Here is a 144179-nt window from a genome sequence, read left to right as displayed (position 1 = left end):
GGTAAGTTCCTACCAAATTTGGCTACAGTATTACATCCACTGAATGAACTTTTGAAAAAACAGGTTCATTGGAAGTGGTCAAAAGAATGCGATACAGCATTCAAGGAGTGTAAAAGCAAATTGGTAGAGAGCACCATGTTAGTTCACTATGACATATCTAAGGAGATTAAGCTAGCATGTGATGCCTCTCTGTATGGAGTTGGGGCAGTAATCTCTCATGTATTAAGTAGTGGTGAGGAGAGACCAATTGCTTTTGCTTCAGGCACTCTCAGTGCCAGTGAGAGTAATAATGCGCAAATTGAAAGGGAAGCTTTGGCATTAATTTTTGGGATCAAGAAATTTCACAAATACTTGTATGGTCGTAAGTTTACCATCGTTATGGACCATAAGCCCCGAACAGCAATCCTCCATCCAAAGTCCCCAGTTCCAACATTAGCTGCAGCCTGAATGCAGAGATGGGCTTTGATTTTGTCAGCATATAAATATGATATTGAATACAGATGATCAACTGATCACAGTAATGCTGATGCAACGTCTAGATTGCCTTCCCCATCACAAGTTATACCCGATAGGGAAGAAGTGTTTTATTTTTCATACATTGATGAACTACCAGTCACAGCTGAAGAGATTGGTAAAGCAACCAAACGTAACCCAGTGATGTCAAGGTGTATCAGTATATTGCAAATGGATGGCCAAACCAGGTAACAGACAAAGATACAATCCATTCTTCATTCATCGGAATGAATTATCAGTCGTTAAAGATTGTATCATGTGGGGTGCAAGAGTGGTTATACCAAATAAGTTCAAGTCCAAATTATTAGGAGACCTCCATGACCAGCACTTGGGAATGTGCTGACCAAGAGTTTTGCACGCAGTTATTTATGGTGGTCAGATCTTGATAAAGATATAGAGTACATCGTGAGTCAGTGTATGACATGTCAATCGGTAAGCAAGCAACCAACACCAGTACCATTACAACCATGGAAATGGCCTCCCAGGGTATGGCAAAGGCTACATATTGATTTTGCTGATTTAGAAGGACAACAATTGTTCATTGTGATTGATAGCCATTCGAAGTGGGTTGAGATGTTCCCAATGTGGTAAAACATTGGACATGTTATGAAAATTATTTTCTTCATTTGGCCTCCCTGAAGAAATTGTTTCGGATAATGGACCACAATTTCGTTCAGAAGAATTTGCACAATTCACGAGCAAAAATGGTGTGAAACATACCAAGGTTCCACCCTACTATCCTGCTTTGAATGGTGCAGCAGGGCGCACTGTACAAATCGTAAAACGTGCCCTCATAAAACAAATGTTAGATCCAAATCCAAGGGAACGACAGTTGTCATTGAATCACAAATTGGCTAATTTTTTGATTACATATCGAAATACTCCTCATACAACTACTGGTAGAACACCAGCAGAGTTGTTTCTCAAACAAAAGCCACGAACCAGATTCTCGTTGTTAAAGCCAAATTTAGCACAGTCTGTAGAAGAGACACAATTAAGACAGAAAGAGAATCATGATAGAGGTAGAGTAAAAGAGAGAAGTGTGAAATTAAACCAGAAGGTGAGAGTGAAGAACCATCACCATAAATGGTTAAAGTGGTTACCAGGAAGAGTGGTGAAGATATGTGGTCCTCCCACATATTTGGTAAAGATGTTTGATAATGGACAGGTTAGGTTTGTTCATATTGATCATATTTTACCTACAGACATAGAAGGAGTTGAAGGTGGGAATGATTCAATTATTTCTGACTCATCAGATAGTTTTGATATACCAGTAGCAAATCCTAAATCCAATGTACTGGAAACAAATCCAGGAGAGAATCAGAATGAAAGTCTGAGTCCGAGTCAGGAAAACAAAGAGCCTGAAGTTAGAGTGAGTTCAAATGAAAATCAAGGAAATTCCGTGGAGGAAAACGTTCCTCAGGATGAGCCTTGAATGAGTGTGAAATCGACATCATGTTTGGAAGGTTCTGTTCGAGAGCGAAGGTCTACGAAAACAAGTGGTAAAGTTAAATTTGTAAATATGGAAAAAAATGAGTTTATATCCTGTGTTATGTATAAACATGAAAGTTATGCATGATGTTTGTTATAATAACTTCTTCATTAAGGAGGGAGAAGTGTAATGTCTGTAAGCTTGTAATGTTTGTAGCTCCACATTGTGGATGTGGAAGTATTGTGTACTGCAAGTGCAGGGTTAATAATAAACAGAATCAGGCCGATTTCCGGAGGCTTCTGAGAGAGCTGCCTGCCATGTAGAAAACTGTGTGTGCTGTGCTCTGTGAAGATATTACAATTTTCCAACAGTCTATCGACTCTGGATCAGTTGCTATGGACTGGAGGGTAGCTAATATAACACCACTTTTTAAAAAGGGAGGGAAAGAGAAAGTGGGTAATTATAGACCGGTTAGCCTGGCATCAGTAGTGGGGAAAATGTTGGAATCAATTATTAAGGATGAAATAGCAGCACATTTGGAAAGCAGTGACAGGATCGGTCCAAGCCAGCATGGATTTATGAAGGGGAAATCATGCTTGACAAATCTTCTGGAATTTTTTGAGGATGTAACTTGTAGAGTGGACAAGGGAGAACCAGTGGATGTAGTGTATTTGGACTTTCAAAAGGCTTTTGACAAGGTCCCACACAAGAGATTGGTGTGCAAAATCAAAGCACATGGTATGGGGGTAACATACTGACGTGGATAGAGAACTGATTGGCAGACAGGAAGCAGAGAGTCGGGATAAACAGGTCCCTTTCAGAATGGCAGGCAGTGACTAGTGGAGTGCCGCAGGGCTCAGTGCTGGGACCCCAGCTCTTTACGATATACATCAATGATTTAAATTAAGGAATTGAGTGTAATATCTCCAAGTTTGCAGATGACACTAAACTGGGTGGCGGTGTGAGCTGTGAGGCTGCAGGGTGACTTGGACAGGTTAGTTGAGTGGGCAAATGCATGGCAGATGCAGTATAATGTGGGTAAGTGTGAGGTTAGCCACTTTGGGGGCAAAAACGCGAAGACAGAATATTATGTGAATGGCGGCAAATTAGAAAAAGGGGAGGTGCAACGAGAGCTGGGTGTCATGGTTCATCAGTCATTGAAAGTTGGCATACAGATACAGCAGGCGGTGAAGAAGGCAAATGGTATGTTGGCCTTCATAGCTAGGGGATTTGAGTATAGGAGCAGGGAGGTCTTACTGCAGTTGTACAGGGCCTTGGTGAGGTCTCACCTGGAATATTGTGTTCAGTTTTCGCCTCCTAATCTGACGACGTACCAGAACCTCAGACTGAGCAGGCAGGCGTATATGGGATGCACACATTTACCACAAAGTGTTCCCCGATAATGCTGAAGGTTAAATTAAATGGACTCCCAGTGTCCATGGAGCTGGACACGGGCGCAAGCCAGTCCATAATGAGCAAAAAGACTTGCGATAAATTGTGATGCAGCAAGGCTTCAAGGCCAGTCCTGACTCCCATTCGTACTAAACTGAGAACGTACACAAAGGAACTGATTGCCATAATTGACAGTGCTACCGTAAAGGTCTCCTATGATGGAGCGGTGCACGAGTTACCACTCTGGGTGGTACCGGGCGATGGCCCCACGCTGTTCGGCAGGAGCTGGCTGGGAAAGATACGCTGGAACTGGGACAACGTCCGAGCACTTTCGTCTGTCGATGACACTTCATGTGCCCAAGTCCTAAGCAAGTTCCCCTCGTTGTTCGAACCATGCATAGGGAAGTTCCAAGGAGCAAAAGTGGAGATCCATTTGATTCCGGGGCGCGACCTATCCATCACAAGTCGAGAGCGGTACCTTACGTGATGAGAGAGAGGGTGGAGATCGAGCTGGACAGGCTGCAACGAGAGGGCATCATTTCGCTGATCGAATTCAATGAGTGAGCTAGTCCTCAACGGATACGGCAACGTCAGAATCTATGGTGATTACAAAGTAACAGGACGATATCTTGGTTACAGGTCGGGACACAGTCGAGCACCTGCAGAACCTGAAGGAGGTTCTTAATCGGCTTAATCGTGTGGGGCTCAGGCTAAAATGCTCGAAGTGCATTTTCCTGTCGTTCCTGGGGAGAAGAATCGCGGCGGACGGCATCAGGCCCACTGATTTGAAGACTGAGGCAATCAAGAATGCACTGAGACCACAGAACGTGATGGAGCTACAGTTGTTTCTAGGACTCCTGAAATATTTTGATAACTTCTTACCGGGTCTTAGCACATTGTTAGAATGACTGCACTCTTTACTGCGTAAAGGAGATGAATGGGGATGGGGTAAAAGCCAAGAAAATGCCTTTGAGAAGGCTAGGAAGCTGTTATGTTCAAACAACTTGCTTGTGTTGTGCAATCCATGTAAGCGTTTGGTACTAGCATATGGTGCGTCGTCGTACGGGGTCGGGTGTCTATTGCAACAAGCTAATGAATTTCAGAAATTGCAACCAGTTGCTTATGCATCCAGAAGTCTGTCCAAGGCTGAGAGGGCCTACAGCATGATCGAAAAAGAAGCGTTAGCGTGTATTTACGGATAAAGAAAATGCATCAATATCTGTTCGGGCTCAAATTTGAATTGGAAACCGACCATAAGCCGTTTATATCCCTCTTTTCTGAAAGTAAGGGGATAAATACGAATGCATTGGCCCGCATCCAGAGATGGGTGCTCACGTTGTCCGCATACAACTACGCCATCCGCCACAGGCCAGGTACAGAAAACTGCCGATGCTCTCAGTAGGCTGCCATTGCCCACCACCGGGATGGAGATGGCACAGCCTGCAGATTTAGTCATGGTAATGGAAGCATTCGAGAGTGAGCAATCGCCTGTTACCGCCCGACAGATTAGAACATGAACGAGCCAGGACCCCTTACTGTCCTTTGTAAAAAACTGTGTGCTCCACGGGAGTTGGTCTAGTGTCCCGTTAGAGGTGCAAGAAGAAATAAAGCCGTACCAGCGGCGAAAAGATGAAATGTGTATACAGGCATACTGCCTCCTATGGGGTAATCGGGTAGTTGTGCCAAAAAAGAGCAGCGACACCTTCATTAGTGATCTCCACAGCACCCACCCAGACATCCTAATGATAAAAGCGATAGCCAGATCCCACATGTGGTGGCCCGGTATCATAGAAACATAGAAACATAGAAAATAGGTGCAGGAGTAGGCCATTCGGCCCTTCTAGCCTGCACCACCATTCAATGAGTTCATGGCTGAACATTCAACTTCAGTACCCCATTCCTGCTTTCTCGCCATACCCCTTGATCACCCTAGTAGTAAGGACCTCATCTAACTCCTTTTTGAATATATTTAGTGAATTGGCCTCAACAACTTGCTGTGGTAGAGAATTCCACAGGTTCACCACTCTCTGGGTGAAGAAGTTCCTCCGCATCTCGGTCCTAAATGGCTTACCCCTTATCCTTAGACTGTGACCTCTGGTTCTGGACTTCCCCAACATTGGGAACATTCTTCCTGCATCTAACCTGTCTAACCCCGTCAGAATTTTAAATGTTTCTATGAGGTCCCCTCTCATTCTTCTGAACTCCAGTGAATACAAGCCCAGTTGATCCAGTCTTTCTTGATAGGTCAGTCCCGCCATCCCGGGAATCAGTCTGGTGAACCTTCGCTGCACTCCCTCAATAGCAAGAATGCAAACTTAGAGTCCTGCGTGCACAAATGTAATACATGTTCCCAGTTAAGCAATGCACCCAGGGAGGCACCACTAAGTTTATGGTCATGGCCCTCCAAACCGTGGTCCATGGTCCATGTCGACTATGCAGGCACATTCTTGGGGAAAATGTTTTTAGTGGTTGTAGATGCTATTATATATGTAAACTTATATTTACTCTGTACAGCCATCAGAGGGCTCGTCCCCCGGAGCCCAAGGGATCCCATAATCCCTTGGGAGCATAGGTATTTAAGGAGGCCTCACAGGTTGGAGAGGCACTCTGGAGACCTGCAACAAAAGACTAAGGTCACATTTTACTTTGAGCTCACAGTGTTCAGTCTGACTTTTTCTCCATACATAACAACTGGCGACGACATACAGATAAGCGAACCCAAAGATGCAGAGAACAGTGGGCATCCTGGCGAAAATCTCGGAGGGAGATGACTGGGAACTTTTGTGGAGCGACTCGACCAATACTTCATGGCTAACAAGCTAGATGGGGAAGAGAACGCTGCCAAACGAAGGGCGATCCTCCTCACTGTCTGTGGGGCATCAACGTATGGTCTCATGAAGAATCTGCTCACTCTAGCAAAACCCACGGAGAAATCGTACAATGATTTGTGCACACTGGTCCGAGAGCATTTGAACCCGAAGGAAAGCGTTCTGATGGCGAGGTACCGGTTCTACACCTACAAAAGGTCTGAAGGCCAGGAAGTGGCGAGTTATGTCGCCGAGCTAAAACACCTTGCAAGACATTGCGAATTCGAAGGACATTTGGAGCACATGCTCAGAGACATTTTCGTACTTGGCATTAGCCACGAAATCATACTTCGCAAACTTTTGACTGTAGAGACCCCAACCTTGAGTAAGGCCATAGAGATAGCCCAGGCATTCATTGCCACCAGTGACAATACGAAGCAAATCTCTCAGCACACAAGGACTGTGAACAAAGTGATGTTGTTTTCGAATCGCAACATACAGGGCAGGTCACACATGTCCGCAGATATCTCAGAGTCCACCATCAAGGGTGATGAATGCAAGGCCATTAACACCTTGTTGGTGCTGCGGGGGTGATCATCATTTCCATTCATGCCGATTCAAAGGGTATGTTTGCAAGGGCTGTGGAACAATGGGACACCTCCAACGTATGTGCAGGCAAGCTGCTAATCCTGTTAAACCTGCAAACCACCATGTTGCAGAGGTGGATAGATCCACGGAGGGTCACGACGAACCAGAGCTTCAGATAGAGGAGGCAGAGGTATATGGGGTACACACATTCACCGTGAATTGTCCCCGGATAATGCTGAATGTTGAGCTAAATGGACTCCTGGTGTCAATGGAGCTGGACACGGGCGCGAGCCAGTCCATCGTGGGCAAAAAGACTTTAGAAAGATTATGGAGCAACAAGGCCTCAAGACCAGTCTTAACTCCAATTCGCACGAAACTAAGAACTTACACGAAAGTACTGATTCTCGTAATCGGCAGTGTTACCATAAAGGTTTCCTATGGTGGAGCGGTGCACAAGCTACCAATCTGGGTGGTACCGGGCGATGGTCCCACGCTGCTCGGCTGGAGCTGACTGGGAAAGATACGCTGGAACTGGGACGACCTCCGAGCGCTATCGCCTGCTGATGACATTCCGTGTGTCCAGTTCTTTAACAAGTTCCCTTCGCTGTTTGAACCAGGCATCGGAAAATTCCAAGGAGCAAAAGTGAAGATCCACCTAATTCCAGGGGCATGACCCATCCATCACAAGGCGAGAGCAGTATTGTACATGGTGAGAGAAAGGGTAGAGATCGAGCTAGACCGGCTGCAATGAGAGGGCATCATTTCACCGATTGAGTTCAACGAGTGGGCCAGCCCAATCGTTCCTATCCTCAAGGGAGACGGCACCGTCAGAATCTGTGGCGATTACAAAGTAACTATCAATCGTTTCTCCCTGCAGGACCAATACCCACAACCAAAAGCCGACGACCTCTTTGCAATGCTGGCGGGAGGAAAGACATTCATGAAGCTGGATCTGACTTCAGCCTACGTGACGCAGGAACTGGAGGAATCATCGAAGGGTCTCACCTGCATCAACATGCAAAAAGGTCTTTTTATTTATAACAGATGCCCGTTTGGAATTTGATCAGCGGCGGAAATATTCCAGGGAAACATGGAAAGCTTACTGAATTCAGTCCCACACACTGTGGTCTTCCAAGATGACATCTTGGTCACAGGTTGGAACACAGTTGAGCATCTGCAGAACATGGAGGAGGTTCTGAGTCTACTCAACCGCATGGGGCTCAAGTTAAAACGCTCAAAGTGTGTTTTCCTGGCACCTGAAGTGGAGTTCTTGGGAAGGAGGATTGCGGCGGATTGCATCAGGCCCACCAACGCGAAGACGGAAGCAATCGAGAACGCACCAAAGCCACAGAACGTGACGGAGCTGCGGTCGTTTCTGGGACTCCTGAACTACTTTGGTAACTTCTTACCGGGTCTCAGCACACTCAACAGAAAATTGTTATGCTCAAACAAATTGCTTGTATTGTATGATCCATGTAAGTGTTTGGTACTAGCATGTGATGCGTCATCATATGGCGTCGAGTGTGTATTGCAACAAGCTAATGGTTTTGGGAAACTGCAACCGGTTGCTTATGCATCCAGGAGTCTGTCTAAGGCCGAGAGAGCCTACAGCATGATTGAGAAAGAAGCGTTAGCGTGTGTTTATGGGTAAAGAAAATGCATCAATATCTGTTTGGGCTAAAATTCGAATTAGAAACTGACCATAAGCCACTCATGTTCCTGTTTTCTGAGAGTAAGGGGATAAATACTAATGCATCGGCCCGCATCCAGAGTTAGGCGCTCATGTTGTCCGCATACAACCATGCCATCCGCCACAGGCCAGGCACAGAAAACTTTGCCGATGCTCTCAGTAGGCTGCCATTGCCCATCACGGGGGTGAAAATGGCGCAGCCCGCAGATTTAGCCATAGTTATGGAAGCATTTGAGATTGAACAATCACCCGTCACTGCCCGGCAGATCAAAACCTGGACAAGCCAGGACCCCTTATTATCCCTAGTCAAAAGCTGTGTGCTTCACGGGAGCTGGTCCAGTGTTCCAGTGGAAATGCAGGAAAAGATAAAGCCGTTCCAACGGCGCAAAGATGAAATGTCTATACAGGCAGACTGCCTTCTGTGGGGCAATCGAGTAGTGGTCCCCAAGAAGAGCAGAGACACCTTCATCAATGACCTCCACAGAACCCACCCAGGCATCGTAATGATGAAAGCGATAGCCAGATCCCACGTGTGGTGGCCCGGTATCGATGCGGAATTAGAGTCCTGCGTTCACAGATGTAATACATGCTCGCAGTTAAGCAATGTACCCAGGGAGGCGCCGCTAAGTTTATGGTCTTGGCCCTCCAAACCGTGGGTGAGGGTACACGTCGGCTATGCAGGCCCGTTCTTGGGTAAAATGTTCCTTGTGGTTGTAGACGCGTACTCCAAGTGGATTGAATGAGAGATAATGTCAGCTAGCACATCCGCTGCCACTACTGAAAGCCTGCGGGCCATGTTTGCCACTCACGGCCTACCCAATGTTCTGGTGAGCAACAACGGGCCATGTTTTACCAGTGCTGAGTTCAAAGAATTCATGACCCGTAACGGGATCAAACATGTCACATCTGCTCCGTTCAAACCAGCGTCCAATAGTCAGGCAGAGAGAGCAGTGCAAACCATCAAGCAAGGCTTGAAAAGGGTAACTGAAGGCTCACTGCAGACTCGCCTATCCCGAGTCCTGCTTAGCTACCGCATGAGACCCCACTCGCTGACTGGAATCCCACCTGCTGAACTGCTCATGAAAAGAGCACTTAAGACAAGGCTCTCGTTAGTTCACCCTGATCTTCATGAACAGGTAGAGAGCAGGCGGCTTCAACAAAGTGCATACCATGATAGGGCAAATGTGTCATGTGAGATTGAAATCAATGATCCTGTATTTGTATTAAATTATAGAGAAGGTCCCAAGTGGCTTCCCGTTACTGTGGTGGCCAAAGAGGGGAGCAGGGTGTTTTGGGTCAAACTTTCAAATGCACTCATTCACCGGCAACACTTGGACCAAATCAAATTCAGATTCACGGACTATCCTGAGCAACCCACCTTGGACCCTATCTTTTTTGATCCCCCAACATACACACCAGTGGCAACTGACACCACGGTTGACCATGAAGCAGAACCTATCATCCACAGCAGCCCTGCAGGGCTCAACACACCAGGCAGCCCAGCAAGGCCAGCTGCACAGCAGCCCAGCGAGGACACAACAAATGATTCAACAACACCAGCTTTCACACCGAGACGATCATCCAGGACAAGAAGGACTCCAGATCGACTCACATTGTAAATAGTTACACTATTGACTTTGGAGGGGAATGTTGTTATATATGTGGACTTGTATTTACTCTGTACAGCCACCAGAGGGCTCATCCCCTGGAGTCCCAAGGGATCCCATAATCCCTTGGGAGCACAAGTATTTAAGGAGGCCTCACAGGTTGGAGAGGCACTCTGGATACCTGCAATAAAAGACTAAGGTCACACTTTACATTGAGCTCACAGTGTCCAGTCTGACTCTTTCTACATACATAACAGATGCGTGCTCCAAATGGATTGAATGTGTGATAATGTCAGCAAGCACATCCGCTGCTACCATTGAAAGCCTATGGGCCATGTTTACCACGCACGACTTGCCTGACATTCTTGTAAGTGACAATGGGCAATGGGCTGTGCTTTTCCAGTGCCGAATTCAAGGAGTTCATGACCCGGAATGGGATCAAACATGTCACGTCTGCCCTGTTTAAACCAGCGTCCAACGGTCAGGCAGAACGAGCAGTTCAAACAATCAAGCAGAGCTTGAAAAGGGTAACTGAAGGCTCACTGCAGACTCGCTTATCCCAAGTCCTGCTTAGTTATCGCACAAGGCCCCACTCGCTCACTGGGGTTCCTCCCGCTGAACTGCTCATGAAAAGAGCACTTAAGACAAGGGTCTCATTAGTCCATCCCTGATCTACACGAACAGGTAGAGACCACGTGGCTTCAACAGAATACATATCATGATTGCGTAAATGTGTCATGCGAAATTGAAATAAATGACCCGATATTTGTGTTGAACTATGGACAAAGTCCCAAGTGGCTTGCTGGCACTGTTTTGGCAAAAGACGGGAGTAGGGTGTTTGTGGTCAAACTTGCAAATGGACTCACCTGCAGGAAATACTTGGACCAAACCAAATTCAGATTTATGGACTATCCAGAACAATCCACAATAAACTCTATCTTTTTTGACCCTCCAACACACACACAAGTGGCAACCGCGCACACAAGCGGTTGACCACGAAGCAGAACCCATCACCCGCAGCAGCCCAGCAAGACTCGCCACCCCCAGCAGTCCAGCAAGGCCAGCTGTGCAGCAGCCCAGCGAAGGCCCAACAAATGACTCACCAACATCAGCATTTGCACCAAGACGATCAACCAGGGAAAGGAAGGCCCCAGATCGACTCACACTGTAAATACAGGCAACTCTCGATTATCTGGGTCCCTCGGGGATTGGGCTATGCCAGGTAAAGGATTTCTCCGTTAGAGCGAGTTGACATTACAGTTAATGCTTACAGTACTGCAGGTGTGCTCTAATCAATAGCTGTAGTGTATTTTCTATCCTTGAATTCTAGCCCTCTAGATCTAAAGACCATTAGGCTTGTTGATTACTTCCAGTAACTGTTCATGGCATTTTAATGAATTATGAGAGGCAATGGAACTGCGTGGGAGCAGCAGCGGGAGCTGAGGCAAGGCAGGGTGCTTAACAGCAGGCTCAACAGGCAACATTCGAATGGAACATCAGAGTTTCAAAGTGACGTCACACACACAGAATTTTAAATGCCGTTACAACGGTTTCCTGTTGCATCCGTGTGCGGATAATCGAGAGTTGCCTGTAGTTATACGATTGACTTTGGAAGGGAGTGTTGTTATGTATGGAAACCTGTAAATACCATGTCTAACCATCAGAGGGCTCATCCCCTGGAGTCCCAAGGGATCCCACAATCCCTTTGGAGCACCTGTATATAAGGAGGCCTCACAGGCTGGAGAGGCACTCTGAGATCTGTAATAAAGGACTACAGTCACACCTTACTTTGAACTTGCAGTATCTAGTCTAACTCTTAATTCAAGACATAACAAAGCCCCCTCCTACTCTTATACGTTTCTATAAGATCACCTCTCATTCTTCTGAATTCCAATGAGTGGAGGCCAAACCTACTCAACCTTTCCTCATAAGTCAACCCCCTCATCCCCCGGATCAACCTAGTGAACCTTCTCTGAACTACTTCCACAGCAAGTATAGTCTTTTGTAAATATGGAAACCAAAACTGCGCACAGTATTCAAGGTGTGGCCTCACCAATACCCTGTACAGCTGTAACAAGATTTCCCTACTTTTATATTCCATCCTCTTTGCAATAAAGGCCAAGATTCCATTGGCCTTTCTGATCACTTGCTGTACCTGCATACTAACCTTTTGTGCTTCATGCACAAGTACTCCCAGGTCCCACTGTACTGCGGCACTTTGCAATCTTTCTCTATTTAAATAATAACTTGATTTTTTTCTGCCAAAGTTCATGATCTCACACTTTCCAACATTATACTCCATCTGCCAAATTCTTGCCCACTCACTTAGCCTGTCTATGTCTCCTGCAGCCTCTTTATGTCCTCCTCACACATTGCCCTTCCTCCCATCTTTGTATTGTCAGCAAACTTGGCTACGTTATACTCAGTCCCCTCCTCCAAGTAGTTAATATAGATTGTAAATAGTTGGGGTCCCAGCACTGATCCCTGCGGCACCCCACTAGTTACTGATTGCCAACCAGAGAATGAATCATTTATCCTGACTCTCTGTTTTCTGTTTCTCAGCCAATCTTCCATCCATGTTAATATATTACCCCCAACCCCGTGAACTTTTATCTTGTGCAATAAGCTTTTGTGTGGCACCTTGTCAACTACCTTCTGGAAGTCCAAATACACCACATCCACTGGTTCCCCTTTATCCACCCTGTTCGTTACATCCTCAAAGAATTCCAGCAAATTTGTCAAACATGACTTGCCCTTCATAATTCCATGCTGACTCTGCCTGACCAAATTATGCTTTTCCAAATGTCCTGCTACTGCTTCTTTAATAATGGACTCCAAAATTTTCCTAACCACAGATGTTAGGCTAACTGGTCTATCGTTTCCTGCTTTTTGTCTGCCTCCTTTTTAAACAGGGGCGTTACATTTGCAGTTTTCCAATCTGCTGGGACCTCCCCAGAATCCAGAGAATTTTGGTAAATTACAACCAATGCATCCATAATCCCTGCCGCTACTTCTCTTAAGACCATAGGATGCAAGCCATCAGGTCCAGGGCATTTATCTGCCTTAAGTCCCATTATCTTACTGAGCACCGCCTCTTTAGTGATTGTGATTCTGTTAAGTTCCTCCCCCCCTATAGCCCCTTGACTATCCACTGTTGGAATATTGTTAGTGTCCTCTACCGTAAAAATTGATACAAAATACTTGTTTTGAGTTTCTGTCATCTCCATGTTCCCCATTACTAATTCCCCGGTCTCGTCCTCGAAGCGACCAACATTTACTTTAGCCACTTGTTTTCTTTTTATATACCTATAGAAACTTTTACTGTCTGTTTTTATATTTTTTGCTAATTTACTTTCATAGTCTATCTTCCCTTTCTTAATCATTTTTTTAGTCATTCTTTGCTGGCTTTTAAAAGCTCCCCAATCTTCTGTCCTCCCACTAGTTTTGGCCACTTTCTATGCCCCTGTTTTTAATCAGATACCGTCCTTTATTTCTTTAGTTAGCCACGGATGGCTTTCTTTCCTCTTGCACCCTTTCGTCCTCACTGGAATATATTTTTCTTGAGAGTTGCGAAATATCTCTTTAAATATAGACCACTGTTCATCAATCGTCCCACAGTTCAATCTGTTTTCCCAGTCCACTTTAGCCAACTTTGCTCTCATACCTTCATAGTCTCCTTTATTTAAGCTTAGTACGCTGGTTAGAGATCCAACTTTCTCACCCTCCATCTGAATTTGAAACTCAATCATGCTATGATCACTCATTCCAAGGAGATCCTTTACTCATAGATTGTTTATTAATCCTGCCTCATTACACAGTACCAGATCTAAGATAGCCTGCCCCTGGTTGGTTCCGTTACATACTGCTCCTGGAACCCACCCCTTATGAACTCTATGAACTCTTCCTCATATGCTACCCTGGCCAATTTGATTTTTCCAATCAATATGGAGGTTAAAATCACCCATGATTATTGCTGTTCCCTTTTTACAAGCCCCCACTATTTCCTGGTATATTTTTTAGTCAGTTGAAAAGGTAACTGAAGAAAGAACATTTGATGTAATTTACTAGGTTTTGCAATCTAAAAATCCTGTCTTCCCTGATGAGAATGTTTTATTTAAAGTTAATAATGATGGCATAGCAAGAGTTCCAGCAGTTTTAAGAATTTAAGAATTTATCTGCAGACATTGGAAGACATACTTGGCCAAGCGGGAATGGTTGATCTATGTTTTCTATCTTAAATATTGTATTGGACAGTAAAGTTCCTCCGGGGCTCATGAATGAGATAGAATTGTAATTAATGGAATGTCCCACTTATAATGCAGATAGAAACTATCAAATGGAATTTTCCTAGCTTTCTAGTGAAAGTCAGGAAAGTGTAGTTACTAATAGTAAATTGATAGCTTTCTCTTGGAGACATTTGTGTCCTTGCCTATGTACCTTTTAAGCAAACTCTATTGATAGTTTGGCCACTACCCAAGACATTGGGGCCATGCAGTGGGAGATGAGCAAAGATCTCCAGATGACTACAATCTTTTGATAAGATAGCGTGAAAGCCCGAGAATGGGTTGTATCGGATGGCACGTGTGGCATGATATTGAGATACCGGTGTAAGTGTGCAAATGTGATTTGTTACGTATGCATGGTGATTTTGCACTGAAGAGCGGGTCTCAGACATGCTCAGTTACTTGACAACAGCAACATGTGAAATTTTTAATGTGGCTCAGGAGAGCATTGACACATACTCCATCAAGAAACTATCTAATTAATGAACCAATCAGGATAGAGTTTAACATGCTGGTGGTACCTGTTGGAGGGATTGAAATTTAAGTTGAAGTGGTACATTACATGGTATTTGAATTGGGGCAATTGAAAGCAAGGGAGAAATAAATTTAGCAAGAATTATCCACAAGATGGATATGAGTAAAAGTAAAATCTGGAGAACCTTTTTAAGTCCACGACTTGTTGATTAGATGTTAAACTCTCCCCTGTGATTGGACAATTGAATGGGTAAAAAATGATTGATGCAAGATATCACCAGCCCACCGAAATAAGGTAAAAAAACAGGCAACTGAGAGAGAGAAACAGGCAGACCGAGGAGAGAGTTTCCTTAAGGTGGACCTCATGCTGGCTTTGACCTAACAACTTGGTCAAGCTCAAACCTCTGAGACGGATCCCATGCTGGTTTCGGCATAACAATTCCACCAGCTCAGGATCTGTTCCGAGACCACCGTTCTGCCGCAATGTCCGTCTGTTCCGTTCTGGGGCTATAGATTGTTCTAATCTCTCTGATGGTTGTATGTTTACTATATCTATCTAATCGCATGTTGTATCTGATTATGCTTAAAATGGTCGTTCTTTAATAAAACGCCTTACAACTCGCAAGACCCTTTGGGTAATCTGTGTGTGACCTGAGATCCAAATCTTACACCTCTCTCCTCTGCACCTCTCTCCTCTGCACCTCTCTCCTCTGCACCTCTCTCCAGTGCACCTCTCTCCTCTGTACCTCTCTCCAGTGCGCCTCTCTCCAGTGCATCTCTCTCCTCTGCACCTCTCTCCAGTGCACCTCTCTCCTCTGTACCTCTCTCCAATGCGCCTCTCTCCAGTGCACCACTCTCCAGGGCACCTCCCTCCAGGGCACCTCTCTCCTCTGCACCTCTCTCCAGGGCACTTCTCTCCAGTGCACCTCTCTCCAGGGCACCTCTCTCCAGGGCACCTCTCTCCAGGGCACTTCTCTCCAGGGCACTTCTCTCCAGTGCACCTCTCTCCTCTGCACCTCTCTCCAGTGCACCTCTTTGTTGATCCCACCACAGCCATGGATGGTGATGGTCTCCCTCTTCTGATGTGCTGTCAAACACATCCAATGGCGATCTAGTCAGTTTAAAAGCCTCCAAAGTTGAGAAAAAGTTGTATCCACACAATAACTCAAATGTTTGGCAAAGAGAACTGAGACACCAGCTGTAATCAGCAAGCTTTTATTCAGACGGGGCGATGACAAGTTTAAATACCCACCTGAACTGCAGCTCAATTTTGCTCCGTTTCCTTGGTCAGTTTCCTGAGCCCTGGGAAACCCATGCTGGAGACATTAAATTTAGAGCTAAGTAAAATGATTATTGGTGATGTGGAAGGTTTCTCAGGGCAAAGGAGACTCAATGGTTCTGGTATTTACTGGAGCGGGATTTCAGAACAGGAAGGGGGGAGCAATTATGGTTGGGAAGCTGATTCCCCGCCCTGAAGCCAGATTGATTGATAGGATAGTTTGGCTTGTCAGCAGGGATTGCTGCAGCATAAGGCCGCAGCCCAGGAGTCGGTAGGTTTAGTGGTTGTTGGGGGTAGAGATTGCCGTTTAGGAGGGGTGGGGGGGAGGTAGTTGAAGATCATGGGGGTCAGGGAGAGATTGAATTTGGGTTGCAGATGGGGGGTAGAGATAGCGAGGGGGTGGGGGGCCGGGGGGAGAGTTGCCGATTGTGGGGGAGATCGGGAGGTCGATGGTGGGGACAGTCAGTGATGAAGAGGCTCAGTGGTCATGAGCCGAGATCGGTGATGGGGTAAGTTCGGGTGGAAATTCGCAGATCACAGGGAGATCGGGGGTTGGTGATGAGGACAGGAATGAGGGGATGGGGAGATCGGAGGTTGGTGTTGGGGGGGCAATGATGGGGGGGCAATGATGGGGGGGTCAAGGGAGAGTCGGAGATCATGGGGGAGATCGGGAGTTGGTGATGGGGATCAGGGGGATTCGGAGATCATGATGGAGAACGGGGGTCGGTGGTTGGGGCAGGTGATGGGGGGGGGGGGGTTGGAGGGAGAGTTGGTGATCGCAAGGGAGATTGTGGGTTGGTGATGGGGACAGGAATGGGGGGACAGGGAAATCGGGGGTTGGTAATGCGGGGCAGGAATGGGGGATGGGGAGATTGGGGGTTGGTGACGGGGGCAGGAATGGAGGGGTGTGGGGAGAGTCGGAGATCTGGAATTTGGTGATGGGGCAGGAATGGGGGGGGACAAGAAGATCGGAGGTTGGTGGTGGGGGCAGGTGATGGGGGAAGTCGGGGGGAGAGTCAGAGATTGTGGGGGAGATCAGGGGTCGGTGATTGGGGGGTTGGAGGGAGAGTCGGAGATTGCGGATGAGGTCGGTGATGGGGCGGGGAGGAGTGGTGATGGGAGGACGGATATGAGGTGGGCCAGTAATCATAGAGATGTTGGTGATGGGATGGGTTCAGAGGGAGATCATGGAGGTGAGGTGGGGGAGATGTTTACAGGTTAGCTTGGTGGACCGAGAGGAAACACTCTTGCTCCTCCTAGCCTCCAAGCAGTGCTGTAAAGGAACATACCTCATGGATCCAGCCCTTCTCGACTGCTCTTACCTGTCAGGTATCCCAAGGCCCGGGAAACCTGGCAACATCGGTTAACATAGAAACATAGAAACATAGAAAATAGGTGCAGGAGTAGGCCATTCGGCCCTTCGAGCCTGCACCGCCATTCAATGAGTTCATGGCTGAACATGCAACTTCAGTACCCCATTCCTGCTTTCTCGCCATACCCCTTGATCCTCCTAGTAGTAAGGACTACATCTAACTCCTTTTTGAATATATTTAGTGAATTGGCCTCAACAACTTCCTGTAGTAGAGAATTCCACAGGTTCACCACTCTCTGGGTGAAGAAGTTTCTCCTCATCTCGGTCCTAATTGGCTTACCCCTTATCCTTAGACTGTGACCCCTGGTTCTGGACTTCCCCAACATTGGGAGCATTCTTCCTGCATCTAATCTGTCTAAACCTGTCAAAATTTTAAACGTTTCTATGAGATCCCCTCTCATTCTTCTGAACTCCAGTGAATACAAGCGCAGTTGATCCAGTCTTTCTTGATATCTCAGTCCTGCCATCCCGGGAATCAGTCTGGTGAACCTTCGCTGCACTCCCTCAATAGCAAGAATGTCCTTCCTCAAGTTAGGAGACCAAAACTGTACACAATACTACAGGTGTGGCCTCACCAAGGCCCTGTACAACTGTAGTAACACCTCCCTGCCCCTGTACTCAAATTCCCTCGCTATGAAGGCCAACATGCCATTTGCTTTCTTAACCGCCTGCTGTACCTGCATGCCAACCTTCAATGACTGATGTACCATGACACCCAGGTCTCGTTGAACTTCCCCTTTTCCTAATCTGTCACCATTCAGATAATAGTCTGTCTCTCTGTTTTTACCACCAAAGTGGATAACCTCACATTTATCTACATTATACTTCATCTGCCATGCATTTGTCCACTCCCCTAACCTATCCAAGTCACTCTGCAGCCTCATAGCATCCTCCTCGCAGCTCACACTGCCACCCAACTTAGTGTCATCTGCAAATTTGGAGATACTACATTTAATCCCCTCGTCTAAATCATTAATATACAATGTAAACAGCTGGGGCCCCAGCACAGAATCTTGCGGTACCCCACTAGTCAACTGCCTGCCATTCTGAAAAGTACCCATTTACTCCTACTCTTTGCTTCCTGTCTGCCAACCAGTTCTCAATCCACGTCAGCACACTACCCTCAATCCCATGTGCTTTAACTTTGCACATTAACCTCTTGTGTGGGACCTTGTCGAATGCCTTCTGAAAGTCCAAATACACCACATCAACTGGTTCCCTCTTGTCCACTCTACTGGAAACATCCTCAAAAAATTCCAGAAGATTTGTCAAGCATGATTTCCCTTTCACAAATCCATGCTGACTTGGACCTATCATGTCACCTCTTTCCAAATGCTCTGCTATGACATCCTTAATAATTGATTCCATCATTTTACCCACTACCGATGTCAGGCTGACCGGCCTATAATTCCCTGTTATCTCTCTCCCTCCTTTTTTAAAAAGTGGGGTTACATTGGCTACCCTCCACTCCATAGGAACTGATCCAGAGTCTATGGAATGTTGGAAAATGACTGTCAATGCATCCGCTATTTCCAAGGCCACCTCCTTAAGTACTCTGGGATGCAGACCATCAGGCCCTGGGGATTTATCGGCCTTCAATCCCATCAATTTCCCCAACACAATTTCCCAACTAATAAGGATTTCCCTCAGTTCCTCCTTCTTACTAGACCCTCTGACCCCTTTTATATCCGGAAGGTTGTTTGTGTCCTCCTTAGTGAATACCGAACCAAAGTACTTGTTCAATTGGTCTGCCATTTCTTTGTTCCCAGTTATGAGTTCCCCTGATTCTGACTGCAGAGGACCTACGTTTGTCTTTACTAACCTTTTTCTCTTTACATATCTATAGAAGCTTTTGCAGTCCATTTTAATTTTCCCTGCAAGCTTCCTCTCGTACTCCATTTTCCCTGCCCTAATCAAACCCTTTATCCTTCTCTGCTGAGTTCTAAATTTCTCCCAGTCCCCGGGTTCGCTGCTATTTCTGGCCAATTTGTATGCCACTTCCTTGGCTTTAATACTATCCTTGATTTCCCTTGATAGCCATGGTTGAGCCACCTTCCCTTTTTTATTTTTACGCCAGACAGGGATGTACAATTGTTGTAGTTCATCCATGCGGTCTCTAAATGTCTGCCATTGCCCATCCACAGTCAACCCCTTAAGTATCATTCGCCAATCTATCCTAGCCAATTCATGCCTCATACCTTCAAAGTTACCCTTCTTTAAGTTCTGGACCATGGTCTCTGAATTAACTGTTTCATTCTCCACCCTAATGTAGAATTCCACCATATTATGGTCACTCTTCCCCAAGGGGCCTCGCACAACGAGATTGCTAATTAATCCTCTCTCATTACACAACACCCAGTCTAAGATGGCCTCCCCCCTAGTTGGTTAAAAAAAGAAACCTTGTTAAAATGAAATCATGCAGCCTCCTTAAAGGGTTTCAACGACCGACCCGCCTCCTGAGAGCGGATTGATTGCCCACCCCTCATCCCACCTCCATTAAAATTGGAAGTGAACATGTTCGAGGCAGGTTGGTTTCCTGGTTCAGTTTCTTAATATTTTTACTTCCTACCTGACCCAAACACACCCATTTTTGGGGGTTAAAATTACCCCCATTGTTTCCTTTTGAGGTCCGGAGAATGAGTCCTACTTCTTCTGGTCCACAAGGAAACCTATATTTCAAAAAAAAATGTACCTGCCTGGACCTCTTGTGGTCCAAGATTCAGCTGCCAGCAGGTTTGGCCTGGCTAGGAAGCCGTCACCACTGCCCCGCTCAAGCCTCCAGTTAAAATAGCAGACCCGATCTGCAATCTTTAAAGAGTTGTGTGTCCTTGCTTCCTGCAATGTTAATTTGCAGGCGGTCCGATCAGGTTGGGAAAGGAGAAGTCTCCGCCAGGTGGGTGGGGAAAAGAGTTGAAATTGGGGTCATAGTTGGTGCATGGCCACATCTTCCCCTTCTCCTTGACATAACTCCTCTAAGCGCCATCCTGTTAATCAGGGTAATTCTTTAAAATCAAATTTAATTACTTCAATCTAGTTTCTTCAACAGTTCATTCCTAATTTAGTTTGTATTGTGGTTAACCATGAACTGCCACATCTGCCTGGATTTCTGTTTTCCCCCTTATCTCACCCTGCCCGACTAGACTGCTCAGATCCTCTTCCTGTGTCAGCAGAAATTCGTTATGTGTACACGCGCCAGCTATATGGCTTTACTTAGGCTAACTTCACTCAACCAGGATGCCTATGTTAGCTTTTTCCTACCATTGTCTGTAAAACCTACAGCCTTGTTTGTGTTCGAGACCTTGGGAGTAGAGAGACCACATGAGATGGCAAGGTCGAAAGGGTGCTCGTCAATATAGGTAGGAGAGTTTATATGGAGAGAGGGGGCTGAGGGAGGACAGGAGGGCAGTGAAATCAGAGTCTAATCTGAGTTGAGATGGAGATTGAAATCACAGAGGATGAGAAGTTGCTTAGTGCAGAGGTTGAAGGAGGGAAAGAAGGAGAAACTTGGGATGGAGCTTGGGAAGGTGGTAGAGAATGAGGATTTAAAAGGAAATGTAAGAGAGTTGAAGTTATTTGAGGTGCTTGAAGGAGGAACAGCTGGAAGAGGAGTAGAGGAAGAGACCAAGGTATGGTTTGGAGATTAAAGCCATCTGGTCAAGAGTCCCAAGATAAAGCTGAGGTTTTAAAAGTCTACATTGCATCAATCCTCGCTGTTGGAGGTTGAGATAAATAAAATATGAATATTATTGTTGCGTATGTATAACATAAATATACTCCCTGTACACTCAATGTACAGTTACATAAGACTACTGGATGTACCTTCACACTGTACACACAATGCTTGTACCACCAGAGGGTGCTACTGGTGGAGATCTAGGGGTCACCTGTACACTACAGGTAACCAGGTATAAAAGGGAGCTCACCATGCTGTACCCTCACTCAGGAGCTGTAATAAATGGACTAAGGTCCCCACAATTCAAGGACAATACCTTGCCTCGTGGAGTCATTACTAGAGTGCTTACAGACAGAATAACTGGCGACTAGATTACCAATTTCCACACGAAAATGGCTAACTTTGGCAACTTTCAACAATTCGCCGATGGGGAAGATTGGGAGGCCTTTGTGGAAAGGCTCGAACACTTTTTCATTGCGTATGACCTGGCGGGGGACAACACGACCTTGCTGGCTGATCAGCGCAGAACTATCCTGCTCAGCAGTTGTGGGCCTCGTCAGGGACTTGCTAGCCCTAGTGAAGACAACGACCATAACATATGTGGAGCTCGTAACGATGATACAGGAACAACCTAAAGAGAGCATCCTCACAGCCAGACACTGGTTCTATAGCCACCGGCGCCCGACGGCCAAGAAATCACAAAATATGCTGCAGACCTCAGACGATTGGCTGCACCGTGTGATTTTGGCGACCACCTCACCAAAGCGCTGTGGGTCATCTTCGTTATTGGAATCGGCCATAAGTGCCTTCTCCACAAGCTGCTCCCTGTGGACACCACGGTCACCCTGCAGAAGGCATTTAACGTGAGCCAGGCGTTCATGATCTCGGTCTGCAATTCCAAGCAGATGACTCACTCCCAGGACTCTAACACAGCAAGTACTGTGAACCGACTGGCACCTTTTAGAGATAAGGCTGCTGCAAGCAGTCTCTCTCAGGGTAAAGAGAGCAGTACACCGAGTCCCGCAACCCTGAGTCCGCAACATGGGGCCAACTGGCCAGCCCCATGCTGGCGCTGTGGAGGAAATCACAGGGCCCACCAGTGTCGCTACAAAGACTATACATGCAGAGGCTGTAACACAAAGGGCCACCTCCAGCAAATGTGCAAGAGAAATTGTACTCACCGAGTCGATGAAGAGTTGGCCGATCATCCGGACTCCAGCGACAATGAATAGAGAGTCCATGAGGCAGCTCAGCCCCACGAAGAGGTGCACGGAGTGTTTACCTGCACCACCGAGAGTTCCCCATTGAAAATTGAAGTCAAAATCAGTGGTGTTCCAATCACGATGGAGGTGGACACAGGGCGAGCCAGTCACTGATGAATCAGGCGGTCTTTGAGAAACTCTGGGACAATCCAGTCGAACGACCTAAAATGATCCCGATCCAAGTGAAGCTGCTCACCTACACAAACGACACCATCTCAGTCGTTGGCAGCATGGATGTCCAGGTGTCCCATGGTGGCGCGATGCACACGTTACCTTTGTGGATCGTTGCTGGTGATGGTCCAACACTGCTAGGAAGAAGATGGATGGAAAAGATCCGTTAGAGCTGAGAAAACCTCCAGCCTCCGGCGATCGACATCCTCCGCGGCCCCGAAGTTGGATCCAGCACAGCACCTGCAAAACCGGCCGCTCAACTCCACTGCATGGAGACGACACAGACCGCTCAACCCAACTGCGAAATGATCCAGCCCAAACAACCCGACCTCACCTTCCAGGCTCCAGTGGCAGGACTCCGGAGGAAGAAAATCGTTGCAGAAGGCAACTTCCCTGCTTCCATGACAGAACCTGGGGAGAAAAGGATCACCGCAGCCGACCTCATGGAGAGAAAGAAGATGGCGCCCGAACCACGAGGTGAAGCGCCTGAAGTAAAGATGGTGGCGGCCAGACCACGAGGGGCAGCATTGATGGAGTAACACATGCTGCCGAGCAGCGAACCGGATTGGGGTAAAGATTGCAAGGCTCTCTTAAAGGAGACCGGCAACCCATCACAATTAAAGGAACAGTTCCACTCTTTATACAACGATGCCGGTGATACATATGTAAGAGATGTAATTGACAAATTCAAGTATGTAAATGTTACTAACCATGATAAGTCGGGCGATTGCAGTTGGAACCAATGTATTGTGAGAGCAAATGAAGTGATGATGTGCGATGCCGGGTTCGACATGCATGCCGACAAAACCAAGGGCAACCTCCTGTCGGAAGCACCCAGGTCCAGCGGGCTACCCGATCATGTAGCCTGCGCCTCTGGGACCGATGTGATGCCCCAGGGAGCATGGCCACACACAAAAGGAGCATATCAGCTGCAAGGCCAGCGGTCAGTGGACAGCAAAGGCAACACTACTGGTACCCTGCCCCTGATCAGCTCTACCTCTGGCCACCAGGGCTAATACCGGGAGCAAGAGGCTAGCACTCTCCAGCTTTCCCAATGGGACCTAGGATGACCAGGTTCCCACTATCGCTGAAGGGCAGCAAAGAGACACCACAGCTTTCAAAGGAGGACAGGGAGGCCACACACTCCTGTGGCTCCGCCCACCACTAAGCAACGGCAAAGGCCCTGAGACTCAGCCAGGTGAGCGATCTGAGCCCACCCAGCTGGCAGGGGGCGCAGTGCCGCCATCAGACAACCTGGACACAGTCCGGTCACTCTGGAACTAGCGTCCTCACCCACCTGCAAATACACCCCAGGGGCAAGACTGTGATAGCATGTATGTACCTTACCTGTAAAATGTACTTGTTCCACTACTGCAAGACCCAAACAGTGATGTAATTAATCCTATGGTTTTTTTTGTTCATTCTTTCTGTACATGTATGCACACGCAGATGTTGAGCCACACACATGGTCTATGTATGGGGGGGGGGGGGGTGGCAAATGGATGTATGTAGCCATGGACACACATGGATCACACCCAGAACCTACTCAACCCCCACTGCAACCTCAAACCGTCCACTGCTGACCATTTCCCAATGTTGTGGCAATAAGGACTTGGGGGTCAACAGGGAGAGAGCCTAGCCAAAGCATAGACAAGGTGCAAGAGCTTTGGGCACTCAAGTCTAGGGCCAGAGCACACAATGCAAAGGCCAGTGGCACAAGACTTAGGGGAGAGTGATGTTGTGTATGTATAACATAAGTCTTCTCCCTGTACACTCAATGTACAGTTACATAAGACTACTGGATGTACCTTCACACTGTATACACTATGCTTGTACCATCAGAGGGTGCTACTGGTGGAGACTGAGGGGTCACCTGTACACTACAGGTAACCAGGTATAAAAGGGAGCTCAACATGCTGTACGCTCACTCAGGAGCTGTAATAACTGGACTAAGGTCACCACAGTTTAAGTACAATACCTTGCCTCGTGGAGTCATTACTAGAGTACTTACAGACATAATAATTATCACTGCCAATCCAAGACTTATTTAGGAGAATGACTGGTGAACAGCTGCCTGATGAGACATTAACTTATGAATCTCATGTGTGTGATAGTTTGTTTTCTGCTTTTTCAATTTACAGGCAGCCTAAAGCCATGCTTCATGACTTCATTATCGTGCTCAAACCCAAACACTAAAGGAGTATTATGGAGTATATGTAGCCACAAGTATAATGACACACCACCTGCCTGCCATTTCAGTTTGATGTTGGGGAGGGGGGGGGGTGGTGGGATTTTAACTGCGAGCATCAAACCCGCCCGATGTTATCTATTTGAGGCCTGGGCTATTGTAACCATTTTTCATCCTGCTGTCCTCCCAAAATGGGGGGAAAGAAGCAACTGGTTGGCAGCTGACTGGTTAAAAACTCACGGCCCAGAGGCTGTCCACTGGCTGGAAGGTTAAGTGGTGGGAAGGGGGTTTGAGCAGGGTCTTGCAGTGGGAAAGTGGGAGGGAGCCTGGGCTAACTGAGGCTGAAACTTTTCTGGTGGAGCCCGGACGAGTACTCCTCCTTCTCCTCCTGGCCCCCACAAAGGAAAGTTTAACACTTTGTGGCTTCTTCAGTCTTCAGCTTTCATGGAGGGGCCGACTGCAGCGGACACCCTATGCAGAAGTCAATCGGGATCCTATTGACGTAATAGGACATATTTGTACGATTTAGGCAGTCGTCTCATCCACTGCCCAAACACAGCGGTGTTAAAATCGTTGCGGTTAATTGACCTGCTCCTTTTTAACTGACCCTGGTTAAAATGCCAATAGTTAAAATTCCCACTAGGCTTCATAGGGTGACCATAATGCGACCTCAAGGTTTTTGAAGATTTTAGCAATTGTTGCATTCTGTGTGACAACTGTGTGACATTACTGAGTTGTAAAAGCGTGATAGGAACAGTTGGATGGCGAAAGGTTCACTCAGAAACAAGATCAAGTGGCTGCAAGGGATGTGCAAATGCTATCAGCTTTTTAAAGGATATTTGCCATCTGCTCTCGTGTTACATGGTAAGTTTAGACTATTGGGTGCACATATGCACTAACTTATTTTGCTGTAGCTTCTGAGGAGCTAAATGCTATCTCTTGGCACGTTGCCCAAAAAGCCTTGACAGATTCGAGAGGGATTTGATTGTTTAAAAGCATTCTAACAAACAGCTCCCCTGGTGGCCTAATGCGTAAGAACACTGCCTGGAGCAGTATTGTTACATCGACCACAAGTCCTTGTTTGTGCTGAGTTTGCTGATCTCAGACAGAGCGGCAGTTGGTCACTGTATTCGCTCTTGACTCCTCTGACCAGAAAAGAAGAACATCAGCCAGGGTTCATGCTAATTGTTGCCCACTGATCCCTGTTGTGCAAATATTAGGTGCAGACAGGGTTGGGTTTAGCTGTGAACCCTTCCAAGGAAGAATAGTCTGCTGACACAATCTAGGCTCACATATTTCCCTTGGGTTAGGTATCGGAGGACTGTCACGGCCCATTGAATCGTACTTCAGCATGAGTCAGTGCTTTCAGGAAAAATTAGAAGAGCAAAATAAGAAAAAGAGAATTCCAAAGAAGGCAAAAAAGAGCATAAGAACTTGAGGAAGATTTGAAAACAAAAAGACTAGCATTGCTCATGGTGACGAGTATGAGCCTAGAACTTCAGGTGTGGGGGGGCACATGGTGAGGCCTGAGGTACCCACCATATTGGGCCTCGGCCCATGTTTCCATAAAGTGGGTGAGCTGCGGGGAGTAAGAAGCATCTCGCTCGGCAAAGTGTGGTCAAAAATCAGGCTGCTACGAGGCTTTCCCTCAGGTAAGTAAGGAATGGGGGCAACTGGGGGGGTGGGGGGTTGAGGTGATCGGGAATTAAATGTACAGGGGTATCTGACGATTCGGAAAGATAGGCAGGAAGGGAAGGGAGGTGGGGTAGCTCTGTTAATAAGGGATGATATCAGGGCAGTTGTGAGGGATGATATTGGCTCCAATGAACAAAATGTTGAATCATTGTGGGTGGAGATTAGAGATAGTAAGGGGAAAAAGTCACTGGTCGGCGTAGTTGATAGGCCCCCAAATAATAACTTCATGGTGGGGCGGGCAATAATCAAGGGAATAATGGAGGCATGTGAAAAAGGAACGGCAGTAGTTATGGGAGATTTTAACCTACATATCGATTGGTCAAATCAAATCGCAGGGGGTAGCCTGGAGGAGGAATTCATAGAATGCATACGGGATTGTTTCTTAGAACAGTATGTAACAGAGCCTACAAGGGTGCAAGCCATTTTGGATCTGGTCCTGTGTAACGAGACAGGAAAAATAAACGATCTCCTTGTAAAAGATCCTCTCGGAATGAGTGATCACAATATGGTTGAATTTGTAATACAGATTGAGGATGAGGAAGTTGTGTCAGAAACGAGAGTACTATGCTTAAACAAAGGGGACTACAGTGGGATGAGGGCAGAGTTGGCTAAAGTAGACTGGAAACAAGGACTAAACGGTTGCACAATTGAGGAACAGTGGAGGACTTTTAAGGAGCTCTTTCATAATGCGCAACAAAAATATATTCCAGTGAAAAAGAAGGGCGGCAAGAGAAGAGATAACCAGCCGTGGATAACCAAGGAAATAAAGGAAAGTATCAAATCAAAGACCAACGCGTATAAGGTGGCCAAGGTTAGTGGGAAACTAGAGGATTGGGAAGATTTTAAGCAACAGCAAAGAATGACTAAAAAAGCAATAAAGAAAGGGAAGATAGATTACGAAGGTAAACTTGCGCAAAACATAAAAACAGATAGTAAAAGCTTTTACAGATATATAAAACGGAAAAGAGTGACTAAAGTAAATGTTGGTCCCTTAGAAGATGAAAAGGGGGATTTAATAATGGGAAATGTGGAAATGGCTGAGACCTTAAACAATTATTTTGCTTCCGTCTTCACAGTGGAAGACACAAAAACCATGCCAAAAATTGCTGGTCATAGGAATGTGGGAAGGGAGGACCTTGAGATGATCACTATCACTAGGGAGGTAGTGCTGGACAGACTAATGGGATTGAAGGTAGACAAGTCCCCTGGTCCTGATGAAATGCATCCCAGGGTATTAAAAGAGATGGTGGAAGTTATAGCAGATGCATTTGTTATAATCTACCAAAATCCTCTGGACTCTGGGGAGGTACCAGCGGATTGGAGAGCAGCTAATGTAACGCCTGTGTTTAAAAAAGGGGGCAGGCAAAAGGCAGGTTAGTTTAACATCTGTAGTGGGGAAAATGCTTGAAACTATCATTAAGGAAGCAATAATGGGACATCTGGATAGGAATAGTGCAATCAAGCAGACGCAGCATGGATTCATGAAAGGGAAATCATGTTTAACTAACTTACTGGAATTCTTTGAGGATATAACGAGCATGGTGGATAGAAGTGTACCGATGGATGTGGTGTATTTAGATTTCCAAAAGGCATTCGATAAGGTGCCACACAAAAGGTTACTGCAGAAGATAAAGGTACGCGGAGTCAGAGGAAATGTATGAGCATGGATAGAGAATTGGCTGGCGAACAGAAAGCAGAGAGTCGGGATAAATGGGTCCTTTTCCGGTTGGAAATCAGTGGTTAGTGGTGTGCCACAGGGATCAGTGCTGGGACCACAACTGTTTACAATATACATAGATGACCTGGAGGAGGGGACAGAGTGTAGTGCAACAAAATTTGCAGATGACACAAAGATTAGTGTGAAAGCGGGTTGTGTAGAGGACTCAGAGAGGCTACAAGGAGATTTGGATAGGTTAAGCAAATGGGCTAAGGTTTGGCAGATGGAATACAATGTCGGAAAGTGTGAGGTCATCCACCTTGGGAAAAAAAACAGTAAAAGGGAATATTATTTGAATGGGAAGAAATTACAACATGCTGTGATGCAGAGGGACCTGGGGGTCCTTGTGCATGAATCCCAAAAGGTTAGTTTGCAGGTGCAGCAGGTAATCAGGAAGGCAAATGGAATGTTGGCCTTCATTGCGAAAGGGATGGAGTACAAAAGCAGGGAGGTGTTGCTGCAACTGTATAAGGTATTGGTAAGGCCGCACCTGGAGTACTGTGTGCAGTTTTGGTCACCTTACTTAAGGAAGGATATACTAGCTTTGGAAGGGGTACAGAGACGATTCACTAGGCTGATTCGAGAAATGAGGGGGTTAACTTATGATGATAGATTGAGTAGACTGGGTCTTTACTCCTTGGAGTTCAGAAGGATGAGGGGTGATCTTATAGAAACATTTAAAATCATGAAAGGGATAGACAAGATAGAGGCAGAGAGGTTGTTTCCATTGGTGGGGGAGACTAGAACTAGGGGGCATAGCCTCAAAATACGGGGGAGCCAATTTAAAACCGAGTTGAGAAGGAATTTCTTCTCCCAGAGGGTTGTGAATCTGTGGAATTCTCTGCCCAAGGAAGCAGTTGAGGCTGGCTCATTGAATGTTTTCAAGTCAAAGATAGATAGATTTTTAAGCAATAAGGGAATTAAGGGTTACGGGGAGAGGGCGGGTAAGTGGAGCTGAGTCCACGACCAGATCAGCCATGATCTTATTGAATGGCAGAGCAGGCTCAAGGGGCTAGATGGCCTACTCCTGTTCCTAATTCTTATGTTCTTATGTTCTTATGTGTCTGGGGTAGGGGGTGGGGGCAGGAGGTCGCTGACCTCAACCACCGTCATTAATGCAGATCATCTGGCTGTTTATTTCATTGCTGTTTTGTGATACTTCGCTGTGTGCAATTTGGCTGCTGCGTTTCCTTGCATTGCAGCAATGATTACACTTCAAAAATACTTCATTAGCTGTGAAGCATTTTGGGATGCCCCGAGGTTTTGAAAGGCGCTCTAAAAAATGTCAGATTTTTCTTTACTGATTTTCTGTTCCTATGGAGAAATGGTTCACCTCCTGTACTTTGTACTGACCTGCAGTGGTTCAGCTGTGAAGAAGAACGTCTCCATGAGTGCCACACCGTGGATACCATACCACAACCTGTGATTGTTCAGAGCAGCAGCTTAGTGGCATGTTGTAACACACTCCTGTTAGAGTACTACAACAACAATAATTTGCAGTTATAAAGCGCCTTTAATCTAGCAAACTTTCCAAGGTGCTTCACAGAAGTGTTATCAAACAAAAACGGACGCTGAGCCAATGAAAGAGATATTAGAAGCAGTGACTAAATGCTTGATTGAAGAGGTAGGATTTAAGATGGGTCTTAAAGAAGGAGAGAGGTGGTTAGAGAAACCACAAATGCCCTTCCCCCATTCTTGCCAGACTTTCATACTAGTGGCCACAAGGTAGAACAAAATGCAACTGTGGTTTAAGTAAAGTTGAGCTGTGTGCAGATCAGAGTCATAAAATAGAAATGCGCGAGACAAACTGAAATGTGCTATTAGCAACTGAGAGTGACAGATGAGAACTGAAACTCAGTGTGGTTTTCCTCTAAGGCTGCTGATTTAAAATTACAGTCTGGTGTCCTTGCTACCTGCTGAAGAGAGCAGGTTAAAATTCCAAGCTGTCAGCTCCCAGCAGCTCCTGGACTGTTAAGTGAACCTGGGTGATTTTAACTGCCTGACTGTTCGAAGGTTTCTGTTGGAAATTCACCCCCAAAGACTATTAACATTTTCATCATGCCAGCAGTTATTTTCTATGCTCCTATTAGATTTAGTGCTCACCGGTTATCTTTGGTTTGGGATTGTCGAAAGCGATGGACAATAAATGCCGGCCTTGCCAGTCATGCCTACTTTGCGAGAGTAAATAAAAAACAATGTCAAGTTATAAAGTGAATCTGGGAAATCTAAAGTAAATTCCTATGAGTGGGTGCTGAGTACTGAAAGTACTGGAAAATGAAATTGCATTAAAAAAGGGAGTAAAGTATCACCTAGGAAATTATAGTCTCGTTCGTCTTACCTCAGTTGTGACTAAACTTCAAAGGGATAATTTTGTGACTTCTTGTTCCTGGCAGGGAGTCTCATACACTGGCAGTGCATATCTGACATTCGGTCACATGCTTTGCATCATTTTCCAAACATTAATCATGACAGGATCATGCGCAGCATGCATCTGAATTTCTGATGTGTGCTTCTGCTTGGAGCCCCCAGCAAAAGGATCGCAGCAGGTGAGACACTTGCCGCAGAATATCCAGCCTCTGACCTGCTCTTGTTGCCACAGTATTTATGTGGCTGGTCCAGTTAAGTTTCTGGTCAATGGTGACCCCCAGGATATTGATGGTAGGGAATTCGGCAATGGTGATGCCATTGAATGTCAAGGAGCAGTGGTTAGACTCTCGCTTTTTGGAGATAGTCATTGTCTGGCACTTGTGTGGCACAAATGTTACGTGCCACTTATCAGCCCAAGCCTGAATGTCGTCCAGGTCTTGCTGTATGTGGGAATGGACTGCTTCATTATCTGAGGAGTTGCGAATGGCACTGAACACTGCAATCATCAGCGAACATCCCCACTTCTGACCTTATGATGAATGCAAAGTCATTGATGAAGCAGCTGAAGATGGTTGGGCTTAGGACACTGCCCTGTGGAACTCCTGCAGCGATGTCCTGGGGCTGTGATGTTTGACCTCCAACAACCACAACCAACTTCCTTTGTGTTAGGTATGACTCCAGCCAGTGGAGAGTTTTCCCCCTGATTCCCATTGACTTCAGTTTTACTAGGGCACTTTGATGCCACTCGGTCAAGGGCTGGCACTCTTAACTCACTCTTAACAGAACAAAAAGGGCTATTGTACAGCAAAATTCTAAAAGGAAAAAGGGTGTTAAAAAAAAAAGCCTGAAGGCTTTGTGCCTTAATGCAAGGAGTATCCGCAATAAGGTGGATGAATTAACTGTGCAAATAGATGTTAACAAATATGATGTGATTGGGATTACGGAGACGTGGCTCCAGGATGATCAGGGCTGGGAACTCAATATCCAGGGGTATTCAACATTCAGGAAAGATAGAATAAAAGGAAAGGGAGGTGGGGTAGCATTGTTGGTTCGGGAGGAAATTGAGGCAATGGTTCGGAAGGACATTAGCTTGGATGATGTGGAATCTATATGGGTAGAGCTGCAGAACACCAAAGGGCAAAATACATTAGTGGGAGTTGTGTACAGACCTCCAAACAGTAGTAGTGATGTTGGGGAGGGCATCAAACATGAAATTAGGGGTGCGTGCAATAAAGGTGCAGCAGTTATAATGGGTGACTTTAATATGCACATAGATTGGGCTAACCAAACTGGAAGCAATACGGTGGAGGAGGATTCCCTGGAGTGCATAAGGGATGGTTTTCTAGACCAATATGTCGAGGAACCAACTAGGGGGGAAGCCATAGACTGGGTGTTGTGTAATGAGAGAGGATTAATTAGCAATCTCGTTGTGCGAGGCCCCTTGGGGAAGAGTGACCATAATATGGTGGAATTATGCATTAGGATGGAGAATGAAACAGTTAATTCAGAGACCATGGTCCAGAACTTAAAAAAGGGTAACTTTGAAGGTATGAGGTGTGAATTGGCTAGGATAGATTGGCGAATGATACTGAAGGGGTTGACTGTGGATGGGCAATGGCAGACATTTAGAGACCGCATGGATGAACTACAACAATTGTACATTCCTGTCTGGCGTAAAAATAAAAAAGGGAAGGTGGCTCATCCATGGCTATCAAGGGAAATCAGGGATAGTATTAAAGCCAAGGAAGTGGCATACAAATTGGCCAGAAATAGCAGCGAACCCGGGGACTGGGAGAAATTTAGAACTCAGCAGAGGAGGACAAAGGGTTTGATTAGGGCAGGGAAAATGGAGTACAAGAAGAAGCTTGCAGGGAACATTAAGACGGAATGCAAAAGTTTCTATAGATATGTAAAGAGAAAAAGGTTAGTAAAGACAAACGTAGGTCCCCTGCAGTCAGAATCAGGGGAAGTCATAACGGGGAACAAAGAAATGGCGGACCAATTGAACAAGTACTTTGGTTCGGTATTCACTAAGGAGGACACAAACAACCTTCCGGATATAAAAGGGATCGGAGGGTCTAGTAAGGAGGAGGAACTGAGGGAAATCCTTATTAGTCGGGAAATTGTGTTGGGGAAATTGATGGGATTGAAGGCCGATAAATCCCCAGGGCCTGATGGACTGCATCCCAGAGTACGTAAGGAGGTGGCCTTGGAAATAGTGGATGCACTGACAGTCATTTTCCAACATTCCATTGACTCTGGATCATTTCCTATGGAGTGGAGGGTAGCCAATGTAACCCCACTTTTTAAAAAAGGAGGGAGAGAGATAACAGGGAATTATAGACCGGTCAGCCTGACATCGGTAGTGGGTAAAATGATGGAATCAATTATTAAGGATGTCATAGCAGTGCATTTGGAAAGAGGTGTTATGATAGGTCCAAGTCAGCATGGATTTGTGAAAGGGAAATCATGCTTGACAAATCTTCTGGAATTTTTTGAGGATGTTTCCAGTAGAGTGGACAAGGGAGAACCAGTTGACGTGGTATATTTGGACTTTCAGAAGGCTTTCGACAAGGTCCCACACAAGAGATTAATGTGCAAAGTTAAAGCACATGGGATTGGGGATAGTGTGCTGACATGGATTGAGAACTGGTTGTCAGACAGGAAGCAAAGAGTAGGAGTAAATGGGTACTTTTCAGAATGGCAGGCAGTGACTAGTGGGGTACCGCAAGGTTCTGTGCTGGGGCCCCAGCTGTTTACACTGTACATTAATGATTTAGACGAGGGGATTAAATGTAGTATCTCCAAATTTGCGGATGACACTAAGTTGGGTGGCAGTGTGAGCTGCGAGGAGGATGCTATGAGACTGCAGAGTGACTTGGATAGGTTAGGTGAGTGGGCAAATGCATGGCAGATGAAGTATAATGTGGATAAATGTGAGGTTATCCACTTTGGTGGTAAAAACAGAGAGACAGACTATTATCTGAATGGTGACAGATTAGGAAAAGGGGAGATGCAAAGAGACCTGGGTGTCATGGTACATCAGTCATTGAAGGTTGGCATGCAGGTACAGCAGGCGGTTAAGAAAGCAAATGGCATGTTGGCCTTCATAGCGAGGGGATTTGAGTACAGGGGCAGGGAGGTGTTGCTGCAGTTGTACAGGGCCTTGGTGAGGCCGCACCTGGAGTATTGTGTACAGTTTTGGTCTCCTAACCTGAGGAAGGACATTCTTGCTATTGAGGGAGTGCAGCGAAGGTTCACCAGACTGATTCCCGGGATGGCGGGACTGACCTATCAAGAATGACTGGATCAACTGGGCTTGTATTCACTGGAGTTCAGAAGAATGAGAGGGGACCTCATAGAAACGTTTAAAATTCTGACGGGGTTAGACAGGTTAGATGCAGGAAGAATGTTCCCAATGTTGGGGAAGTCCAGAACCAGGGGACACAGTCTAAGGATAAGGGGTAAGCCATTTAGGAGCGAGATGAGGAGGAATTTCTTCACCCAGAGAGTGGTGAACCTGTGGAATTCTCTACCACAGAAAGTTGTTGAGGCCAATTCACTAAATATATTCAAAAAGGAGTTGCATGAAGTCCTTACTACTAGGGGGATCAAGGGGTATGGTGAGAAAGCAGGAATGGGGTACTGAAGTTGCATGTTCAGCCATGAACTCATTGAATGGCGGTGCAGGCTAGAAGGGCCGAATGGCCTACTCCTGCACCTATTTTCTATGTTTTCTATGTTTACCTCTGGAATTCAGCTCTTTTGTTCATGTTTGGACCAAGGCTGCAATGAGGTCTGGAGTCAGGTTATTGGTGAGTAAGTGCCTCTTGATAGCACTGTTGATGGACACCTTCCTTCACTTTGCTGATGATTGAGAGTAGACTGATGGGGTGGTAATTGGCCGGATTGGATTTGTCCTGATTTTTGTGGACAGGACATACCTGGGCAGTTTTCCACATTGTTGCATAGATGTCAGTATTGTAGCTGTACTGGAACAACTTGGCTCGAGGCGCAGCTAGTTCTGGACCACAAGTCTTCAGCACAACAGCTGGGATGTTGTCGGGGCCCTTTATGTCACCTTGCACCCTGGGGAAACCTCCCATGTAGCCAAAGCCTAGTGCGCTCCCGTCCTGCTTTGCTCTGTCCATGGGGAACGAGATGTAGGTGTTCCTCCTGGCATTGAGAGACTCGGTGACCTCCCTGATGCAATGATGGACTGCAAACTGTGATACGTTGCTGATGTTACCTGCTGCAGCCTGAAAGGAGCACCATGGCCTAGAAATTACAGGCCACAGTGACCTTGATAGCTACAGGCAGTGCTGTCCATGCCCTGGTGTGAGGCTCAAGTTGTGGCTGCAGCAGGTGACATAGCTCGATGACATACTTCTTTGTGAAGCGAAGGCGCCTCAGACATGGCTTAGCAGTGAAGTTCATGTCGAAGTGCTCCCTGAATACCCGCTGTAGATATAGCCTCCTGTGCAGTGCCCCCTCCTCCTCCCTCTTTTGACAGCTGCTGCTACTCTGCTGTCTTCCTTGCTGTTCCCCCTCCAGCACTGAAGGCAGCCCTAACAGACCACCATTGGCTGCAGACAAACTGTATCTAAGGCAGCCAAAAATAGTGTAACACTAGCAAAATCGACTCAGCAATCAAACTTAACTTTCCTGGGTCAGAAAACAGAGCAAAAAAACACCCAGAAGTTAACCAGCAGCCTAAAATGACAAACCAGCAACTAGCCTGTAAGTACTACATAGTCCCTTTAAATAGCACTGATGCAGGATTTCTAGGCCAGTGCTTTACTACTGAATTGTTGAACCACAATCTTTGCTTTTGAAATTCTGTGTTTGGTTTGTCTGTTTCATCATCAGATAATTTTGCACGGAGGATAAATATATTGCTAAATCACATTTCCTGGTGCATGTTGTCTGAAGTCCTATTTCAGCACTATGGTTATGATGAAGAACCACAAACACTTTTGCACAATCCCACAAGTCAATTTCCACTGCTGCCTGGCTGAGAAATTGTGTGACCTAATTTCTGTAAAGCTGAAGTATTCAAAACTGGAGACTCCACCGCAGTAGGCAACTGCGCTGTTTCAGTCCAAACCTGAACACTACAAGGAAGGAATGTTCAGCATCAGTTAAAATACCTACAATAAAAATGTACAAAGGACATAATGGTCTGTATTCGTCTCTTGGTGGGTGGAACAAGGTTACAGTTGATGCTAAATGTGCCTTGTTTTCTCGTTAGTTATTTTTTATCTGCTGGTTATTAGCAGATTAGAATATAGAAACGTCCATCTATTATGTGCGGGTGCTGTTTAGATCACTACTGAATAACCAAGAGTCAAAAGTCCATCTGAGCTAAAATTGGGAGCTGGGCTTTATCAGATAAAATATCTAATGCAGCCCCCTCGCCCAAAATAAACACTGCTCTTTGAATATATGGCTGGAGACTTGCCCTGATTTTTACAATGCTTACTTTACAAAGCATGAAGGGAACATCATGAAGTATTTAAAAAAATATGTTTCCATTGCTTAATTAAACATTATGTTGTGTTTACGAGATTCGTAACAGGTGCGGCATTGCAGCAATGTAGATTGGATGTGGAGCTCAGGTACTCTGTCACAGTCATTCCCTTAGCCCAGTGCATTCTATCATAATATAATTAGACATGTTTCTTGTTAGAGTAACTGTGCCCAGTACCTGATCTGAAAGTCTAAAGTGAGATGATGTTCCATTGCAAATGTTATCTTCCCATAGGACTCAATGTCTCCCTTCTCAATTTATGTAATGCCATCCTCTCTAAAATCAGTGACAGCAATCAAACACACTTTTATTTTTAATATATTTTTGTAAGATACAATTATCAGCACTTTTTTTGGAAAACATAAAGAATGTTTGTCAATTTTAAATTAGCACCTATAGAAAATGGAATGCTTTCCATTAAAAGTCAACTTGCGTAAGGCGGATTCAATACATATATACAGACCAATCAAATTTTACAGTCATATAAAACCAGACAAAAATAGCAATATCTGGAGATCATTTAACAGAACATAGTTTCACCTGAGGCAGTAATTATTTTTTCTCCCCATCTCTTCTGAAGGCTCTGACTTTTGCTCATATATGAGGGCTGATTTTAACTATTGGCAAGAGGTCTGAGCCATTTAGAGGCTGAGGCCTCATTTATATTCAGCTGGCAAGCTGTAGGCACCAAATGGACACCCTGCTATAACTCACCAGTTCTGGGACAACTGGAAATTGGTCGGCTCCTACGCTATCAGTCCGTGTGGGGCCTTGAATGATTTTTTTGTGAACAAAGGAGGTCCCATAAAAAATAGATTAGACGTTTCCTGGGTCGTTTGGTGAGCAGCCTTCAGCAATCCCTTTAAGGACAGAGGGTATGTGGTGCAAGCTGTGCCATTTGTACCTTGAATTTGCAATCAGGGTCATATGTATATCACAACCCTGATTTACATACTTTAACAAGGCTCCTGCCTGCTTTAGGTGGGTGCTTGGTCCACCTTTGCAAAGGCAAAATGATGCCAGGTGAGGTTGCAGCGGGATTGGAGTTACTGCTCCATTCCCACTGGAAAGACCAAGTCAAAATCTGCCCTATGGTTTCACAAGCACTGCAGCCCTCCGATACCCAACTAAATTGGCTTTTCTACGTGAACTTAGACAGCAAGTGTGAGAGAGCTATTTGACCATGGGCTTTATACCTAAGCCTAATCCTGTCCTCACCCAATGCCCACACAGTTTTGTTCTCAAGTAAGAATTGCTAGATACTGCAGATAGATCCAATTCCAGCCTGGACAGAGGCAGACGTAGAAATGTTGAGGGTGGAAATGATCTTGAATGCCACTGATAGTACCATCCCTATTATACAGATTGGCTGCAGATGTCTTCCAGCAGATGGCATATCTCTGAAACTGTCAGTTTGCCAACCTGGAGCCTGTACACGCAGTGGTTGGTGACATGATGGTGGGTTTAGACAGTTGAGCTCTGATGCCAGCTGATATCCTTGGCATGCCTTCTTTCAACTTGTATTACTGTACTTGGAGTGCTTTAAAAGCAATTCCCCATCATTACTTTTACATTGATATGGCAACTGGCAGGGGATTCTGTGGTCTTGCTGCTCTTGGTTCAATTGGTAGCACCCTCGTCTCTGAGTCAGAAGGTTGTGGGTTCAAGTCCCACTTCAGAGACTTGAGCACAAATAACTAGGCTGACACTTCAGTGCAGTACCGAGGGAGTGCTGGACTATTGGAGGTGCCGTCTCTCTGTTGAGATGTTAAACTGAGGCCCCGTCTACACTGTCAGGTTGACGTAAAAGATCCCATGGCACTATTTCAAAAAAGAGCAGGGGAGTTATCCCTGGTGTCCTGGCCAATATTTATCAATTAATCAACATAACAAAATGAGTTTAACTGGTTATTATCACATTGCTGTTTGTGAGGAGCTTGCTGTGCACAAATTGGCTGCCGCATTTCCTACATTACAACAGTGGCTACATTTAAAAAATATTTCATTGGCTGTAAAGCACTTTGGGACTTCCGATGTTCATGAAAGGTGCTATATAAATGCAAATCTTTTTTTCTGAGCTGCATCGTAAGTTTGTTCCTAACAGCACATTTCCTCTCTCCCTTCTTTTGCAATCTTCCTGTTCCACTGAACCCTTATAAGTGGTTCAACTATAGTCAAGTTTCTGGTGAGTCTGCACACAATATTTGACTGTTTGTGCATCTACATGAATGTTCTCTATATGTTCTAATGCCAAACAGGTAAAAACACTAAAAAACTACCGAGAACAATGAAAGTAAAAAACTTATTCAAAACAGCCCTGCGAGAATGTCCTTGCACTTGTAACTTCCCTTTATGCCCATCTCATGGGCCAGCACAGCTCGCATGCCATCCGGTCTATAAATGGAAATTACACAAGATATCATTCGCTTTCATTAAAATCTGGAAAAATGCCTCCCTTCCCTATTTCTCACTCTTTGCATATTGAACGGAGTGGGCTGGAAAATCTGCCTTATATATCTCTAAAATAAAAGTTACAGGGCTGGAAATTGCCCTCCACCTCGTTTGGGGCGGATAATTCGAATTAAATGATGAATTACCGCCAGGACAGATGGGGTGGAGATTGGAGGGAACCTTGGCCCGTTTATGTACAAAAATGAATGGGTCGGTGTTGGAGGCAGCAGAGGGGCAGAAGAGAGTCGGGAGTGGGGCAGAAGGTGGGCGGGTGTCATCTAGCGCCGCGCTGGGCATGTCAGTACGACGCTGATAATGTCAGCGTGACGTGGACGTGCCATGTCATGCTGATGCATTGCAAACGTCGTCCCGTTTGCTTAAAGTTAGGCCTCCATTGTGCCACCAGGGAGGGGTTTGGCTGGACCAGTGGCCTGGCCAAACCTGCGGCTGCCATTGTCATGCCGACTGCAGAGTCGGCCGACAATTAAAAGAAAATGGCGGCCGTGCTGGTGCCCCTCCCACCCCTGCCCCCCCTTTAAGAGCGGCCGCACTGCCCAGTCACTGACAGCTTCCTGCCGCGTGAAGCTGTCGGGGGCACGGACTGAGGGCGGCCGCGTTGCCGCGGGGCAATTTCTCTCGCATGGCGGAAAAGGGATCACCGTCGGGAGGTGAGGGGTCGGCATGCGGCTGACAAGAGGACGGATTGCAAGACGGGGCGGAAAGTCAGTGCGCGGCGGAAATCCATTTCTGCCCCCCCCATGCCCCGCGGAAATTGCGGATGTGTCACACCTTCCACCTGCCACCCGGGCCGAAAGGCCTTACCGCCCCGTTACCACCTGAAAGAGACAGTAATGGGCCTTAAAAAAGAGGCAAACTCGGCCCCCATATATCTTTAGAAAAAAATAATCCATCCATTAAAAAGCAATGAATCAATATAACCAAATATATAACCAATAAAAACCTAAAAGAAATGTCAAATGAATGGCCCTGCTGGTTCCCATTCACTCCACTATATACGCCTAAAATAAAATTTATAAAAAAATAACTTTTTCCTCATGCATGGCTAGAAAAATGCCATCAGAGCACATAAACAACCTGACCCCAGCTGCGCACAGATACTGCCTGGCTGTCATCCGTAATAATGTTTAATAAAGCCTATCTCAAGTACCAGAAAAGTTGCCAAACAACTGGCCTACAATTCCCAGGAGTGTAATAAATACAAATGGTGAAGGCTATTTTGCCCCTCCCCACTCCAGCACTTAAAGATATCACTCCACATGTTGACCACTCTTTACATGAAGAACTTCCTGTGTTCAGTCCTAAATTTTTCATTCACCAGTTTGAATTTATTTTCCTTCTCCCCAGTGGCTGGGCTTGATGAGGTGCTCTAGTTTCCATGCTTTTTACTGGCTTACTTACTTCAGTGAGGTCCCCTTTCAGCCACCTCCTTTCAAGGCTGGGCATCACAAGTTAATCCAGTCTGACACTAGGGATCAGCTTTGTGGCCTTCTGTGCACCACCTTCAGAGTTTCAATGATTGCCTTGTATCCTGGTAAAAAAATCGTTTGATCTGACCATGCACTGTGTATATACAGAATAACACCCACCAACTTAGTCGCTACTGATTTAGCAACTTAGTTCAGTTTTTTTGACCAGTCCAACCTGAGCACAAATTCTATTATAACACTGTATTGCTATCCAAGTGCTCAGCCCATTAGATTTTTACAATCCAATACGCTGAGATTTTGTTATTTTTGGTTCCCTAATGCTCTGGATTTGGGGCAATGGCTGCACCATTTCAATACACAGAAAGGATTGAAGGATTGAAAAACAAAATAATGTGAAAAGCTAGTTGTACATTTTTGGTTTGAATTTAGGAACTGAGAGTTACAAGAGGAAGACGGTTCACAAATATTAAATGTTGGCAATAATAAGAAGCTAAAAAAACAATTGAGCTGTTTGAGCTGGGAGAGAAGCTGTATAACTAATAAAGACATAATTACAAATTTATTGTTAGACGAGTTTCCAATTCTAATTTTTTAAAAAGGATAACCAATGTGCTAGATGAGTGAATGATCTCAGATTGCATTTTTGCTTCAATATCTCTTTTGGTCGGGCACCTGTGTGAACTTGTCCTTAACCACAGCTGCTATTTTGTTGCTATTTTAACACAGTTCCTATAGTAACAATAGAGAGATGCAAAAATAATGAAATACAAAATGTTAGATTATATTTGTTTCTTATTCACTGATAGGATTACCATTGATTGTTTCTATTGCTGTCCAAAGACACTCATTATTAGCAGATTTCTGTGGTTTTTTTGGCCTCTTGTGAAAATACAGTGCAACAATGATAAGAGCAAAGAAGATTATAAACGGGTAGATAAATATAAAGTAGAAGAGGGACGATGATGCACAGGCCTTCGAGTGAAGAGTAGCAACTAGGAAAAAAAGACAAAAAAGTTAGAAATGATAACACTTCTTCGAAACAATGTAAACATAATCACATACCATGCAATCTGGAGTAATAGTTGGTCCTTCAAGCAAGTTTTTTCTAACTGGTTAACTTTGAGGTGCAGCAAAATCATTCAGATTATAATTTGAGTTATATCAGGACTATAGGCTACTTGATGCAGAAGTGTGGAAGAGTTTATAATAAAAAAGTGAGAGATTAGCCAATTTTTCAATGTTGAAGTTACAAGCCACACATCAAGATCTTCCTCCTCCTAAATGGGAAACATTCAGTTTCCAATTTCCAAATCTGTATCATAGAAATTTACAGCACAGAAGGAGGCCATTTGGCCCATCGTGTCCCTGCCAGCTGACATAGAGCTATCCAGCTTAATCCCATTTTCCAGCACTTGGTCCGAAGCCTTGAGGTTATGGCACTTCAAGTGCATATCCAAGTACTTTTAAAATGTGGTGAGGGTTTCTGCCTCTACCACCCTTTCAGGCAGAGAGTTTCAGACCCCCAAGACCCTCTGGGTGAAATAATTTCTGCTCAAATCCCCTCTAAACCTCATACCAATTACGTTAAATCTATGACCCCCCCCCTGGTTATTGACCCCTCTGCTAAGGGAAGTATGTCCTTTCTGTCCACTCTATCTTGGCCCCTGATAATTTTATACACCTCAATCAGGTCCCTTCAGCCTCCGCTGTTCCAAAGAAAATAACCCCAGCCTTTGATTATACAACACATTTTGTATTCTAGTTCACCATTAAATGTTCAGTTTATACAATAGATTCATGAATATTGGTTCAGTATTCAAATTATATAACACAATCTATATTCCAATTCATTATTAAGCATTCACATTAGGCACCGTGCTCTGCATTTTAATCTATCGTTAAATATTAAGGTAGCTCATATATTCAATATTACAGTCCTTCAGAATATAAGGGTGAAAGAACTTCCATTTGTATAACACTTTGTCACATCCAAATCATTCATTTTTTGAAGCTGCATGCTGGGAACGGAGCGGTTAGGTGGTGGAACTTCCTGTACAGAGGAGGAAAAGCACTGGAGAAGCTTCTTAAAGCTGTACTTGCACTTCCCGTTTTCCAATTTAATGTGGTCTTGCTGACAGTTGAGGTAAAATGAGTCAGGAATCAGCAAGAGAGGAAAAAAAGCTCTTTTTTCAGAAAGAACCCTGAAGGTGTGGAGGGAGGTGTCCCGTTTCTGGATGTGTTGGGGCACTGTCCTCAGCAAGCTCCAGTAAGAGGTTGCTGAGCAGTTCAATGCAATTTCTAGCAATAAACAGACAAAGTTGATAAGACCTAGGAACCTTAATAGACTCGACACTTAACAGTTCCAACCAAAACAGAGCTGTAATCAATAAGTCAGCAGGACATTGAACTATAATCACAAACACAGTAGAATACAAGAAAGAAGAAGTCATGATCAAACTGTATAATGCTCTGGTAAAACCCCACTTTCAGTAATGCATCCAATTTTAATGAATGAGGAATAGGGGAGACATTCAAGCAATGGAGGTAGTTCAACGAGTCACAAGGCTGATCCCTGTGCTTGGAGGTCTGATTATGAGAAAGATGGGAGAAACATGGCTTTTCTGTCTCAATGGAAGTCAGCCTGAGAGGTACAGACATACACAATCAAAGGACTGGAAAAGACCAGCTGGTCATCAAGTCTGTCCCTTCCTGTCATGGTGCAACTTATGTAGACATGACCTCCATCTACTGCCCTTCAGAGATTTATGTTCCATAACACCTAGATCTTCCTTCTGCTCAGCAGCCTTAAACCCTGCCTGATGTACACATGTTTGGCGTTGGCCCTCCCCATGTACATAACACTACAAATCGTATAAGATTAGAAATGGTAAATTAAATTGTGAAAGTGGGACAAGGACAACAGCAACTAGTTAATGTTAAATTTAGGACTGATATTACGAAGTTCTTCAGAGAGAAAGTGATCAACACATGGAATGGACTCCTGGATAGAGTAGTGGAGGCAAAAATTCCATCATTTAAGAACTAGTTGGATGCTGGAATGGGTGCATTTTAGGATAATTCTGGATTTTAAAAGAGACTTTCATTTCTATAGTGCCTTTCATCACCACTGGACGTCTCAAAGTGCTTTACAGCCAATTAAGTACTTTCTGAAGTATAGTCACTGTTGTAATGTGGGAAACGTGGCAGCCAATTTGCGCACAGAAAACTCCCACATACAGCAGTGTGATAATTGTGGGAGCACAATCCCGCATTTCTGAACTCTTTGCTTCAGCACGTGGTCTGGAGTTTGGATTAAAAAACAGGAAGATTGAAGTTTGGATTAAGAAACAGGAAGATTGGAAGTTTGGATTAAGAAACAGGAAGATGGGAAGTTTGGATCGAAAAAAGACTGTTAGACAATATGGTGCCGTTCAGCCATTGAAATGAGTAACTGGTCATGTCTGGATGTTAAATATTTGAATACCTTGTTACGGTGGGAATAATGGAAATTCATGACTAAACGATTTGATGATGTCTGTATGTTAAGTATTTGAGTGTAACGTTGTTACTATGCGAGGAAATGATTCTGTATGTTAAGTATTTGATTGTACCTTTGTTACTATTTAATGACATCAGTAGGTTAAACAAGCAATGTTAAGTATTTGAGTACCTTGTTATGGTGGGAATAATAGTCTGTATGTTAAACGTTTCAGAAAGCAGTTAGTCATGATTGTCTAAATGCAAAGAATAAGAGTTCAAAGGCTTTTTAGATATAAAAGATGGAACTGGCTTTTGTCACACAGACTCTTATGGACTGTAGAGACACTTGGACTGTAGAGATACTGGAATCTCGAAAGGTGTGTAACTTCTGGAAGAACTGGCTTTGCCAGCAGAGTTGTTAGCTTGTGAATGTCTCAATATCTCTATAAAGATCCTGCCTTTACTACAACTGAGTGTGTGTGTAATTCGACGTTAAAAGCAACGAAGTGAAAAGAGCAAGACAGCCGTTTACAACATTTTGGTGACCACAATGTGATGTTCAAAAGTTTGTTGGCTTATTCAAAGACCCTGATGTGAAGCAGAAAGTTGGCTGAGTTGTTCGAAGATCCCGACATGATTTTCAAAAGTTTGTTGGCTGAGTTTTTCGAAGTATTGTTTCCCACACATCAGTTCGCGGGGTGAGCATTCTTTTAGTTGTCGTGACTTAAAGGGATCTCCAATTAGTAATGGGAGGATCAGGGGATATTCCAATTGAGGTCCAGTTATTTCTTAATGAGTGGATTGAGTCTAAAGGGGGACCTTATAAGGCAGGAAACAAAGACAGGAGGATGGAGAGAGACACAGCAGTCCTTAGTGGAGAATGTCCAGTTAAAAAAGATTAAAGTGTTTGGGTTAAAAAGGGATAAAAAGAGAAAAGCATTAGTGTTGCAGTGTCTAATGCTGGGGACTCAAAAGTTAGGAGAAGAGGCTGAGGCTAGAGATAGAGACATTTCAGAACTCACAGAGCAGCTAACAGCAGCTAGGAAAGAAATAGAGAACTGGTGATTTCAGGCATTCGGGGCAGCCAGGACTGTTCTCACGCTGGATCAGCATCTTGCTGATAAAAAGAACTGTAATCAAGGTCTAGAGGAAGGAATATCTAAGCTGCAGCAGATGGTGGTATTAGGTTGCCCAGCGGAGACAGCAATTGATAAAGCCGGGTGGTATTCGGAAGATTCCCCAGGTCTGGGATTTGAAAGGGGGATTAAGGGACAGGGAGAATGCCCATCATTCCCATCTGCAACTCCTTTGTTTCTCTGACATCGGAGCCTCGAACTCGTGTGGTTCGCGTGGCAACATTAGGTATGGAGGCGGAGTAGTTAGATGCATTTTCGGTTCCTCAGACACCTAACACCCTGCAACATTACACACGACCTTCCGGTAATGTGGATAGTGGGGGAAGCACGTTCGGGCGGACAAGGCAAGAGCAGGATGATTCCACTACTCCCTATGGAGCTCGTGAAGGGAACACTACCTTAAGTGGTTTTGGGGATTCTTGGTATGAGCGAGGAGGGGTAAAGTTACAGGACATGAGAGCTATCCTTAGTGAAGTGGGACCTGCACCGCTTCACGATCTTAATAAGTTCGCCCAATGGTGGTGTAATATTCTGGGATGGTGAAGTCAGGGAACATATCAGAGAAACAGAGGGTTCACATGATTCTGCAAGCTTTAGGGAGTTACTGGGGAAAGGTAGTAGGTTTTGAAACAACTTCCAGGGCTCTGCTTGGTCTAATCATAGTTGCAATCTTTGGTGCTCACTCAGGGCCACAGTTAATAAAGCGGCTTGCATTATTACCAGGGGAAGGACCTAGGGAAGTAAGGGAACATATATTGCAGTTATGTAAATGTTATGTCTTGGATAAGGAGTCAGACTAGATACTGCAAGCTCAAAGTAAGTGTGACCGTAGTCCTTTATTACAGATCTCAGAGTGCCTCTCCAGCCTGTGAGGCCTCCTTATATACAGGTGCTCCCAAGGGATTGTGGGATCCCTTGGAATTCCAGGGGATAAGCCCTCTGGTGGTTAGACATGGTAATTACAGGTTTACATACATAACAGTAAAAGTTTAGGAACTAATTGGATTGCTATCAGTCATTACGGGGATGACACACATAGAGAGATCAATTTGACTCTCCTACCCCCTTCAGTAGTTCTGGAAATAGATGCCTGGGGCGGGGACGATAATTTTGATAAATGGTTGGCAAGGGTAGAAAGCTTGTATCAGAGAGCTGCAGGTATCCCAGTCATGGAAGTAAGAAGGGCCTGAGTGGATGAATCCCACGAGGAGTCGCATAAAACAAGCAGGACCAGGTGGTGCCTGGATCTCAACTCATCAGTTGATAGAGGACAGGGATAGGCGGGCTAAAGAATTAGAAAAGTTAAAAGAAAAATTGAAGAATCGGGAAAGCGGAGCTAGTCACAGACAGGAATGATACCTCGGTCAGGGGTAGATTCCGTAGGTGAGGGAGGCTTCCTATAGGGATGCCGCCCCTCAGCCACCTATGTAGTTTCTTTCGGACCCTTACTTCAGGATAGGGGTGGCCATACCCTTATCGAGGCATGTGTGGAAGGGCAGAGGGTAATTAACACAGGATCTGCCGGACAAATGAAGGTTGAGGTGGTTCTGGAGGAAGAGGATTCCCTTCTTCAGAGACAGTACCCCAACACCCCATGTCATGTATTCAACTGTCATTGTAACCCATGTATACGCTGACCTAAGTTGTATGCCTTGAGAACACTCACCACAGGGGGCGAACTTGTGGGAGACACTCCTAGCCTGGACTTTCCGGGCTAAAAGGGGAAGCTCCATCCACCATCTGCCTCTCTTGAGGTCTTGGTAATAAAGGTAACTGGTCACAAAGTGATCTTCTCTCAAGTATGGGCCTCGTGCAAATTTATACTGTATAGTAAGGACATATTATTGGCGACAAGAAACTGGGATTTAAACCACGCGAGCATGGCCACTAGTAGCACAGCAGAGAGGTACTGTGTTGGTGATGATTGGGATGACTTTATTGAGAGACTACAGCAAAGTTTTGTCACTAAGAAATGGTTGGGACAGGATTCGGCCGACAAACGCAGGGCTCATCTCCTGACGGTTTGTGGATCCAGAATGTACCCCCTGATGAAGGACCTTCTAGTGCCAGAGAAGCCGGCGGACAAGACATTCGAAGAGATCAGTAAGTTGATCGGAGAACACTTTAAACCGGCGAGCAGCATGCACATGGCGAGACACCGGTTTTACACGCACCGGCAGCGAGAAGGGCAAAGCGTTCCAGACTTCATGGCAGATCTCAGGTGACTGGCGAGCCTATGTAAGTTCCCAGATGCATGCAGAGCGGAGATGCTGCGAGACTTTTTTATTGAGGGCATCGGGCACGCTGGGGTTTTCAGGAAACTGATTAAGACCAAAGACTTGACCTTGGAAGTGGCGGCTATGATAGCCCAGACATTTATCTCAGGGGAGGAAGAGACCAGAATGATTTATGGCAAAAATCTTGGCTCAACTGCGGCAAACGACCAGGGAGTCAACATTGTTAACGCAGCACACAGTTCTCCAGGTAGACAAGGGCAATCGGACATGCCCCAGCATGCAGTCGAACCCAAAGGGGGAATTCAACAGAGACAATGGCTAGCTGAACGGCGATTCATGCCATCGCAATGGACAATGCGGCCAGTAATGGGGCCATCAACACCTGTCAATGGTGCGCTTAAGGACAGTTACAGAGACAGTCAGAGACGATCGACTGGTAATGGACCTTTTGTTTCCAACAACGGCTCATGTTGGAGGTGTGGAGGCAAACACACAGCCAGAGCTTGCAGATATCAGCAATATACCTGCAGAAACTGCAACGTCAGCGGTCACTTGGCGCGTATGTGCAGGAAGCCTGCAGCCAGGTTGATGTATGAGGAGGACGGGCCCGATGTAAGCCCGACGAGGCCAAATGAATACTGGGGGAAATCGCTGGAAGCTGAAGTTCAGCGAGTTCATGTGGAGCACATATACAGTTCACATACCAGGATGCCACCGATAATGATGAAAGTGCTCCTCAATGGCATCCCAGTATTAATGGAGCTAGACACGGGGGCCAGCCAGTTCCTGATGAGTATCAAACAGTTCGAAAGGTTGTGGGTGTCCAAGGCCAGGAGACCAAAATTATTGCCGATTGACGCACTGCTACGGATATATACAAAGGAGATCATTCCGGTGCTAGGCAGCGCCACGGTAGTCGTGACCCATAAAGATTCGGAGAACAGATTGCCACTCTGGATTGTCCCAGGGGACGGTCCCGCACTACTGGGGAGGAGCGGATTAACAAATCGGGAATGAGAAACCCGACCCCAACCCTACCCCATTCCGCTCTCGTTTAAAATCTTACAAATACAAATCAGGTGATCGCCGAGACTCCCGCATTATTAACATTCCAAAGTCAGGGCCTGCGACTCCGTGGGCACTGCGACTTAAGTTTAACAGGAAGTCAGGGAGAGGCCCGCACTGAGGGATTCCCGGAGCAGATCCGAGGCGAAAGGTGCCGACTGGCCAAGGTAAGTGCTGCAGGTCAGCTGCTTTTAGCATTCCTTGTGGACCAGGAGGAACCGGAGTATTCCACCTAGGCCTTACAAAGAAACCTTTGGCCTCCCCCAGCCCGATCGTTGCTCCGATGTCTTCTCTCCTCCACGCCCCTGCCCCTGCTGCCTGGATCATGGCCCAATGTCTTCTCTCCTCCAAGCCCCTGCCCCCCCAGCCTGGATCATGGCCCGATGTCCTCTCTCCCTCTCCCCCAACACCCCCTGCCTGAATCATGGCCCGATGTCCTCTCTTCCCCTCCCCCAACACCCCAGCCCATCTCTAGCCCAGAGCATGATCTCGATGCCCTTATACCCTCCTCCCACCCATGCTCCAGCCCTGAGCACAGGTTGGAGCCTTCAGCATCTACTGACTGTTAGGGACCATCGCCACGGCACTCCGGCTACAGCGTCCCGCCGCTTGTTTGTGCTCCCATCCTCCAGCCAGTCTGGTAATTTGGCTGCCTGTCGGGCGGGAATCTGCAGAAGATTATTTAAATGAAGCCCTGCTGTTACGATCAGCGGGGCCTCCATGTCCCCAGCCTTGCCGGGTTTTCCCCATGCTATTGCACTCCCCTGCACCCTCCCCCGTCTCCCCGTTGTCTATTGTCTATTGTTGGGCCAATGTCTATTGATATTGTGCAAAGAACAATGCATAATATAACAGCTGGTTTGTGTCTGTGCAGTAATTGTTACCGCAGTGCACTCTGGAGTATATGCTACCTCTAGGGGGCTCCCCTTATCAAGAGGCCCTAAGCATTGCTGTGGGCTCCTTCAGGAGTGCCATAACTATGGCTCTGAGCTCCATAACTATGTTCTTAAGAGATTTTTCATGCTGGCGGATCGTCTAAGCAAAACTTTGATGCAGATGTCGGCATAACCTCACAGCAGCCATGTGGTCTGCGCCCAAGTAAATGGTCTATCATGCTGAGAGAGTGCCCAGCAGCAGAGCCATGGCAGGAGGAAGCAGATAAGAAAGAAATGTCTTTCAGGATGACTCATCATCTGTGTCATTTGGCTCCTTCACTCAAGGGACTTAACCTGAGCCATATTGCAAATAATCCCAGACAGCTACCACAGCAGCACGTCATATCTGCAGTTGCATATGCCTTTATCTTTAAGTTGAGTCACGTCGCTGAGAGCATGCAGAAACCAAGCACAGGCAGCGGAATGAGCGTGCGGTAAACCAGTTCCACCCAACCTTTCCTTCAACGACTGTCTGTCCCACCTGTGACAGAGACTATAATTCCCGTATTGGACTGTTCCGTCACGTAAGAACTCATTTTTAGAGTGGAAGCAAGTCTTCCTCGATTTCAAGGGACTGCCTATGATGATAATATGTTTAAGTGTGCATATTCCATTCATTTAGAACTGCTGCCAGAATTTCCCTTTGCCCCACTGGACTTGCTCCTTGCACCGGGACAAAGTTGCAAGGACAGCTATGTATAATTGCTTAAATGAATTGAACTGGCAAAGTAGTACAAAAACCTCAACGGCACCAGGAGGGGAATTTCTAACCACAATGCAAAACCCAGTGATGAAATGATAAAGTTCTATCTTCATGAGTTTATCTAAAGATAATCAGTAAAGCCCCACATCCATTCATTTTAGCTGAAATGCACAACAAAAATAATAAGAAATCTTTTTTTTTATCATTTCAATTATCCCACTGTGTCTTATTGAATAGAGTTTCTACTGGAATAAGGTCAGAGAGATGATTAAAGCAGAATGTAACAGCTGAGTAATGATACATAACATGTAATAAACAGCTCTCTAAATAATTATGTGCAGCCCAAGCTGACATTATGACAAAACTGTTTAAATCATGAGGCAATAGCCAATTAGAACAACAGACTAGGCCTTGGTTCATGTTTTTGTAGCCTTGAGGCGATCTCAATATTGACTGTATATATTTCAATATTAGTACATAATGAATTCTGTATCACTAATATGGCTATGCCACTAGTAGAATCAAAACCAGCACTTGATTTAAATTAAGTAGAAATTCACTTCATTATTTTTTATGCGTTTTAAAAGTTTCTGACTTTGGAAAAATACATTATTTTAAGGCAGCTTTTGTTCGATAAAGCCCATTAAAGATGGGCAGAATAAGACAGTTGTAGGGAAATGCTATGCTATTGATGGATCTTGACGTAAAGCTGAGGACAATGTCAAGAAAGAATTTACATTTTTATAAAACTTTGCTTTATTTCAGAATGATAAAAGTGCTTCACAACCAATAAAATACTTTTGAAGTGTAGACCTTGTAGTTATTTAGGGAAAGACTTTTTTAAAACCAGGATGTTGGGCACATGTGAAGATGACGTGAGCACTGGATGGTGCAGACACTTAAATAAAGGTAGCATTCATGTCAACCTTTTTAAGATTTCTTCTGAATTAATATTCACTTCTGCAGACATCTCTTCTAGCTCCTGATCAGCATCCTCTTCTGTCACTGAGTGAGGCTGTTCTCCTCTTCTCCATGATTCATAGCCATGGTGCTTTGCAGGAGCAGTAGATTACATTCATTTTGATCACTTCTGCCCAATACATGTTAGCACTACAGGCACCAAGCATCGCATTATTAGCCTCGATAAGTCAAATTGCTCCTTTATTAAATGGGATTCTGGAATTTTAAGTTGTGCTTTGGAGTTGGCTTGCCATAATTTCAGCTATTCATCTTTGTGATCAATGACTTATAGTGATGAATTCCGTATTTGGTTTCTTGGTGACTGTCTTATATTGATGGCCTTTAGTTATGCTCTTCCCCACAAGTAGAAACACTCTCACTGTATCTATTCTCGCCATAAAGGAAAAATTGAGGGTAAGGAAAGAGGCAAACATTCAGTACATGGACAACAGGGGAGAGCATGATAAGGGAAAATACAAAGAGATTAGGAAAGAAGTAAAAAAAAATAATTAGGAAGGCAAAGAGAAACTGTGAAATTAAATTATCAAGGAACATTAAACAAAATAGTAAAATATTTTACAGGCACATAAACAAAAAAAGCAAGGTTGGGATAGTAATAGGGCCACTAAGAGATGGACAGGATCATACCACAGGCAATGATAGAGATAGAAGAAATATTAAACAATGACTTTACCTCAGTATTTACCAGGGAGATAGAACAGGTGGACATGACATTGGATCATGAGATTAGTAATGAAATAACTGCATTTAAAATAAAAATAATATCAGCTGTGGCTAGCACACTCTTCTCTGAGTCAGAAGGTTGTAGGTTCAAATCCCACTCCAGGGATTTGAGTACATAAATCAAGCTTGACACTCCAGTGCAGTGTTGAGCGAGTGCTGCACTGTCAGAGGTGTCATCTTTTGGATGAGACGTTAAACCAAGCCCCCGTCTGCCCTCTCAGGTGGACGTAAAAGATCCCATGGCACTATTTTGAAGAAGAGCAGGGAGTTATCCCTGGTGTCCTGGTCAATATTTATCCCTCAATAACATAACAAAAACAGATTATCTGGTCATTATCACATTGCTGTTTGTGGGAGCTTACTGTGTGCAAATTGGCTGCTGCGTTTCCCACATTATAACAATGACTACACTCCAAAAGTACTTCATTGGCTGTAAAGTGCTTTGAGATGTCCCGTGGTCATGAAAGGCACTATATAAATGCAAGTCTTTAGTTTATTTAATATATAAATAAATAAATAATCAAACTCAAAGAGGAAAAATCTTCTGGTCTGGATGGATTACATTCGTGCATTTTAAAAGAATCTAGGGAAGAGATAGCAGAGGCATTACTACACATATTTAATAATTTATTAGAAAAAGGTGTAGTGCCAGAGGAAGGTGGATAGCTAACATAATACCTATATTTAAGAAGGAGGATTGAATATGTCCAGGGAACTATAGACCAGTCAGCTTAACATCGGTGGTAGGAAAAGTAATGGAATCCCTACTAAAGGAGAAAATAAAAGAACATCTGGAAACCAAAAATATAATAATGAATATTCAGCGTGGATTTCAAAAGGGAAAATCTTGCTTAACCAACCCCATTGAATTTTTTGAAGAGGTAACAGAGAGAATAAACAAGGGTAATGCAGTAGATGTAATTTATCTAGATTTTCAAAAGGTCTTTGATAAGGTACCACATACTAGACTAATAAATAAGGTCAGAGAATGTGGAGTCAGGAGACAAGTAGCAGAATGGGTAGCTAGCTGGCTTCATGGCAGAAAGCAGAGAGTCGGGGTAGCTATCCACAGTGGCAGAAGGTGGGTAGTGGTATTCCACAAGGATCAGTGCTGGGACGAATGTTTTTCAAAATTTATATTAACCATTTAGACATTGGAATCAAAAATACAATTTCTAAATTTGCGGATGATATCAAATTGGGTGTGTGGTGGTGGGGGGCGGGTGGGTGGCAGGAGGGTCCAATAGTTAATACTGAGGAGGAATGCAACAAATTACGGGAAGACCTTAATAAACTTGCAGAATGGGCATATAATTGACAAATTAAATTCAACACAGAAAAATGTGAGGTATTACATTTTGGTAGAAAAAATATGGAGGTTATTTATTATGTGGAGGGTGCAAGTCTAGGTGGAGTAGAGGATCAAAGGGATCTCGGAGTACAAATACACAACTCACTAAAAGTAGTAACACAGGTTAACAAGGCCATAAAAAAGCAAACCAGGCACTAGGGTTTATTTCTAGAGTGATAAAATTGAAAAGTACTCTAGTTATGCAAAACTTGTATCGAACCTTGGTTAGATCACACTTGGAGTATTGCGTACAGTTCTGGTCGCCATATTATAAAAAGGATATGGGGCACTGGAGAGTTTTCAGAGAAGATTTATAAGGATAGTACCAGAAATGCTAGGGTATAACTATCAGGAAAGGATGAACAGGCTGGATCTCTTTTCACTTGAATACAGAAGGTTGAGGATTGACCTAATTGAGGTCTTTAAAATTATGAAAGGTTTTGATAGAATAGATACAGCGAGAGCGTTTCTACTTGTGGGAAAGAGCATAACTAAAGGCCATCAATATAAGATAGTCACCAAGAAATCAAATAGGGAATTCAGAAGGAACTTCTTTATCCAGAGAATTGTGAGAATGTGGCAAATAATATAAATGCTTTTAAGTGGAGGCTAGTTATGCATATGAGGGAGAATGGAATAGAGGGTTATGCTGACAGAGTTAGCTGAGGAAAGAGGAGGAGGCTTGAGTGAAGCCCGAATGGCCTGTTTCTGTGCCGTATATCCTATGTAATCCTTTGACTGAAAAGTTACATTCCATTTTTATCTTATGGGATTTTCCAGGATTCATACACGTTTTAGGAATAAAGGACTTTCCCATTGTATGTCTTCATTGATTAGTATAATGTGTGTGCCCATGTGTGTATGAGTGACAAAGGCAATGGGAATGTGTTGTTAGAAAACAATTGTTATACTGTACATTGTTGTAAATTTGACCAATTAAATTTACTGCGATACTTTGAAACATTTACAGCAGAAATACATCAAACTGTTTAGAGGATTCCACCCTCCTTGTCTACTTCTCTTTCTTTCCAAGCTTGGACAATCATTGCAAATTTTCACATATTCAAAGTTACTATTGTGTGACAGCTATAAAAATGCTACTCTATAAATAATTAAATAGGTGTTCCTGAATACATGATAAGAAAAATACAGAACTGCATAGAATTATTGACCAGTTACAACCTTGATATTAGTGGTAAGATTTCAAGTCTTAACTGATTAAATGTATTTATATTGCTCTGAAGCCAGGGAAGAAGATATTAATCTAGCTTTATGACGTTATTAAAATATAATGTTGTCAGGACCATACCTCCCAATAATTTTAAATTTTAATGGCTGCTAATGGGATTTTCAAGATAATGGACAATTCCAGAGAGAGGTAAAGCCATGGGAGTTATCAAACCACCTGTGACAGAACCTAAAGCCTTTCCTGCTTTAGCTCATATGAAATTCCATATTTGATCTTTCTATGTGAATTTTAGCTTGGCACAGTATGCCAATGAGGCTCCAACCGCAGATCTTCTTTCACTATTGATCTCACATCACTGGGCTCAAATGGAACTTCCACATTTCTCCTACTGCTAAGGATTCTGAGAAGCTTAGTTCCTTTTTTCATGCACAATATTTCTTTTCCCTCAAAAAAATGACTCTTAGTTCTTTATAAATCTCAAGCACACCCAAAATTTGAATATTGTTCCTTATCTGAAGTAACTCCCCCAGCAGCTCTCTCACGTATTCTTCAACGCAGGAACATGCTTTTTGTCTGATAGGCGATCCATCTCGCACCTCGAGCTTCAAACCTCTATTTCCCTCTATAATCAGATGTGTTTTACTACATATGTCTATGGTAAAGTAAACATCTTGCGTCCCCCCAAATTTTGTTATGAAGATACTATTATCTGCTGGTGACAATATTGCTTTTCCTTCCAGTATATTTCTCCAGTTAAGAAAGTTGAGTGCAGAAAAATGGAACACTTAAACATTTTAGAGACCTAAGTGCAAATCGTCCAAGTCGACAGCCATGGCACAGTACTTCAGCTGATGCCAGCGCATATTGGCAAATCCCTGGCAGCCTGCGGTTTTCAGAATATGCTGCCGACTGGCAAGATACCTGAACTTAGTTGGGAGCTTGGTAAGTTTAAGTTCTCGGGACAATTTTAACATTACACTTCCCTCAGCAGAAGCCAGGCGGTGGCCAGTAAAAATTGGCCAGGTTACTTATTTGCCAGAAAGCTGCAAGGAACTCACTGTTCTGAATTTTAACCGATTCTACTGAACAGGCAGCAAGGACACCTGCTTGAACCCAGCAGGACCATTCTTTGTGTATGCATATCAGGGCCCCAAGGACATCTTCGGGACCTGACTGCAATTTTAACTGGTGTACTGAGGGAGGCAGCTGCTGTAGCTTTCTTGCCAGGTGAAGACAGTGGGGAGAGGTATCGGGGCCAGAAAAGTCCCAGACAGGTAAGGATGTTTATTATCCCAGTGGAGCGAGGAGCAGCAGCAGCATGCCTCTGAAGCCCACGGGGAAAGCTTAGGCCTCCCCTGCTGTGGACTTCCCCCCGCCCCTTCTTCCTGACTATGAGATCCCTGCTAGACAGTCTCTGAAGCCAAATGGGGCAACTACCTAGTGTCAGCAGGCAGCTTCTCAGTCATATGATTTTCTGCTGCTTCCCAATTATAAGTGGGAGGTTGGCCAGCGAGATTTAAATGAGTTAAAACAATCCAATTTCTGGAGCAGTAGGTGGTTTTCCAAATCACGTTCCTATCCACCTGGATTTAAAATCGGGGCCGTTGTTTCACCATCAAGTCAAGTACATTATAGTCACATACAGGGTGAAGCTCACTCTATTCTGACCAACAAAGTGACTTTACTGTGACCCCAGAAAAGTACCTTTACTACATTAATGTCAGCTGTGGCTCAGTGAGTAGCACACTTGCCTCTGAATCAGAAGATTGTGGGTTCAAGTCCCACTCCAGCAGCTTGAGCAGAAAATATATAAGCTGACGCTGTCTTTCAGATGAGATGTTACACTGAGGCTCCATCTGCTCTCTCAAGTGGATGTAAAAGATCCCAAGGCATTACTTTGAAGAAGAGCAGGGGAGGTGTCCTGGCCATTTTTTATTCTTCAACCAGCATAACAAAAAAAACAGATTATCTGGTCATTATCACATTGCTGTTTGTGGGAGCTTGCTGTGTGCAAATTAGCTGTCGCGTTTCCCACATTACAACAGTGACTACACTCCAAAAGTACTTCATTGGCTGTAAAGTGCTTTGCGACATCTGGTGGTCATGAAAGGCGCAGTATAAATCCAAGTCTTTCTTTCTTTCTTACTTCCATATTGTCAAAACGAGATTATCGACAATGCCAATTAGTGATAAATGATAGGAAATGTTGCGCTTTAAGCCCACAAACAGTAGGGACTGCGATGAGCCTGCCTGAACTGATTTCATGTGGGACCATTAAATCCAAAAGACAAAAGAGCCTTTATTCCTGCTAATTTGTGCTAACTTCAAACCCAAATCCCTGAGGTGAAAGGACAGCATGCTAACTAAGTGCTCCACTCAGCTACTAAATACTTTATAATATATTTCTGATAATTATTAGGGGCAAGTTTCTGCATATTTACATTCTCTCTGAGACATATTGTCATTTACTGCAGTGTTCTTGTCAAGCGCCTGAGCGGAAACCTTAACTTCCTTTCTAGATACTGGATTTCAACTTAGAACAAAGAGATGAAAAGATAATGTTCTAACACTATTCCATATAATCTTTGTGTAGGTTGAGTTTGGGCTTAGTGTCCATGAAGAGAAAGAAAAGGTCAATATTCTAACATACACATAATCAAAAATCCTATTCTAGACGCTGACATGAACTTCATCACTTCTATACAGATTGGTTCGGAATTATGTCTCAGAAGAGAGAGAATAATGTTATAATAAAAGATGTTGGATTCTGGTGATGTTACCTGGTGCTTGGACTTGAAGAGTTGTTGATCCAGATCGAGCACTTCCTTGAATAACCCATTCATTTTGGGGGCTCGACACCCATTCATCCACGTTGCAAAAGTAAACACCACTGTCACTGAGTGCTGCCTTCTGTACGATCAACTTGTAGGTTTTACTAGAGGCCTTCATACTTTGGAATTTCATCTTCTTCTGAGGATCTGTACGCAAGTCTCCATAGTACTGTAGGATATTATTGCGATCAGTTTGGAGAAGCGTTGTTTCCTTGGCCTTTGGATCCCCTTGGAAGCACCATGCAACTGAAAATTGCGATTGCATGTGTGTCTGGTTGATAATGCAGCATTCAATTTCAACAACAGCATCCTCACTGCTTGACACAGTTATATTATTGTTATTGAGCTGCAGGTTTGCATCTGCAAAAGCAACACAAGACAAAAGAAACATTGTGAGGCCTGCTTTGAAGTGATATAAATTTATCAGTGCATGTTGGGGTTGAGCTTAGAGAGAATATGTACAGTACAAGAAGATAGAACATAATTTTCTTCAGGGTTTAACCATAGATTCTGCTATGAAGATCTGTTGATCCAATGATCAGTGCACAGGTTGGTAGGTTGAAGTGGTATTAGTGGGAGAGCACTTGGGTGCCAGTGACCATAATTCAGTCAGATTCAAAATGGTTATGGATAAGGACAAGCATAGGCCTGGAATAAAAGTTCTGAATTGGGGAAAAGCCAATTTTGCTAAGTTAAGGAGTCATTTGGCCATAGTGGACTGGAAACAGCTACTTGTGGGTAAATCAGTGTCGGAACAGTGGAAGGCATTCAAGGAGGAGACCCGGAAGGCTCAGACCAAACATGTGCCCTTAAAGAAAAAGGCTGGGAAAAATGATTCTAGAGCCCCCTGGATGTCTAGGGACTTACAGGTGAGGATTAAGATAAAAAGGGACACTTATGTCATATACCAACAGCTAAATACTACAGAATTTTTAGAGGAATATAGAAAGTTAAGAGGCAAAAGGATATTAGGAATGCTAAGAGAGAGCACGAGAAATTCTTGGCCAGTAAAATTTAAGGAAAACCCTAAGATGTTCTAAAATATATTAAGAGTAAGAGGGTAACTAAAGAAAGGGTAGGGCCTATTAGAGATCATGAGGGTAATCTTTGTGTGGAGGTGGAAGATGTTGGTAGGGTTCTTAACGAATACTTTGCATCTGTTTTCATAAAGGAAAGGGGCAATGCAGATTCTGCTATCAAGGAGGAGTGTGATATTCTGGATGAAATAAATATAGTGAGAGAGGAAGTATTAAGGGGTTTAGCAGCTTTGAAAGTAGATAAGTCCCCAGGCCCGGATGAAATGCATCCCAGGTTGTTGAGCAAAGTAAAAGAGGAAATAGTAGAGGCCTTGACCATCATTTTCCAATCCTCTTTGGATCTGGGCATGGTGCCAGAGGATTGGAGGACTGCTAATGTGATACCCTTGTCTAAGAAGGGAGAAAGGGATAGGCCAAGTAATTACAGGCCTTTTCAGCCTAACCTCAGTGTTGGGAAAATTATTGGAAAAAATCCTGAAAGACAGGATAAATCTGCATTTGGAAAGGCAAGGATTAATTAGGGACCGTCAGCACGGGTTTGTTAAGGGAAGATCGTGTTTGACTAACCTGATTGAATTTTTTGAGGAGGTAAACAAGAGGGTCGATGAGGGTAGTGCATACGATGTAGTATATATGGACTTTTGATAAGGTCCCACATGGTAGATTGGTCATGAAGGTTAAAGCCCATGGGATACAGGCTTGGAGGTAGGAAGCAAAGGGTAATGATTGATTGATGTTTTTGTGACTGGAAGGATGTTTCCTGTGGGGTTCCGCAGGGCTCAGTACTGGGTCCCTTGCTTTTTGTAGTATATATCAACGATTTAGATTTGAATATAAGGAGTATGATTAAGAAGTTTGCAGATGGCACTAAAATTGGCAATCTGGTTGATAATGAAGAGGAAAGTCATGGGCTGCAGCAGGATATTAATCTACTGGTCAGAAATATGGAAACATAGAAACATAGAAAATAGGTGCAGGAGTAGGCCATTCGGCCCTTCAAGCCTGCACCGCCATTCAATGAGTTCATGGCTGAACAGGTGGGCAGAGCAGTGGCAAATGGAATTTAATTCAGAGAAGTGTGAGGTGATGCACTTAGGGAGGGCTAATAAGGAAAGGGTATACACATTAGGCAGTAGGCCACTTAATAGTGTAGATGAACAAAGGCACCACAGATCCCTGAAAGTAGCAGGCCAGTTAGATAAGGTGGTTAAGAAGGCATACAGAATGCTTGCCTTTATTGGCCGAGGCATAGAATACAAAAGAGCAGGGAGGTTATGCTTAAATTGTATAATACTTTGGTTAGGCCACAGCTGGAGTACTGCGTGCAGTTCTGGTTGCCGTATTAAACGAAGGACGTGATTGCATTAGAGAGGGTGCAGAGGAGATTTACTAGGATGCTGCCTGGAATGGAGAATCTTAGTTATGAGGACAGATTGGATAGGCTGGGTTTGTTCTCATTGGAACAGAGGAGGTTGAGAGGAGACCTCATTGAGGTGTACAAAATATTGAGGGGCCTGGACATAGTGGAGAGTAAGGGTCTATTTCTTTTGGTGGAGGAATCTATAATGAGGGGGCATAGTTTTAAGGTGGTTGGTGGAAGGTTTAGAGGGGATTTGAGGGGGGGCTTCTTTATGCAGAGGGTTGTGGGGATCTGGAACTCGCTGCCTGGAAGAGTGGTGGATGCAGAAACGCTCACCACATTTAAGAGATGCTTGGATGGGCAATTAAAGTGCAGTAACCTGCAGGGTTACGGACTTAGAGCTGGTAATTGGGATTAGACTGGATGACCTTTTGTTGGATGGCGCAGATATAATGGTAAGGGAATAGAATACGGCCAGCATGATCTCCTGGACTAGTTTCGATCGCCTGGATGGGTCGGAGAGGAATTTTCCCAGAATTTTTCTCCCTAAATTGGCCTGGGTTTTTAATCTGGTTTTTGCCTCTCCCAGGAGATCACATGGCTCCGGTTGGGATGGAGTGTTGAATGTTTCAGAATAAGGGGTGTCGCAGTTGTGTGAGTCGGACTGGTTGGGCTGGGTGCTCTTTGCCTTTCCGTCATTGTTCATAGGTTTATATGTAACCTTTAGGGCTGCTGACCAAGGGCCGTGCGGCTTTTTGTCGGCCGGCGCGGACACGATGGGCCAAAATGGCCTCCTTCTGCACTGTAAATTTCTGTGTTTCACTTTACCATTGCTTCCCAAGAAAAGAGATAGTCATCTGTAGACAACAGCCAGTGGAGAGTAGATCTCAGTCCACCAGATTACTGATTTATCCAAAATTTCAGGAAAATGGGTATTTTCTCATCTATAGTAAACAAGTAATTAGGGACAGACTCCTCCCCCCCACCGCCCCACCCCCTGCCAGAGAACCAACACACTAACATTTAGAGATAGACACAATTTTGACTTCTTAAACTTTGGAGGTTCAATCTTACTAGGGTATCTAGTCATCTAGTGTTAGATGTAGTCATTTTTGTTGTTGAATATGGGCATATGGGATTAGCACTACTGCTTATGTGGAGGATAAACACCAACACAAACTGGGCATGAATTGATACTGAAGAGTTGAATAACTTGTTGCAAGAGGTGCTTCAAAGGAGGTTAGACCTATTTGGGGCTGAAAGCTACCTTCATGTAAAAGCACAGATGCTAGCTAGCTCATACCTGACCGCAAATGAGAAATAATTTTTTTGGTATCAGTTCGACAGCCTCAGAAAAACAAGAGCATCAATGTCATGGGAGCACCATCACCCGCAAGTTTCCCTCCAAGTCTCACACTTGGACTTGGACACATACAGTAACAATGAAGGGGTGGTGATATCAAAATCCTGAAATTCACTAATTAGCACCGTCATAGAAGCACCATCATTGCACGGACTGTAGCGACTCAAGAAGACCCACTACCACCTTCTCAAGGTAACCAGGAATGGACAATGCATGTAGATGGGATGTAGATTTTCCATTTCATGAGACAAAACTGTACAGTATATATCCGCCTATCTACTCTTTAGTATGGTTTCTGTTATTTTACCCAGTATAAACGTAAGTCTAGTTACCTAGGTCAAATTTGTCTCCCTTTTTTAAAATATAGGCACTACAATCTGCTTACTTCTAATTCTCTGGAATTTCTCTCGTACCCAGTAAATCTTTAAACACTGTCATCTGCAAGTGTCCTCTCTAGTCTCCTTTTTCAATCTAAATTATTTACCATTTTACTGACGGGTTTCATTAGTCTTCATTCCTTTTGACTTATCAAATACTTTCTCTTTGCTTATTTCAAAATATTCTGTAATATTCATTGTATTATTGAATAGCAAAGAGTGTTTTCTTTCTGGTGAACACTTTTAGAAATAACCATTACATAATTAAACTGTTTTCCCTTCATCTTCAGTTATTACACCGCTTTCATCTTTTGTAAATCTAGGCTGGGACTTTCTTCAAGGGACCACAGGATGGTCAGGGTGAGACTGCTGCCTGCCACCCCAATTTCACAATGACCCTGGCCGATTTTCTTGAGTCATTGTTTATACAGGGCAGACTCGGGAGCCATGCCAGCAAGAGGGAGACCATCACTGTCAGGGTGCAAGATACAGCAATACTTAAAGTCTGAATTTAAGGAGACACAAGAGTCCCAAAGATAAGCTTACAATTTTTCATTTAAGCCTCAAACTAGGCTGAGACCACCATCTGATGAGTGGGAACCTGAGAGAGAAGGAGAGAGGCCCTTTCATCCCAGAGAGGCCTCAGCAGGCTCTTCACTACGATCCAGAGTATACCACCAATCCACGTCTGGAGATACCTGAGGTCAGCCAATAGCAGTGTTGAAAGGAAGTTAAATCAGGTGAATTCCCAGGACCTGCTTCCCCACCATCATTTATGTGTGGTGAGGCAATCTGGGATCAGGCAGCATACTTCCTTGCCACTGGAGGAACCGAGGTTGGCGCTGTGAGAGTCAAGGATTTGGCAGTAGGCGACCTCACCTGATTTTTCTTTATTTTCCATCACTATATAGCCTGATTTTGGACAGTATAGCAAAGGAAACTCCAACCAATTACTTCCTCCTTAACCATTCTTTTCCGAATAATGAATTTTTTTTTTACATTGTGCTTAGCCTTCTTTGTTACATTCTGTTGTCATGCCCTAATTGAGTTCATAAAACCATTTATAACTACATTTTAACATTTTCTTCTATTCTTTCTAATGTTTTTCCTTCCCTTTCCCCATTGTTTTCATATTATTTTTCTTTCTTATCTCCATTTTCTTTTCTTGGCTCATCCATTTTGGACACTGTTTAGCTTATGCTTAAAGGTAATTTTCTGACCACTAGGAGCCCGTATTGGAAATTCCAGTGGGCACAGCTTATGATCTTCCAGCCATTTAAATGAATGGTCTAAAAGTCATGTACTGCATGGGCCACTGCCAGGCAGCTCCAGTCAGGAGTGCAAAGTCAAAAAATGACTCCTTTAGAAATTAGACCAATCTTTTTCTCCACAGAGGCCATTATGTCTATGCTACTGCTAGTTCCACACATTATTTGCACTCCAGTGAAAATCACTCTTAGTTGAAGGAAAAGAAACCACTCACAGAATTAAATAAAGAAATTGTCATTTGTTCCAGTCCTGCAATTTTTATGAGATATTTAGGAAACTTGTTTACCTGCTGAATGCACTTGAACAATTGTTATTGCCGACGTATTCTCCCCCACTTTATACCAGATGTTGTTGGGATCCAAAAGCCACTCCATTACGTGACAATAGTAACTTCCGCTGTCATTCACATCAGTTTTCTGTATAATCAGCTTGTACACATCATTAGAGGTCTTCTCATCCTGGAATTTCATCCTCTTCTTCATATTGGTAAACAATTTTCCATAGTACTGGACAATATTATTGCGATCAATGCTCAGAAGTTTTTCCCCTGTCACATTTGGTCCCAGGGTCTTATTAAAGAGCCACGTGATTGACAATTGAGAATCATTTTGAGTTCGAGCTGAAATTCTACATTCAAGTTCGGTGATGTCATTGATCCTTTTCTGTATGGTTCTAACTTGCTTAGTCAGCTTCAAGAGACTTACTACACAAGTAGAAAAGACAGTATATCAAAATAATTTAATTGTATTTCTTTGTACTATTTAGGTTCAAGGTTCAAAGAGATCAGTCAATATCTAATGATTACTTTACAACAACAACTTGTATTTACATAGCATCTTTAAAATAGTGGAATGTCTCAAGGCACTTCACAGGAATATTATGAGATAAAAATTTGACACTGAGCCGCATAAGTAGAAATTAGCGCAGGTGACCAAAAGCTTGGTCAAAGAGGTATGTTTTAAGGAGCGTCTTGTAGGAGGAAAGAGAGGCGGAGAGGTTTAGGTAGGGAGTTCCAGAGCTTGGGGCTTAGGCAACAGAAGGCAAGTATAAACTCATCTAAATTTAGGAGAGTGGCGACAAGAACTAATCAGCACTTTTCACAGTTGAACCCATGGCACTAATGATGCTTTCATATATCTGTCTTACTTCTAGGCATCTATTAGTTGAGAGAACAAGTTACCTTACTCTTGATTAGTTCTCTCATTACTTTATTGATGACAATTTGATTTTCAGATGTAGAGCAGCTCCAAAACACAAATTGCAAATTTTTCTAAATTAATATGAACTGGCCAACTTTAACTACTTTTTGTTGTAATGTCAGGTTCAGGGCTGTGTAAAGTGCCAGAACATGTACAGAGCACCAATACATTTTAAAATACACAATTTCTCCTAAAAAGCATCAAAACTGCATTTTAGCAATATGTTGACATTGTGGTAAGAGGTTAAAATATTATTTGTGCAGCTCTGAACAGCGTGGAGCCCCTTAAATAACTTTTTGGATTAAAGTATCTCAGATAGATACAAATAACCTAATTTTCACAAGCGCCTGTTCATAGTTGGTTACATGTGAACGACCACAAGTAACTGCAACGGATTGATTCGTCCTAATGATGGAAATAGTCTTTTAATTGCCTCTTGTTTGTTTTGTTATCTATTCATAAATCACCTTCCTATTTCATTGTATTTACTTATAATTAGTTAATTTATTTTGTTTTTCACAAATTCATATTTTGCTTTCTTCTGGTTCAGTTTTCTCCATTTCTCTCACAAAGGTGCTGACTCCTGCTGGGAGGTAGCTCAACAGATGCCTGTGGCTTTCCAGTACCATGCCGAAGGCACCATTCTTCATGTGTGAACCTAGACAGTGAGTGATAGCAGGCTATTGTCAGTTGGGGACTCCACAGCTGAGCTTGATCCTATCTTCATCGGACACACTTTTCCAGTCGAGTCACTGGATAACAACCACAAGCAGATACTCTGGCAGACCTTTCCCCCACCCTATCCCAGGGCCACGGAGTCCCTTCTCTCCTACTGCACAGACTCGGAATTGGAGTTGGGCCCTTATGATCTGCTCATTTCCACACTGCACAGTGCACTTACCAACTGGGGCCATTATTTCATTTTCAATTTCTATCTTTTTTTTTAAGAAGGCAGGTTAATATCTCTTATGCTACATATGACAGCCTGGGTTCCATTTTAATGCACCTTTGATCCTGTAAATACTAAAAGCACCACATCCATTAACCTACCTGGGGGTCTAACCTTCACTTCCAGAATGTTCGATGTTGCACTGGTTTTCATGACCCATTGGTTTGGATGATGTCTTCCCCATAATTCTGCGATACATAGAAACTTCCCAGCTTCCAGCTTGCTGGCTCTGGAGACACTCAACCGGACAGTATTGGATGCCGTTTTCACTACTATCATTTTCCCTTTGAAGTTCTCCGCCTTGTCCCCCCACTCAATCGCAGTGTCATGGGTGAAAGTAACAAGGTGGTAGCTGCCATTAGAATTGGCTGGTTGGAATTTCCAGGATACAGATGCTGACACATGGGTAAGATATGCGGGTTTAATGTAACACTGGAGTTCAAATGTCCCATAGTAGCTCACGGTTGGTGTCCGGGTTATTGCGGTAACTACAAAGCTGCTTTCTGTAAGCATTAAAGATAGAAATTAGTGGATATCGCCAACTCTACTGAGACTATTCAGTACAGATCAGTGTAAAACCTAGCACAGGTGTTCCCCCAGGGGAGAAAAAGTGTTCAAGTTATTGTGATGTCAGTTTCCTTAGCACATATTCTAGAAACAGTATGGTCTGGGTTCACTGGATCAGAACAATGCCCTTTTGACCAATTCAAAAGCCTTTTGAACACCTCGGCTTTCCCTCTATGTAGAAACAGATATGCAGCTGATCTGAAGACAGACTAGACCGTTTAGGTAATTCTAAAACTTTCCATTGTTGGTAGTTGGGCCAGAAAAAGCAGGAGTGCTTCCTCTGGTTCCCCTGCCCCAATGTCCGACACCACTTCCCTTCCACGAGACCATCCCGAAACCTCCTCCCCAGCGGTACCTGGGAGTTGGCGGGTGGCTCCTCACATGCCAGTATTTGTACTGCACCCTCTCCATGCTCGTTACATGTCAAAAGTGGACCGGCGGTATTTAAATGAGGCCTAGCGGTTAAAACCGAAGTAGCCTTCTGCTGCCTCTACCAGTTGGGAAATCAACTCACTGGAGCAGATTCCTACCAGAAACCTGCTCAGAGTTAAAATCTATCCCATTGAGTTTTCCCCTATTACTTGTTGCCATTTAGTTTTTTATTGAAAACAAAATGAATAATACAAAGGAAAAACAAGATCATTGCCACAGGCTTCTATTAATCTATGCAAAACTATACAAATAGAATAATAATGGGCTAAAATTTCCAAGACAACAAGCTACTAGTGGGGTCTTGAAAAACCGTGCATCCATTGCTCGCGATTTTCAGTTAAACCTCTGACTGTGGGTGAAGCTCCATCAGTGACACAGGCTTCTGGAAAATATATTCAATCTATTCAATTCTAATATAAAATGGAAGATGTATGAAATACCTAACTGATCCATTAGCATCTGTAAAGAGAAAAGACATTAATATTTTGGGATGTTAACCCCAAACATTTTCTCTTTACAGATGCTGTAACTGGTCTGTTGTTTATTTCTATCATTTTCTATTTGTATTTCCGATTTCCAGCATTTGAGGGTTTATTTTTCTTTTAATTTTTTCAATTTGAATATATTTTCTGTACAAAACAACATGGTAGCTCAATAATTCGTGGCTCCAGCATTCTGTGTCAGAGGATGGTAAAATAGTCCATGATTCCCCACATGATAGATTTCCCATCTTAGCCACACAGAACTAAAGAGACCATAGGTGGATGCTCGGCAATTTTTTCAATGACATGTGGGAAAATCAGAGGGACGTTGACCTCCCCCCCAACCCCCCACACACGCTCCCATACACCTCCTTAGCAGTTGGTCACGAGTTACCTGCCCATTTACTCAGTTGGGAATGGTGCATGGAACAAAGAGACACAGAGAGGGTTTTTTTTTAATTAAACATTATAAATTAAAAAAAAGCAAAGAAAAAAGTTGGTAATTTTCTGCCCACAATCCACTTTCATTATTGAACTGACAGCAAAAATGCACCAAAATCAGTGAAAGTAATGAAAGTCCCATTTTTCAATGCAGTATTCTACGCCTTGGCTATCTATAATAGAATAAGGACAATCCCATTAAAAACACAATCCAACTGAGAACCCTGCAATTGTTTACATTGAAATAAAGTATCATAGATATTCAATACGGAATTGCTTACCAAGGGATTTGATAGTCACTGCCTTATTGTCGCTGACATACTCTCCGATTAGCTTCCAGTTTCCATTAGACTCTGCTGCCCATTCCATCAATTTGCAAGCATACTGCCCTTCATCTGTAGCCAGCGCGTTATAAATACCCAATGTGAAGGAATCAGATCTCACTCTTGTCATTCTGATATCGCTGTTAATGACACGCTCGTGGTAGGGCTGATAAGTATCCTGAATGCCATCCCAGTTCATTCCAATTATATCACTGTTTTGTTTCTTTTTGTTCATGAACTGCCAGGTAATAGCGAGCTGACCATAGCCTGCAGTTACTGAATGAATATCACAGGAAAACTGAAGAAAATCGCCTTCCAAAACCTCAGTAGTATTACTGCTGATTACCACATTAAGGTTGGCTTCTGTGAAATGACAAAAGCTAGTGAGAAATACATGAAGGCCATGAGTGCTTGACAGAGAGATATAAGCTGTGGGTTTAATCAAACATGTTAGTTAACATAATAAAGATTGAGAGGTTTCTGAATATCAGCAGAACCTCAGACTATATTTCTAAAAAGTTGTTTGTTTTTGACTTAGTTATTATTGGTAGAGATTGCATAACATAGGTAGAAAGGTAATAGGAAAGACTGCAGAGAAGGGGCAGCATATAATATCATATTACCTCAGCTCCTATTTCGCAATATGGAATGATAAGCATTTTTCCCCCGATTACCAGATAATTATGTGTTATAGATTATAGCACCATATACAATTCTAAAATTATCTATGCTGCATTTTTAGCTCTGCAGCCTGTATTTATAGCCAGCCAACAGGGAGAGGAGGAAGATCTCCTCTCTGGTGCATGATCCCAGTGCATTTACATAACGCAATTCCTAGCATCCATGTGTTCATGATTTGTTAAAGGGAAGTATCGGCAATTTGTTCTTAGTGAACTTTGTGCCAGTTAAGGTGAGAGAACCTAAAAATTGTTTTACATTTTTCCACCAAGTGTCAGCATCAAGGACTCCCAACTCAGCAATAATATGAATTAGATAAATGGTAAAGCTCTTTCTGCACTGTCCCAACTCTAACCTCAAAAGAGCACCAATTACTACACCACTATGATATTTCCATGTTCAGCAATTGTCAATCTCATTGACTCCTTCAGTAGGTCAGCCTGAATTCAAATGAGTTTTGTGCAGCAGAAGCATTTCCATTAGGAACTGGATTCAGAATGCTAAAACCCATTTCCCATATAAACTAACATGACATTACACTTTTTTTGTGTCCCAAGTGTCAATGAATCTGGTTGGTGCTCACATAACTCTATTGCAGGTTCTCCCCTTGAATCACAGTATTACAGGCGCACATTAATTGCATGGTGGTGGGGGGGGCGGGGGCGGCTGGTGGTGAACAGTAATACTAAGAGGGTGGAATGCATGGACCACAAGGGAAAATAATGAAAAGAAAATGGAACAAAATAGAGACCTAATGCATAGTATTCTTAGAAATATGTAAAACAAGTTTGCAAAATATGAAACAGAATTATTATTGACAACGTGCAATGTGCTAAGAATAATATCTAGTTATACCAGGGCATTAACTGAGAAATTAAAAATCATATATGGTATCTATAGAATGGATATGCACCACAAAGCAGGTTGAAAATCGAAAATATAGGTAAGTAAGGACACTGCGTGAATAGAAAGAAATAATATGCAGCTGAGACACTGTGAATTGAGATCACGGATAAGGAAGGAAGAAAGTTAATTATTGTTATTATCGACCTGATGGACAGAAGCAAAGGATAGACAAGGAGATGCTTTTGCAAACAAGGAGATGTGTAAAAAGGGCAGCATTTTAATAATGGAAGATTTCAACTACACACATATTGACTGGGTAAAATATCAGAGAAAAAACAAGAGGAGTGGGTGTTTCCTGAAATGGTGCAATATTGCTTCCTTTACTCAATATATTGATCCGTGACCTATCTAGCTGTTACACTGGCCCTAATCTTCAGTAATTAACCACATATTGTACACAAGGAAGAAATGCAGGAACATCTTCAATCTAATGATCATATGAACTAAAATACTCACAGACAATGCAAAAAGGGCAACGACACAAACATATTGCACTTAAAAAAACAGATTTTCAAAATGGGTTAAGCAAAGATTAATACTGGAACACAATAATGATAAGGATCTGAAGTAGAAAAATGGGAAGTATCTGTTAAGCAAATGTTAAGCAAAAGCTACAATTGAAAGACATTCCCATCAAACCAAATCTAAACAGATTAAAAGGCAACAGTGACCAATGTGATTAAAGGGTAGTCATGGGGATAGGCTTTCAAAACATACAAGTAATCCAGTAGGCAGGAGGATTGAGAAAATTATAAAATTATAAAGACAAGGATAAGCAAGTTGGAAAACTAATTCAAGAAGCCAATAGAAACACTGAATTGTAGATGGCTGAGTCCAATGCAGATACGTTTCATATTTTGCGAATTTATTTTGCATTTTTCTAGCAATTATTGCAAGAGGTCAGGCAGATTGTGGTAGATGCAGAGGCCCAGGAGTGACTGGGACAACAGGGCCACTGCAGGGTTGGGAGCAAGTAGCAAGCAATGGCTGAGGCCGAGAGAATGGAAGGTTCATGGAACAAGCAGGACAGAAGACGGGGGCTTGCAGTGGAAGGCCAAGGGAGTGAGTGGTAATACCACCAGGCACTATCGAAACAAATTAGCATTGGTTTTGTATTTCTGCTGAGATGGTGGTGGAGGTTGAAGAAGAAAACTATCACGTTGAATTCATCTTGCAGAAAATCTTATCCGAACGAGTCAGAAACTGTAGAAACACTGAATCAAGAAGGTGGCTAAAACAGGAGCCTACATCAAACCAATCAGAAAGCTCAGACATGAGTCTAGGACACAAGTATGTCATTATACAGATTAAGCAGTATGCACATAGTGAAGAAAATATTGGTTCACTTAAAACTGATAGCCAGAAATCAGAATATGGTAGCAATGACATAGCAGAGTTATTAAATAGTTACTTCAGATATGTCTTTACTCAGGAAGAAGGACCGTAGCCAACATTTATTGTTAGGAAGTTTTCCTAACGATACTGAAAGATCCAGTGAATAAACACTTGTAAAAGCACAACTTGCAAAAGGACAGTCAGCATGAATTCAGGTAAGGAAGGCAGGAAGGCTGTATATTGTGTAGCTAAAGCATGAACCATTTATCAAAGACATGCCTACGATTTCACGACACATTGAGCATGGCAGAGATCTTCTCTTACTTGGAGTTTTTAGAAGACATTACTAGCATGGTGGATGAGAAAAATATATTGGATATAAATTCAGATTTTTGTTCTAGTAAGCGGTGCTCTCTTCAGAACTGAAATGAGATACATTGCTTCTATGTAGATGGTATATTGGGATAGAAATCTGTCTTGGACGGTAGTGCAAAATGAGCAATAGCAAAGCATCAGTCTGTTTTAACAACTCTTGGACACCAACGTCCTTCCAAAACCTTCTTCCCCTTCACTTCCCTCTGATCACACCCCTTCTTCCAATCTCACCCCCGCCTTGTTTTCACTATCCCCTCTGACCTTCCCCCTCTCTAACCCCGAACGATCAGTCCTCAGCAAAGGCCTGAGCTTCATCCCCTTATGCCCCCACCTAAAATTAATTTTGAGCTCGGCATGATGCTGAGCTCTTTTTCTGCCGCCTTTGCCTCCGTACCCACTTCTTTAGCCAGGAGTCTTCCCCTGTACAGCTGACCCTTTGTCCCATTTTCAGAATTCTCGCTCTATCTGGACCCCTCCCTCTTATCCTCTCTAGATCTTTTCATTGTGAGCTGCCGACGGGACATTGGCCATCTCAATTTCTCTAACCTCCAACCTTCTCTAACCTCACTCACTCCAACCTACCTCCCTCTGCACTTGCAGCACTCCGCTCTCTCCGATCCAATCCCAATTTCGTCATTAAACCTGGTGACAAGGGTGGCACTGTTATTGTTTGGGGAACCGACCTCTACCTTGCAGAGGCTGATCGCCAACTCTCTGACACCTCCTCCTACCTCCCCCTGGAACTTGGCCCCACGACCGAACATCAAGCCATCATTTCCCAGACCGTCACTGACTTCATCTCCTCTGGAGATCGTTCCTCCACAACCTTTTCGAGTCTGTTTTATGTTCGGTCTGATATTCTTTTCTACTGACTTCAATGGATACGAAATCGTGCAGATTGTAAAACTGCTTGCCAATCGCTATCACCCATTTTGCTCTATTGCCCAAGATGAATGTCTATGCCATTGTATCTGAGATTTCTATCATTCATCCGGGAGTTGACCAGATATTTTGTCAGGGTCAAAATATAATACTGCTCCTAATATCAATCACTACAAAAAAAAGAATACAGTTAATTAAAATTTTTCTTACGTGGCCGTTGAACAGTGATTGCAACCTCCTTGGATTTCTTGGTAGAGAATGCTCCAGACGAAATTTTCTCACTCTCCTCCACCTGACAGTAATATGCACCGCCATCCTCCACTTGAATCTGATAAATTTTCAGAAAATAGACCCTGTCATTTTTCTTCCTGACTGTCACCTTTCCTAGGGTTTCTCTCATTTTATATTCACCATGAAAGAATGGTACTGCATTTGGTCCAATACGGATTATCTCATTATTGTTCAAGAACCAGACAACAGAGAAGAAACGTTCTGGGAAATTCTGAGCTTCAACCGTGCAGATTATCTCCAGTGAGCCTCCTACAGCGATATCGACTGCAGTGGCTTCAATCAGAGCAAGAAACCCTTTACCTGCAGTGAAATAAAAAGTGCATCATTACTGTGCCAGAGATTGTACTGGGTTTAGCCAAAAACAAAGCGAGCAAATTTGCCATAATTTTAGTCTGGTGGTAGACCAACATTTCAATGCCAACTTTGATGGTTTGTGGAGAAAACAGGGTTAAGTGCAAACTATATGTAAATATGGTTTGCACCACACTGAATCTGCTTTAGTGGAGGGAATGCTGGAGACAGTTCCTGGTATGTGCTGGTTTCCCAGTGGTCCAGAGAGGTGTTCCCAACATAGTTACTTGCCTTCTTTTTAAAATCTCAGTTAAATTTCAGACAGTTCCAGTCTGCTACTAAATTTAAAGAATTCAAATGCTCATCCCTATTTGACTAGAGATACTGAGGGCATAGAGCAGCCTGCCTTTATGATTAGGGAGGGGGAATGGAAGTTGGAGGCAAATTAAGTGATCAAAAAGGAATGGAAGTAAATGGATGTACAATGGAAGCATTGTGAATTTCTGTAATCTCTCCTTATCAAAATTCAGAGACTGTCACCAGCTCAGTATTGGCAGTTATCCAAGGCGAGTCAACAACTTATTACACTTGCCTTTAAATGGTGTAGCCTGGAGCATAAATGCTACTTCTAAACTGTAATACACTCCCTTTAGTGTTAACCGGAGAGTACCACTGAAGATGAAACTGATCACATCAGCAATGGAAGTCTGCTGAAGGTTAATAGCAGTGATTCACTCAGTGCATTAATATAATACTGATGTTCATCAAAGGTCAGTGTTCCAAACGTCAACAAAAGAGCTGCAGTTTATACATCTGAGAGCATTTTCACTGTAATTAACCTGTCGAGGACATTATTGTTTCTTATGATCTCCTGTCACTACCATTATTAGTCAGTGTCACAGCAAACCATTCAATACTTGTCATCCAAAGGAGCAGTTCAGCTGAGAGCAGGGAAGAATAGGAAAGTTTAGAATGCATTTAAATATATACAAATATATAAGTCAAGGCACCGATCAGGGATCTACAAAATAACTGCTTATGGCAGCTGCAATTGGACCCCACAAGATCACACAATATAAATCCTTATTTATGGCCAATTTTTGTTGCATTTGAATAATCAAAGGCTAAACTTTGACTTGGTTCTATTGTACCATGGAATCCATTAATTATACCTCAAGACATTCAATAACAAACACTTACACCCGCCACTCTAAGGTTCCTGAACATCAACTTTTACGATATGGTTGCTTTCTACTGTCCATGGAGCTTTTCTGACCAATCAATCGCTTTCTGATGCCTTCAGACAGATGACCCAATTTGAACAAAACCGACTGAGAAATACTTTTCAAAATTTGCCTGACCTGTTTTTATTTCAGATTTCTGGCATAAATTTACTCAAAAAAGGCTGCTAATCAAACAAAAATATTTACAAACAATCTTATGTTAGTATATATGCAGTAAGTACAGTTAGGTAACATGCAGAGCAGGGCTATTTGGCATGCATTGCCAGCCAAATAGCTTTTCTCGACATCACCCCAGCCTGCCAGAGTGTATATTGGAAATTCAGGCATGTGCTGCACATGATTTTCTGACCCTAATGGATGCAGCGATCACATTCTGAAACTGTAGCTGTATAATGGAGAAACATTTCTATATCTATGAGCCTTACCTATACTTTTAACATTCACCGTGGTATTTTCAGTACGTTTATTAGTCAGCTCATGCCAGGATTTGTCTAAATCTTGGATCCACTCTGTGCTTTCACAGTAAAACTTCCCCTGGTCTGACATCTGCAGTTTGTAGATGGTTAGTTTGAATGAAGTTGCTCCAATCTTGTCCAGTCGCACATCTCCTGATGCCTGTCTTTGCTTATATGACTCTCCAGGACGTAGGATGAAATCCTGTGTTAGAGAGATGACCTTGAGATTTTGATCTCCCTTCTGTAGGTACCATGAGACAGCCACGTGCGTGTGCTGTGATGTTTGTTTGGATACTTCACAGACCAGTTCCAGGGAATCACCTTCTACTTTATTTAGGGTCTGGGGTACTGATGTTGCACTGAGCGTGTCTGAAATAACTGCAAGAATATATGTTTTCAACATAGTTTGCAGAATTCACACTGCATAATCATAGGTTGTACACAAGAATGCAATACTTCCACAATCTTATTTGTCTTAATAAGTACCTTAACTCAATACATATCATCAGACATTCAGCTCTTCCACAGTATGGCATTTTGAGTAACAAAATGGAAAAACAAATCAAAAATGTAATACTCCATGGGGCTTAGTTACCATAGTTAATTACAGAACCCTAGCCTTTCATCATTTGGACTTGCGTTCAAATCCATCTCAGATAGAGGTGATTTAGAGATTTCCAAGAAAAACAGTTGTACATCGCATAATATATGAAAATATTCTTTGTCTTGAACATGCTGATGGCTCAATGGATAAGTGTACTGTACTGCATGGTACTGCGCTATCCACACCAGGATGGTCATAGCCACTGTTGTCCTCAGCACCCTTTGGCTAGAATGGGAGTAATCAGACAGAGATCCAGCTCCTGATAACTAACTAGTGATCCCTGCTGGAAAGTGCATGTGTATGGACATTGGGTAAGAATTAGATTGTGCTTGAATGCACCTGAAACTTGAATAGTCTGCCAACATTGCAGATACAACTGGCTCACTAATGGTCTTTAGGGAAGGAAACCTGCCTTTCTTAACCGGTATATGTGACTCCAGTCCCACACCAATGTGGTTGACTCTTAAGCACCCTCTAGAGTAGCCTAACAAACCACTCAGTTGTATCAAAATTGCTGACCAGCAGTTTAAAAAGGCCCACTACTATCTTTTCAGGGCAACTAGGAGTTTGATAAAGGTCCTAACTGCAGTCATTTTGAAAAATGTCAATGCAGTTCCCAGTAAATTCAAACTCATAGAATATAAGTGGAATTTATCCAAGTCATTTGGCATTAATTGGACAATCTCATGGAAGTTACACCCTTCATAAGGCATCAAGGAAACCAAGTGTCTCCGCCATTGCCGTGAGGGGGGGATTCTGTAAAGTCTCTTGCCAGACAAAAGACGGGAGGGAAATAAGTATGGAAATTGCAGAGGCTCTGACCACAGTATTCCAATACTCCTTAGATATGGGAGTGGTTCCAGAGGATTGGTGGATTGCAAATGTTACACCCCTGTTCAAAAAAAGGGAAAGAGATAAACCCAACAACTACAAAGACAGTCAGACTAATGTCGGTGATGGGTGAACATTTAGAGACATTAATCTGGAACAAAATTAATTGCCACTTGGAAAAATATGGGTTAATAAATGAATTGTTAAAGGCAAATCAAGTTTGACTAACTTGATTGAGTAACAGAGAGGGTGGATAAGGGTAGTGTGGTTGATGTTATGTATATGGATTTTCAAAAAGCATTTGATAAAGTACGGCATATTAGACTTGTTAGCAAAATTGAAGCCCGTGGGATTAAAGGGGCAGTGGCTGTTTGGATATAAAACTGGCTAATAGACAGAAAGCAGAGAGTGGTGGTGAATGTTTGTTTATCAGACTGAAGTGAAGTGTGCAGTTGTGTCCCCCAGAACAGAGAAGGTTAAGGAGAAATTTCATAGAAGTGTTCAAAACCTTGAAGAGATTTGATAGAGTAAATATGGTGGAAGAATCAGTAACCAAAGGACACAGTTTTAAGGTAATTGACAAAAGAACCAGAAGCGATGTGTGGAAACATTTTTCTACGCAGTGAGTTATGATGATCTGGAATGTATTGCTTGAAAGGGCCAGATTCAAGAATAACCTTTGAAAGGGAATTGGATAAATACTTGGAAAGGAAAAACTTGCTGGGTTATGGAGAAAGAGCGGGGGAGTGGGACTAATTGGGTAGCTCTTTCAGAGAGCTGGCACAGGCACAATGTACCGAATGACCTCATTCTGTGATGTATCATTCTATGATTCTATGAATTGAAGCTTGTGATCTCTGGGGATCAGTACTGCAGTGGGCATTGCCATCACTCGCTAGGCCAAGGAGAGCTGCAATCAAAAAGCATTGTGAACATTGCAAACAATGAAGGATAATACTGTTCTTGTGTTACTTGAGTAGACTGCTCACCTGATTTGGTTGTCAGTAAATGTGTTTCCTATTCTATCCATTCTTTCCCGCAAATCACAAAGAAAACATATTTCTCTATAAACAAGCAACCTGGATTACTTCATGTTTCATAGGATTTTTAAAAATTCTGGCTGTTTAATAGAGTTACACAATGATGCACTTCTACATGCTGGTCTGTTTTATAATGGAGCAGTACTGTGTGTTTCATAGGGTTTCATTATTGAGCATTGCTGTGAGTTTAACAGGACTTAATACTTGTGCATTGCCTAGTGTATCATAAGATTTCATTCTGGTATATTGCTGTAAGTGTTTAAAAGGGTTTATAATTGTGCATTTCTTTATGTATAACAGGGATCATAATGGTGTGTTAACATTTGAATTGTATTGATGGTATGTTTCTGCTGCATTTTTAATATATTGCAATAATACACTGTTGCGTGTTTAATTGGGTGCAATGGTCTTTTTGCTTACTTTGAATAAGAATTATGAAGTTGATAATATTTAGGTATAGTACAGCCCTGAAAAGTGAAATATAAAAGATGAGAATGTTTGAATAACCCACCTGTCAAGTTCATCAGTGCATTGTAGGACCCCCAGTACGCACTGTCTGTGCTGGGGGTGTAACACTCATACTCCCCACCGTCGCTTCTCTGCAGATTTGCAATGTGTAACAGCACAGAGTCTCCTTTAATCCTCTCTATGTAGATCTCATTATTCCGCACTCTTTTTTCATACACAGCATAAGGGAAATTGGGATCAATTGTGCTGATAATCTGGATTTTCATAGTAGGTTTCTCCGGATGAGAGATGAACCACTCGAAGTTCTGCTCTGGAGACTGTTGGTACCCACTCACATCACATTGAATTGTTATATGGCGTCCCTCAGCCCGGACTAGGGGCCCTTCTTGTAATTTCACTTGTCTTTGAGCAGTACACAGATCTGTATTAAGATATAAATAAATGCGGTATTTCAGTTCCTCTAAGTGTGACAAAAAATTCTGAAAGAACGAATCTGAATTTTATTCTGAAGAGCAAGAAAAATAAATATCTAATATTCAATTTGAGATGTAATACATAAACACTGATGTACTCCTTATATGGTTACTGGAAATCAGTTACAAACAATGGTGAACGACCTATAAGGCAAATTTTTACAGCCGGTCACTGTATATTTGCCTCGGGTGCAGTGATGTTGGTGAACAAATCCAACAGGAATTAATAGAGGTGTTTAAAATCATGACGGGTTTAGATAGAGTAAAGAAAGAGAAACTGTTTCCAATGACTGAAGGGTTGATAACTAGTGGGCACGGATTTAAGGTGATTGGCAAAAGAACCAGAGGTGACATGAGAAAAACTTTATTACAAATTTGACGTGAATGTATTTCCTCTGTGTGCAAAAAGCAGCACGAGAGGAATTTCAACCACCATCAGATGTGGAAATTGCAGACTGACATGAAGGATACCTTGGCCATGATACCTTAGTGCTAGTTGTTAAGGCCAGTTTTGTAAAAAAAATGGCAGCTGCCTTACTTCCGCCTATTTCCAGCATGACCTAAGGCAGCCGCCAATTGGGCAGGTCGGCAACACGGCTGTTGCCTGCACTCACTAGAAAAATGGTATTGAGGCAGATCATGTAATCATTCAGCTGATTTGATTCACGACCTGCTATTTAGGATGTTGTCGCTCGACATTGCGCCCTCTCCAAAGCACATATAGCTGAACGCACGCTCAGCTGCACCCCAACCGCCCCACCACTGCTTCTTAAAGAGACACATGCAACTTTCAGGCAAGTTTTGATTTTTGTTTTCTTGCTGGTTCCTGCACAGTTTATTTGCATACTGGCATATTCGTAAGGCACTTCAAAAGTTGTTAAAGTGTACAGGGGGGTTCTGCTGGGCATTTGCAAGGTTTTGGCTCTTAAAGAACGCCCTCTGAGAACACCACTTGCTCCCAGTTGCAGTCTACTCTCAACCATCAGCAAAATGATGGAAGGTATTGTTGACAGTGCTATCAAGTGGCACTTACTTACCATTCACCTGCTCACTGATGCTCAGTTTGGGTTCTGCCCGGACCACTAGGCTCCAGACCTCATTACAGAGCTGAGATGAGAGCGACTGCCCTTGATATCAAGACACCATTTGACCGAGTGTGGCACCAAGGCGCCCTAGTAAAATTGAAGTAAATTGGAATCGGAGAAAACTTTCCACTGGTGAGAATCATACCTAGCACAAAGGAAGAGGGTTATGGTTGTTGCAGGCCAATCATCTCAGCTCCACGACTTTGTTGCAGGAGTTTCTCAGGGCAGTGTCCTCGGCCCAACCATCTTCAGCTGCTTCATCAATGAGATTCCCTCCATCATAAGGCCAGAAGTGGGGATGTTCGCCGATGATTGTACAGTGCTCTATTCCATTCGCAACTCCTCAGATAATGAATAAAGTCCATGCCCGCATGCAGAAAGACCTGGGCAACATTCAGGCATGGGCTGATAAGTGGCAAATAACATTCACGCCATACAAGTGATAGGCAATGACTATCTCTAACAAGCGAGAGTCTAACCCCCGCGCCTTGAAATTCAACGTCATTACCATCGCTGAATCCCCCACCATCAACATCCTGGGGGTCACCATTAACCAGAAACTTAACTGGACCAGCCACATAAATACTGTGGCAACAAGAACGGGTCAGAGGCTGGGTACTGTGGTGAGTGTCTCACCTCCTGACTCCCCAAAACCTTTCCTGCATCTACAAGGCTCAAGTCAGGAGTGTGATGGAATACTCTCCACTTGCCTGGATGCGTGCAGCTCCAACAACACTCAAGAAGCTCAACACCATCCAGGACAAAGTAGCCCACTTGATTGGCACCCCATCCACCACCTTAAACATTCACTCCCTCCACCACCGGCGCACCGTGGCTGCAGTGTGTACCATCTACAAGATGCGCTGCAGCAACTCGCCATGGCTTCTTTGGCAGCACTTCCCAAACCCACAACCTCTACCACCTAGAAGGACAAGGGCAGCAGGTACATGGGAACTCCATCACCTGCAAGTTCCTTTCTAAGTCACACACCATCCTGACTTGGAAAATATTGCCGTTGCTTTATTGCCACTGGTTCAAAATCCTGAAATGACATGACATGACATGATGGAGCAGAGGCAGCAAAGGGAATAAGCTGCTCACAGAGGGAGGAGCAGAAGGAACATAGAAACATAGAAAATAGGTGCAGGAGTAGGACATTCGGCCCTTTGAGCCTGCACCGCCATTCAATGAGTTCATGGCTGAACATGCAACTTCAGTACCCCAGAGAAGGAGGAAGCAGAAGAGGAGGAAGAAGTGGAAGAGGAGGGTGGAAGAGGAGGAGGAGGAGGAAGTGGAAGGAAGGAGGCAACCCAGAGAGCCCCTTTCTGGCCGGGGTTTGCGGGATCGAATCATCTGTCTGTGGTACTTATGAACACAACCCCTTTCAACATTTCTCCCAAACCATCCCTCTGTTACTAAACATTACAGCGTCCTCTTGGCTACAATGCTTAAATAAAAACCACCATGGAACAAACTTTTTAATCTAACTTTATCCAAATATGCATCCAATATTACATCAAAAAATCAACTAATCACCCTTGTGCATTCCCTTAGTGACTGTTTTGCATGTGCCTTTGCTTATCCTAGTGCTCCTACACAGTGCTACCCCAGAGGCTGCACAATGGCTGGTGGAAGACTGCTGACTTTCAATGGGAGACACTGCAAATGGCCTTGCAGGACGACCTCGAGGAGTTGGTGGCTGGGAGCGTGAAATCGTGTGACGGTGTTTCTGCTTCTTCATTCTCCTCTCCCTCTTCTTGTTCAACCATTGACTGGGCAGGCTGGATTTCTTGGATGTCTGAAATGAGGAAGGCACAGGATAGGGTTGTGATGGGGGAGGGGGGAAAGCAAGAGGTGCATACTTACACCGTGCAGCTTGTAAATTAGAAGAGAGTGTGGGATGAGGAGGAAGTGGAATGTAAGAAGGAGGATAACATATGAGGATACCAGCATTCTTTCAGCGCTGCTGCTGGCCACAGGCTCAGCCATGCCCCTCCCAAAAATGGCCAGCACCATCTTTTTCCAAGGTGAAGCGAAGAATATGAGATGTGCCTCGTGTTTGGTAAAGATTGTTGGTAGGTGAGTGATGGAGGGGGGGGAGGGGTTGCAGTGGGTCATGCAGTGTTTGAGGCTAGTGATGCAGTTGGTAGGGGACGGTTTTTGAATATGCATCCTCTGACCTTGACCACTTGTCTGAGGTCATGAAACTTCTTTGAGCACTGGAGCCATGTCCTGGGGGTGACACTGCCTCGGCGATCTGGTCCCACATTATTCTTTCTGGAGCACCACCTGACCCCCTGTGGGATAAGAACCTCTCTTTGAGTGTTCACCACCCCACCCCCCCCCCCCCCCGCACAAAGGCTTTAAGTACTGCGTCCAAGACCCTGGTTTCCCTTTCCCTGGCCTGTTGAGCTTTAAGTAAAGCTAGCCTCGTGCAAACATCGTGAACTTCGGTCCCCTGCTGAGCACACAGCCCGTCAGCAGCACTTTCAGTGTTGAGCTCAATCATGTAAAGTAGCAGACAGCATGAATTTTACATGCTGCCTGAACTACTTCCAACAGGCATGGGCAGATCATGCATCACGATCACTGTGCTGGATTTTGAGCTTGATCGAATTACACTTGATTTTAAAGTATAACATTTCTCTCAATTGTTCTGCTGCTCCAAGGCAGGGTGAGATCATCACATGAGAGTCTTGATGTATTTGTGTCTAGACAATCCTGCTTGTAGATGCAGAGTTTACAAAACCTGAAGGGACTGTTTGTGATTAGATCAGAACAAAACAACTCACTATCCAATGTACGGAGGAGGCTGGTGAAACAGGAATTGCTTACTGAAAGAGCAGATTGGCTGATTTGACAGTTAAGGTTAGGAAAGGAAGTGGCAGTAGAGGAAGAAATAATATTTCATTTTGCATTCCTCACTATGGGGGAGAAATTCGGAAATGCCCCATATGGACTGTTAACTTTTTCAATTTTGAAAATTTTGCGCCAGGCACAAAGAAATCTTAACTTTCTTCTAAATTGGGCTTTAACGCCCCAGGAAAGAAGGGGGTGGTAAATCAAGCGCTAATAATCTCATTGGGGCGCTACAGGGGCGTGGACACCAGAGCGCTACCCAACCTTAGGAAGTGACTTGCATTCAGCAATCATCCTTCAATCCTTCACACAGGCTCATTTCAGCTCTTAAAGTAGAGGTTATATCAAGCTGCAGCTGCTCATTTTCACCATTTCTGCATCTGAAGGCTAATCCAGCTGTAAGGGAGAGAGCTTGTTGTTTCAATGATGTAGCATTGGAGGCATTGGTGGGGGCAGTCGAACGGAGGACATTGCCCCAGGTCTTCAGGGCAATGTCAAGGGAAGTGGCAGAGTAGATGTTGGCCAGCACTGTCACTCAACGAACCCTCACACAGTGCCGCAAAAAGATCAAGGACCTCAGTTGGGTGGTCAAGGTGAGTACAAGCTTCAACACCTCCTACATACCAGCCTCTGAACCTCTGTCTGTGTACACTGTGCAAACCACACTTGTTATGTATGCAACAGCATGTAACCAGCATTGTACTGCCACCAGAGGGCGCATCTGTTGGAGTCCCAAGGGATCCCAGTATCCCTTGGGAGCACTGGATATAAGCAGGCCTCCCATGCTGTACCAGCACTCTGGAGTCAGAATAAAGAGACTAAGGTCACACTTACTCAAGTCTACAGTACTCAGTCACATTGCTTTATTTGAGACATAACAACTGGCGACGAGATAAAGAACCATCACGCGAAAATGCAGAGAACTGTTGGTATCCTGGAGAAATTCCCAGGAGGTGACGATTTGGAAGCCTTTGTGGAGCGACTCGACCAATACTTTGTGGCAAACGAGCTGGAAGGGATTGTGAACACTGCCAACTGTCTGCGGGGCAACAACCTATGGCCTCATGAAGAATCTTCTTGCTTCAGTGAAACCAATAATCAAATCATATAAAGAACTGTGCACACTGGTCCGGGAGTACCTAAATCCGAAGGAGAGTGTTCTGATGGCAAGGTAACGATTTTACACATGTCAACGGTCTGAAGGCCAGGAAGTGGTGAGCTATGTCGTCGAACTAAGGCGCCTTGCAGGACATTGCGAATTTGATGGATTCCTGGAGCAGATGCTAAGAGATTTTTTTGTGCTTGGCATTGGCCATGAGGTTGTCCTTCGCAAACTATTGACTGTTGAAACACCGAACCTGAGCAAAGCCATAACGATATGTCCACCAGCGATAACACCAAACAAATCTCGCAGCATAAAGATGCTTCGGCAAGTACTGTACACAAAGTAATGTCGTTTTCAGGCAGGAATGCATATGGCAGAATGTACACGCCTGCAGCTGCATGACCTCAGATGATTCAGAGTCCGTCATCAAGCGTGAATGCGAGGCAATTAACACCTTGTTGGCGCTGCAGAGGTGATCATCGAGCTTCAAACACTATGCGTGCAAAGGCTGTGGAACAATGGGACACCTCCAGCGAACGTGCAGATGAGCTGCAAATCCTGCAAATCACCACGTTGCAGAGGAAGACCGATCCACGGTGGATCAAACTGAACTAGAGACTCAAACCGAGGAGGCAGAAGTGTACGGGGTACACACCTTCACCACAAAACATCCACTAATCATGTTAAAAGTTGAACTGAATGGAATTCCAGTAGCCATGGAATTGGACACGGGTGCAAGTCAGTCTATCATGAGCAAAAAGGTCTTCGACAGATTGTGGTGCAACAAGGCACACAGGCCCAAGCTGAGCCCTATTCATACCAAGCTGAGAACTTACATTAAAGAGCTGATCCCTGTAATTGGCAGTGGAGCAGTAAAAGTCTCCTATGATGGAGCAGTACACGAACTACCACTATGGATTGTACCAGGAGATGGCCCCACACTGTTCGGCAGAAGCTGGCTGGGAAAAATCCGCTGGAATTGGGATGACATCCGAGCGCTTTCGTTCGTCGATGACGCCTCATGTGCCCAGGTTCTGAGCAAGTTTCCGTCGTTGTTTGAGCCAGGCATCGGAAATTTCTCTGGGGCGAAGGTGCAGATCCATTTGATTCCCGGTACTCGACCCATCCACCACAAGACACGTGCGGTGCCATACATGATGTGAGAGAAAGTGGAGATCGAGCTGGACAGGCTGCAATGAGAGGGCATCATCGCACCGGTGGAGTTCAACGTGTGGGCCAGTCCGATTGTTCCGGTTCTCAAGGGCAATGGCACGGTCAGAATTTGTGGGGACTATAAAGTAACGATTAACCGTTTTTCGCTGCAGGACCAGTACCCACTACCCAAGGCAGACGATCTATTTGCGACCCTGGCTGGAGGGAAGACATTCATCAAGTTGGACCTGACCTCAGCCTACTTGACGCAGGAGCTGGCGGATTCTTCGAAAGGCCTCACCAGGATCAACACACACAAAAGTCTGTTCATCTACAATAGATGCCAATTTGGGATTCGATCTGCCGTGGCTATTTTTCAAAGGAACATGGAGAGTCTGCTAAAGTCAGTTCCATGCACCGTGGTTTTTGCAGGACGACATATTGATCACAGGTCGGGCCACCATCGAACACTTGCAGAACCTGGAAGAGGTTCTAAGTCAGCTAGATAGTGTGGGACTCGGGTTGAAATGCTCGAAGTGTGTTTTCCTGGCACCAGAGTGCTTAGGGAGAAGAATCGCAGCAGACGGCATCAGAACCACCGACGCCAAGATGGAGGCCATCAAGAACGCGCCGAGACCACAGAACGTGACGAAGCTGTGGTCATTCCTGGGACTTCTCAATTATTTTGGTAATTTCCTACCTGGATTAAGCACCTTGCTAAAACCTCTACACATGTTTCTACACAAGGGAGATGACTGGGTATGGGGGAAATCACAAAAGACTGCTTTTGAGAAAGCCAGAAATCTGTTATGTTCCAACAAACTGCTTGTTCTGTATGACCCATGTAAACGTTTAGTGCTAGCTTGCGATGCATCTTCGTACAGGGTTGGGTGTGTGTTACAACAAGCAAACAAATCGGGAACATTGCAACCGTTGCTTATGCGTCCAGGAGTTTGTCCAATGCCGAAAGTGTCTACAGCATGATTGAAAAAGAAACTCTGGCATGCGTTTACGGGGTAAAAAGAATGCACCAGTATCTGTTTGAGCTTAAGTTCGAGTTAGAAACTGACCATAAGCCGCTCATATCGCTATTCTCAGAGAGCAAAGATATTAATACCAATGCCTCTGCTCGCATCCAAAGATGGGCACTCACGCTGTCTGCATATAACTATGTAATTCGCCACAGGCCAGGCAGAGAGAACTGCGCTGACACCCTCAGTCGGCTACCATTGCCCACCACCGGGGTTGAAATGACACAGCCTGCAGACTTGCTCTTGGTGATGGATGCATTTGTAAACGAAAAGTCATCCGTTACAGCCCGCCAGATCAGGACCTGGACCAGCCAGGATCCTTTACTGTCCCTTGTAAAAAACTGTGTTCTCCATGGGAGCTGGTCCAGCGTCCCAGCGGAGATGCATGAAGAGATTAAGCTTTTCCAGCGGCGCAAAAACTAAATGTCCACACAGGCGAACTGTCTTTTGTGGGCTAATCACGTGGTTTTGCCTAAGAAAGGCAGGGAAATGTTCATATGCAACGGACACAGTACACACCCAGGCATAGTAATGATGAAAGCTATAGCCAGATCCCTTGTGTGGTGGCCCAGCATCGACTCAGATTTGGAGTCTTGTGTGCGCCAATGCAACACTTGCTCTCAACTGAGCAATGCACCTGGGAGGCACCACTAAGTTTTTGGTCATGGCCCTCCAAACCATGGTCTAGGATCCACATTGACTTCGCTGGCCCGTTTCTAGGCAAAATGTTCTTGGTTGTTGTGGATACTTATTCAGAATGGATTGAGTGTGTAATAGTGTCTGTAAGCATGTCCACTGCCACCATCAAAAACATACGAGCCATGCTTGCCACGCACGGCCTGCCTGATGTCCTTGTTATTGTGTTCCTGACACAGATCAGACTGCACACAGGGAGGTTAAAGTAACAGTGACCACAGTCTTTATTAAGACACTCCAGAGTGAGGAACAGGCCTTAAGGGCCGGCTTATATACAGTGCTCCCAAGGGATGCTGGGATCGCTTGGGACTTCAGGGGATGAGCTCCCTGGTGGTGGAACATGCGAGTGCATGCTTTACAGATACACAACATCACTCCCCCACAAAGTCAAAGTGAAAACTATTTACAAGGTGAGGCGGTTGGGAGCCTTTCTTTCCCTGGTGGACTGCCTCGGTACAAATGTCTGTTCTGGTGTGTTGGCTGTGCCCTCGCAGGGCAGGCGTGTTGTTGGCCCTGCAGGGCTGCTGGGTGAGCCTGGCCTTGCTGGGCTGTTGGGCGTGATGAGTTCGATTTCCTGGTCCGGCATGGTGTCGTTGATCCTTTGGGTGTGTGTTGTGGGCTCGAAAAAGGTGGTGTCTGCTGTGGGTTGTTCAGGGCAGTCTGTGAACCGCAGCCTCGTTTGGTCCAGGTGCTTTCTGCAAATTTGTCCATTGTCTAGTTTGACTACAAACACCCTATTCCCTTCTTTAGCTATCACCGTGCCCACGATCCACTTGGGACCATGTCCATAGTTTAGCACATACACAGAATCATTCAAATCAATTTCCCGTGACACAGTGACGCGACCATCGTTTACATTTTGTTGCTGTCGCCTGCTCTCTACCTGATCATGCAGGTTGGGGTGAGCCAGTGAGAGTCTGGTTTTAAGTGTCCTTTTCATGAGTAGCTCAGCCGGGAGCACCCCTGTGAGCGAGTGGGGTCTCGTGCGGTACCTGAGCAGTACTCGGGACAGGCGGGTTTGGAGTGAGCCTTCTGTGACTCGTTTAAGGCTCTGTTTGATTGTTTATACTGCCCGCTCTGCCTGCCCATTGGAGGCTGGTTTAAACGGGGCCGAGGTGACATGTTTGATCCTATTGCGGGTCATGAATTCTTTAAATTCGGCACTGGTGAAACATGGCCCTTTGTCACTGACCAGTATGTCAGGCTGGCCATGGGTGGCAAACATGGCCCTCAGGCTTTCAATGGTGGCGGTGGCGGTGCTTCCCGACATTATTTCACATTCAATCCATTTTGAAAAAGCATCCACCACCACCAGGAACATTTTACCGAGAAACGGGCCCGCATAGTCAATATGGATCCTCGACCATGGTCTGGAGGGCCAGGACCACAAACTTAGTGGTGCCTCTCTGGGCGCATTGCTCAACTGAGCACACACTCAGAATTGCTGTACACAGGACTCTAAGTCAGAGTTGATACCGGGCCACCACACGTGGGATCTGGCTATCGCTTTCATCATTACTATACCCAGGTGTGTGCTGTGGCGATCCGAGATGAATGTCTCCCTGCCCTTTTTGGGTAGCACTACGTGGTTACCCCACAACAGGCAGTCTGCCTGAATGGACAGCTCGTCCTTCGCCGTTGGAATGGCTTGATTGGCTCTTGCATTTCAACGGGGATGCTGGCCCAGCTCCCATGCAGTATACAGTTTTTGACTAGGGACAGCAGAGGATCTTGGCTGGTCCAAGTCCTAATCCGGCCGACCATGACAGGTGATTTATCATTTTCAAACACTTCCATGACCATCAACAAATCTGCGGGCTGCGCCACCATCAACAAGTTTGCAGGCTGCGCCATTTCCACCCCCGTGGTGGGCAATGGTAGCCGACTGAGAGCATCTGCACAGTTCTCGGTGCCTGGCCTGTGGCGGATGGTATAGCGCGAGTGCCCACCTTTGTATGCGGGCTGAGGCATTAGTATTTATCCCCTTGTTTTCAACAAACAGGGATATGAGGGGCTTGTGATCGGTTTCCAGCTCAAATTTGAGGCCAAACAGATACTGATGCATTTTCTTTACCCCGAACACACACGCTAATGCCTCTTTCACAATCATGCTGTAGGCCCTCTCGGCCTTAGACAAGCTCCTGGAGACATAGGCGACAGGTTGCAACTTCCCCGCAACATTAGCTTGTTGTGATACACACCCGACTCCGTATGACGACGCATCACATGCTAACACAAGTCTTTTACACGGGTTATACAATACAAGCAGCTTGTTGGAGCATAAAATGTTTCTGGCTTTCTCAAACGCAATTACTTGGTTTTTTCCCCATACCCAGTTCTCACCTTTACGAAATAACACATGTAGGGGCTCTAAGAGGGTGCTTAACCCCGGTAGGAAGTTACCAAAATACTTGAGGAGTCCCAGGAACAACTGCAGCTCCGTGACGTTCTGTGGCCTGGGCGCATTTGTGATAGCCTCTGTCTTGGCGTCTGTGGGCCGAATGCCGTCCGCCGCAATCTTTCTCCCCAAAAACTCCACTTCTATTGCCATGAAGACGCATTTCGACCTCTTCAGCCACAGCCTTACGCGATCCAGTCGCTGGTGGACCTCCTCCAGGTTGTGTAGGTACTCGACGGTGTCCCGACCCGTGACCAATATGTCGTCCTGAAAAACCACTATGCATGGTACCGACTTGAGTAGGCTCTCCATGTTTCCCTGGAAGATCACTGCAGCCGACCGAATTCCAAACGGGCATCTGTTGTAGATGAACAGTCCCTTGTGCGTGTTAATGCAGGTGAGGCCCTTCGAAGACTCCTCCAGCTCCTGCATCATGTAGTCCGAAGTCAGGTCGAGCTTGGTGAATGTCTTGCCTCCTGCCAGCGTCGCAATAGGTCGTCTGCCTTAGGTAGCGAGTATTGGTCCTGTAGCAAGAAACGATTAATGTTACTTTATAATCGCTGAAAATCCTGACCGTGCCATCACTTTTGAGTACTGGAACAATTGGGCTGGCCCACTCGCTCGATTTCCACTCTCTCCCTCATCATGTGAGGTACCGCTCATGCCTTGTAGTGAATGGATCGTGCCTCTGGGACCAAGTGGATCTGCACCTTCGCCCCGGAAAAGTTTCCAATGTCTGGCTCAAAAAGGGAAGGAAATTTATTAAGAACCTGGGTACATGAGGCCTCATCGACATGTAATAGCGCTCGGATGTCATCCCAGTTCCAGCAGATTTTGCCCAGCCAGCTCCTTCCAAGCAGTGTGGGGCCATTGCCTGGGACAATTCAGAGTGGCAGTTCATGCACCGTGCCCTCGTAGGTGACCTTGACCATGGTGCTGCCCATGACAGTGATAAGCTCTTTGGTGTACGTTCTCAGTTTCATGTGGATGGGGCTCAGGGCTGGTCTGAGTGCCTTGTTGCACCACAGTCTCTCAAACATATTTTTACTCATGATGGATTGGCTCGCGCCAGTGTCCAGTTCCATGGCTACGGGTAAGCCATTCAATTTTACATTTAGCATTATAGGTGGATATTTCATCGAAAATGTGTGCACCCCGTGTACTTCAGCATCTGCCTCCTCTCTCTGAGGCTGGAAATTGCTTTGATCCACCATGGACCGATCTTCCTCTGCCACGTGGTGGTTAGCAGGTTTTGCAGAGCTTGCAGCTCGTTTGCAAGCTTGTTGGAGGTGCACCATTGTTCCACAGCTCTTGAAAACATACCCTTTTAAGTGGCATGAATAGGCTGAATGGAAGCCTCCACAACGCCAACAAGGTGTGAATTGTCTTTCATTCATCCTTTGTTGGGGATTCTGAGTCATCTGGGTCACCTGAGGCCTGCTGGCAGTTGCAGACTCGTGGGTTGTGCCCTGTACATTTCTGCTCGCAAACACAGTTCCAGTTAATTTATGAACATTGCTGGCACTTGTGTGCTGAGAGATTTGTTTGGTGTTATCACTGGTGGATATAAACACCTGTGCTATCGCAATGGCCTTACTGAGGGTCGGTGTCTCTACAGTCAAAAATTTTCGTAGGATGGTCTTGTGGCCAATGTCCAGTATAAAAAAGTCTCTGAGCATTTGCTCCAGGTAGCCATCAAACTCACATTGTCCTGCAAGTCGCCTTAGCTCGGCGACGTAGCTCGCCACTTCCTGACCTTCAGATCGCTTGCTCGTGTAGAACCGATACCTCGCCATCAGCACGCTCTCCCTCGGGTTAAGATGCTCTCGAACCAGTGTACACAGCTCCTCATATGACTTATCTGTGGGTTTCACCGGAGCCAGAAGATTCTTCATGAGGCTGTAGGTCGGTGCCCCGCAGACCGTGAAGAGGACTGCTCTCCTTTTTGCAGTGCTTCCTTCTCCGTCCAGCTCGTTGGCTACAAAGTACTGGTCTAGTCGTTTGACATTGGCTTCCCAGTCCTCACCCTCCGAGAACTTCTCCAGGATGACCACAGTTTGCTGCATCTTTGCGTTGGATTCGTATACTCGTCGGCAGTTATTGTGTTCCTAACACAGATGAGGCTGCACACAGGGAAGTTAAAGTAACAGTGACCTCAGTCTTTATTAAGACACTCCAGAGTGAGGAACAGGCCTTAGGAGCCGGCTTATATACAGTGCTCGCAAGGGATGCTGGGATCCCTTGGGACTTCAGGGGATGCGCTCTCTGGTGGCGGAACATGGGAGTGCATGCTTTACAGATACACAACACTTGTCAGCGACAATGTGCCGTGCTTCACTAGCGCTGAATTGAAGGAATTCATGACCCGCAATGGGATCAAGCATGTCACATCTGCCCCGTTCAATCCCGCATCTAATGGCTAGGCAGAACGGGCAGTCCAAACCATCAAGCAAAGCTTGAAACATTTGTTGGAAGGCTCCCTACAGACCCACCTGTCCCGAGTCCTGCTCAGCAACCGCACTAGACCCCACTCACTCACCGGAGTTCCCCTGCCGAACTGCTCATGAAAAGGGCACTCAAAACAAGGCTCTCTCTACTTCACCCTGATCTCCATCATGTCGAGGGCAGGCGACATCAACAAAGTATGTACCATGATCGCACAAATTTGTCACACGATATTGAAGTCAATGACCCTGTATTTGTACTCCACTATGGACATGGTCCCAAATGGCTTGCTGGCACAGTCGTAGCCAAAGAAGGGACTAACTTGCAGAAAGCATTTGGACCAAACCAAACTGCGATTCACAGACAGCCACGAGCAACCTGAAGAGGACACCACCAACTTCGACCCTCCGACACACACACAAGTGGCAACTGACATCCTGATTGACCATGAAGCTGAACTCACCATCCCCAGCAGCCCATCAAGGCCAGCTGTGCAGCAGCCCAGCGAAGTCCCAACCAACTCACCTGCACCTGTGTTTGTACCGAGACGATCGACTAGGGAGTGGAAAGCCCCAGATCGTCTCACCCTGTAAATAAGTGTACTATTGACTTTGGGACGGGGGTGTGGGGGGGGTGATGTTATGTATGCAACACCATGTAACCAGCATTCTACCACCACCAGAGGGTGCATCTGATGCAGTCCCAAGGGATCCCAGCATCCCTTGGGAGCACTGTATATCAGCAGGCCTCCCATGCTGTACCAGCACTCTGGAGTCAGAATGAAGAGACTAAGGTCATACTTACTCAAGTCTACATTACTCAGTCACATTGCTTTATTTGAGCCATATAAACACTAACCCACCAAACATGTGCTGTTACTCAAACCCACATCCTCACACCTTGCCTACATTCACAGCTATTCAACAATGGTAGGCATATCTCCCAGACACATAGCTGAACTCTGAATCATACACATTCCTTTCTTTTGTAGGCAAAGATGGCACACATTCAGAGGGAGCAGCAGAGGACAGGGCGGGGTGAACCTCAGCTCCAATAGCTGTCCGACCTGGGGGAGCGAGTGCTGGGACTGATTGGGCAGCAGGCAGTGGGAGCTATGGCCATTAATGATGTTGATCCTGTTGAGGGAAACAACAGTATCTTTATTCCCTCTCCATTTCTCATCCCACTTCCCCCTCACACCAGAAGGCCTTATCACTTTCCAGCTCCTGACACTGTCTGCCTTCCTTGCTCCACACTTGCCCCCCTGCCCTCACCTTTTACATGAGTCTGGTGTCTTTTATGCTTTCAGATAATCAGCCAGCAGATGAACAGCCTGTCCCTGAGCCCCCCCAATAATAGTGAAGAAGGAGATGAGGAGGGGGACCCAAGCACCGCGTCACTGCATTTCTCACCCGCAGACACCACCTCAGAGACTGGCACTACGTGATCTTTAGAGGGAAGTTTAGTAGAGGGGTCTGCACTGGGTGAGGCACTGGGGCTGAATGGGCTGCAACAAGGCCAAGGGGAAAGGGTAGCTTGGAAGCCAGCTCCCCGGAGGGAGAGTTTGTGTGTGAGTTCTGCTGCACAGGACTCCGATGAGGACCTCGATGGGGAGGCACTCACAAGAAGAGTGATGGCCATGCACTCTGGCATAATACATGCAATGGCAAGGGTGCCTGAGAGCCTCTCGGCAGTGGTAGGGAGCGTGGAGGAGTCCACCTCCAGCATTGCACAGAGCTCTGCGCACAACACGGAGCCCATCATTGCCAGTCTGCAGACCATGGTGGACTCACAGAGAGACCGAGGGGATCCAGACCTCATGACGTGTGTCATGGGTGATGTGGCAGCTGCCATTGCAGCACAGACGGAAGCAATGCAACATCTTAGTGCTCTAATGCAGTCAACGCTTGCTGGCGTGAAAGCTCAGACTGCTCTCATGCAGTCTCAGCTGCATGCCATGTGAGCTCTGACTGCTGCCGTCATTGCTGGGTCCACCACAGTCGACCGGGGATCTCACGGTGTCACTGTAGGCCACCAATCTGTGCTCCAGCAGATTGGGAGGGATGCTGAGGTGCTGCCCCGGGGAAGTGGCAGTGGGTCAGTGGAGCAGGAACCATGAAGATGACAGCATTCCTGAACCCGCCACTGTCAGTCCGCCACTGCACTTGTCGCTGCCTGTCATCCAGCCAGCCCAGACTGCCGCCGCCCAGCCTGAGGTAGTGCAGTCTACAGCCGGGGCTTCCAGGCCCACAGCTGGTCAAGGGCATCCTGCAAGGCCATTTGTAGTCTCTGGCCCTGGCACTCAGCAGCCTTCCACCAGCTGTGCTACAGCTACAGGGGACATACTACATTGGAGCAGTGGAGTAGGTAAAGCCAGTGTTAAGAGGGGATATAAGGTTTTGCACAATGGTGCTTCATAAATGTAATTGTTGTTTATAATTGTGGTAAATGTTATGAGATAAATTTTAATTGGAATGTTGCATATTTGGTGCTGTCTCTCATTTCAGTTTTGGGGCTGTGGAATGGAAGGGGAAATTGCTATGCTGATGGGGACATGCAGAGCAACCAGGAAGTGAGCTGGAATTCATTGGACCCGAAGTCTGATGAGGTGGTTGCAGATCGACCTTGCAGAATGCTGATTAAGTGGCTGCCTTTTCTGTTGCTGCTCTTGCTGCTCTTGCTCCTCCTCATCCTCCTTCTGCTCCTCTTCCTACTCCTCAACTTGCTCCTGCTCCTCCTCCGGAGGTGATGGAGCTATGCCTGGTGGTAATGGCTGTGCCCTCATGATGCCCAGGTTGTGCAGCATGCAGCAGATGACGACGAAAATGGACACCTGCTCAGCCAAATAATGGAGGATTCCTTCCGAGAGGTCAAGGCAGCGGAACCGTTGCTTGAGCACTCCGATGGTCTGCTCAATGATGTTCCTGGTGACAGCATGGCTCTCATTCTAAGAGTGCTGGACATGACTGTTGGGGTTGCGGAGGGGAATCATGAGTCAGGTGGAGAGTGGATAGCTCTTGCCACCGAGCAGCCAGTCACGTGCTTGATGTGGTGGCTGGAAAAGAGCTGGCATACAGGCCTGGCGCAGGTTCAATGCATCGTGGGTGCTGCCAGGATAGCAGGCACTGATGGTAAGGATTCGGTGTGTGTGGTCGCACACCAACTGCAAATTCAGTGAGTGGTAGCCTTTGCGGTTATGGAATACCTCAGGATTGTGAAACGGCGCCTGCAAAGCGACGTGGGTGCAGTCAATGGCGCCCTGCACTAGGGAGAAGCCCGCTATCCTGGCAAAGCCACATGCACACTCCAGCTGCTTCTCTCTGGTCTTGGGAAGAAAATGTATTCCCTTCTCCTTCTGAAGGGAGCATCTGTGACCTCACGGATGCAGCAATGGACAGCAAACTGGGAGATGTTTCCTGTTGCTCACTGGAAGGATCCGCTGACATAGAAATTGAGTGCGATGGTGACCTTGACTGTCACTGAGAGAGTCGTCCTCACACTGTTCTGAGGATCGAGTTCAGGTTGCAAAAGTTGGCAGAGCTCTGTGACCACGTCCTTGCTGAAGCGCAGCCTTTGAACACACTGTTCCTCAGTGAAATAGATGTAGGACTGCTGCCGGAATATCCTGGGAGGGTAAGGTCTCCTGTTGGCAGCTCTGTTGGCCCTCCACCCTCTGGCCACATATTGCTGTCTTTCTCTCTGCCTAAGATGTCTCCAATGGTGACGTCAGAGTGCCAACACAGCCCCCATGAAACAATATAAATGTTGGACTTTCAAATCTGCCCTCAATGAAATTCACGAATCTTTAATAGCTCGAACACTGCTTCAACTGGAAATCGGTGAAATCTGTCAAAGCACCTGTCTGCATATGTGGAAGTAAGCAGCAACCATTATTGGCTGACTAAAACTTTACCTGACCCTAGCGCCTTTAAATAGCGCTTCTCCAGCCGACTCCCGACTGAAACACGATAGCTGAAGTGCCAGGCTGTAAAACAGGAAGTGAGGGCCGATTTATCTTCCGGGGCAGTAACGGGGCGCTGTGCACAGTGATGAAGTTAGCATCGTCGGGCGCAGTTGAGCAGGGCGCTACGTGTTAGCTCTGCTGCAAAGCCCCCACCCAATTTAATGGGAGGCACTGTTCTCATTTGCATCCCATTAGCAATGGGAAGTGCAAAGTAGCCCAATTTCTCCCCCTATCTCTCTTATTGGATGAAGTCACAGAAAAGTCTGAAATGCTCATAGTGACCAGGCACAAATGGAAATAAAGAAAGGGAAAATGGTGGAATAGTATATCCCTACTTTAGGAGTAGATTGTAAACCAAACTTGCATTAACATCATTCAGACAGTCATAAGCGATATTGTACTGTAGTGCTTGATGACTTCATAATTACACTCATCTTTCCCTACTTGAAACAAGCTTTCAAGATAAATATTATACATGCAGAGGCATCCTATATATGAAGGCAATAAATATTGAATGCAAAGACTTTATGGAGTTAAATTCAATTTTGAATTGATTAGACCTAAACTGACTTCCCTGAGTGGGCACGCATACACTTGATTTTACAGTATAGCATTTCTCTCAATTGTTCTGCTGATCCAAGGCAGGGTGAGATCATCACACGATAGTCTTAATACAGCTGAGGCTCAGTATTTGGTCTGATTTTAAAGTGCCACTCATTGATTCTACTCCCCATACTGTCAATCATTATCTTGACGAGTACATTTAATAACTAAAGTTAAAACAAAGAGTGGCAAAGCCTTGTCAGCTGTAGCTGCACCCCTGTTGCTTGTGAACGCCTGGAGATTTTTTTATAAAAGGTACAAATAGAAGCTGATATTGAGGGGAAAGTTTTACAAGATGCTGCACACCCAGTAGATGGTTTGTCAAAAATCAGAAGGGCACTGCCTCCAATTTTCCATCTAGTGTTTTCTATGGACACAAAAGCACATGGAGTGCACCAGCAATTCTCCAATAAGGAGGCTGCTGCATGCAAGGCCCCACTGGGAGCACAGGGTCATAGAACATTTTGCTCTCAAGCTTACATTGTGGCTATTAATCTGAAAAATATTTGACTTTCTGAACAGAAGAGACTATTAAAATGGAACCTCCACTAGTGGCATTTCTGTCATAAATGATCCACCAGGATATTTACAGCACAAAGAGGACACGGACAACCAGCCCAACCCCTTGACTTGCTTTAAATAATGTCATGAGATCTTTAATGTCCATCGGAACCAGTAGAGCAGGGAGACAGATCCTGAGTTTAATGGCTCATCCAATAGATAGCACAGCCAAAAATGCAGCAGTAATTCTTGACTGAAGTGACAGCTTAGATTATGTGTTGAAGATTTGGAGCTTGAACCCACCATTCAGAGGAGAGAATGCTACACATTGAGCTGTAATGAAGTGCATATGTGTAAAAGAACGGAAAAAATAACTTGAATTTATGTAGCACCTTTCATAACCTCAGGACTTCCCAAAGAGTTTAACAGCCAATTAAGAACCTAGCAGTTTGAGTAACAGAGGTTACAAAGGCAGTTTGAGGATGTCACAGTAAATCAGCATTACCTGAATTGCTGATTATCAGTGTCTGAGACTGATAGAGATTGATGAGAATAATGTAGGATTAAACTTCTCATATAATTGACAAGTTAATAGCATTTGATATCCAGTCTATTGGATAGATTACAGTCTATGGGCTCAATTTCCCCCAATGCCGTTTTTAAGAGTTAGGCCTGTTTTTTTGGTCCCGACTACTCAAAAAAAATTTGAAAGTTTCCCCGTTCTAATTTTTTAAATTGGCATCACGCAGCCTGTTCTTTAGCTTCAGGGGGCGGAGCCTACTGTCTGCACCGAAAAAAGGATGCTCCCCTTTCGCGACTGCTATGGGCACATGCCCAGTACAGCTCCCAGTCTGCATTTTGCCATTTTTAAAGAGCCAGTTGTGTGTAAGAACTTTAATTCTCAGTGGAAAAAAATCAGAGCTGTAATATGCAACACGGCTCAAGGACCAAGAATTTCTTACAGGACAAAGTGGAGGCACGAGTTACTGTGATTGAGGGCAGATGGCACGAGCTGGACATCAGCGGTGGTCATATAAAAGTTTCACCAAAAGAAATGAAGAAACGCCGGAACCAACTTTCAGGAGATTACTGTGCAATGGTGACCACCCCGAGGTCTGGAGGCCAGTGCAAAAAGAAGTGGCAGGAACTTGGTCAAGTAATTAGTGTGAGTAATATTTTCATTTACTTACTGGAATTGCAATTGTAAATGTGACCATCTGTATGTCCCAGCAGAAAGACACCCTCTCTAAAAAGTAATATTTTCATCTTTGTGGAGGAAGGCGGCACACAATAAAAGGGAAAGAACTCGAACAGGAGGAGGCTAGGCAAATCTGCAGCCACTGACACCCTGGGAAGACAGGGTCGTTGCTTTGATGGGTCCTGCCTGGAGAAAAGCAACCACCACTGTACAAACTGGGCCCACACTCGAGGGAAAGGGTAAGTCCTGCAAATTCCACATTCTGGATTTGCTAAAAGTTAAGTACTGCACGGGCTAGCCATGCTTTGGTTCATGGGGATGTCTCCGTCAGCCAGGCTTCGGTTAATGCAATGTGCTATCATTCATCATGGTCCTTCAAATCAGCCTCCCGCCTGTGCTGTGTGAGCCTACTCATGCCATCCTGCCCCCTCGTCTGCTGCTAACCAGTTGTCTGTTCTGTTATATTTTGCAGAACTTGAGGCAAACCCTGATGAGGCTGAAGCTGATGCAGAAGAAGATTCAGACATGGACGAGCCTGAAGAGGAGAACATCTTCCAATCCCACCTTCTAGACCAAGAGCATACATGGTGAGCGGGAGGGGGAGGGAGAGGGGCAAGGGGAGGGAGAGGATGAAGCCCCCACTGTTGTACTCACTCTGGAGGAGGTGCAGGTGCCACCCATTGAGGTGCCAGCCCCTTTTCTGACTGCTACAGTTCGCACAGTCCGAGGCCGCAGGTTCCAGTAGGGTGCAGCAAGGCACATCCAAGGCCCCACCATCCGAGGCTGTGGGTACCAGTGGAATGCAGCGAGCCACACCCACACCCAGGGTGAGGAGCGGAAGGAGAGCTCGACAGCGCTCTCCTGAGATGCAGGATGTAACAGATGTGGTTCAGATGATGGCAATGAGTGGGGAGAGCATTGAGCTTACGGGATCACTCCTGGACACCATCAGTGGGGTGGGTGATGAGGGATTGGGACTGTCGGGAGAAGTAACAACACTCTCTCGAGAAATGGAAACACTGTCCGGGCACATGAGGGAGGGAATGTTGCAGGTATCTGATACACTGTCGGTGAACATGAGGGAGGGAATGTTGCAGGTAGTTGAGACACTGTTGGGTCACATGAGGGAGGGAATGTCGGAGATAGCTGCTGCAATAAGAGAACAGGCCCAGACCCCGTGGCCATTGATGGAATCAACTGCCACTCCACTCCAATCCCCAGACCAGCCTCTGAAGAGGCCGAAACCGGGCCTTCCACATTACCGCCTGCCCACGGCCCCATTAAGAAGTGCGCATTACCTGAGATGCTCGAAAGAATAAACTTGGTACCAACCCAAGAAATGCTGCGCCACCGCCTGCGGGCAGGGGTGGAGTCACCAAGACCAAGCGCAGAGGGCAGTCTTAGAATAAGGTGGAGGAGAGATAGGTGCAGCCTTTCTTTGCCGCTGCTGCTGCTGTTGTTGTTATTATTCTTGTTACTGTTATAACTGTTTTCAAATTTAAAGTTTTTTGTAAGGGATGTAAATTTACAAGTTTAAAAGTTTGTAAGTGATCTTAAAGTTTTTAAGTGATCTTAAAGCTTGTAAGTGATCTTAACTGAAAACTTTAAAGTTTGATACAAGAATATTTTTATTAAAGTTAAATTAAGTACAAACAAGTGTTGCACTTTTGAATAAAATATATTTTAAATTATAACTGAATCATTTCCATTATTTGTTCCATTATTAACACAACTTTTTGAACTAAAGAAGAATCAGTAGCGAGACATTTGGAAAAGCATGATTCAATCAAGCAGAGTCAGCATGGTTTTATGAAAGGGAAATCATGTTTGACAAATTTGCTGGAGTTCTTTGAGGATGTAACAAGCAGGGTGGATAAGGGGGACCCAGTGGATGTGGTGTATTTGGATTTCCAGAAGACATTCGATAAGGTGCCACATAAGAGGTTACTGCACAATATAAAAGCTCATGGGATTTGGGATAATATATTAGCATGGATAGAGGATTGGCTAATTAACAGAAAAGAGAGTCGGGATAAATGGGTAATTTTCCAGTTGGCAAACAGTGACTAGTGGGGTGCCACAGGGATTGGTGCTGGGTCCTCAACTATTTACACTCTATATTAATGACTTGGATGAAGGGACCGAGTGTAATGTAGCCAAGTTTGCTGATGATACAAAGATGGATGGGAAAGCAAATTGTGAGGAGGACACAAAAAATCTGCAAAGGGATATAGACAGGCTAAGTGAATGAGCAGAAATTTGGCAGATGGAGTTTAATGTGGGAAAATGTGAGGTTATCCACTTTGGCAGAAATAATAGAAAAGGAAATTATAATTTAAATGGAGAAAAATTGCAAAGTGCTGCAGTACAGAGAGACCTGGCCTTGTGCATGAAACACAAAATGTTTGTATGCAGGTACAGCAAGTAATCAGGAAGGCAAATGGAATGTTGGCCTTTATTGCAAGGGGGATAGAGTATAAAAGCAGAGAAGTCCTGCTACAACTGTACAGGGTATTGGTGAGGCCACACCTGGAGTACTGCATATAGTTTTGGTCTCCGTATGTAAGGAAGGATATACTTGCACTGGAGGCTGTTCGGAGAAGGTTCACTTGATTGATTCCGGAGATGAGGGGGTTGACTTATGAAGATAGGTTGAATAGGTTGGGATTATACTCATTGGAGTTCAGAAGAATGAGAGGTGATCTTATTGAAACATATAAGATAATGAGCGGGCTCGACAAGGTGGATGCAGAGAGGATATTTCCACTCATAGGGGAAACTAAAACTAGGGGACATAGTCTTAGAATAAGGGGCCGCCCATTTAAAACTGAGATGAGGAGAAAATTCTTCTCTCAGAGGGTTGTAAATCTATGCAATTCTCTGCACCAGAGAGCTGTGCAAACTGGGTCATTGAATATATTTAAGGCGGAAATAGACAGATTTTTGAGCGATAAGGGAGTAAAGGGTTATGGGAAGCAGGCAGGGAAGTGGAGCTGAGTCCATGATCAAATTAGCCATGATCTTATTGAATGGCGGAGCAGGCTCGAGGGGCCAAATGGCCTACTCCTGCTCCTATTTCCTATGTTCCTATGTTCTTATTTCTATTATTTTTTCCATTAACACAACACAACATTACGGACAGGTCCAAACAGTAAACATGATCCATTTAGAATAGTTGTCGCTGAGCCTTCAGGCAACAAAGCGTTCACGGATGAGCTGCTGATGCAAGACTCAAGCAATCGTTAAAGGGGCAAACGGCTTGCCCTTCTCCGCCGACATGCTCCGGGTTCAGGTAGTTGCATGGCTTCCTTGTCCTCCTCCTCCTCATCATCATCATCTGCATCTTCCTCCTCATCATCACCCCCTCTCACCTCAGGTGGGTCTTCTACTACCAGCTGCTGCTGCCTCATGATGGCTAAGTTGCGCAGCATGCAGCAAACAACAGTGAACTGACCGACAATCTCATGGGAGTATTGCAAGTACTCGGAAACGCTGCTTCAAGATGCCAATGGTCCTCTCTATTATGCTGCGCATCGCAATGTGTGACATGTTGTATTCCCGGTCAGCTTCCATCCGGGTTACGCCTAGGGGCTTCATGAGCCAGGTGGCAAGGCCGTATCCTTTATCTCCCAGCAGCCAGTTCTGTCCTTCTGGCTGCTGCTGAAACATAGCAGATATAGCGCTCTCGTGTAGGATGAACACATCATGGGTGCTCCCCGGGTATCTCGCATCAACTGCCATGATGCGATGCATGTCATCACTGACAAGCTGCCCATTAACGGAGTGGAAGCCTTTTCTGTTCCTGTATATCTCGGAATCCTCCAAAGGTGCTCACAAGGCGATGTGGGTACAATCAATGCAGCCCTGTACCTTTAAGAAGCCAGCAATCCTGGAGAAGCCCACAGCCCTGCCACGCCTTACCTGGACGGTCATAGAAACATAGAAACATAGAAACATAGAAAATAGGTGCAGGAGTAGGCCATTCGGCCCTTCTAGCCTGCACCGCCATTCAATGAGTTCATGGCTGAACATTCAACTTCAGTACCCCATTCCTGCTTTCTCGCCATACCCCTTGATCCCCCTAGTAGTAAGGACCTCATCTAACTCCTTTTTGAATATATTTAGTGAATTGGCCTCAACAACTTTCTGTGGTAGAGAATTCCACAGGTTCACCACTCTCTGGGTGAAGAAGTTCCTCCGCATCTCGGTCCTAAATGGCTTACCCCTTATCCTTAGACTGTGACCTCTGGTTCTGGACTTCCCCAACATTGGGAACATTCTTCCTGCATCTAACCTGTCTAACCCCGTCAGAATTTTAAATGTTTCTATGAGGTCCCCTCTCATTCTTCTGAACTCCAGCGAATACAAGCCCAGTTGATCCAGTCTTTCTTGATAGGTCAGTCCCGCCATCCCGGGAATCAGTCTGGTGAACCTTCGCTGCACTTCCTCAATAGCAAGAATGTCCTTCCTCAGGTTAGGAGACCAAAACTGTACACAATACTCCAGGTGTGGCCTCACCAATGCCCTGTACAACTGTAGCAGCACCTCCCTGCCCCTGTACTCAAATCCCCTTGCTATGAAGGCCAACATGCCATTTGCTTTCTTAACCGCCTGCTGCACCTGCATGCCAACCTTCAATGACTGATGTACCATGACACCCAGGTCTCTTTGCACCTCCCCTTTTCCTAATCTGTCACCATTCAGATAATAGTCTGTCTCTCTGTTTTTACCACCAAAGTGGATAACCTCACATTTATCCACATTATACTTCATCTGTCATGCATTTGCCCACTCACCTAACCTATCCAAGTCGCTCTGCAGCCTCACAGCATCCTCCTCGCAGCTCACACTGCCACCCAACTTAGTGTCATCCGCAAATTTGGAGATACTACATTTAATCCCCTCATCTAAATCATTAATGTACAGTGTAAACAGCTGGGGCCCCAGCACAGAACCTTGCGGTACCCCACTAGTCACTGCCTGCCATTCTGAAAAGTACCCATTTACTCCTACTCTTTGCTTCCTGTCTGACAACCAGTTCTCAATCCATGTCAGTACACTACCCCCAATCCCATGTGCTCTAACTTTGCACATCAATCTCTTGTGTGGGACCTTGTCGAACGCCTTCTGAAAGTCCAAATATACCACATCAACTGGTTCTCCCTTATCCACTCTACTGGAAACATCCTCAAAAAATTCCAGAAGATTTGTCAAGCATGATTTCCCTTTCACAAATCCATGCTGACTTGGACCTATCATGTCACCTCTTTCCAAATGCACTGCTATGACATCCTTAATAATTGATTCCATCATTTTACCCACTACCGATGTCAGGCTGACCGGTCTATAATTCCCTGTTTTCTCTCTCCCTCCTTTTTTAAAAAGTGGGGTTACATTGGCTACCCTCCACACCATAGGAACTGATCCAGAGTCAATGGAATGTTGGAAAATGACTGTCAACGCATCCACTATTTCCAAGGCCACCTCCTTAAGTACTCTGGGATGCAGTCCATCAGGCCCTGGGGATTTATCGGCCTTCAATCCCATCAATTTCCCCAACACAATTTCCCAGCTAATAAGGATTTCCCTCAGTTCCTCCTCCTTACTAGACCCCCCGACCCCTTTTATAACCGGAAGGTTGTTCGTGTCCTCCTTAGTGAATACCGAACCAAAGTACTTGTTCAATTGGTCCGCCATTTCTTTGTTCCCCGTTATGACTTCCCCTGATTCTGACTGCAGGGGACCTACGTTTGTCTTTACTAACCTTTTTCTCTTTACATATCTATAGAAACTTTTGCAATCCGTCTTAATGTTCCCTGCAAGCTTCTTCTCATACTCCATTTTCCCTGCCCTAATCAAACCCTTTGTCCTCCTCTGCTGAGTTCTAAATTTCTCCCAGTCCCCAGGTTCGCTGCTATTTCTGGCCAATTTGTATGCCACTTCCTTGGCTTTAATACTATCCCTGATTTCCCTTGATAGCCACGGTTGAGCCACCTTCCCTTTTTTATTTTTACGCCAGACAGGAATGTACAATTGTTGTAGTTCATCCATGCGGTCTCTAAATGTCTGCCATTGCCCATCCACAGTCAACCCCTTAAGTATCATTCGCCAATCCATCCCAGCCAATTCACGCCTCATACCTTCAAAGTTAGCCTTCTTTAAGTTCTGGACCATGGTCTCTGAATTAACTGTTTCATTCTCCATCCCAATGCAGAATTCCACCATATTATGGTCACTCTTCCCCAAGGGGCCTCGCACAACGAGATTGCTAATTAATCCTCTCTCATTACATAACACCCAGTCTAAGATGGCCTCCCCCCTAGTTGGTTCCTCGACATATTGGTCTAAAAAACCATCCCTTATGCACTCCAGAAAATCCTCCTCCACCGTATTGCTTCCAGTTTGGTTAGCCCAATCTATGTGCATATTAAAGTCACCCATTATAACTGCTGCACCTTTATTGCACGCACCCCTAATTTCCTGTTTGATGCCCTCCCCAACATCACTACTATTGTTTGGAGGTCTGTACACAACTCCCACTAACGTTTTTTGCCCTTTGGTGTTCTGCAGCTCTACCCATATAGATTCCACATCATCCAAGCCAATGTCCTTCCTAACTATTGCCTTAATCTCCTCCTTAACCAGCAATGCTACCCCACCTCCTTTTCCTTTTATTCTATCCTTCCTGAATGTTGAATACCCCTGGATGTTGAGTTCCCAGCCCTGCTCATCCTGGAGCCACGTCTCCGTAATCCCAATCACATCATATTTGTTAACATCTATTTGCACAGTTAATTCATCCACCTTATTGTGGATACTCCTTGCATTAAGACACAAAGCCTTCAGGCTTGTTTTTTTAACACCCTCTGTCCTTTTAGAATTTTGCTGTACAATGGCCCTTTTTGTTCTTTGCCTTGGGTTTCTCTGCCCTCCACTTTTCCTCATCTCCTTTCTGTCTTTTGTTTTTGCCTCCTTTTTGTTTCCCTCTATCTCCCTGCATTGGTTCCCATCCCCCTGCCATATTAGTTTAACTCCTCCCCAACAGCACTAGCAAACACTCCCCCGAGGACATTGGTTCCGATTTTGCCCAGGTGCAGACCGTCCGGATTGTACTGGTCCCACCTCCCCCAGAACCGGTTCCAATGCCCCAGGAATTTGAATCCCTCCCTGCTGCACCATTGCTCAAGCCACGTATTCATCTGAGCTATCCTGCGATTCCTACTCTGACTAGCACGTGGCACATGGGGAACTTTATGTAATCATTCCTCCGGGCATATAGTGCAGCATTCACCTACCAAATGCAGACATGTGTTGCATGTTGAGAAATGGCGCATGCATCCCCAGTGGTGTCCTGGGATGATCCAGATGTATAAAATGAAAGTGCAGTTGTAACCTTTAATTCAACTGACAAAGCAGTCTTCATGACGCTTCTAGGGTGCAGGTCTGCTTTTATTAACTCACAGCTCTCGGTTACAACTTATTTGTGGAAACGCAACCTTCTAACACAGCCTGCATCACGCAGGTGCAGGTATGAATGCCTGTCTCTGATATACCCGATGTGGGTAAGGCCTCCTGCCCATCATCCTACGTGCTCCGAGATTCCTCATGCGATGATATCTAATCAATCTTCTCCTCCGCAGCACAATCATGCAGAAGCCTTGCAGAAGGTATGGCATTGTCAATATTGGCCCCATAATGTAATTGTAGCTTTGCAAGAAGCTCAAAACAGCAGGAGAAAAGTAAACATTCATACCTTCTTTCCTCTCTCTCTCCCTAAGGTCAACCCCCTAGTATGGACCAGACCCTGGTCTGCGCATGCGCAATAGGCTTGCTTAGAATGGGAATCTAGACATTCAATAAAGAAACGAAGTCTAATGCAATTCTTTAATTTTTGATTTTTTTTTCAAAGTACCACCCCACCACTGAATGTCTCCTCACTGAGCTCAAAGGTCAGCCGGCAGAATATCTCCCTCATCCGGACACAGGATGCTCGGCTCACCTTTCTCTGGGTCGATGGTGTTTGCTTCTGGGATGTCTGATTGATACGCTTCCTTCTGTAAAATGGTTACCCATTCCTCATAGAGCCTCTGTTCATTGGTAAATCCATTTTACACACTGATAACTGTATCCAGATTAAAACAGAAAATGCTGGAAATCTCAGCGGGTCAGGCAGCAGCTGTGGCGAGAGAAACAGAGTTAATTTAGTTTCTCTCCACAGAAGCTGCCTGACCCGCTGAGATTTCCAGCATTTTCTGTTTTTATTTCAGATTCCAACATCAGCAGTATTTTGCTTTTGTATTAGTGTATGTGGATTAGCTGGCTTAAATCTCACTTTGCTTGATTTCAAGAAAACTTGTACATCGAAGTGACACATTGGGCGGGAGGTAGCCGGGGGTTGGTGGGTGCGGAGGGGGAGTGGGGTTGGGGTGGGTGCAGGAGAGTGATTAAACCCTAAAAAATGTGAACCTCAACCGCAACCCGACGCGTACACATCTGCCACCATCACCGGCCGCACCCCCAACCCCAAGCCCCGATCTGCAGCCTGCCCCCCTCCCGTGATCGCATCAACCCTCCACATCAGCCTGTCAATTTGGCCAGCTGCCAGGTGGGTGATGGAAGAAAAGAATGATTATAACTTCCTGCTGTTAAATTTGGCTGTGCCTCTGCATCCCGAGCCTCGTCAGGGTTCAGCCCTCCCCACCCCTCCCGACCCCTCCCCACCTCTCCCGATCACTCCCCACCTCTCCGTAAATACCGGGATACTATCTCTGCCTACGACCAGATTACAATATATCCAATACTTTGAACACGTCTGTAAATTCCATTGCTGTCAACCATTGCTTTGATCAATCAGTAAGTTGCTTCAACAAATAACATATTTTTGCTAATAACCTGGTAAATGTTATAATATCGCTCTCCTAGTGCAGAGCATCAATGGTTTCAAATGGTTTCAAACTGGAAATCGGAAACTTTAGTACACCAAGATCTTATCACAGCCTTGAAATCACTCTTCATTTATTCATTATACTCATGTTATGTGAGAACGTTTTGTCAGTTTTGGTTCAGACAGCTGCTGTTCACTTTATGACCCAATGTGCAGTGATATTCAAACAAGACAGTTAATGATTGCAATGTTAAGTTCACTGCCGGTTCAATGAGGCCTAATTTATAAGTAAGTTGTAAGTACAAGCTATGCTGGATATTTATGATATAACTGTAAGCAACAAGCATGGCTACAGGTGCTTTTACTTCAGAAGGTTTTGCTCCAGTTTTCAGAGAGTGACCACTGTGCATCGTGCTGGCACTTCGACAATTGTGGGGAGAAATTCCTGGGTCTGGGACCAAGGTGCACTGGATCAGCTGGGCATCATGGATATGGGAACAAATAGGCAGGTTATGGTACATAATATAAGGGAACTTGTCTGATTTAGTAATGTGCCAGGGTACAGACTCAGGTAAATCTCAGATCAAAGATTATAATTGCATTTTTGATAAAAGGTCGTCGGCCTACTTCTGATGAAAGGTTATTGACCTGAAATATTAACTGTTTCTCTCTCCACAGATGCTGTTTTCCAGCATCTTCTGATTTTATTTACACTTGCACATGTTTGGTTGTGTAGCCACTGTACAGCACAGTCACTGTTATGTATTACACATTTTGCCCTGGAATCTGAAAGGTGCCTCGATTAGAATGAGATGGTCCAAATGGTCTCTCCCAATGGCTTAGTTGGTAACACTCTCACCTCTGCGACAGAAGGTTGTGGGTTCAAATCCCTCTCCAGACTTGAGCACATAATCTGGGCTGACACCCCAGTGCAATACTGAGAAAGCGCTGCACTGCAGGAGGTGCTGTCTTTCAGATGAGATGTCTGCACTCTCTCAGGTGGACGTAAAAGACACCATTTCGCAGCAGAGCAAGGGCGTTTTCCCTGGTGTCCTTGCCCACGTTATGCCTCAATCAACATCACTGAAACTGACTACCTGGTCATTACCACATTCAATGTAATGTGCTTTAGGGTGTCTTGAGGTCATGCAAAACGCTATATAAATGCAAGTCTTCTGAAGTGCAAGACAATTACCACGACAGGAGGCTTTCACTTTTCTGCTGCCACCACTTGCTGATTTACAATTGCTCCAAGTTAATCATTTCTGGTTGAGCAATTCTGAATAAGGTGCGGCTTTTAGAGCCAGTATTTCTAGATTTAGCTAGAGCTAGGTGTGATGTTTGTAAAAGAGAAGCTAGCAGCACCAAATCCACACAGCAAATAAAGATTAAAAAATGAGCTGATTACTCACCGAATGAGAGAATCAAAAAACATATAAGAAATGTTCTGATCTTCGAAGATGTATCTTTAAAACAGGGCTGCTCCATCTCACTCTGAGCTCAGGTGGCAGTTTGATCAGAATTCAGCTGCACACAAAGTTTAACAACTCAAGCAACTGCGAAACATAACCACAGTTTTGAGCAGAAGTACAAGTAAAAATGCTAAAACCACTACCGCAGCAGCAGTGGGTTAAGTCCAGTATTACATCTTCAAGCTCTGACATTTGGTGATATCAACCAAGATACAGACACTTCCTTCAATGCGCTGGGTATAGTCCATGTCAAGTCAGAAACTGACTCATTTAAAGAAAAACTATAATGCAGGCAGTAGACAGAAAGCAACACTCCTGCGGTGTGAAATGTCTTGTCACATTTGTCCTCGCTATAATTTGAGCTCTTGCGTAAATGGGTCACAATATCTCGGCAGCTATGATTCTAAGCTGGCTCAGTGTCAATGAAGAATTTAAGTGCTAGATATTTACTAATATAGGGAGTGACTAACTGGGGAAGTTCAAATGTGTCACCGTCAGTGAGGGAGTGTGTGTGAGAAACAATGTCAGCAGTCTGTGTGTGTGTGTGGGGGGAATGAACAGTGTGGGGGACGGGGGGGGGGGGGGATGAACAGTGTGTGTGGGGGGGGGGGGAGGGGAATGAACAGTGTGTGGGGGATGGGGAAATGAACAGTGTGTGTGTGTGAGGGGGGGGGGAATGAACAGTGTGTGTGTGTGGGAAGAACAGTGTGTGTGTGGGCGGGGGGGGAATGAACAGTGTGTGTGTGTGTGGGAAGAACAGTGTGTGTGTGGGGGGGGGCGGAATGAACAGTGTGTGTGTGTGGGGGGGGGGAATGAACAGAGTGGGGGGGGGGCAATGAACAGTGAGTGTGGGACGGGGGAATGAACAGTGTGTGTGTGTGGCGGGGGAATGAACAGTGTGTGTGGGGGGGGGAATGAACAGTGAGTGTGGGGGGGGGGGAATGAACAGTGTGTGGGGGGGGGGAATGAACAGTGTGTGTGTGGGGGGGGGAAAGAACAGTGTGTGTGTGGGGGGGGGAATGAACAGTGAGTGTGTGTGGGGGGGGAATGAACAGTGTGTGTGGGGGGGGGAATGAACAGTGTGTGTGTGGGGGGGAATGAACAGTGTGTGTGGGCGGGGGGAATGAACAGTGTGTGGGGGGGGGAATGAACAGTGTGTGTGGGGGGGGGGAATGAACAGTGTGTGGGGGGGGGAATAAACAGTGTGTGGGGGGGGGAATAAACAGTGTGTGTGTGGGGGGAATGAACAGTGTGTGTGGGGGGGGGAATGAACAGTGTGTGGGGGGGGGAATAAACAGTGTGTGTGTGGGGGGAATGAACAGTGTGTGGGGGGGGGAATAAACAGTGTGTGGGGGGGGGAATAAACAGTGTGTGTGTGGGGGGAATGAACAGTGTGTGTGGGGGGGGGAATGAACAGTGTGTGTGTGGGGGGAATGAACAGTGTGTGTGGGGGGGGGAATGAACAGTGTGTGGGGGGGGGAATAAACAGTGTGTGGGGGGGGGAATAAACAGTGTGTGTGGGGGGGAATGAACAGTGTGTGTGTGGGGGGGGGGAATAAACAGTGTGTGTGGGGGGGAATGAACAGTGTGTGTGTGTGTGGGGGGGAATGAACAGTGTGTGTGTGGGGGGGGGGGGAATGAACAGTGTGTGTGGGGGGGGATGAACAGTGTGTGTGTGGGGGGGAATGAACAGTGTGTGTGGGGGGGGATGAACAGTGTGTGTGTGGGGGGGAATGAACAGTGTGTGTGGGGGGGGATGAACAGTGTGTGGGGGGGGAATAAACAGTGTGTGTGGTGGGGGAATGAACAGTGTGTGTGGGGGGAATAAACAGTGTGTGTGTGGGGGGGAATGAACAGTGTGTGGGGGGGGGAATAAACAGTGTGTGTGGGGGGGGGAATGAACAATGTGTGGGGGGGGATGAACAGTGAGTGTGTGGGGGGGATGAACAGTGAGTGTGGGGGGAATAAACAGTGTGTGTGGGGGGGGGAATGAACAATGTGTGGGGGGGATGAACAGTGAGTGTGTCGGGGGGGGGGGAATGAACAGTGTGTGTGGGAGGAGGGGAATGATTAGTGTGTGGCAGGGGGGATTGACCGTTTAGGCGCTAAAGAGCAGCTCACGTGACCAAGATGGGGTTTTAAGCTGCAATGCTGGTTTAGCCCTCGTTTATTGCAGGACCCCACTTTGGTAAAGGAGTTGAAACCTGTGCTAGGAATGGTCGCCCAGAGGCTCTTTCAAAATCTGATAGCCACTTAAAATGCCTGCAAGCTATTATTAAAGAGGCTAGCACTTCAACAAAGGCCCTCCTCTAATAGCGACTAGCTGTTTGGAAGTAAACACATACTCCTGGCTGGCCTCCTACAATCTATCCTATGTAAACTTGACGTCATCCAAAACTTGGCAGCCCATGTCCTAACTCGCACTGTCCTGCTCACCCACCTGTGCTCTCCAACCTACATTGGCTCCCAGTTAAGCAGCACCTTGATTTCAAAATTCTCATCCTGGTTTACAAATTGCTCCATGGCCTCGCCCCTCCCTATCCCTCCTTGTCTTTCTTGACTTGTCTGCAGCCTTTGACACGGTTGACCACTCTATCCTCCTCCAGTGCCTCTCTACCACCTGGATGGGACTGCACTCGCCTGGTTTCATTCTTATCTATTTAATCGTACCCAGAGAATCACCTGCAATGGCTTCTCTTCCCACTCCCACATCATTACCTGTGGTGTTCCCCAAGGATCTATCCTTGGTCCCCTCCTATTTCTCATCGATATGCTGCCCCTTGGCAACATCATCCAAAAACATGGCGTCAGTTTCCACATGTACGCTGACGACACCGAGCTCTACCTCACCACCACTTCTTTCAACCTCTCTATGGTCTTTAAATTGTCATACTGCTTGTCTGACATCCAGTACTGGATGAGCAGAAATTTTCTCCAATTAAATATTGGGAAGACCGAAGTCATTGTCTTAGGTCCCCGCCAAAACTGCGTTCCCAAGCCATCGACTCCATTCCCTCTCCCGAGCATCTCTGAGGCTGAACCAGATTGTTCACAACCTAGGTGCCATATTTGACTCTGAAATGAGCTTCCGGCCCCATATCTGCTGCATAACTAAAACCGCCTATTTCCACATCCGTAACATTGTCAATCTCCATCCCTGCCTCAGCTCATCTGCTGCTGAAACCCTCATCCATGCCTTTGTTATCTTTGGACTTGACTACTCCAACGCACACCTGGCCAGCCTCCCACATTGAACCCTACATGAACTTGAGGTCATCCAAAACTCAGTAGCCCGTGTCCTAACTCGCACTACGTCTCATTCACCCATCACCCCTGTGCTCGCTGACCTACATTGGCTCCGGTTAAGCAACGCCTCGATTTCAAAATTCTCATCCTTGTTTACAAATCCCTCCATGGCCTCACCCCTCCCTATCTCTGTAATCTCCTTCAGTCTCACAACACCCTGAGATGTCTTCACTCCTCAAATTCTGCCATCTTGCGCACCCCTGATTATAACTGCTCAAACATTGGTGGCCGTGCCTTCTGCTGCCGAGGCCCCAAGTTCCTGGAACTCTCTCCCTAAACCTCCCTGCCTCTCTTTGCTCCTTTAAGACGCTCCTTAAAACCTACCTCTTTGACCAAGCTTTTGGTCATCTGCCATAATTTCTTTTTATCTGGCTCAGTGTCAGATTTATTTGTTTTGTCCTAAAACACTTCTGTGAAGCGCCTTGGGATGTTTTACTACATTAAAGGCGTTATATAAATCAGAGCGATTATTTGCACTGTTTTTTCTGCGCTGGCATCCTCGAGACTCCGCCCCCGATGCCCCTTGCGCACGCGTAGACTCCTCGGACCTGTAACTGGAACCGAAAGTGGAGCCCCGATCTTCCGATGAATCCGCATGGAGTCTGCTGCTGAACATTTACTGCCGCCAATGGTTGAGCAGTTATAATCAGGGATGCTCAAGAGGGCAGAATTTGAGGAGCACAGACATCTCAGAGTATTGTGAGGCTGAAGGAGATTATAGAGAGCTGGATTTGCTTCCAGCTTTTGCATTATTTGGAACATTTTCGCAGCCTTCTGTGGGAGAGAAAACATTGGAGGCAGTGGGAGAGAGAGAGAGCGAGGCGGTGGGCGGGGGTGAAGAGAGAGAGAGAGAGAGAGAGACACATGGCGGGGCGGGGGGGGGTGGGTGGGAGAGAGACACGGGGGGAAGAGAAAGAGAGAGAGAGATATGGGGAGGGGAGAGAGAGAGAGACATGGGGTGGGGGAGAGAGAGACACGGGGGAGAGGGGGACACGGGGGGAGGGGGGTAGAGAGAGACATGGGGTGGGGAGAGACATGGGCGGGAGACACTGGGTGGGGTGGGGGGAGAGAGAGAGACACGGGGTGGGAGGAGAGAGAGACATGGGGGAAGAATGGAGAGACACGGGGAGGAAAGAGAGACACGGAGGGGTGGGAGAGAAGTGAGAGAGAAACACAGGAGGGGGGAAAAGAGAGTGAGACACCTGGGGGGATGGCGGGGGGGAGAGAGACACGGGGGGAAGAGGAGACATGGGGGGGAGAGAGGGAGAGAGACACAGGGGGGCGGAGAGACAAAGACGGGGAGAGAGAGAGAGACGGGGAGAGAGAGACACGGGGGGAGGGGAGAGAGAAACATGGGGGAGAAGAGAAAGAGGGACACGGAGGGGTGGGGGAGAGAGACACGGAGGGGGAGAAGAGAGTGACAAGGGGGGTTGGGTGGAGAGAGTCACGGGAGGGGGGGGAATGATAGAGACACAGGAGGAGGGGAAGAGGGAGAGAGACATGGTGGAGGGGGGAGAGGCAGAGACGGGGAGAGAGAGACACAGGGGGAACAGAGAGAGGCGGGGGAAGGGAAGATCGGAGGGGAGAGAGCGAAATCATGGAAGACATATCATGTTCTTCCAACCCCCTTTACACCCACACCCGAATTCTCAGAAAGCTCAGTGTGTGTGCGTGTGTGTGTGACAAGGGACATCTTGCAGTGGATGAAATCCGGAAGTCATGACACTGTCACGATTCACTTCATTCCCAATCAACGTGTTAACAATCCATGACCCACACACAATGCCCCATCTATGGCGGAGGTTAAATCAGGTACTTGGGCTGGGGGGGGGGGGCATGAACTCGGGTTGGGGGGTGGGGGGGTGGATAAAGAACTTGGGCTGGGGGAGGCATGAACTTGGGCTGGGGGGTGTGGGTAAGGAACTTGGGCTGGGGGAGGCATGAACTTGGGCTCGGCGGTGGGGGTGGGGATGAACTTGGGCTGGGGGTGTCGGGAACTTCGGCTGGGATGGGGTCAGGAACCTGGCAGACTTTTGCTGGGTTGGTGAATCCTCTCTGGGTTCTGAAGTCAGAATGAGTCGAATTACACTTTGCAAAGTCACTCAGAACCTGGGCTGGGCAGTTCACACATTCGAGAGAAACTTCTGGGTGCGGCTTATCCTCCAAGGAGACCAATCAGCAATCAGGTCATGTGACAATGGAGAGCCAATCAGAGCATTTGCACAGTGCAAGTAACTGCATCCTATGTAAATACAGGTTGTGGTTGTTGTTGATGTGGATTTCAAGTGCTACTTAAACGTATACTCACCATTTCCTGTTCATTGCTGTGAAAAGAACCTCTGAAACACATCGGGAGACTTTCTGGGACACCTTGTCAAGAAGACTTCACCAACACTCGAGCAACATTTATTCCAGAATTTCTTTGAGGACTTCAACTAAAAAGTATAAATGCTGTGCTACTCCACCATATTGGACACCTTATAGTCATCAGGAGAAAGGGAGTGCTTGGTCACAGGCATCTTGCTAGAGGTCCCTTTTGGTCTGCAGGAGTAATGGAAGGAGGACATGAGGCCTTGCAGAGCAGCACCAGCTGCTGCAGGAGGGACAGTAGGGCAAAGTAGGGCCCCTCTTCCCCCGCCTCCCCCCCTTCACCTCCGCAGGTACAGGACATCCCTCAAATACCAGTGCCGCATCCGAGAACCTGTGCTCCCTCTCCCTCGGTCGCTGAGCCATCCTGCTACATGCTGCAATGTGCCAGATCTTCAGTGGAAGTGAGTGTGAGGAGTCCATGTATACTGCTGCACAAAAGTGAGTGCTAAACCTGCAGGTTTCTGGTTTAGCACCTCCAGGTAAGTTCAAATTATGATAATCAGCAATTAGGACCAAAATTGTGTATTAAATCCACATTTTCAAACAGTCTAAACATACTAAATTACACTCATTTAGCGCCTTTTTTTATCCTTTGTACAAAATAATTCCCTACATGTTCAATCGGACAGCACCCGCACGGATGTTGCTAAAATAGAGAAACGATAACAACTTATATTTATATAGCGTCTTTAACTTAGAAAAACATCCCACTGCACTTCACAGAGACATAATCAGTCAAAAATGGATACCAAAACAAAGAAGGAGCTATTGGAAGGGTCAAAGAGATGGGTATTAAGGAGGGTCTTGAAGGAGGAGAGAGTGATGGAGAGCTGGGTGATCTAGGGAGGGAATTGCAGAGCATGGGGCCTAGATGACTGAAAGCATGGACACCAATGGTGGGGCAAAAGGAGAGAGGAATGCACAAAAGGCCAGAGTCAATGGAATGGAGAGTTCAGGAGGCATGTTTTAGGGCTGGAGGAGGTTACAGAGATAAGGAAAGGCAATGTAGGTCAGTAAGGACAGAGGTGATAGTTAAGTGGGATAAGATATGGGCAAAAGAGTTTTGGATTAGATGACGTTTACAGAGTGTGGATCATGGAAGGCCAGCCAGGGAAGCATTGGAATATATAAGTCTGGGCGATGACAAAGACATGGATGAACTGAAGCAGGTGTTGAGGAAGAAATTGGAAAGTCAGCGCTCTTTATGATAAAGAGGATATGGAGTCGGAAGTTCAGCTCAGGGTCAATTAGCATGTCGATTTTTCAAACAGTCTGGTTCAACTTGGGCAGGGAGGGGGATGGAATTGGTGGTGGAGTTTGTGGTGGAGGCTGAAGACGGTGACATTGATCGTCTCAATGTTTCATTAAGTATTGTCTGCATATCAAGAGCATACCTATCAATGCAGGTGTACGTGTATTCTCCACTTTTGTTAGAGATATTCCAGAACTCCAGGAGAAGCAAGCCAGACCATCTGAGCGACAAGCAATCAGTGCTGCAGTACTCGGCATCATCATATTTTGAAGCAGGCACCAGGCCAGAGGCACACACTCTGAAAGATTTAAAGGAAGAAAACATGTCAAGTCACTGCATGCAGATGTGGGAGGGGAAGAAGCGAGGCTTGAAGAAGGGCTGGCTGCCAATATTGTCACAGTTTGCTTTGAGCTGCTTCATGACACAGTTGTTTCATGGGGTCAGCTGTGGAACAGAGGATATTTCATGAACACATGCTTCAGTCACTTGCTTCCTTGGAAGAGAGCAATGTAAACAGCAATTGGGTGATATCTTGCTCTGAAGATTGTCAGTAAGCAACATGCAGCAATAGGGTCTTCTTCAGGGAAGACCTCAAGCATGGCTGGTGAGCACATTTGGTGCATCTCGCAGGAATGCTCACATTGATGCAGTTCAGACATTGAGATTTACACTCCATGGGCCCAAGTTTCGGGCCGCACATAGAACGGCACAGCCCCGACCTGGACGCCCGTTTTCCGCGCCACAAAGTGCGCCTAAAAAAAACGTACCTATTCTCCGGTTCCCTGCAGGCCCTCTGGAGCTGGGCTCAGCGCAGCACAAGCTGTGGGGGGCGGAGCCAGGTCCCTGCGCTGAAAACAGTGCCGGGACCTCTGCACAGGCCGCTGCAGTGGGCGCGCATGTGCAGTAGCTCCAGGCGCCCAAAACTGTGGGAGGGGCCCGAAGCACGCAGTCCCTATCCCTGGCCGAATGGCCTCATTGGGGCTGCGTGTATAAGGCTCACCTCCCACGCCCAGCTCCTGCTTCCTCCGGACCGGGACCCAACCCCGACCTCCGCTTCCCTCCACCCCCCCAGACCGACCTCTGCTCCCGACCGATCTCCGCTCCCGACCATCCCCCCCTCCCGACTTCCGCTCCCGACCTCTGCCACCCCCTACCGACCCGCGCTCACGATTCCCTGACCCGTGCTCACGATCCCCCCGGACTCGATGCCACCTACCTGTCAATCCAGTAAGTCTAAGCTTGGGCCCGGCCCGTTCAGCCTCCCTCTCCTTTCTGTCTCTCTCTCTCCGCCCCCCCTTCTCTCCCCTTCTCTCCCCCCCCTTCTCTCCCTCCCCCCCCTCTCTCTTTCCACCCCTCCCTTCTCTCTCTCTCCCTCCCCTTTCTCTCTCTCTCTCTCTCTCCCTCCCCCCCTTCTCTCTCTCGCTCTCCCTCCCCCCTTCTCTCTCGCTCTCCCTCCCCCTCTTCTCTCTCTCTCTCTCTCTCTCTCTCCCTCCCCCTCTCTCTCTCTCTCTCTCTCCCCTCTCCCTCCCTCCCTCCTTCTCTCTCTCCCCTCTCCCTCCCTCCCCCCTTCTCTCTCTCTCTCCCTCCCCCCTTCTCTCTCTCTCCCTCCCTCCCCCCCTTCTCTCTCTCTCTCCCCCTCCCTCCCCCCCTTCTCTCCCTCCCTCCCCCTTCTCTCCCTCCCTCCCCCCTTCTCTCCTCCCTCCCGCCTTCTCTCCCTCCCCCCTTCTCTCCCTCCCCCCTTCTCTCCCTCCCCCCTTCTCTCCCTCCCCCCTTCTCTCCCTCCCCCTTCTCTCCCTCCCCCTCCCCTTCTCTCCCTCCCCCTCACCTTCTCTCCCTCCCTTCTCTCCCTCCCCCTCCCCCATTCTCTCCCTTTCTCTTGCCCCCCTCCCTTCCTCTTCTCCCCCTCCCTTCCTCTTCCACCCCTCTCTTCCTCTTCCCCCCCTCCCTTCCTTTTCTCCCCCTCCCTTCCTCTTCCCCCTCCCTTCCTCTTCCCCCCCTCCCCTCACACACACCCCTCTCCCATCACGCCCCCCTCTCCCCTCACGCCCCCCTCTCCCCTCATGCCCCCCCTCCCCTCACCTCACACCCCCCCTCCCCTCACACTCCCCCCTCTCCCCTCACAACCCCCCCTCCCCTCACAGCCCCCTCTCCCCTCACACCCCCCTCTCCCCTCACCTCACACCCCCCCCTCTCCCCTCACACCCTCCCTCTCCCCTCACACCCCCCTCCCCTCACACACCCCCCTCTCTCCTCACACCCCTCCTCTCCCCTCACACCCCCCCTCTCCCCTCACACCCTCCCTCTCCCCTCACACCCCTCCTCTCCCCTCTCACCACCCCTCTCACCCCCCCTTCCCCTCACACACCCCCCTCTCCCCTCACACCCCCCCTCTCCCCTCACACCCCTCCTCTCCCCTCACACCCCCCCTCTCCCCTCACACCCTCCCTCTCCCCTCACACCCCTCCTCTCCCCTCTCACCACCCCTCTCACCCCCCCCTTCCCCTCACACACCCCCCCTCTCCCCTCACACCCCCCCCCCTCTCCCCTCCACCCCTCGCTGTCAGAAACACAGACACTGACAGACAGAGAGTGAGAGAGACACTGACAGAGACACACTGGGGGGGGGGGGGGTCGTCCCAGCACGCAGTTGGAGGACTCCCGGTGCTGCAGTCAGTAAGTAGAAAATGTTTTATTTATGAATTTAAAAAAACATTATTAATTTTTTTTGATTGATTTATTGGTTGATTTATTGATGTATTTATCATTTGTTATTGATGATGGCTCTTTTTGTAAAACTGAAGTGTTTAATGTTTGTAAACTTCCCTTTAAACACCCCCCCACCCCCCATTCCCTATGCCTGATTTGTAACCTATGCCTGATTTTCTAAGTGTAGACAAGGTTTTTCTGAGCGTACAAAAATCTACACTTACTCCATTCTAAGTTAGTTTGGAGTAAGTTTTCACTGCCTAAACTTTCAAAACGGGCGTAAGTGGCCGGACACGCCCCCTTTAAAAAAAAAATCTATTCCAAACTGTAACTGTTCTAACTGACTAGAACTGGAGCAAATTAAATGCCGAGAATTGCAATTTCTAAGATACTCCATTCTAAACCAGTTGCTCCAAAAAAACAGGAGCAACTCAGGCCAAAACTTGGCCCCTAAGATGTGATAACAGGCGACTTTAACACATTCTCAGACAGACATCCGAGCACCATTTAGTGACCAATGTGATGACTCAGCCTCCAGCAGGGAATATAGACAGGGACAGGCAATCTGGTCTCAAGTTTCACCAGCCCCTTTGTCTGCAACTGCCTCTGAAAAAGAAATAGGATAAACTCCGGAAGCAAACGCCTTAGAAGCAAGCAGGGACTTCTGAGTTGAGTTAGAGGATGTTAATTTTGCCTGAAAGGTCAAGTGCAAAATAGCACTCTATGTGAATTGAATAATTATTTACAACTCCAGGTACAAACTCAAATGGGTTTGTGGAAGGCATTAATGGTGGAAGAGGAAAATAGTATTCATTGAAATATAAAGAGTAGGGAACAAGTAAAGGGGAGTGTCAGACTGAGACAACAAAAATTCAGCAAGCGTTTGAAAACCTTAAAACGCATTTCAACTGATCAGCCTTTGCCAAGACTAAAAGGATAGGGGATTAAGAAGTAGCAAGCAGAAATGAAAGTACAGGAAACTCTATGTATAGGTATGAGTCTGCAAACAAGTGATGGAGGACTTCGGTACTTGACCCACTATTTAATGGCTGATGATTGTGCTACCTGAGGTGCTAATGAGGAGGATTGCTCTCTGTGCCACTTCATGGTACCATTCCTACAGGTCAACCTTGTATCACAGTCACAAGGAAATGTAACCAAGTAATAGGCCACAGCTGATGTTTATTGCCCCTTCGTGTGCCAGTCTTATGCTGCATTATGCGTCCTTGCAGTAGATCGCACTTCTTAGCTTCTGCCTCTCTGCTGACCCAGACTCTGAGAAGACAGATCTCCATGGTTAGTGGCAGGTAGATGTGCTGCAGATTTGCTGAGGGGCACCTTGTTGGCTGCCATCACTCAGGCACTGATAGCTCTTAATTGCCTTGATATGCCTCCTTTCAAGTAGTAACACGTAAAGCATGACATAGAAACATAGAAACATAGAAAATAGGTGCAGGAGTAGGCCATTCGGCCCTTCTAGCCTGCACCGCCATTCAATGAGTTCATGGCTGAACATTCAACTTCAGTACCCCATTCCTGCTTTCTTGCCATACCCCTTGATCCCCCTAGTAGTAAGGACCTCATCTAACTCCTTTTTGAATATATTTAGTGAATTGGCCTCAACAACTTTCTGTGGTAGAGAATTCCACAGGTTCATCACTCTCTGGGTGAAGAAGTTTCTCCGCATCTCGGTCCTAAATGGCTTACCCCTTATCCTTAGACTGTGACCTCTGGTTCTGGACTTCCCCAACATTGGGAACATTCTTTCTGCATCTAACCTGTCTAACCCCGTCAGAATTTTAAATGTTTCTATGAGGTCCCCTCTCATTCTTCTGAACTCCAGTGAATACAAGCCCAGTTGATCCAGTCTTTCTTGATAGGTCAGTCCCGCCATCCCGGGAATCAGTCTGGTGAACCTTCACTGCACTCCCTCAATAGCAAGAATGTCATTCCTCAGGTTAGGAGACCAAAACTGTACACAATACTCCAGGTGTGGCCTCACCAATGCCCTGTACAACTGTAGCAACACCTCCCTGCCCCTGTACTCAAATCCCCTTGCTATGAAGGCCAACATGCCATTTGCTTTCTTAACCGCCTGCTGCACCTGCATGCCAACCTTCAATGACTGATGTACCATGACACCCAGGTCTCTTTGCACCTCCCCTTTTCCTAATCTGTCACCATTCAGATAATAGTCTGTCTCTCTGTTTTTACCACCAAAGTGGATAACCTCACATTTATCCACATTATACTTCATCTGCCATGCATTTGCCCACTCACCTAACCTATCCAAGTCGCTCTGCAGCCTCACAGCATCCTCCTCGCAGCTCACACTGCCACCCAACTTAGTGTCATCCGCAAATTTGGAGATACTACATTTAATCCCCTCATCTAAATCATTAATGTACAGTGTAAACAGCTGGGGCCCCAGCACAGAACCTTGCGGTACCCCACTAGTCACTGCCTGCCATTCTGAAAAGTACCCATTTACTCCTACTCTTTGCTTCCTGTCTGACAACCAGTTCTCAATCCATGTCAGTACACTACCCCCAATCCCATGTGCTCTAACTTTGCACATCAATCTCTTGTGTGGGACCTTGTCGAACGCCTTCTGAAAGTCCAAATATACCACATCAACTGGTTCTCCCTTATCCACTCTACTGGAAACATCCTCAAAAAATTCCAGAAGATTTGTCAAGCATGATTTCCCTTTCACAAATCCATGCTGACTTGGACCTATCATGTCACCTCTTTCCAAATGCACTGCTATGACATCCTTAATAATTGATTCCATCATTTTACCCACTACCGATGTCAGGCTGACCGGTCTATAATTCCCTGTTTTCTCTCTCCTTCCTTTTTTAAAAAGTGGGGTTACATTGGCTACCCTCCACTCCATAGGAACTGATCCAGAGTCAATGGAATGTTGGAAAATGACTGTCAACGCATCCACTATTTCCAAGGCCACCTCCTTAAGTACTCTGGGATGCAGTCCATCAGGCCCTGGGGATTTATCGGCCTTCAATCCCATCAATTTCCCCAACACAATTTCCCGGCTAATAAGGATTTCCCTCAGTTCCTCCTCCTTACTAGACCCCCCGACCCCTTTTATAACCGGAAGGTTGATCGTGTCCTCCTTCGTGAATACCGAACCAAAGTACTTGTTCAATTGGTCCGCCATTTCTTTGTTCCCCGTTATGACTTCCCCTGATTCTGACTGCAGGGGACCTACGTTTGTCTTTACTAACCTTTTTCTCTTTACATATCTATAGAAACTTTTGCAATCCGTCTTAATGTTCCCTGCAAGCTTCTTCTCATACTCCATTTTCCCTGCCCTAATCAAACCCTTTGTCCTCCTCTGCTGAGTTCTAAATTTCTCCCAGTCCCCAGGTTCGCTGCTATTTCTGGCCAATTTGTATGCCACTTCCTTGGCTTTAATACTATCCCTGATTTCCCTTGATAGCCACGGTTGAGCCACCTTCCCTTTTTTATTTCTATGCCAGACAGGAATGTACAATTGTTGTAGTTCATCCATGCGGTCTCTAAATGTCTGCCATTGCCCATCCACAGTCAACCCCTTAAGTATCATTCGCCAATCCATCCCAGCCAATTCACGCCTCATACCTTCAAAGTTAGCCTTCTTTAAGTTCTGGACCATGGTCTCTGAATTAACTGTTTCATTCTCCATCCCAATGCAGAATTCCACCATATTATGGTCACTCTTCCCCAAGGGGCCTCGCACAACGAGATTGCTAATTAATCCTCTCTCATTACATAACACCCAGTCTAAGATGGCCTCCCCCCTAGTTGGTTCCTCGACATATTGGTCTAAAAAACCATCCCTTATGCACTCCAGAAAATCCTCCTCCACCGTATTGCTTCCAGTTTGGTTAGCCCAATCTATGTGCATATTAAAGTCACCCATTATAACTGCTGCACCTTTATTGCACGCACCCCTAATTTCCTGTTTGATGCCCTCCCCAACATGTTGTGATTGAGTGCTTCTAAAGAATCTTCCAGCAGAGCAATCAGTCGCATGTTTGTGATGTCATCAGGATCTGCCTTTGGAGCTTGGTCAGAAGGCAATTTCACTCCATCTGCAGAAATGGGGATCAACTGCCTGCGAAAGGCATACGGCAAATCTCAGGCTGACTGACCTGGTCATTCCTCTGTAGGTTGTTCCCATTGGCAAATCCAGTGATACCAAGAAAGGATTGCTGGGAGCTGCAAAACAACTGGCACAAAGATTCTTGAAAGCCTAAGTAAGTGCTGACAGGAAAAAAAAAGAAAAAATTAACAAGAAGAGCCCAGAAAACGACATTTTAAAGGCCCTCCGGTCTGAAGGGCCGGCCTAAGCTTCCATTCACACCAGGTTTCCTGTGCATGTTGTGGTCCTGACATTCAGCATGTCTGTAAGCTGGGAAATTCTTCCCTGCTTCTTTTGAATATCTTAATGAACCTCCTGCTTTATCAGATAGCAGCTTCCAACACTTGCCCCGGGCCTGTCCAGAAAATGGAGAGAAGCCCAAGTTAGGTAGCAATCTGGCGGGAATGATTTCTGCTGGATTTCGTGGTCTAGTACATTCCATCTGCACCCAAAATGTACTGGACACTAAAACCAAACCAGTTATTTCTGGGACAAAAGCACAACCGTCATTGATTTGCAGAATGTAGAAGTAGTCGACAAGCACATCCCCGGCAAGTTAACAAAGCTTCTCCTCCCAGTAATACATCATGTAGCAGTGGTATTGTAGATAGGCCATGGTGCACTAGTACAACAGGGAAACACAACAGCGCAAACACAGGGCACCTTCACTACTGAAAATTCTCAGCACCTGCTGTACATAACAGAAATTTGGGCGTGCGCTACCCGTGATTTTCCAAAGCACCCGGATTTCCAATATGTGCTGCCAGTGGAGGAGGCTGACATTCACCTTTTCCCAATAAATAGCAGCATTACTGCAGGGTGGCATTTTAAAAAAGAAAATAGAAACAATATCCAATAAAGCCTAAAGACCGGCCTCCTTGAAACAACTCCTGAATCAGGCCCTGGCAATCTAATGATTTTTGCAGTGGCTGCTCTACTACTGCCAGTGCCTTGTCATCACCCATCTCCTCATCCGGTGCCACAGCCTTCTACTGTTCTTCAACCACAAAAAGTGCACACTCCTTTCCATAACCATGCACAACTCAACGTTACGGTCCTGCTAAGTCTTTCTGGGGCATTATTCTAGAGCACTCCCAGTACAGTCCAAACTGCCAAGTATGTTACCTGTACTAAAGTTATGCCAATGAATAACAAATCAAATTTAGATGGGAAAAATTAGGAAGCACTGTACTCTCGTGTAAATGCGGTAAAATGACATTGAAGTCTTCATGATGTCACTCTTGCCACATTATTAGATTGTAATGACACTCCTGTCTATTTCTGGTAGGCATTTTCTGCAACAAAATTAAGATATAATAGGAATCTCAGAAATATAGTTAAATACCAGTGATGAACCAGCTTGGCGGGAAAGATGGAGTAGCTATACATATCAAGGGCAGCTGAGAGTTAAAGGAAGTAGACGAGTGGTAAAGGTTATACTTTCCAATGAGATAGTTGGCTACAAGTATGTAGCATGAAGAGGAGAAAAAAATTTAATTCTAAGAGATATAGACCACCAGGTCAAAACAAAAAGGGCAAGTTAGCTAAGAAATAAGGAAAGTGTATACAAACAGAAAGATTGGACTAATATCAACAAACAGATTCATTGACTGGCTATAGGATCTCTGGCATAGGGGTGGGGGGCTTTACTGCAAATATTCCTGGAGATGAGCCATACGTGTCATGGTGCGATTTAATGCTTTGAAACTGTCATGCAAGGTTATATACAAGTAGCTAGTGCATTCCTAAACATGAGCTACCATCCCCAGAACACAGCTTGCCAAGAGATCTACAGGACGCAGTGGAAAGAGATGACGAAGCTGGTCAATGCTAATTCTAACACTCTATGTATGGTCATTTACTGCTGGAAAAAGTTTAATGATATATGGTCACACAAGGTAAGATGGGCCCTGCTGAATTTTCCAAGAACCTACTGTACTGAGCATGTCTGCCACTTAAGTAACTTCCCCTCACACTGTATCAAAGTGATTGAATTGCTTGCTAGAAAAGCTCTTTAATTGGTGCCATCCCTTTAAATTTCTACATTAAAGGCACTATATAAATAAAAGTTATTATTATACTTAGATACAACTTTCCTCTCCCACTACAAGTGTGCTCCTTAGGCATGTCCGAGTCTATAAATAATTATGCAAATAAGTTTAGATCAGAAAATTGGGATCTACTAGCATTTTACTTTTCATGTGGAAATTGTCCCAGTTCCTAACCATTTAAAATTGGCAAAAATTGGTCCCATTGTTGTTTCTTTCATCAGGTGATGTCAATAGATTGAGTAGACTGGGTCTTTACTCGTTGGAATTCAGAATGATGAGGGGTGATCTTATAGAAACATTTAAAATCATAAAAGGGATAGACAAGATAGAGGCAGAGAGGTTGTTTCCACTGGTAGGGGAGACTAGAACTAGGGGGCACAACCTCAAAATACGGAGGAGCCAATTTAAAACCAAGTTGAGAAGGCATTTCTTCTCCCAGAGGGTTGTGAATCTGTGGAATTCTCGGCCCAAGGAAGCAGTTGAGGCTAGCTCATTGAATGTATTCAAGTCACAGATAGATAGATTTTTAATCAATAAGGGAATTAAGAATTACGGGGAGAGGCCGGAAAAGTGGAGCTGAGTCCACGGCCAGATCAGCCATGATCTTATTGAATGGCGGAGCAGGCTCGAGGGGCTAGATGGCCTACCCCTGTTCCTAATTCTTATGTTCTTATGTTCTAGTCTGCCAAAGCGAGGTACATTCAGTTCTAGATGAGCGAGTGGGTGTACCAGGAAGTGTGCACAAAGTACAGATATGCTGCCTGATCTGCTTGGCATTTCTTCATTGGTCCTAATTTTTGTAAGAAATCAGATTGGGGAATTCCATTGGGAAACCCACTGGTGTTGGTAATGCTGCTGGGAACAAAACTTAAACAATCAGTACAAAGGCTCAAGAAGTGCCAGCCAAAGAAAACCCACAAACAAATAATACAAAAACAGTTAAGAAGTGACTGAATATACTCCTTTAATTATGGTGTTCTTTAAATGTGTGTCTGTTTAGTTACTGTCACCTAGCTACCCCTGACACCCAATATACATAGGCGTGATTTACATCTGATATCCCGCGTGCCAGAAAATTGTGTGCAGGAACACTCCAGCTCCAGCCCCAAAATAATATTTACATTTAGTTCCTGCCTGTTCGAGGTAGGTACTTTCTCGGCTGCCACACATTATGACAGAAAATAGGTTAGGCACGAACATAGATAGAAATGCAGTGTGACGGATCCCTGCTGTTTTTCACACTCCTACCCACCTGCTTGCTGCTCCAAATCAGGCAGACACCAGTGGAAAATCTAAGCTCAAGTGTCGAACAGGTGTTTCTCCAGCACTGTCTCCAATTCTGTTCAGGCTTATACCTAGTCAAAAAACTTAAGTTACCACATTTAGTCATTCAGGGGCAGCAACCAGCAAAGCAAACAGAATGCTGAGCTATAAAGATACATTTTGTGACCAGACCTAGGGGCCATAATTATAAGATAGTCACTAATAAATCCAGTAGGGAATTCAGGAGTAACTTCTTCACCCAGAGAGTGGTTAGAATGTGGAACTTGCTACCACAGGGAGTTGTTGAGCCTAATAGCATGGATATATTTGAGGAAGCTAGGCAAGCACATGAGGGAGAAAGAAATAGAAGATCTGTTGATAGGGTTAGACGAAGAGAGGTGGGAGGAGGCTCATGTGGACCATAAACACCAGCATGGACCTGTTGGGCAAAATAGCCTGTTTTTGTGCTGTAAATATTTTGCAATACTTCGTAATTTGCCATCACTTCTGATTACAGTCATTCAACATGTAACCAGATTCCTCAGACAAAGCAGCAGAGTCATATTCAGTAACAAGAAAAAAAATCATGTTTGTTTTTTACTCACATCACAGGCAAGGCCAGCATTTATTGCCTATCCCTAATTGCCCTCGAGAAGGTGGTGGTGAGCCGCCTTCTTGAACCACTGCGTCCGTGTGGTGAAGGTTCTCCCACAGTGCTGTTAGGGATTTTGACTCAGTGTCGATGAAGGAAGGTCGATATATTTCCAAGTCAGGGTGGTGTGTGACTTGGAGGGGAACTTAAGGGTGATGGTGTTCCCATGCCCTTGTCATTCTAGTTGGTTGAAATTGTGAAAGAAGGTGATCAGGAGTGGGGACCAGAGTCGGCAATGCGGGGTTGCAGTGGAGCCGGAGAAGCAATCTTGCACCTTACCTGCTCCACATTCAACAACAACAACAACTCGTATTTATATAGCGCCTTTAATGTCGTGAAACGACCCAAGGCACTTCACAGGAGTATTATGAGATAAAAAGTTTGACACCGTGCCGCATAAGTAGAAATTAGCGCAGGTGACCAAAAGCTTGGTCAAAGAAGTATGTTTTAAGGAGCATCTTGAAGGAGGAAAGAGTGGTAGAGAGGTGGAGTGGTTTAGGCCGGGAGTTTGGGGCCAAGGCAACAGAAGACATGGTAAACATATTTTTAAATAACCTTTATGGTGGCAGCCAGGAGCAGTCCTTTTAGGATCCTGGTTACGCTGCATGTAGACCTCGTTTCCTCAACACAACCAGTGTGGTACGGGCTGCATTTTGGGGGCCACAAGCAGGCATATGCTCAGGGCCTAATGCCTGTTTCGAGTATGGGCCCTGGACGCCTATTTTCTTTGCTGCTGTCAATATGGTGGACAGTGCATTTCCATCTTGTAATGAGCATGCACTTCCTATCTGCAATATTGGAGGTTTAGTGCCTGAAACACAGGTGTTGCGCTATCAAATTTCTAGGCCATAATCACTGCTGATGCAAACCTCAGCATTTTTACTGGTACTTGAAAATTTGTATGTTGTTAAGTGTATCTGATAACAGCAGAAATTGTTTTAATAAATTCTTTTCTTTTATTGCAAAACACAAATGTTGCCATATGTCCATCATCTGTCGTTTTCTGCTCTAGGGCAGTGCCTGACTTAAGTCTCACACATTAGATTCTTGAGCCACTTGAGCTGAGGTAGTTTCCTGCAGCCTTCCTCATGGTTTCTATCATCATAGTGCCTAGACCAATGCTAAAGAGTCCCACCTACCCTCACGTTGGGGAGGCCACCTGCACCCACCAGACGCTGGACATAAGAACATAAAAACATAAGAATTAGGAACAGGAGTAGGCTATATGGCCCTTCGAGACTGCTCCGCCATTCAATAAAAGCATGGCCGATGTTCGATCTCAACTCCATTTACCTGCCTGATCCCCATATCCCTTGATTTCCCTCGAGTCCAAAAATCTATCTATCTCAACCTTGAATATACACAATTCAGCATCCACAGCCCTTTGGGGTAGAGAATTCCAGAGATTCACAACCCTCTGAGTGAAGAAATTCCTTCTCATCTCAGTCTTAAATGGCTGACCCCTTATCCTGAGACTATGCCCCCTAGTTTTAGACACTCCAGCCAGGGGAAACAACCTCTCAGCATCTACCCTGTCAATCCCCCTCAGAATCTTCTATGTGTCATCAACTCAGGGCGGGCACTCAGCTCGCTGGGGCTGTCCCCAAATACAACCCTTCTGACTCAGAGTACCACTGAGCCAGTCAACCCTGTATTTAGAAACCATGTGCACACGGGCTAGAATTCCCGCTTCATTTACGGTGGTTTTCTTGGCGGTGCTGCTTGTTTTCGGCGGAAAACCATACGGCGAAGATTTCCATTCCATCTTTTAAAGAGTTCCGCCGGCGTTTTCAAAATATCGCCGGGGAGCGGACAGCCGAGGTGCACCGCCGAAAAAAACCGCTACCGATCAAGTTTGGTGACCCATAGGTAAGATTGAAAAAAGTTCTCACAAAAAGCAGTCGGAGCTGGGCGGTAGGTAAGTAGCCCTGCAAAGAAAGGTAAGTTAAAGGGTTTTTAATAATTCTTTTAAAATTCTTTTACAGCGATTAAGTTATAAAGGGTCTTGAGAATGTTTTCTGATTTTTTATTTTTTGGAAAAAATATTTTTTGTGTTTCACCCCTCCCCCCTGTCCCTAGGCCCAACCGCAGCCTCGGTCTAAATTTGAGTAATTACCGCCCATTTTGATAAAGAACTGCCCAATTTGCCCAGGATCATGTTTAACTGCCGAGAATCTGCGTGTAAGATTCATTTTCTCGCCGGGCGGTATTTTTTCCTTTTTTTTAAGCAATTTTTCACCGCTGTTAATTTAAGAACCTTAGCGATCTTTTTGGGCAGCAATCTGGTGGTGCCTGGTTTTAGGGAAATTCCAGCCCCATATTCTAGTTTGTCTGGAGTGGGGCTTGAACTTTTAACCTTCTGACACAGAGGCAGAAATGCTACCTCTAACCCAAAGCTCAGTGTCTATAGGGATCATTTCTTTCAACAATAACTATATGAGCTGAACACCTCCGTTCAGTCCATAAGTGTGACCCTGAGCTTCCGGTCGCCTGTCACTTTAATTCTCCACTCCATTCCCACTCTGATATCTCCCTCTTCGGACTTCTCCACTGTTCCTCAACGCAAGCTTGAGGAACAGCATCTCATTTTTCGTTCAGGTACTTTACAGTCTTCGGGACTCAACATAGAGTTCAACAATTTCAGAGCATAACCTCTGGCCATCTTTGGCTCCCTTTCCCTCCCCCCCCCATCTTATGTTTTTTTTTCTTCTTTCTTCTCCTTTTTTTCCTCTTTGTCTATAATTGCAGCTGGTCATTACTATGCCATTCACACCCTTAAAGCCTCCTTGATAAAGTGCAACATCCCCACCGGCACCTGGGAGTCCCTGGCCAAAGACCGCCCTAAGTGGAGGAAGAACATCCAGGAGGGCGCTGAGCATCTAAAGTCTCATCGCCGAGAGCATGCAGAAACCAAACGCAGGCAGCGGAAGGAGCGTGTGGCAAGCCAGACTCCCCACCCACCCTTTCCTTCAACGACTGTTTGTCCCACCTGTGACAGAGACTGTAATTCCCGTATTGTACTGTACAGTCACCTGTGAACTCACTTTTAGAGTGGAAGCAAGTCTTCCTTGATTTCGAGGGGCTACCTATGATGATGATGTTCCAGATTAACCTTTTTCTAACCAGTCATTACCATTTCAATTCAGCCCATCATCCCTTTTGTGTCTCTGATCTCTCCTGCCTTCCACTCTATCACAGACCTTCCCTTTTGTTCTTTCTTCCCCTCCTCTTTTCAGTGCTTAAGAATGTGTTCTTTTCGAACATTTGGCACTTCTGACCCAAAACGTTAACTCTGTTTTTCTCTCCACAGATGCTGCCTGACCCGCTGAGATTTCCAGCATTCTCTGTTTTTATTTCAGATTCCAGCATCCGCAGTATTTTGTTTTTGTAACTATATGAGCTGTCCGTTTTCACTGTTTAGACCTGGCTATTTCTGCACAGTTAATTAGTTACATAGCAATAAGTCTGCACAATTACTTATGGTTGAGTTCTATGCAATCAAGGCTTCCGATAGAATAGGCCTCTTTAATCGAATCCCTGGTGCAGTATCTTTACTGAGTACTGCCAAGGCAATTTGATTAGAAATGTCTCCAAGAAACAGTCAAGGTGATAAAGCTGTTAAAATAAACCAGCCAGAGACATCTTAGCCAACTTATGCTGTGTGTGTATCATTTAACCTCTGTGGTCAGTATTTGTATTGTCAGTATAAGCAGCAAACTGTTTTCTTCATCAGGAGATTACTATTAATATGTTTAATATTTAATTGTATAAAACTTTTAGGCCATAGATGAACAAAATAGCATGATTACAGGTTTTGCACATTAGGGATGTCAATCAGAGTAAATGGAACCAGCAATGGCTATGCTGGATGAGTCCTATTGGTCATCCCCACTAGAGGGACAACAGCAACCACGGCAGGCCAATAAAGTAGCATCAAGTGTGCGACAGTATTAGTGCTGATTAGTTTGCTTGAATGGCATCAGATGGCTCTTGAGCTGTCCTGCTGGGTCACTAACAATGAAGGTTAACAGTTTATAATACAGTGTGCGTGGCAGCAGCTGATGTAGTAATACATTAAGGTATACTAAAATGTAGCCCAAGGGGAGCCCTGACACCCGTTCCTCCAATCTGAATACAAAGTCAGCATTGGGTGCTTCCAATATTTTATAGTCTAACAAAGCTGGCATTAGGTGGAATAAAATAAAATGGGTGGGAACAGTATAAAAAAAGGTCTGTCATCTGTATATGGTGACATGGGCCATGGGCAGTAGTGATACTTTATCAAAAGGTCATGGATTTTGAAGAAAGATTAGATGGAAGCAAGAAGATAAGTTTCTAGAATTGTTCCCCTGGAAGAAGTCATTGCATTTGCATGTACAGAAAAGGAAGGAATTGGAACAACCATTCCTGGATGAAGTCTGGAAATAAGGATGAAAACAGGATCCTCTCGACCTCTGTGCTTCAACTCTGATCTTAACAACCTTATGAGGACCAGAAAGGGAAATCTGAATTGAATTGAGCCTGGATAAAAGGAACAAATATTGTAAGTAGAAACGGGATTTAGAAGGGAAATATAGCTGGAGTATAGTAGTGTAGAAGGGTTTGTTTAATACTATAAACTTGCACATATTTTGAAGGATATACAGTATAAGAAAAATAGGGCTAGACTTTCCACTAGGTGGCTAAGGCCGAAAAAAATGGGCCTTGTTCCAGCGATGTGGGACATCTCGGCCTTGCTGATCGCTGGTACAAGGCCCATTTTTATTTTAGCGATTTTCCACTTGGCCTTACCGCGGCGATGTCAAATGGGCGATGTGATTTTTCAGCGATCTCACGATCGCCCACTGAAAACAGAAATTAAAAAAAAGCTTCCCTAGCAACTTTCCTTAGGCTGACTTTCTTTGCTACATTTTGAGAGGTCAGGGGTCATCACACATGCTCAGAATGCACAGGGAGGGTCAGAGAGAGAGTGGAGATAGAGCGAGTGAAGGAAGGCAGAGAAGCAGAGGATAATTTAGGAATTGTCTGCATTTGTTTTTATCAAAAAAAGTTATTTTTAGTTATAAAAATTTATATTGTTAGTGTTGTTATTGTTGAAGAGGCCGGACATTGACAAAATTTAGATAAAACTTGAATATTAAAATTATATATCGTAATGGAGGGCGAATATGAAAGGAAAAGGGCAAAACCCTTCAGCGATGAGGTCAACATTGTGCATGGCAGGCGGGGCGACTTGACACGGGGTGGGCATGGGAAACCTCCACCCCCTGTCTACCAAAGAATCTGGCAGGAAATTGCCGATGGCGTCACGTCTGCATTCCACGAGATGAGGACACCTGACCAGTGCCGGAAACAATGGAACAGCTTATTGACAGCAGCAAGAGTAAGTTGCATGTTACATTTAAAATGTTGTATGTAATATTTTAATGATGCATGCAAATTTTAATTGGAAGCTTGAATTTGCAGCATTACATTTAAGTTTTTCTTTCTTTATTGTATTAATTAATTAATTTATGAATTAATCTATGCATCCTAACAGTAAGCTGCATTTTCCATTTATAAAATATTGTTCTGATGCAATGCAAATTTTTAATCGAACATTGCATCTCCTGCATTGAATTTAAATCTGTCCGTCTTAAATGTTTATTACCAAGTCCATTAGCTTATGCCACGCCATGCTCGCTTCTCATTTGCAGAAGAAGATATCTATCAACCGTTCTGAGCAGAGGAGGATGGGGGGCGGCTCTGCTCAGCTCCAACCTCTAACAGAAATTGAGGAGCTTGCGGTCGCGCTGGTGGGACATGACAGCCGTTTGGTCACGACCCATGGTCTGGCCGAACCCAGCCTTGAGTCTCGTGAGTAATGTCAACTGTGCAATGTGTCAAACAATATTAAAGACATTTAAAAATCTATCTTAGTTACGCGTGTAATGTCCTGTAATTATAATGCAATATGCAATATACTTGTGATGTACTCTTGATGTACGAATGATGTCATGGCAGCCCTGGTGCAGCCCTTGTGCATAGGGGGTAGTGAAAAGTATTGATATGTAATGTTTCCTATTAATGATCACCTTTAATGTTCTAATAAGTTATTTAAAAATGTCACTCGTGTTTTTAAGGTCAACCTGAGAGGGTAGTGTCACTTTGGCCGTCCACTCCACCTGCACCATCAGCAACAACCACCTCGGAGGAGGAAGAGGATGAACAGTTTAGTGAGGAGGAAGAGGAAGAAAGATTTCCTCACCTCTAGGAGGAGGACGAAGAGCAGGAGGAGGATGAGGAATCAACCATTGTTGTGGGGGGGGGGCAGTGGGGGGGGAAGAACCTGCGGTCATCTCTATTGAGAGGGATGAGGCACCGGGACCAAGCGGTGTGCAGGTGGCAATGCCAAGGCGCAACATTTTGCACACGCCGACCCCACGGAGGTCGGGTCAGCGAGGTGAGCAATTGCCTACCTCGGATGGGCAGACAGAGTGTTTGATATCACTGTGCAGGGAGACGGTCGCCATCTTATCCAGGGGTTCGAGGGTTTCTCCACGAACTAGAGCCAGTTCAACATGAACTTCTCCAACTGCTCTTCCGTGCAAACGGAGATAGTACGGGAGACCTTGGAGGCGATTCGAGAACAGACCGCTGCAACCAATGCCCTTCGGCATGCGTTGCTGGCTGGACACGGCGCTGCACCCCAAGGTGTCGTGTTGGCTCGGAGTGAGACCCCTAGCACTCAAGCGAGTACGGAGGACACAGTTCCTCCTGACTCGGAAGTGGAGCCTCAGGCTTCTGCATCCACTCCGTCACCTCCACCACGGCAGGAAGTCTTGCCGTCTCTTGCTGCATACCACGTTCATGTCGGTTTGTGTAGACTAAAACGGACGGGTGGGGTAAGAACACGGGGTGGGAAAAGACCTGGAGGAAAATGTGGCCGCAGGTAGGGAGGGGGTATGTTTTTCAATTACATTGTTAAATTGTTAATATTTTTACAAGTTTAGTATTTTGTTCATGGTTGTTTTGGGGTTGAGGGGGAAGGGCAGGTTGAGGGAGGGGGGAGAGGGTGTTGTTAATTTTTTAAAAATAATTTGTTGTGTTAATAAAAAAAAAATTGAGTTCAACAATTGTGCCTTCTCTCTTAGTTACATTAAGCATAACATATAACATATTTACAGTTGTTCATCATTTTTCATTCAGTCTTTTATTATAGCCTCACTTTACTTAAGCTAAGCATTAATGCCAGGCCAGTGTAGGCATGGCAAAAATGAAACCCCATGCAAATGAAACTTTGATTAACTGTAACTGTAAATGCAAATGTGAATATCCACAATGTAAGTTCATGCAAAGTGTTCGTAAATGAATTGCTGACGCAACAGCTTAGCAGCCGTGTAACTGCCACTGGGTACTGGTCTTCGGGCGGGGGGTGCTGTGGGTGGTACTGGTGCTAGATCGTCAGGCTGATTGCCCTCCCCTAGGTCCTTGCCTGCCTCCTCTTCTGCCTCTTCCTCCTCTTCATCCTCGCCGGCTGGCTCTTCCGTCTCCCCTCCTTCTGGAGGTGGACCTGCAGCCCCATCTGGCATTACTTGTCCTCTCCTTATAGTTAGAAACATAGAAATTAGGTGCGGGAGCAGGCCATTCGGCCCTTCGAGCCTGCACCGCCATTCAATAAGATCATGGCTAATCATTCAACCTCAGTCCCTCTTTTCTGCTTTCTCTCCATACCACTTGATCCCTTTGGCCATAAGGGCCATATCTAACTCCCTTTAGAATATATCTAATGAACTAGTCTCAACAACTCTCTGCGGTCGGGAATTCCACAGGTTAATCACTCTCTGAGTGACGAAGTTTCTCCTAAATGGCTTACCCCTTATTCTTAGACTGTGACCCCTGGTTTTGGAACTCCCCAGCAACGGGGAGTTCTTCCAACCTCTAACCTGTCCAATCCTGTCAGAATTTTATATGTTTCTATGAGAACCTCTCTCATTCTTCTAAACTCCAGTGGATACAAGCCCAGTTGATCCAGCCTCTCCTCATATGTCAGTCCTGCCATCCCGGGAATCAATCTGGTGAACCTTCGCTGCACTCACTCAATAGCAAGAATGTCCTTCCTCAGATTAGGAGACCAAAACTGAACACAATATTCCAGGTGTGGCCTCACCAAGACTCTGTACAATTGCAGTAAGACCTCCCTGCTCTATACTCAAATCCTCTAGCTATGAAGGCCAACATGCCATTTGCCTTCTTCACCTCCTGCTGTACCTGCTTACCAACCTTCAATGACTGATGTACCATGACATCCAGGTCTTGTTGCACCTACCCTTTTCCTAATCTGTCACCATTCAGATAATATTCTGTCTTCCTGTTTTTGCCACCAAAGTGGATAACCTCACTTTTATTCACATTATACTGCATCTGCCATGCATTTTCCCACTCACCTAACCTGTCCAAATCACCCTGTAGCCTGTTAGCATCCTCCTCACAGCTCACACTGCCACCCAGCTTAGTGTCATCTGCAAACTTGGAGATATTACATTCAATTCTTTCATCTAAATCATTGATGTATATTGTAAATAGCTGGGGGCCCAACACTGAACCCTGCGGCACCCCACTAGTCATTACCTGCCATTCTGAAAAGGACCCGTTTATTCCCACTCTTTGCTTCCTGACTGTCAACCAGTTCTCTATCCAAGTTAATACATTACCCCCAATATCTTGTGCTTTAATTTTGCACACTAATCTCTTGTGTGGGACCTTGTCAAAAGCCTTTTGAAAGTCCAGATACACCACATCCACTGGTTCTCCCTTGTCCACTCTATCAGTTACACTCTCAAAAAATTCAAGAAGATTTGTCAAGCATGATTTCCCTTTCATAAATCCATGCTGACTTGGACCAATCCTGTCACTGCTTTCCAAATGCACTGCTAGTTCATCTTTAATATTTGATTCCAACATTTTCCCCACCACCGATGTCAGGCTAACCAGTCTATAATTCCCTGTTTTCTCTCTCCCTCCTTTTTTAAAAAGTGGTGTTACATTAGCTACCCTCCAGTCCATTGGAACTGATCCAGAGTCAATAGAATGTTGGAAAATGATCACCAATGCATCCATTATTTCTAAGGCCACTTCCTTAAGCACTCTGGGATGCAGCCTATCAGGCCCTGGGGATTTATCGGCCCTCAATCCCATCAATTTCCCTAACACAGTTCCTCCTTTTCGCTAGACCCTCGGTTATGCAGCATGCAACACACCACAATAAACTCAGCGACCTGGTCAGTGTGGTACTGTAGGCTGCCTCCAGAATGATCCAGGCATCTGAAGCGCTGCTTTAGGACTCCAATTGTCTTTTCAACGATGTTGCGTGTCGCTATGTGACTTTTATTGTAACGCTTCTCTGCTTCAGTGACGGCATTATGCAGAGGGGTCATCAGCCAACTGGCAAATCCATATCCCTTATCCCGCAGCATCCAACCGTGACCTTCTGGCTGATTGACAAACAGGTCAGGGATAGCACTCTCAGGTAGGATGTGCGCATCATGGATGCTGCCAGGAAATGTAGCATTTACTGTCATGATTATTTGGTGTGGTCGACAACAAGCTGCACATTTAGGGAGTGGAACCCCTTTCTGTTACAAAACACCTCCACATTCTTTAAGGGGGCTTTCAGGGCAATGTGTGTGCAGTCTATTGCTCCCTGTACCTTGGGGAAGTGTGATATTCTGTAGAAACCAAAAGCCCTCTCGGTCTGTGCCTCCCTGGTCATTGGGAAGCTTACGAAGTCCATCCTGCGAGCATAAAGGGCTTCAGTCACCTGCCAAATGCAGCAGTGTGTAGCGTGCTAAGAGATATGGCAGATGTCGCCAACTGAAGCCTGAAAAGATCCCGATGCGTAGAAGGCTAGGGCAGCAGTAACCTTCATCTCAACGCACAGTGTGGTTCTGATGGTGCTGGAAGGCTGCAGATCACCCTTGATGAGTTGGCAAATCTCATCAATGACCTCCTTCCGGAATTGCAGCCTCCTAAGACACACGTTTTCAGACAAGTTGATGTAAGATTGCTTTTCCAAATACCTTTGTTGGCTGTACGCTTGCCTCCTCTGTCTCCATCTCTATCTACGCATTACTCTGTCACCTCTTCGATTGATCTTTTCAGAAACCAGCGTGTGAGCAGTTGCAAGTAATGGCAGAGAAAGCATAGGCCCCATCACTATCAATAATTACTGTCATTAAATTAAATTTACTCTCTACTCTCTCTACACTGTATACCAGTCAGTCTAATAGGCTCCAACAATATCAATAATTCTTTTCACTATCTATAAAAGCACTTTTCATCAAAAAAATGCCTATACAATAGCTACTATCAATATATATACCATAATATAAGAGTTGATCTATCTATAAATAACTCTCTAAATAACTCACAACTATTTAGCTCCTTTTTTTCTGTTGCCTCCACCCTTCCTCCGATCTTCAAAATGGCGTCCATAATGCCCATTTCCTTCTGTAAAGCCCGGGAAGAGCCTATAGTTAGTATTCTAACCATAGAAATCAGAGCTCCCATAATCTTTACCCAAGGCTGCCATACCCCGATGGCTAGGTGGTACGGTGCTGCTAAATAATTTCTAAACTTCCACAAGATGGGCCCTAGAGTAGTCTGGTGTGTAGTAGTTATATCAACGAATGCTCCGTTTCACTCTGGAAAATTCTGATGATGCACAAGGCATTAGTAATAAAGATCCAGAAGAAAAATAGATATCTACCATGGTATTTGTAGACCTGCTGATGTTAGCTCTACCTTACAGCAGTTCCATGATGTTTGACAAGGCCTCTCTCTCTCCTTCCAAAACCAAGATAAAGAGCCAAAAGCAAAATACAAAGAATATCAGTTAGTAACTGAAAGCTCCTCCACTCAAAACATAACATAGACATATCTTGAAATGAGCCAGTGATTAAACCAATGGAACTGTTCTGCACTTATTAGTTTGATAATTAGACTGTCATTGCTTGTGATATTTTATTTCACCATTTGCCGAGGACTGTACAATATTATTAGGAATTAAATTCACTTTGAAGTTGTTACTGAAGTTGCATGTTCAGCCATGAACTCATTGAATGGCGGTGCAGGCTAGAAGGGCCGAATGGCCTACTCCTGCACCTATTTTCTATGTTTCTATGTTTCTATGTTTTATTCCTTGTAGGTTATTGTTCTGTCTGCTTTCACTCTTACTGTCAGCATTGACTAATATCAGGCTTATTATTGTGATTAAAAACATGTGTAACCATCAAGGCAACACCAATCTTAAAAATAGGCAACCTTAACTTACAGAAATTCATTTAGACATCAAAGTCTTACAATCCTGCAACAATTTGTATGTTAATACATTATTTGCAAATAGAAGAAAGACTTTAGCTGCTAAGCTGCCTTACAAGTTTACAATGTATTTTTTCAACATTGTAAGCTACAGAGCCATGCACTATTTTCTATACATGCTGAAGAACTATACGCACATATGCACATAGGACTATTTATGGCAAGCAAGATATTTTAGTTACAGTAACAGAGCACTCACTAGTTAATCTATCATGCACCACACTGCTCCAGGGACCACAGCATCCTGTGGAAATTTAGAAAAAATTCAATACTTTAAATTAAGTTTTATTTTTTTTAATTCAAAGAAAGGAATATACATATAATATCATCATCATCATCATCATCATAGGCAGTCCCTCGAAATCGAGGAAGACGTGCTTCCACTCTTAACATGTTCTTAGATGGCTGTACAGTCCAATACGAGAACCACAGTCTCTGTCACAGGTGGGTCAGATAATCGGTGAGGGAAGGGGTGGGTGGGACTGGTTTGCCGCACGCTCTTTCCACTGCCTGTGCTTGATTTCTGCATGCTCTCGGCGACGAGACTCGAGGTGCTCAGCGCCCTCCCGGATGCGCTTCCTCCACGTAGGGTGGTCTTTGGCCAGGGATTCCCAGGTGTCAGTGGAGACATTGCACTTTATCAGGGAGGCTTTGAGGGTGTCCTTGTAACATTTCCGCTGCCCACCTTTGGCTCGTTTGCCGTGAAGGAGTTCCGAGTAGAGCGCTGGCTTTGGGAGTCTCGTGTCTGGCATGCGGACAATGTGGCCTGCCCAGCGGAGCTGATCAAGTGTGGTCAGTGCTTCAATGCTGGGGATGTTGGCCTGGTCGAGGACGCTAATGTTGGTGCGTTTGTCCTCCCAGGGGATTTGTAGGATCCTGAAAGAGAAATCGTTGGTGGTATTTCTCCAGCGACTTGAGGTGTCTACTGTACATGCTCCATGTTTCTGAACCATACAGGAGGGCGGGTATTACTACAGCCCTGTAGACCATGAGCTTGGTGGCAGTTTTGAGAGCCTGGTCTTCAAACACTCTTTTCCTCAGGCAACCGACTGCCCACTATCCTCCTTTCCACTGAGCTTTTAGCTGCTCTAATTACATCCTTTGTTTCCTTAAATTGCATCTGTTACAATATTTTTGTTTTCCTGAAAATTGTATTCTTTTAATCTATGAAAACATTGAACCTAATTTGCCTTTATACATGACCAATCAGCCACCTCAGCTTAGTTCTTAAAATCTGTGAGTTCTCATAAAACCGTGGTCGCCTCGCCACTGGTGCAGTTTGTCCATGGCCAGAATCCTGCCCCACTGCCATCACTGCAGCCCACAGGTCCCGCCAAATCTTCAGGCCCCTACAATTGTATTTACTTTTGAAAATCTCAGACTAATTTAAACAGAAGACTTTCCAGACAATGGTCAGAGTGCTGTTTGAGTCTGCCACCTATTACTTAGTGTACAGCGTGCAACATAATGCAGTGTGAAAGCGGCTGTGGTGCTGAGAACCTGCACATATTTTGTGCACGAAGCTCATTTAAGGCCCCATATAAATTGGACGCTGCTTACAAAAGCTGTTACAAAATGTTGCGCCCTTTCTCTGAAAGTGACTTGTTTGGACTTGTGAGTCGCTGCCGTGTTTGTTTGCATCTATTTCAGTGCTGCTTTGCTGCATATCTGTATATCTGTTTTGACACGAAGGAACTTATTGAGAGCTTCTTGAAGTGGGACCATACCTTCCTTTTGTGCCAGTCGCCCTTACCTTGCCCGCCCTTGTAATTCTTTTGCTGCCTATATAGGAGCCAAAAGGCCAATTGTGCAGTAGTGTGCTTGGGGAGCTGCTCTTTGTCAGCAGTGTGTGCAGCTCACCACATTGGGAAGGATGGTCTCAGTGCACTCAGCTCTTAACTCCTGGTTCTGTGAGAGGACAATTCTTGAAGAAACACTTTCTGCGTGCATTAACTTCTTTAACCGCACTAAATTATGACCTAGGCAACATTTATTCCTCAACCGACATCAATAAAACAGATTGGGGACTGTTGCCTGCCGGTTTCTTGTCTAAAAATAATTTGGGGCAAGGGAAGGGGAGATCCTTGACTGGCCCTTGGCTCACCTTATGTAATTCTCAGGCTGACCTGTAAATGGGCAAACAGCACAAATTATTTCTGCTAACAAGACCACTGCTTTGTAGGACTACTTGAAAACTTGGTGCTCATGTTCAGCTCTTCCACACCCCACAACACTGACAAAGGGATTCCACTACGTTTGGCTCTTCAATTCCTGATTCAAATTCTTTTGCTTTTTAAAAGTTTGACAAAGTTTGCCTTAAGAAAATGAAAGACTTGCACCACCACCTGACATCCCAAAGCGCTTTACAGCCAATGAAATACTTTTGGAGTGTAGTCACTGTTGTAACATAGGAAACACAGCAGCCAATTTCCACACAGCAACCCCCCCACAAACAGCAATGACCTGATAATTTGTTTTTGTTATGTTGATTGAGGGATAAATATTGTCCAGGACACTGGGGATAACTCCCCTGCTCTTCAAAATAATGTCATAGGATCTTTTACACCCACCTGAGAGAGCAGACAGGGCCTCGGTTTAACCTCTCAACCAAAAAACAGCACCTCTGACAGGAGGTAGTCCTTCAGTACTGCATTGAAGTATCAGCTTAGGTTTTTACACTCAAGTCTCTGGAGTGGGACTATGAACCCAGAACCTCTGACTCAGAGGCAACAGTGCTACCAACTGAGCCACAGCTGACATGTAAGCCAGTAAGTAATACTTCAATTGGTGCTGCTAATGGCTCCTTACCATTCTGCAACAGTATAAAGAATAAATTCCATTACAGATGAAATGGCACAGAGTTCAACATGGAATAATTGCAAAAATGACTGAGTGGTTTTAAAAGGGAGGAGGTGGAACTGATTATTTCTACTGCAGCACCCTCTAGAGGATAAACACTGCAGCTACATTGCTGCTGTAGAGAAAACCAAAATAAAAACAGAAAATGCTGGAAATTCTCAGCAGGGCAGGCAGCATCTGTGGAGAGAGAAACAAGAGTTAATGTTTCAGGTCTGTGACCTTTCATCAGAACTGAAATAGAAAACCGAGATCACTTTTAATCTAGAGTACTGCGTACAGTTTTCACCACCAGGGGTCCCCGTTTTTTTGGTGTCCACTGATTTTTTTTGAGCAATCTTGATTTTGCAACTTTCCTAAAAGTTTGGCCATTTAAGCGATTTTCCCCAACAATGGTTTTTTTAAGGACGGCGCAGAGTGGCCTTAAATACCGATCAGAAAAACCCGACGTTAAGTTAAGGAAATCGGCGCTCATGTCTGTATCGGAGCTGCTTCTTTGCAGTTTCGTTTTGTTCATAAAGATAGTTTATAATGATCATGTTTAGTGCGTTGCTTGCATCTCTTTACATTAAAGATTACTTACTTGTTCTGGCGTTGGCTCCCTGCTGCAATCCCGGGCCAAATGGCCCCCCTTTCCCAATCCCACTGCAATCCCGGGCTGAATGGCCACCCTTTCCCAATCCCACTGCAATCCCGGGCCAAATGACCCCCCTTTCCCAATCCCACTGCAATCCCGGGCTGAATGGCCCCCCTTTACCAATCCCACTGCAATCCCGGGCTGAATGGCCCCCTTTCCCAATCCCACTGCAATCCCGGGCCGAATGCACCACCCCCACCCCGGTCCCACTGCAATCTCGGGCTGAATGGCCCACAACCCCCTCCTGGTGCTGCTGCACTCCCGGACAATCCCCCGCCGGCCACTGTAAGCCCTGGCCGTGGAACTTCAACTCGCAGGTATGTAGAAATTCAGCCCTCACTGTGTCTCTCGTTACCCGGGTAACTTCCCTCAGTGTGTCTCTCGTTACCCTGGCAACCTCAGCTTTTGGCGCAGGCTTGAGGCTCCACCCCCAGATTTAACCAGGTACCGCAGCGCCAAAATTAAATTGTACTTTGGTGAAAGTTCCAACTTTTTTTTCGTCGCAATCAAGCAAAAAAAAAATCATCCGTTAATCCTCCTGGCCACCAAAAATCAGCAAAGAGGAAAACTGAGCCCTTGGTCTCTGTATTTAAGGAGGGATATACTTGCATTGGAGATAGTTCAGAGAAGGTTCACTAGATTGATTCATAAGAACATAGGAACATAAGAAATAGGAGCAGGAATAGGCCATTTGGCCCCTCGAGCTTGCTCCGCTATTTAATAAGATCGTGACTGATCTGATCATGGACTCAGCTCCACTTACCTGCCCAGTCCCCATAACCCTTTATTCACTTATTGTTCAAAAATCTATCTATCTCTGCCTTAAATATATTCAATGACCCAGCCTCCACAGCTCTCTGGGGCAGAGAATTCCATAGATTTACAACCCTCTGAGAGAAGAAATTCCTCCTCATCTCAGTTTTAAATGAGCGGCCCCTTATTCTGAGATTATGTCCCCTAGTTTTAGTTTCCCCTATGAGTGGAAATATCCACTGCATCCACCTTGTTGAGCCCCTTCATTATCTTACATGTTTCGATAAGATCACCTCTCATTCTTCTGAAGTATAGGCCCAACCTACTCAACCTATCTTCATAAGTCAATCCCCTCATCTCTGGAATCAACCTAGTGAACCTTCTCTGTTTTCTGTTAGTTAGCCAATCCTCTATCTATGCTAATATATTACCCCCAACCCCATTTTTTATCTTGTGCAGTAACCTTTTATGTGGCACCTTATCGAATGCCTTCTGGAAATCCAAATACACCACATTCACTGGTTCCCCCTTATTCACCCTGCTCGTTACATCCTCAAAGAGCTCCAGCAAATTTGTCAAACATGATTTCCTTTTCATAAAACTATGCTGGCTCTGCTTGATTGAATTATGCTTTTCCAAATGTCCTGCTCCTGCTTCTTTAATAATGGACTCCAGCAATTTCTCAACGACAGATGTTAGGCTAACTAGTCTATAGTTTCCTGCTTCCTGTCTGCCTCCTTTTTAAAATATTCCTGAGATGGAGGGGTTGACTTATGAAGAAAGGTTGAGCAGGTTGGGCCTATACTATACTTATTGGAGTTTAGAAGAATGAGAGGTGATTTGATTGAAACATGTAAGACACTGAGGGGGCTTGACAAGGTGGATGCAGAGAGGATGTTTCCACTCATGGGGGAATCTAGAACTAGGGGGCATAGTTTCAGAATAAGGCGTCGCCCATTTAGAACTGAGATGAGGAGGAATTTCTTCTCTCAGAGGGTCGTAAATCTGTGGAATTCTCTGCCCCCGAGAGCTGTGGAGGCTGGGTCATTGAATATATTTAAGGTGGAGATCAACAGATTTTTGAACGATAAGGGAGTGAAGGGTTATGTTGAGCGGGCTTGGAAGTGGAGTTGGGGACAAGGTCAGATCAGCTATGATCTTATGAAATGGTGAAGCAGGCTCAAGGGGCCAAATTGTCTACTCCTGCTCCTATTTCTTATGTTCTTAGAAACATAGAAATATAGAAATTTACAGTGCAGAAGGAGGCCATTTCGGCCCATCGTGTCCACGCCGGCCGACAAAGAGCTGCACGGCCCTCGGTCAGCAGCCCTGAAGGTTACATATAAAGCTATGAACAATGAACAATGGCAGCAAGGTAAAGAGCACCCAGCCCAACCAGTCCGCCCCACACAACTGCGACACCTATTACACTGAAGCATTCTACACTCCACCCCAACCGGAGCCATGTGATCTCCTGGGAGAGGCAAAAACCAGATAAAAACCCAGGCCAATTTGGGGAAAAACAAACTGGGAAAATTCCTCTCCAACCCATCCAGGCAATTGAAACTAGTCCAGGAGATCACCCTGGCCGTATTCAATCCCCTGCAGTACTTACCATCATATCTGTGCCGGCCAACAAGAGGTTATCCAGTCTAATCCCAATTATCAGCTCTAGATCCGTAACCCTACAGGTTACGGCACTTTAAGTGCCCATCCAACCATCTTTTAAATGTGGTAAGGGTTTCTGCATCCAACACTCTTCCAGGCAGTGAGTTCCAGAACCCCACAACCCTCTGCGTAAAGAAGCCCCCCCTCAAATCCCCTCTAAACCTTCCACCAACCACCTTAAAACTATGTCCCTTCGTAATTGACCCCTCCACCAATGGAAACAGACCCTTGCTACCCACTACATCCAGGCCCCTCAATATTTTGTACACCTCATTGAGGTCTCCTTTCAACCTCCTCTGTTCCAATGAGAACAGACCCAGCCTATCCAATCTGTCCTCCTAACTAAGATTCTCCATTCCAGGCAGCATCATAGTAGATCTCCTCTGCACCCTCTTGAGTGCAATCACGCCCTTCCTATAATACGGCGACCAGAACTGCACGCAGTACTCCAGTGACCTAACCAGTGTATTATACAATTTAAGCATAACCTCCCTGCTCTTATATTCTATGCTTCGGCCAATAAAGGCAAGCATTCCGTATGCCTTCTTAACCACCTTATCCACCTGGCCTGCTACTTTCAGGGATCTGTGGACCTGCACTCCAAGGTGTTCATCTACACTATTAAACTGTACCGCTTAATGTGTATATCCTTTCCTTATTAGCCCTCCCAAAGTGCATTACCTCACACTTCTCTGAATTAAATTCCATTTGCCACTGCTCTGCCACCTGACCAGTAGATTGATATCCTCCTGCAGCCCATGACTTTCCTCTTCATTATCAACCAAACAGCCATCTTTTGTTCCTTTGTTTAAGGTTGCAACTAAGTTTCCCACACAAGCAGAATAACTGTTCAGCAAGCGCTGTGTTTATTTTTATTTCACTTCACTGCAGACTATTATAAGCACAGCGGATACTTCATTACAAGTGCAACTTGAATTATCATAAACCTCAGTAGAATTGTGTTAAAATACCCTCACGTAGAATTACATGTTAAAATACTTTCCAAGGAGGAGAAGAGGACACTGAGCAAGTATTAGGAAATATTAATGGTAGAAAAAAACAAAAAGAACTGTCAAATAAATACGTTTTTAAGATATATTTGAAGGATGTATCTGCTGCTGAAACCCTGATCCATGCTCTAGACTTAACTATTCCAATGCACTATTCCTGGCCGGCCTTCTATTTTCCACCCTTCATAAACTGAAGCTCATCCAAAACTCTGCTGCCCACATTTTAACTCGCACCAAGTTCCATTTACCCATCATCCCTGTGCTCACTGGCCTACATTGTCCCTGGACCACGAAAGTTCTCATCTTCGTGGTCAAATCCCTCCATGGCCTCACCCCTTCTGATCACTGTAACCTCCTCCAGCTCTACAACCCTCTGAGAACTCTGCGTTCCCCCAACTCTGTCCTCTTGTCCATCCCCCACTTCCTTCACCCTATCATTGGTGGCCATGCCTTCAGCTATCTAGGCCCTATGCTATAAAATTCCCTCCCTAAACCTCTCCACCTCTTTCTCCTCCTATAAGACCCTCCATAAAATCTACCTCTTTGAAAAAGCTTTTGGTCACCTATCTTAATGTCTCCTTATTTGGCCCGGTGTCAATTTTTACCTGAATACACTCCAATGAAGTGCCTTGGGATGTTTTACTACTTTAAAGGTACTATATAAATGCAAGTTGTTATGTTGATTTTAGAAGCGATTTCCAAATACTCTTCACGAGCTATACAAATTGCCTCTAATCTTACTCATCAGACTGCCTTTTTGAAAATCCCTTAACTAGAATGAAATTCATGAGTGATTTGGCTCCAAATATTAATACTTTTATGAGTGATTCTGGAAGTAGTGATAAAGGTTTACTTCTGTGACTTTTTATAAAGAAAACAATTATAGGTGATGACAATTTCCTGCCAGCTTCTGTACAGAAACGCTTACTGCTTCAATTCTTCGCAAGAGTAATATTACTGCTGGAAAACACCTGATTTACATCAGTGATCATAGATTAGTCATGTAGTCAACGGGCCTGGTTTTATGATGGTGACTCTTGGCCTCCAACCATGTATATCAGGAAATTGTGGGTGCACTGTCGTTAATTTTGCAACCATTAAAATTGATGGACGGAAAATCTTGATCATTGCGCCCACGATTTCGCAACAAGCATGGCCAGCATGCCAGGTTGCCATGGTAGTGTGCATTCGAAAACCAGCTGCATAACTGTAGAGGCACAAATCTTACCTCACATTTAGTACCTACAGTAGCTCCCCCTGATCCTGTTATGCAATCGCTCTATAAAACTGTTAATAAGTAATTTTAAAAATATGCAATTTCAGTTTGTTTTTGCATACCTTTGTAGGGATCATTATATCTGGAAGTGTGGAGGAATCTGACCTGTGAGTAGTCTCTGAATTGAGAAAGATGTAGTCAGAACCATTTGTGGTCGTAGGGTGAAGATTGAAGGACTAAAATCTAGGGACAGCACTGAGTCCTCTGTCGTGTTGTCAAGCAGATTAAGTATGGGTAGGGTTAGAACGTTGCCAGGCCCACAAGCTAATTGAGAGCCCTGTGCAGGATTCTTGTGTCGTCCTTTTTTCCTTTGGGTCTTCAGTAAGCTATAATTATGGGCATAATGTTGCCAAGAGTAATGTTAGAAAGCAGTTTGAACCCTCCGCAATGCTGAGCTTTTGATGCAAGCCAGATTGCTGCAGGAATGTGGCAGGCTGTAGTTAGGAGACAAGCCCCACAGGGTGGATGCTGTACTGCCTGCAGGTATTTGTCCTGGCCTCCTGCTGCTGGTTCAGAGTATCATTAAAGATCACCTATTTTAGCCACCGTGGAGAATAATCAGAGATACGGCAGCCTTTTAAAATCATGTTTGACCCCATCGCACTACAAGAATTTTTTTTTTCCGATCACATTGTGGTGCGACAATTGATTCATCTGAAAATACCACTGTATAAACAGTATTAAAAGCAGGTGGCATTGTAGTGTGGCATTCTGGTGCACCAGACGCAATATAATTACAGGTTAGCCCATACTGCTGAGCTCGAAATCTCAGACAGTGAGGCGGCAGCGCTGAGCACAGCCAGCCTCATTGCACCGATAGAAGACCAGAGATTTAGATGAAGAACCACCATTTGGGCCACGCTGCACTCGGGTGCCTCTGAGCAGCTTGCTGAGAATGGCATTATTGTACGTCTGTGAGCCGTTTGCCACAGTCAGTCACAGGATCAGCATTGCCTGGGGAAGAAATGCAACTATGAAAGGATTAGCTGGACTCAGTTCCCACTTTAAAATCCCAAACCTAAAACAAAGTGTTTTTTTTGTTGTAAGTGACTTGATACCAAAGCAATGAAACACATTAAATTATATTACATTAAGATCTTGTGCAGCAATAGCATGCCATCACTGCCACTGAAATTAAAGGACTACAGGAATCAACAGGCAACTCACATCCTTGTGGTAATAATACATACATTCTAATCAATTAATCTTGCTGAATGGTTGGGATCATCCAGGACAAAG

The 144179-nt window shown here is 45.2% G+C and overlaps 1 protein-coding gene across 1 annotated transcript; it reads right to left on the bottom strand.

The window, feature by feature from the left end:
- Nucleotides 1–38996: 38996 nt before the first annotated feature.
- On the bottom strand, nucleotides 38997–105884 carry LOC139276063 (immunoglobulin superfamily member 3-like). Its single transcript, XM_070893489.1, has 9 exons — nucleotides 105576–105884; nucleotides 75813–76190; nucleotides 72797–73204; nucleotides 70756–71136; nucleotides 66328–66732; nucleotides 64226–64627; nucleotides 62263–62679; nucleotides 56520–56930; nucleotides 38997–40931 (listed from the first exon to the last, which is right to left on the bottom strand). The coding sequence occupies exons 1-9, from the start codon at nucleotides 105649–105651 to the stop codon at nucleotides 40732–40734; spliced, it is 3078 nt and encodes a 1025-aa protein (XP_070749590.1). The 5' UTR covers nucleotides 105652–105884; the 3' UTR covers nucleotides 38997–40731.
- Nucleotides 105885–144179: the final 38295 nt, after the last annotated feature.

The sequence above is a fragment of the Pristiophorus japonicus genome, chromosome 11 (genome assembly GCF_044704955.1).
Source record: "Pristiophorus japonicus isolate sPriJap1 chromosome 11, sPriJap1.hap1, whole genome shotgun sequence".
Lineage (NCBI taxonomy): Eukaryota > Metazoa > Chordata > Chondrichthyes > Pristiophoridae > Pristiophorus > Pristiophorus japonicus.
Note: the sequence above shows the minus strand (reverse complement) of the source record. Positions and strands in the feature narration are given on the sequence as shown.

What these genes read in the sequence shown, in the direction of transcription:
- LOC139276063 (XM_070893489.1), bottom strand. Translation starts at nt 105,651, where the DNA reads ATGGAGCAGCCCTGTTTTAAAGATACATCTTCGAAGATCAGAACATTT. An exon ending in TTTTTTGATTCTCTCATTCG is followed by an intron (nt 76,191 to 105,575) that starts GTGAGTAATCAG and finishes ATCTTAATACAG; the next exon opens with ATCTGTGTACTGCTCAAAGA. An exon ending in AGTGACTATCAAATCCCTTG is followed by an intron (nt 64,628 to 66,327) that starts GTAAGCAATTCC and finishes TAATGCTTACAG; the next exon opens with AAAGCAGCTTTGTAGTTACC.